This window comes from Rhododendron vialii, chromosome 12a (assembly GCF_030253575.1).
Source record: "Rhododendron vialii isolate Sample 1 chromosome 12a, ASM3025357v1".
Lineage (NCBI taxonomy): Eukaryota > Viridiplantae > Streptophyta > Magnoliopsida > Ericales > Ericaceae > Rhododendron > Rhododendron vialii.
Window position 1 is genome coordinate 21,811,677 of NC_080568.1, and position 117,732 is coordinate 21,929,408.

Here is a 117,732-nt window from a genome sequence, read left to right on the forward strand (position 1 = left end):
CCGAATTCAGAAAAAAATAAAGCTACCAGGGAGACCCGACGTTCAATCGAACAACAAGTAGCGCCAACATGATCCTAAAAGTTAACAAGAATGTCAAGAAATACATGAAAATATGGAAACCAGCAGAATCAAATTCGTTGAGTAGATGACTGGGCAGCCTCGAGTATCCTCGTGTGAAAGTTAGTTACCAAAGATAGACAAACTCTTTTTCCTTAATTAATTTCCTTCAGCTTTCCATTATCACCTCTTCCACCATCGTCGATCTCATCTACCACAACCAGTACCACCCAGATTGCCAGACAACGACAACTCATGATTTCATTGCAACGAGAAGGATCAAGAAAGCTGATAGATTAACATCCCAAATCCAATCCTGTGCGAAAGTAAATGGAAGCGTAAATAGAGGTTTTGGAACACTAGAAGGAAGAGGCAGGAATGCCAAGTAACAAATTTGACAATTGGCTCCAATTTAAGAAACGTACTTTCCTCTCAATCTTGTACGAGAAGTGCGAAGTAAATAGGAATAGAAACCAAATAAGCAAGAGGCCTCAATGGTGAAAATTATAAAACAGAAACCTGAGCCTTCACCTTAACAAACTTGGTATCTCCTCTGGATGATCCACACAGTACTAGTCCTGTACATGCTTGCTAGTAGGCTGCAACGACGAACAAAGTTATAAAGTTAACACCATATCAATAGATCATAATCACATATGGTATCAAGCTATCAAAGCATGGAAAAGTTAAGGTCGAGTAGAACAAAAACATTGGCTATATATATAGATCGCCTCAACTAAACAGTTCTGAGAACTTCATCTGTTGGAAAGCAGCAAGTTTGAACATCAATCAATCGATCAATCTTTCTATCTATGCCATATTATAAGCAAATGTGTTTGTGTATCTCAAGCCTCCAAACTTCCACTCCTAATTTTCTAGACTTCTATTTTTATTTATTTATTTATTTAGAGAGAGAGAGAGAGAGAGAGAGAGAGAGAGAGGGTGAGTTTTGCCAAAATTAAGAGAGGGAATCGATATATTTTGCCAAAAAAAAAAAAAAACGTAAATGGAGAGAAGTGAATGACAGGAAACAAAGAGGGAGAGAGTGAAATTGTAGTGGACTCTTATTTTGGTTATAGACTAGAAGTGACCAATGTGAAGCTCAACATTGTTAAGCTTAGCAACCTCTTAATTAAGTGAATAACCAAAAGCTGATGTGTCAACTTTTGGTTATCATTTTTTGATTATACCACTATGGATGGTCTTAGGTAGGTGGGATTTAGTATATTATTTTCGAAAGAAAAATTACATGCATTGCCTATATTACATTTACATAATGAAGTTTAGCTTTTACAGCATCTCCAACCATTGAAGTCAAATTTGACATAGCATGCCAAATGAAAAAATTGGCATGTGATGTGGCTCCAATCAACTAACTGGGGCTAGTTCAGTTGGCTGAGACTCTTGCATCTTACTAGGAGGTCAGGAGTTCGAGCCTCCTCACCTGCGTGTGGGTGTTCTTCTCTTAGAGGGCTTTTTTTTTTCTTTTTTTGTTTCTACCCTATAATGGGCTTATTTATTGAATTTGTTGAGTTGTTGGACTTGGTTGTCTTGTGGGCTCTTGCAATTGATGTAGTGTCCCGGGTTTATACTATGTACTGCATATCTGATGTAAAATGATCTCTTCCATGGATTGGAAAAAAAAATAAAATTGGCTCATCAAAATGCTCCAACCAAAATGTTAAAAATCTCCTCTCTGATGAATTTTTCTCTGGTTACTCTCTAAAACTTCATAAATTTAGTTAAACAAAGAATTAGGCATATTGGTTGGAAGAATATTGTATAGATATCAAACTCTACATGTCAGTCTTGAAAAAAGTTTGACATCTCCACATTTGAAGCCAAATGTTGGAGCTCATTTTCTACAACTGCGAGTAAATGAGAAGATTTTTCCCATCAGAGTCATTGAGGACTCGCAGATGTTGATACTGCAGATAATGAAGTTGGGATTAATAATCTGTTTTTTTTTTTTTTTTTGTGTGTGGGGGGGGGGTGGGGGGAGGAAGTTAAAAAAAAAACAAAAAAATCTAACTTCTTGCTGATTTTGGGGTTAAGGTTGATAACTTGAATCCTCGAAAAAAGAATGTCCCATCTTCTTCTTTATCTTTCGATGCTATATGGAATAGCTAGAACTCTCTTTTCAAGGAAGCTCACAATTAGACGTTGGATTTAGGTGGCAAGTTTTTTTTTCAACTAAGCAAAAAGAATTTATATATTAATCTTTATAAAGGATTATAAAGATTAAAAGGATCAAGGACACACTGGCAAAAAGCCATCCAAGACCTAAAAGATGGCAAGACGCCAACTGAACACCATAACAAAACCACATAAACTCAACCTAAAATATCCAAAAACCCAAAACGACCCTCATAACCTATGTAGAAACCCCCATCATCCATCACCCGAAAAGCCATGCAAGCCAAAAAGCCAATCAGACACAAAACAAGTCCACCGATACCTTCGCAAAGGACCACTACACCTCTATTTCTCCCTATTATCGATCAATTTCCACAACCAAAAGAAAACAATCTAAATCGAGACAACTACCGAGCAAAACCAAAAAAATCAAACATACCCCATACCCACCCAATTTTGAACTCAAAAAGCCTGGGAGAGAGAAAAATCATCCTCGAAATCAACATCGTCCTCCGAGATATTCTCTTTCTCAAAATCATCTAAAGCATAGATCCTTTCTTTTAATTCTTCCTCTTGCATTTGAACAAATTTCTTCAGATTATAATTCGTCCCTCCTTTAACTCCAATACCCAATGTAGGAGCTAAATCTATCTTACGAGCTTCCTTAAAGAACATTGAGGAATAATGGCCCTTCTTTTTTATATGATTCACTTTATCAAACTTAGCCTCAATCTCTGCAAGATGCTTTTTTTTCTTAATTTTCCTCTCCGATCTTCTAACTCTGCTTCTCATCTTATGGATGGCATCAAAAGACGCTCTAACACCGGGAGGGAGAAATTTAGGTACCAAGTTGGGCGTCAAACTTGGAGGAAAATGAAATTGCGGATAGAATCAATGCTCTCAATGATTTGGATGAAGGTGATTTTTTGGAGCTGGAGGCTAATGATTTCGAGGAAAGGGTTTCTCTTTCTTTGGAATTTTAACCTCAAGGTTTGTCTACTTTTTGATAGTGTTCTTTTGGGTTGGTCAGTTCTTTGGTGTTTGGGTTGGTTTTAGGTGTTGCTTAGGGTGTTTTTTGGCGTGTTTGGTTTTGGTTGTAGGTTTTAGGTTTTTTGGTTGGTTGGTTTCTTGTCTTCCTTGGGTTTGGTTCTCAGGTAGCGTTTTATCGGTGTGCTCGAGATCCGTTTAATCTTTATATTCTTTTTCAAAGATTAATAATTTTTTTTTCTTAACAAATAAAATAAAATAAAGTACTACCACGTGCTGCATTCAGTCATGAAAAATCATTCTGCGATACTGTATGGTATAAGTCACACATGATGATTAAAAAACTAATGCCACATCGCGGGGAATTTTCATTAGGCCATTTTCCAACTGACTTATATGCAGAGCTCATGGAAGAGATCTTTTTTTTTTTTTTTTTTTTTTTTAAGGCAAGGAACGTTATACTTCGGATTTGTTTCCTTTAAACAATGTGCAATAAATTTGTTTATTTAGTAATTATTCTTGTTGGTCCCTGTAGTCTTTCGAATTTGCAATTTGTAAAGGTGGACCTCATTTTTTTTTTTTGTTAAACGATAGAAGAGATTATTGAATCATATACGAAGAAAAGTACTAATCACGTACGGGACACTACATCAATTTTGTGAGAATTCTCGAGATAACCAAGTCTAACAATTCAATCAATAAGATAAATAAGCTCTCAAATGGACCGCAATAAGCCAACACAACTAGAAGCCCCATTAGGGAAAGAAATAATCCCAATAAAGGAAAGAACACCTATAAGTAGGTGAGAAGACTCGAACTCCTAATTTTTTAGTCAGATGTAAGAATTTTGATCAACTGAGCTAGCACGAATTACTTAAAAGAGGACCTCGTTAGTTGTTGGAATTTGTGAAGATGACATTCATTCATTCTTTCCTCTCCTTTATTTTTGTATATATTCCTTCCGTTCCAATTTAATTGTTCCTCGTTCTATTCTAACCGGCTAAAAAATTAGTTATATCTTTAAATCCGTAATGCATTTCATATCGAATATGGATCTTGTTTGATAGATCTCAATTAGTTCTATAATATAATATTTTTAAAATTATATAAAATATTATAAATTACAAGAAATAAGACAAGAAGAAGGAATTTCTTTCCCTAAACTAAATAGGCTTTCTTTGTTTATTGATGATAAGTAGGGTTTCCCTCACCCGATGAAACTACTGAACGATGCCTGCAAACCCATCTCTAGGGAAGGAGAAGCGACCTCCCTTATCGAGGTAGCACAGACTTGAAGGGATGTTGCTTGGGGACAATACAAAAATGGAGATTGAGCAGAAAGAGCTTCCAGATCTTGAAAAATGGCATGAACTCTTAAAAAAAATTATTAAATTGGGACAAAGGGAGTATTAGTTAGTGGCGGTGACAATATATCAACTTGGGGTGACGAAATTATAATAAATCAATCACTAATAATCTAATTATTATATTTAGTACCAAACAAAAATAAAAAATATTTTAAGGTTAATTATCCATAATAAATGCACAATAAACCAATATATTTTAGGGTTAATCATCCATTCATCCGGTAATGTTGCACAAAAATAGTTTAACATTCCATACAAATAAAATTTGTTATTCTTTTAGCGTGATTTTTTTATGTTGGGCCTTTGAGTTTCGGTCGTTTTGATTGAAACTCTGAGATTATTAAAATTTAAATTGTAAAATAAGAAAGACGAAAAATGATAAGTACATGTGCATGTCGACGACTACCGGGAGAAATTAGGGGTTGCCTAAAAAAATTGGGGTAGCCCATGCCATTCCCCTCCAAATAGCTCCGCCCATGGTATTAGTCAAACTTATCCATACAATTCGAATCAATACCTTGGCGACAAATACACCTATAAATGTTCAGACATGAAGTACAGAGTACAAATTCGAGACACTACATCAGTTGTGAGAGTCCACGAAATAACTAAGCTCAACAACTAAACTTATATAAGAAATAAGCCCATTATAGGGTAGAAACAAAGAAAGAAAGGAAAAACCCTCCAGAGGAAGAACACTACACCCAGGTGAGAAGAACTCTTGACCTCCTAATGAGATGCAAGAGTCATGACCAACTAAACTAGCCCCAGTTAATTAGTTAAACATTTTGATTTGAAACGTGTAAAACAGAAATAATAGTACTGTGAATGACTATCACGATGACTCTTTAATCTTAACTCAAGAAAGAAAAGAAACACTCAGAAATGATTTTCACGCTCTCCTTTTAACCATCGATCCACACTTTTTTTTTTTTTTACCCACATGAATTTACAATATTGTCTTTGAATGTGTGAAAAAATGTATTGAGTAAAAGACAAGATAGTAAATTCAAAGATGAACAAAGACAAAAAAGGGAGTTTAAAAATCAATTCCCAAACTAAATTCTTGCCATATCTTTTTTTCTTTTTGCTAAGTTGCCATATATCTTCTTGTGATCTCTTTGTTTGCCTTTTTCCTACTTTTACCATAAACTAACATATGTTTAACGCTTGGTCTAACTATGGATTTTTCTCGGCAAACTTCCTCATTACTGACAACCTTTGTGATGATTCTAGCTATCTTCTTTATGGGAAAATCAGCAGACGTATATACATGACTTGTTTTATAACACAAAAATAGTAAGTTTTATTAATCTCGACGATTTTACAAAGAGAAAAAAGGGGGAAATGGCATGGGTAGGTAACAGCGAAAGCTTCCGTGTTCAGATGCTGGGTTAAAAGTGAAATGCCCAACATTTATATATATGGGCATGCCTCATGAAGGTGCTCAAGGACTGTGTTTTGATTTTATTTTTTCAACTTTTATTTTTGAGAGTTATTTTTGAATTAGAAAGTTTGAAAAGAGTAGGTGGAGGGTCTCTTTTAAATGATTATTTGGGAACTGTGCATAAAGAGTACACAACAATAATTAATTCTTGGTTCAACTTTTATTTCTAATGTATATTATGTTGAACGGTTGAACCACTGATCTGAGAGAGTCAATGGAGACCCACTTATCTTTGAGTTAAGGTATCCAATCACTTGTTTTTACAATTCAACTAAAAAATTTCAATCCAAAACTGTGAACCAAACACAGTCAGAATACAGAACTCTATACATGCACATAATTAACTTACACATTGAACCAGATTTTTCTGTTTGAATTTTGTGAGTTTAAATCAGTTTTCAAAAGAATAATTACAGTTATTAATAAAATATCAAGAGACTGAATACGAATCTGGAAAAGGCCTTTCATCTGCCTACAATTATAGATGCCAGTTATTTTAATTTGGTTCTAAACGGTTGCCGTGAAGATGAAGAAAAGGAAAATATTCCTCTGGCCATGCCACAACAGTACAAATTGGAGTAAGAAATGACAAAAATGATAAAGCATGCAGCAGGTGTATGTGGTAGTAGTGTTGTATTCGTCCTCTATCAATTGAAGCTTTGTTGTTGCTTTGTCAATCATAAGAGAAATTTTCAGGTGCTGAGCGGTACCACGTCACGGTATCCATCAGCGATCCCAACTGGATGGCTCAGATTAATTTATTCACTCTCTCCTCTCATCCCACCTCTCCACTCTCTCTCCTTTTTTTTTTCTCTCCAAAATCCAGACCATCCAAAAAGCGTTTGAACGGTTGTGAACGCCGATAGAATAACACACGTGTGGTACCCGCTCAGCACCCAAAAACTTCTCCAATCATCGACACTGCTTTGCCTTTCTAGTTAGCCCCCCATTCTCTTGGTTTAATAGTGCCACGCTTCAGCTTCAATTGTACTAAGTACTAACAGGTGATCGCCAATACTGTTACGGAATCAGAAGCGGTTTGTGCCTGAGGAATGCTAGGTACAAAGAAAACTTACTCCGAAAGTATCCCGAAAAAAACAATCTATATATGGTTGAGAATCACTTTGATGATTGGGTCACACACATCAAAGTAAATTTCAACCATTAGTTTATCTTTTCGAAGTATTTTCGAAGCAAGTTTTCTTTGTTTCTAGCATTTTCATATAGAAGTGTTGCGAAATAATTGAGGAGTTTTTTTCCAAATTTTCTAAACAAAAGATTCTTGGCTGTGTTAATACGACATGATCATGGTCTTTTTTACCAAACAAAAAAAACGACATATGGCTCTTTCTGTGCTCTTCGAATGAGTTTCCTCTGATAATATGTTTTCAAATAAAATTTTATTTTCTAAAACTTGGCGAGCAGATTATTTTTGAAAAAAATCAAGTTGAACGGTTGTCGATAACTCTGTGATCGGTATATTTTTTTTGGGTAAATTTCACTGACCTCCCCTGAGGTTTCTGACACAGACATATACTTCCCTCCAGGTTCTTGAAATATCACTGACCTCCCTTGCTTTTGAAATAATTATCAAGATTCCCCATCTGTGAAGTCACCATTAGTTTTTCACCAGAAAATCATGACATCAGCACATTTACAATCCCTAATACCCCAATTACCCTTGCAACCATGACCAACAGCCACCGCTTTTTTCTCCATACCCTTACTTTTATTCACCACCTCTCAAATTAATACTACAATATATGATATTGGAAAAGAAAATAGAACCGGGTAATTTAATGCATGTTTTGCTCACTAATGTTTATAGATGTTATGTGATACATAGATATATTATTGTGTAATATCTCACGTATACCTGTATAATATAGTATTATTTATGTTATCTCATGTATTACCTGTATAGTATAGTATTATTGTTTTGTGTGCGTGTGTATATTATGCTCCCTCCATCCCAAAATTTTAGTCCACCATGAAAAGTTGTGTAAAAGGTATTAAATGTCCAATAAATTTTAGTATTTTTAATTATGGTATTTTTGTTCATTCCTTATGAATTTTTTTTAGATTTGCGTTTTGTTTATAAGATTAATCATCCGTCTCAAGAAAGGAGGAGTCTAAAAAAAAAAAAACTAGACCAAAAGCAAAAAAGATTCACTAAAAACAAAAAACTAAACAGATAATATTATGTGTCTAAAATGTTGCTGGTCAGTATGTTAGACTTAGTGGAAATCACATCCTTCTTAACTGTTTTATCTTTTGGATTCATGTTATATTTTTTGGATTGTTGAATCATCTCAACGAAATGAATCTTAAAAATAAAAAATTATGATAAAAAAAATCACAAGTTTTTGTAGTGGACTAAATTTTTGGAAGAAAGGGAGTTAATACAAAGAGCGGAAAGATGTTGTATTGGCATTGTGGTAAAATGCAATTGAGCAAATTGTTGGATTTGGAGAGGAAAAAATGAAGGTGAATGGGATCAAGTAATAATGTGAAGATAGGAAAGAACCAATTTTGGCCTAAGACCTAGGAGTTTGTTCATTTCTAAGATTTCAGATTTGAGCGATTCTCCTTATTAGCAACTCTTATGACCACCTCACCCCATGCATAAGCATGTAAAACGGCTATGGGTGGTGCTAGAGGGATTAGTCTGAGGTGTGCGCAAACTGACCCAGAACATCCTACATTACCGAAAGGGGAAAAAAATGGAATTTTGTCATAGTATACAGATATAGGGTCACACAAATACATAACTACTTGTCAAAGAATCTGTACAAGCATATCCTCGTTCATAAGAAAAAGAAGAAAAAATAAGAAGAGTGAAAACGGATATGGGTATCAAGTATCAACTGAAGAGTGTTGGGTGGAGGAGTATTGATCACACACTTATAATGTATGAAACTCACAAGAGAATTGCACAAACACACTCACATATATTGAACTCATTCAATCTGAAAATAACATACAAATAGGAGGAATTTCTCTCTCTGTAACTCTCTTATTCTCTTACTCCACTCACACTTTCTCTCTCAATACAACCTGTATTTTATAGAGGAACTCATACAATTGTTCATAGCCATGCGAGGCTTCCAAGTCTTCAAGCGTGGGCTGCCAATTCCACGAATTTGGCTGAGCCAAGTCTTCAAGCGTGGGCTGCCAATTCCACGAATTCGGCTGAGCCTCATCCATTCCACAAAGTCCACAAAGGCTGCCAATAATTAAGATTAAATCCACAAACCCAATCAAGCTTACTGTTTATTTCAACATCCCCCCTTAAGCTTGATTCTCAGAGATTCTTCATTCCAAGCATTGTCTTCATTTTGACGAAAGCTTCATGTTTGAGGGGCTTCGTAAAGATATCTGCTGTTTGATCATATGTCCTGCAAGAAACTAACTCCACTTCCTTTGCTTTTACATGCTCTCTGATGAAGTGGTAGCGGGTATCGATGTGCTTGCTTCTTTCATGATGAGTCGGGTTCTTTGCAAGCGCAACTGCAGAGCGGTTGTCGACATAGATCTCTGTGGGCAATTTTTGCAGAAAGCCCAAGTGCTTCAGCACATTCCTTAACCATATAGCATGACAGACAGCTGAGTTAGCGGCAACATACTCAGCTTCACAAGATGACAATGTCACAATCGCTTGCTTCTTGGATGTCCAAGTGAAGGCAGTATCTCCAATGAAGAAAACGAACCCTGTTGTGCTCTTCCTTTCATCCAAGTCTCTTCCCCAATCGCTATCTGAATAGCCGGAAAGATTCAGGTCACCGCCTGACTGATAGAATAGTCCGTCATTATGAGTTCCTTTGATGTAGCGGAGAATCCGCTTTGCTGCGAACAAGTGTAACTGATCTGGCGTCTCCATGTATCGACTGACTAGCCCAACACCATAGAGTATGTCTGGCCTAGTACAGGTTAGATATCGCAGACTTCCAACCAAGCTTTTGAAATAGGTTGGATCAACATTCCCAGTATCACTTTTCTTCAGTTCCAGTCCACTGTTGACTGGAGTCGTCACAGGATTGCATGTCTCCATCCCGTACTTCTTCAGTATCTCCATGGCATACCTGCTTTGGGAGATAAAAATTCCTTCGTCACTTTGCGTCACTTCAATGCCTAGGAAGTGAGCCATAAGTCCGATGTCCGTCATTTCGAACTCTTGAAACATTGTCTTCTTGAATGCTTCAAACATGGCTGGATTGTTGCCTGTAAAAATCAAGTCATCAACGTAGAGGCATACATACAGCTGGCTTCCATCAGTCTCCTTCTTCATATAGAGTGCATGTTCATAGGGGCACTTCTCGAATCCATTCTCCTGGAAGTACTTATCAATTCTGGTATTCCATGCACGAGGCGCTTGCTTCAGCCCGTATAGCGCCTTCGTCAATTTGTACACTTTGTCTTCATGACCTTTCTTCACATATCCAAGTGGCTGCTCAATATAGATTTCTTCTTTTAGAAATCCATTCAGGAATGCTGTCTTGACATCCAACTGGTAGATCTTCCATCTCTTCTGAGCAGCTAATGCGATCATTAGCCTGATTGTCTCCATCCTGGCAACAGGGGCGAATACTTCGCCATAGTCGATGCCTTCTCTTTGCTTGTATCCTTTTGCTACAAGCCTTGCCTTGTATCTCTGAACCTCTCCTTGAGCGTTCTTCTTAGCTTTGTAGATCCACTTTACTCCAATTGCCTTATGACCATTTGGGAGGTTAGTCAGCTCCCAAGTCTTGTTCTTCTCTATGGACTGAATCTCTTCATCCATAGCCTTCCTCCATTTTCCTTCTTGGGTAGCTTCCTCGAAACTAACTGGATCACAACTGATTTGCAGACAGAACATGGTAAAATCTGCATCCATCTGATCTGTATTCTGATACAGATCATTCAAGTTCCGAATTCCTCTGGGCCTCATGTCTGAAATTTCTCGTTCAACTGGTGAGGATGGTTCACCTTGTTGTGGTGAAGAGAAACCACGGGAAGATGCTGGTTGATCTTCTGGTCTACCAGGTACATCTTTGGTTTGTACCTGTTCTTCATCTTCAAGTGTTAGCTCCATATTCTTGGTAGCTTCTATTTGACCCCAGCTCCAGGATTCATTTTCCTCGAAAATGACATCTCTGCTGAAAATCACTTTCTGAGTGATGGGATTATACAACCTGTATCCCATCGTTCTGTCACCATATCCAACAAGGATACACTTAACTCCTTTGTCTTCGAGTTTGGTTCTGTTAGCCTCCGGAACTTTAGCATAGGCAATACAACCAAACACTCTGAGATGACCCACACCTGGCTTGTGAGTGGACCATGCTTCTTGTGGTGTCTTCGACTGCACATTCTTCGTAGGACACCTGTTCAGTAGATAAACTGCACACTGAACTGCTTCGGCCCAAAATCTCTTGGGCATGTCTTTATCTTTCAACATGCTTCTAGCCATGTTGAGAATGGTGCGATTCTTCCTTTCAGCTACACCGTTTAGTTGAGGAGTATAGGCAGGTGTGCACTGGTGTCTGATTCCTTGTTGCCTAAGGAATCCCTCAAATTGATCTCCAGTGTACTCTCCTCCTTGGTCTGACCGCAATGTCTTAATGTGGTAGCCGCTTCCTTTCTCAACAAGAGCTTTGAACTCTTTGAACTGTTCAAATACTTCTGACTTCAATTTCAGAAAGTATACCCACGTCTTTCTGCTATAGTCGTCGATAAACGTGAGGAAGTATCTGTTCTGACCATTTGAGATTGGCTTTAATGGACCACAAACATCTGTGTGTACTAGCTCGAGAGGCATAGATGCTTTCCAATCAACTTGCTTTCCAAAGTTATTGCGGTGTTGTTTGCCAAGAATGCAGCTTTCGCATACCTCATTTGGATGTTGAATATGAGGTAAGCCCTTAACCATCTTCCTATTCGCCAACAGCTTCAAGCTTTCAAAGTTGAGGTGCCCATATCTGAGATGCCATATCCAATCTTTGTCATTGATAATGGCATTGAGGCACTTTGGCGTGTCATGAAGAACAGTTAGCGGAAACATCCTGTTCTTCGCCATCATTACTCGAGTTATCAGCTTCCCTCGAGCATCCGCAACCGTCAGCTGCATATCCTTCAGGCTAATTTGATAGCCTTTCTCAAGGAATTGTCCAAGACTAAGAATATTAGTCTTCATGTCTGGAACATAGTAGACGTTAGAGATGAATGCATGATCTCCATTCTTCCTTTTGATTATAATATCACCTCTCCCTCGAACTGGTACTTTAGAGAGGTCACCAAAAGAAATATCTCCCTGAACCTTTTCATCAAGTTCAGTAAAAAACTGCCTTGAGCCAGTCATATGATTACTGGCTCCAGAATCAAGAAACCATGTACCTTGATCCTGCTCGATTGGGCTGTGTGCCATGAGACTCATTGAATCTCCTCCTGATGGCTCCTTGTCTGCATAGTTGGCTATTTCGCCAACTTGATCTGATGCTGATCTTCCCCGGCACTCATTGCTATAGTGGCCATACTTTTCGCAATTGTAACACTGAACGTTACTTTTGTCAACGTTCGAACGATTGTTGTAACTGCCTCTTCTGCCTTGTCCTCCTCCTCGTGGATTATGACCTTGTTGTCCTCGTCCACCTCCTCTTGGAGCATAATTTTGTTGTCCTCGACCACCTCCTCTTGGAGCATGATTTTGATTCCCTCCTCTGGAGAATCCTCTGCCACCTCTGCCTCTGGAATTTGAATTTCTAGAGCCTCTTCCATGGGAACCATAGCCTCGTCCCCTCTGAGATGTCCCCCCTTGCTCGTACCTTCCTTCATTGAGGGATAACTTCATTTGTAGAGCTTGTTCCGGGGCTCTATCATCGTCTCTGTGCAACTTCTGTTCGTGGGCTTGCAGCGAACTCACGAGCTCTTCAATAGACATGGTTGAAACGTCTTTAAGTTCTTCTAATGTAACAACGATGAAGTCGAATTTGCGATCCAAAGATCGCAAGATCTTTTCTATAACTCTCGTGTCGGTGAGAGTTTCGCCATTTCTCCTCATTTGATTTGAAACCACCATAATTCGAGCATAATACTCAGAAATAGATTCTGAGGATTTCATTCGCAAAGACTCGAATTCACCTCGTAGTGTTTGAAGGCGAATCCTCTTTACTTTGTCAGCACCTCTGTAGGTCTTCTGCAGCTTCTCCCAAATTTCTTTGGAAGTTTTGGCGGAAGCGATGATCTCGAATGTGGCTTCGTCAAGTCCTTGATAGATGATGGACTTGGCTTTGCAATCCTTCTTTCGCTCGGCACGAAGTGTGGTCTTCTGTTCCTCCTTTAAAGCTGTTTCAGCTTCTTTTGAGGCGGGTTCATCGTAACCTTCTTCTACCATCTCCATAACATCTTGAGCACCCAGCAGTGCTCTCATTTGGATGGACCAATTATCATAATTGTCCTTGGTGAGCTTTGGAATAACAGCTTGGGATGTTCCATTAGCCATCGAAACTAGAAATGATGGAATCTAGTTTACTGGGGTCAAAATGAAATCTTTGCAACTTTTGAACTTTGACTAGATAACTTCAAAAGTACAGGAGTTAGACTGCAATTGAACCTTCGGTGGACCAGCTTTTATGGAAAGTAGCTTGGTAGGAGGAATTGGATCAGACAACTTGTCTGGTGGTGAAATTAAATGTAATCTTTTGTTTTTTTAAAAAAAACAAAGACACCTGCTCCTTTCTTCTTTGATTTTGACGATGGAACCAAAGAAGAAAAAATTGCTTCTTCAATCTGGAACTACAGAGACACACTGTCCGTCTGGCTTCGGGTGTGACCACTCCGGTTTCGTCTCAATGATTCGGCTTGGTTCACCAGACTTGTGGAAGATGAATAGCTGCGCTTTCACCTCCAGTCGGACGGCTTCGATCTTGCCGGGACTGAACTCGTCGGCGTGAGACGATTCAGTTTATGGAATCGAAAAACTGAGTGTCGATCACTTCTGTTTTTCTGGTGGAAAAGACAGATGGTACTTTTTTTCGGCGCACTCAAAAATCTGGGCAGCACCAAAAAAAACTGATTTTGAGTCTGTTTGAAAAAAATAGCAGGGCGAAGGTATGTTTTGTGAGAGAGATTTTTTTTTTTTTTTTTTTTTTTTCGGGATTAGCCTAAGAGCTCTGATACCACTTTGTTGGGTGGAGGAGTATTGATCACACACTTATAATGTATGAAACTCACAAGAGAATTGCACAAACACACTCACATATATTGAACTCATTCAATCTGAAAATAACATACAAATAGGAGGAATTTCTCTCTCTGTAACTCTCTTATTCTCTTACTCCACTCACACTTTCTCTCTCAATACAACCTGTATTTTATAGAGGAACTCATACAATTGTTCATAGCCATGCGAGGCTTCCAAGTCTTCAAGCGTGGGCTGCCAATTCCACGAATTTGGCTGAGCCAAGTCTTCAAGCGTGGGCTGCCAATTCCACGAATTCGGCTGAGCCTCATCCATTCCACAAAGTCCACAAAGGCTGCCAATAATTAAGATTAAATCCACAAACCCAATCAAGCTTACTGTTTATTTCAACAAAGAGACCATTCGTGAGTACTAATTATTAGGTAGGCAATTTAAATAATTACTATATTGTAAGAAATGGATTTTTTTGTTTTTATTTTAGCTATGCGTTATTTTTTTTTCTTTGCGAGAGGAACCAATAACCCACAAAAAATTAAAGCAAAACTAACAAAAACGGAAATTTTTTTTTGAATGAAGACAAATATCATCCGAAAGGGTTATTAAGCCAAACCACCGCTAAGTGGAATAATTAAAAATTGGGGATGGAACTAGGGCAAAACTGGGATGTAACTATATATGTATGGTGTCAGCAAAAATTGGTCTCAACGGGTTTGAGGCAAAAGGTTTAATGGGGGGCGGCGATGGAGAACATGGTGGTCTTCAACAGGTTACAGTGCAAGTGGTATGGGAGGAACATGAATAAAGAGAATGGGAAACATTAAAATTGGAATATCAGGAGACGGTGCACACCATAGAGGGCATTTGAGACTTTTTCTCATCACTATTGACACCGTTTAGGCTCATTTATCGGGATGGGGGAATCTTGAGAATTATTTCAAAAGCAAGGGAGGATAGTGACATTTCAGAAACCTCAAAAGAGGTCTCTGTTTGTGTCAGAAACCTCAGGGGAGGTCAGTGAAATTTGCCCTTTTTTTTTTAGAGTTGCTTCTTTTTCTGCTACTTAAGAGGCATCTCCAATCCAATTTGAAGGAAAATGCAAACCTCATGTCCTACTGCGGAGGATAATATTATGTAATAAAGCCTTCGATATTCGTGAAAAAACGTATTGATAGCTGTAAAAATGTGTTAATATCCGTGGGATGATATGTAATGATATCCGAACTTGTTTGGCATTCAAAATTCTTCATTTAGAAGAATCAAAATATGATTCTATATTAATTAAAAAATGAATTCATAGAGAGTGTAACTATTCACTCAAACTCCCAACACATTTATCCATTTCTATCTTAATTTTTCAAATAAGGCACTCAAAACTCAGTCACCTCTTATTTTTCCGTCAAAAAGTTTGAATATAAACTTTTCAACATTAACCTAATTAATGTACTCAACGTTAGTCTTATTTTAAGACATTGTTAATGCCTTTAAATGGTTTTGCTTTTATCACTATCGGATCACAATTTTAAAAGCTATGCATCTTTTATTGTGTAACTATATACGAAGAACATTCTTCATAATTTGGAGGAGTCTCCATATTTGAAGAATCTAAAGGAATGATGGGAGAGGTAAAATTTTTGAAGATTTCAAGAATGATTCTGAAGATCTTAATTTGAAGTATGGGTTTTTTTTCTTGATCGGGAAAAAAAAAATTGATTACCACGATTTGAAGCATGAAATTTTTTTTTTTTATCGGTAAAGAAAATTTCTTTATCATTAAGAGATGATTTGAAGCATAGTTGGAGATGCTCTAAGTCTTTTTTTTTTTTTTTTTGCTGAGTGGAGATGCTCTAAGTCGTTATTGACTTAGTTACATCTCCAAAGGTATCAAGTCAGAATGATTGTCAAGGGATTCAGTGCCAACTTAGTTGGGATTTTATCTCCTTGTTGTGATGTCTTTATGCACGTGCTCCATTTAGTCTTTGTAATCTTCAATTCAAAGATTAATAAAATTCTCTTTGCCATTAAAAAAAGAGTTGGAATGATTATTCAGTCCAGACGAGTTCGTAAAATTTAGAATGTTAATGTATCCATCTATTTATGATCTTTAGATCCCGAATTCCACCGAGTTTGGCACTCATGACATTAGGCGCGTGTTAGTTTGTGCTATTAAATGATCGAAATAATACCCTTAAATATTAGGTACACTAGACAACAAACGTGAATTTTGGGTGTTTGTACTTTGAGAGTTGACATAGGTTCCGAGACTGAACTAAGTGCTGAGTAGTTGTTGTCTAGGTTTATTGACTTCATTCATTTATTGATGCTTTCTTCATGTCGAGTAAAATCTAACAACGAAGGTTCGACGATGAGCCACTAAAACCTATTTAGCATCGTAGCAGTGTCCAACATTCAGGGTAATGTTGGTTGAGGGCCATTAACGTATGAGCAATACTAGAGACACATCTAAGTTTATATTCACTCGTAATTACAGCTTATTTCACAAGTGATGGTAGGACCCACCGCACTATTAGTTGAGAGGGTCTCAAACTCTTACCATCACTTGTAAAAGGAGATGTAAGAATGGATGTAAATTTGGATATGTGCCTAGCATTTTTGTTAAGTCATGAATTAAATTGATCAAGGAAGCCCTTCAATATCCATTATAAAATCTCTACTACACTCAAAGAAATTCAGGAAAACAAAATTTCCTTGAAAAATTTTTCCTTTTTTTTTTTGTCGAGGAAAAACAACTTATATTGAGGAAAACGAAATATATAGCAGATATAACAAAGACCCTGAAATATCAAAACAAAAACAAGAAAGGAAAAAAAAAAAAAAAATTCCTTTTAACAACACCAGCAACATCAACTTTTCAAGGAAATTCGATGTTGCCGGTGTTGTTAAAAACGCAAATGAGCTAGCCCCACAATATGTACAAAAATAGTGGAGTGATTATTGAATCGGATTCAGAGTCGATTATACGAAATTGTCTCGCATCTACAGAACCACCCTCTGATGTTAGTGTTTTGGTTCATGATTGCATTTTGCTTAAACAAGCATTTTCGTTTTGTGAGTTTAATTCTGTTAAACATGAATGTAATCGGACTGCACATGATTGTACTAAAAAAGTTCTTTCTAGTGGTTTGTCCGACATGTGGACAACCATTCTACCCCCATCGGCCCATAGGGTTCCTTGCTCTCTGATGCATAGGCTTTTGTCTACAGATAAATAATACTTCTCCCTTTTTGCTAAAAAAAATGCTACAGTATTAATTTTTGTACTCGCATCAAACGCATTGTCTCTTTCCTTGTGTGTGTGGGAGGGTGGGCATGGGTATGGGTAGTGGAGTCGTGTCCTTGACTCATGATCGGTCATGACCCCAATTTGGACGGTAACAAATTTCGAGCTCATTCTATTTTGACAGTGCTACAACGGACCTATCGATTTAGGTAAATCTACTAATAAAATGGGGAAGCGATTTCCTAGTGCTTATTTCACTTTAGGGGATTGGTCCGAAAAGTACGGGGCTAAGATACCTAAATGGCTTAGGAGTCATCATCTAATAATATGATTTTTGCATACCATTGCATTCCATCTACAACTATCACATTTGTTTGTTGAAACACATTAACAATCTTGATAAAATCAGATTCGCATGCAATTTTCGAAAGACCAATGTAATAAATATAACCACATGGTTGCGATTAATTGTAGGATTATTCGTATTTTTTCAAGAATATATGGTCTGCATATTGAGATCTGCGAAATGAATAACAAAATTAGAATATCAAAGTGGGGTGTTGATTGGTCCAACAGGACCTCAAAATGAATAACAAATTAGACGGTGTTTGGGAGCCTCTCTCTCTCTTTCTTTTTTTCTTTTAGCTTTTTAGCTTTTTCTTTTAAAATTTTTGACTTTTTGAATTATGGCCAAAATATATTATGAATTTGCAGAGTGTTGAAGAGATATGTGCATAATACATTTTGCAATAAGAGTAGTGTTCGGGAGATATGTGTAGAATACATAATGTAGATCTTTTATGTTGACCAAAATGGGAAAAGTGAAATATGAGAAGTCAAAAAACTCCTCTCCTCCTATTTTTCAACATTAACCTAATTGCAAATGATACTCACACAACCGTTGTGTGTGTTGTGTAACTAATTCTGACCGTTCAGATGTGTTTGGACGCTCTAGATTTTAAAAAAACTCTTCAAAGGAAAAGTTTGACTCTTTCAAGGAAAAGTTTGAACGAATCTTGACCATTTATTACAACAATGGACGGATGAAGATTGGTTGTGTTTGATGTTTTGCACAACCGTTGTGCATGTAGCATCTTTGTATTACTCAACATTAGTCTTATTTGAAGATATTGTTAATGCCTTTCAATGATACTGCTTTTTTTTTTTTTTTTTTAACGGCAAAAAAAATTATTATTGAGAAACTTGATAATGGGTACATCGAGGGAGAAAGAAGAGAGAAAAGAAGAGAAAGCCAAAATGAAAGTCACATGACAAACCATGTAACCCTCACTTTGCTTCAAGAAACTTCCAACGAGAAGTTGAGAAGAAGAAGAAAAGAAAATGCAGATTACAAACCAAAAAGAAATTAGGCTGCCCAGAGATTGACATTCAGCATATGAGCCAGCACCAAAACATTTCATATCAAGTTGATTAAGAACATTCTAGGCAATGGAGTAGTCCACCATTGCACTCCATGATTGAGCAACTATATATTCACCATCCTACATGTGGTGGCCTCGGGTACCGTCTCTGTAATCTTGCCAAACGGTTTGAACCGATACTTGTTTAGGGTTTGACCCGGAACTTGGTGAAAGCTAAATGGTCCCGACAAGCTGTTCGGTTTATCGTTCGGTGACAAGACCTCTGTGTATGCTTCGGTAATTATCAACAGCATGGAGTGTATCTGTTCCGGTGTTCCCGAAGTCGCCTAAGAGAGATAGTCACGCCAGATGGGGTCCATGAGGATTATCCGGCAAGCGTAATCATTGGGATCAGATCTAGTCATGTGCTCCGTAACCGCTTTGCCCCACTCATGACATATGACGTCACCCGAGGCGGTTACCCGAGTGTACCCTCCATGCACTAGCTTGGAGGCCAAGTAAACCTAGGTCTATAAATACAAAGGGATACTCACCTGGAGAGGTATGTCATTCTACCATAACCCTAGATCTACATTCTTCTCCTAAGATCTAACTTGATCATCGACCGGATGGTCACTGGGCTACTCCAGCCCTAGTGACTTATTGTAGGTCCAGCAGCAGAAGCGCGGAGGAAGGAACCTAACCCGAACTGCTGTCAAGATCCCGTCAAATCAAATCCCTACACTACAAAAGTGTCAGCCAAGCAATATTCCCAGCCCAAATAGTAGCAGCAGCTTCACCATGTTCGGCATCTAATTAGAGTAGCCGCTAAAAGATATAATTCCAAAGTAGCAGCCAAGTGTATAACCTTATCATGTTACTTGTTGATTTCAGTTTGTAGCAGTAGAAACCTCCCTTTTAGTATCCAGCAGCATCCAAATTTGACAGCAACCAGAAGCAGCATATTTCAGCATAGATAGCTAGGCAGTTCTCCATATATAGCTCTCCTTGAGTTGAGTATTAATTTTAATTGTGATGATCTAGGCTACAGGATATGCTAGCTGCCCCAGCCTAGATATTTCCAGTACACATTGAGGTAGCATGGAAAAAGAGAGGATCCATACAGCTAATTAATTATCATCCAAGCAACTGACCAAGACACAAAAACAATACTCGATCACCAACCAGGACTCACCAAAAACAGATAAGCCCCTTCCTTCCAACCAGACCAAAACCAGAGACTCCCACCCGAAAAGACCACGGATTAGATATTGATTTTCTAATCCCATAAAAATTTTCAGCCTGCTACCCAAACCTCTGATGTTCCATAAGATAATCTTCATTTTGAACCAAGAATCACTATCGGATCACAATGTTAAAAGTTATGCATCTTTATTGTGTAACTATATATATGAAGAACATTCTTCATAATTTATGAAGAATCAAAAGGAATGATGGGAGAGGTGAAATTTTTGAAGATTAATTTCAAGAATGAGTCTGAAGATTTGAAGCAAAAAGAATTTTACCATTAAGATGATTTGAAGCATGTTTTTTTTTTTTTTAATCGGTAAAGAAAATTTCTTTATCATTCAGATGATTTGAAGCATATTTGGAGATGCTCTAAGTCTTTTTTTTTTTTTTTTTTTGTGGCTAAGTGGAGATGCTCTGATCGGTTATTCAGGACTTAGTTACATCTCCAAAGGTATCAAGTAAAAATGATAGGTTGTCAAGGGATTCGGCCGGTGCCGACTTTTAAGTTGGGATTTTATTTCCTTGTTATGATGCATTTGTGAACGTGTTCGCTTTAGTCTTTGTAATCTTTAATTCAAAGTTTAATTAAATTCTCTTTGCTGTTAAAAAAGAGAGAGAGGTAGAGAGGTCAAAATATATAATTATTCAGTCCAGATGAGTGGCCCCGTTCGACAACACATTCTTAAAAAAAAAGTACTTATTTCACATTTTTTAAAATAAAAATAATATAAATAAAAAATAATTTTTGGATTTTTTTTGTACCGTTCAAAAGATCTCAATGGGATCTATCAAATAAAATTTATATTGGTAGAAAAATTATTTGCTTAAATATATTATTTTTAAACTTAAAATTGTCTTCTTAAAAAATAAGTACTTAATTTAGATTCTGAAACGGGTTAAAATTGTAAAATTTAAAAATGTGAATGTATATATCTGTCTGTCGACGACATTAGATATGATGTATATATCTATCTGTTGGCAACATTAGATATATACATCCAAAATATCTGATACGGAGGATCTCTTTAATTTATGAAGTGCAGTGGCCAGAGCACTCATTCTGATTCATAATACTCCACTTGTCATGATTTTGCCTAAACTCGATACTTTCAAATAAGGTAGTCCTTATTTTAGTTAAAATAAGGACCTCTCCATTTCTCTCATTTTCCGTTTGAATTTTGATGATCCAAGCCGCTCAATGTGTTCAGAACGTGATTTTAAGAGTATCCGCGAGGAATCGGCAAAAAAAAGACCGGGAAGGTCTTCATCCGAGCAGTTTTAATTTGAACCGTTTGATAAAAAATAAAAAAAAACTGCTCGGATGAAGCCCTTCCCGATCTTTTTTTTTTGCTGATTTTTCGCGTGTACCTTTAAAATCACGCTCTGAACACATTGAGCGGCTCTGATCATCGAAATTCGATCGGGAAAAGGAGGTCCTTATTTTATTAAGTTAAGGTGGTCCTTAGGAGAAGAGAACTCATATATATATATATATATATATATATATATATATATACAAATTATCAAGTGAGGGATCCCTCACTTTTTTAAAATGCGGGACTTTCATTTCCCGATCAAATTTTGAAAATCCGAACCGTTCAATGTGTGCAGAACGTGATTTTAAGGGTCCCCGCGAGAAATCAGCAAAAAAAATGACCGGGAAGGGCTTCATCCGAGCAGTTTTTTTTGAACCGTTCAATGAAAACTGCTCGGATGAAGCCCTTCCCGGTCATTTTTTTTGCTGATTTCTCGCGGGGACCCTTAAAATCACGTTCTGATCACTTTGACCGGTTCGGATCATCGAAATTCAATCGGGAAGGAAAGTCCCGCATTTAAAAAAAATAAGGGATCCCTCACCGGAACCTGACTGTATATATATATATATATATATATATATATATATATATATATATATATATATATATATATATATATATATATATATATATATATATATATATATATATATATATATAATGGATAAGGTCTGTAATTACTCCCTCTGTCCGAAATTTAATTTTTTTTTAAGGTCGTACCATTTTTTAATTGATTAGATCTTATAATTTATAATATTTTACATGAATTTAAAAATATCGTATTATAGAACAAATTGAGATCTATCAAAGAAGATCCATAATGGATATAAAATTTATTATCAATTTAAAGATATAATTAATTTTTCTATCCAGTTAGAATAAAACTGGGACAAATAAATTAGGATGGATGGAGTACTACTTTCTGGAAACTAGGTTTCGGCTTTTCGCATGCTCTTGTGATTTTTTGTTCAAATTACTATTACTTTACAGTTTTTGAGCATTATATACGCTTTTGATTGGAAAAGATAACGTCCCACTTGCTTACCCCAAAAAAGAAAAGAAAATGGATAACGTCCACTCAATTGATAACAAGGGAAGTGGAAAAAAAAATTACTAAAAAAATAACTCAAAATAGACAAATTTTGAGGTTTTTTTTTAGTAATTGTTATTTCAAGTTTTATTCATAGTTTTCTCGTTGGGACGAATAAATGATTTGAAAAGAAATAAAAGAAGGGAAATAATAATGCCAAAACTGTTTTTGTTGGTGCTAAAACTTTAATGCACAAAAGGCTTGTACTATGTGCAGTGTACATGACTTTTATGCACGTGAGCTTTAGTACTAACAAAAACAGTTTTGGCATTATCACTACCCTAAAAGAAACACAAAACAAATAAAAGTTTATAAGAGATAAAAATAGCCAAGATAAATAAGGTAGGTCAGAATCTAGTAAGTCACATAATTCGTGTGCAAGAACGAAAGTGCAAGTGCGAGTGTGAAAGCATCTTCGAAAAACATCTCAACCTACAAAATTCGTGAGAGCGAAGGACATTTTAAGAGATTATAATATGAATAAGGCCAAAATTCTCCACAAACTCTTCACCTTTCATTTGAAAAAGCTGAAAATGAATATTGCAGCCTAAATATGCCTCGATGACACGTGCCCCACAGTTTCCAGAATTTTCATTTTTATCATGAAATAAATACTGCCATTTCCTGCAAATGAATGGAGTATAAATCTCCAAGGCCTTCTGCCACATAATAAGTACTAATAAACTAAAATGAGTGATTTTGGAAATTTAAACAGTCAATTATGGGATGTCAATTTTCAGACAAATTTGCTGGAGGGCTTGCATTGAGCCTGGAAAAACGACAGTTTGCTCAAAATTTGATTGGATCCCTCCCCCAACTTGGTTGCTCACTTTTTTTAAGCACTATATATAGCTAGTTCTTTTATTTCAAGATGTCCACGTCAACGAGTGATTATTCAATGCTCTTGGAGCACCGTTACAAGGTGCCCCAACACCTCAAAATACCACAGATTTCAGTGAAACTCATACGCTTAGTGATGAACTCTACAGAAATATTTGATATCAAAAGGTGTTAGAGCACCACATATTGGTGTCTCAATACCACCCAATAAGTTTTCTCAACAAGAACTGACTATTCGACTCTACAAGCATGGGAGTTTTGATTCAGTATTCATCACAAAACATATATTCAGTGTACCCATAAAAAAAAAAAACATATGTTCCACCACAAGGACAAAGACACCCACTTTTGCACTTCGTATTTTCTTGAGGAAAAATTTCAAAATAACCCATGACCTTTCACCAAAATCACACAGAGGCACCTGACTTCGCAAAATATTACTACATAGACAAATGCTCTATTTAATGAAGTATATAACTCATCAATTTTCCCCTTGCTGTCATCCTTCGTCTAAAAACTAACAGAATGGGTGACATGAACTACATGCAGCCGTTTGTTTTCCTAAATATTCTCTGAACCCCCACCCTCTATTTTCAAAAAATAAATAATTTAAATCAATTTCAAATACTTTCCCCCCGCATTTTCCTCTATAAGTCTACAATCCTCCCCCATGATTTTCTCTCTTTAACCCACCTTTCCTAGTCCCCACTTGAAAACCCCATTGCTACTTTTTCAATTCCCATCGTCCATAACCTATCCCCCTCCCCTCATCTCTCTCTCTCTCTCTCTCTCTCTCTCTCTCGCACGCGCATACACACACACAGGTTTCTCTTTAACCAATCTTTCCCCCCACCCTCTTCGCCGGCGATCCTGCTGGCAGCGATAGGTGGGCGTGGCGCGACATCGAAGGCGGTTGGGGATAGGGTTTGGGATATATGGAAAAGAAGAAGGGGTCACATTAAGGTTGATGAGGATGGAGCAATGAGTTTTTTGGCGGTTTGATTTTGGATGAGTTGAATTAACCGGCCGGTGAGTTGTTTCATCATATATGGGGAGTGACAGTGGGCAGAGACTTTTGTGGGAAATATATTGTACGCACACATATAGAATCCATCCTATATGCCATGTATTCATCACCCTGTAGTCCATGTCACCATTCTGTTAGTTTTTAAATGGTATGGGAAAACCATAAGTTATTTAATTGAATATATTGGTGCTTACATGACATTTCGTGAAGGTCAAGTGTCTCTATGTGATTTTGGTAAAAGTTTGGGCGTCATTTTGAAAATTTTCCTTTCCTTGATAATGAATCTTCTTTATGTGTAAATCATAGAAAGGAAAAAAGAGTAAAGATCGAAAACTAGAGGAAAAAAACAGTGATTTTGTGCTGAATCTCAGCCCTTCATTCTGATGATAAGGCTAACTAAGATATGGCGTGCCCAACAAATGGTTTTGATTGGTTGATGCAAGCACAAAACTCGGGAGTTCATGTATTAAAAAAACATGATAGAATACAGTAACGAAGGTACTGAATTTGGATTTCATTTGCCATGCATTTAGTCCTCATTTGCTGTCTATTTAAGGAGACCGAGTGTAACCTTGTTGGCTCAGGGACAAAGGCAAAGTATAGGGTGGTATCTTCAGTGCTACTACTAAATTTACTTTTCCCAACACTCCTCTCCACCACCACCACCACCACCACCAACACCACTCACTCCATAAAAGGAAAACACCACCGTTGATGGCCCCACCAGGTGTACCGGCCAGTGCTTTCTCGGCCACCGGGAAGGTTTCTGGACCGAACACGGCCGGCTACTCAAAGAGAGCCTACGTGACATTTCTAGCCGGAACTGGTGACTATTGGAAGGGGGTGGTGGGACTGGCTAAGGGTTTGCGCAAGGTGAAGAGCGCATACCCTTTGGTGGTAGCAATGTTGCCGGATGTGCCTGAGGACCACCGCGAGATCTTGAGGTCTCAGGGTTGCATCCTTCAAGAGATTGAACCCATTTACCCACCGGAGAACCAGATTCAGTTTGCTATGGCTTACTATGTGATCAACTATTCCAAGCTCCGCATATGGAATGTAAGTCGGTCAATACTCTTTTGATGATACTTTTCTTTTGAAGTGCTCATCTCATGGTACCACGGTGCTCCCTTTTTTATTTTTATTTTTTTTTATTTTTTATCGCAAAGAAAATTTAAGTGGTACTACACTGTTACGAATTTTTTAGAATATGATTTTTTTTACTCACTTTAGCATGTTTTTTCTTCCTTTGTCTGCTGGTTTTCCATGCTGTTTTGGGTTGTGTCGGTTGACTCTTTTCTTGCTTTTTCTCTTCTCCATCCAACGGTTAGTTAGACCTTTCCTAGATGTACCCTATATATTGAGTTCTCCTTAATAAATACAGTATATATTTGGCGATAAAAAGAAAAAGGCAGCTGACTCATAGCTAGGTTAGGTTTCCTGCTGTCTCCATATATCCTATAAGTCTATAACCATATATGATAGGAAGTTGATAACACACGTTGTTTGAAAATTATAAGATCGTCGGCCTTTAATTCGTAGGTTTAGCATATAATTAAGATCGATCGTCCTTCGTAGATTTAGCTAGGTTAGGTTTCCTGATAGCAAAATGAGATGTTATCAAAACGTGGTAAATAAACGTATCCGAATATATACTTATTATTACATGGACGAGAATTTCATCAAACTTAACACGGGTAAAAGGAATTTCCTACTTTATGCCGACGTTTTATAAGTTGAGATGAGCCATGCATGTGTTTCATAGTTTATGTGATCAACTTTGCTTCCATAAAAGTAGCAATCAGTTTATGATCACATGAGCGATATTGTCTTTTTTAACCAGTAAAAAGAGAGCAAGAATTTTACTAAAAAAAGGTTTTAATCAGGATAATATATACTCCCTCAGTCCCAAATTCTTTGTCTGGTCCGCAAAACGGAGTGTTAAAAATAATACAATTTTTGTGAGAAAAAATCAAGAGTTTTTCAACAACTTATTAGATATCAATGAGTATTTTTAATTTGTGAAAAAAGTTTGAATTTTTTCTTGAAAAAATTGCATTATTTTTAACACTCCATTTTGCGGACCGAACAAAGAATTTGGGACGGAGGGAGCATGTTTCGTATTTTATTTCGATACTGAATCATTTATATTACAGATGGAGGAGTACAGCAAGATGATGTACCTAGATGCAGACATCCAAGTTTTTGAGAACATCGATCACCTATTCGACATGGCAGACGGGTACTTCTATGCGGTGATGGACTGTTTCTGCGAGAAGACATGGAGCCACTCCCCGCAGTACTCAGTCGGATACTGTCAGCAGTGCCCGGACAAGGTGAAATGGCCCGGTGAATCCATGGGCTCACCCCCTCCCCTGTATTTCAATGCCGGGATGTTCGTTTTCGAGCCTAGCCGCTTGACTTACGACACCCTTCTCGACACCCTCCGGATCACTCCCCCAACACCCTTTGCTGAGCAGGTGAGTACCTTTTATTTGTACGATATATTAGAAATCTAAAGCCGTATTCGACTATTCGTTCCAAATTGGGTCAATTTCACATGGAAGAATGCGCATTTTTTTAGTTTGCTTCTGTATTTCCTTTTTGTCAAAATTTTCTGTGTCTACCTGAAACTGTTTTCCTGATTTCATGTGCTGTATGCTTTCAAGTTCCCCAAGCTAGAGTCATCATCACACATACGTAGAAAAACAGAAAACTTCTTTACGAGCTTTCCATAAAGAAGGATTTACGAAATTCAATCGCGCACGTCCAAAGCGTTTTTAGATGGTCCGGATTAAAAACCAATTGTGACCAGTAGCAATTAATTATGACTGGTCACAATTGAAGACGAATCTCAACCATTGATTGCGCGAATGGACGGCTGTGATTGCAACAGAGCCTCCGCGAATAAGTTTCTCTCGCAGAAAAAACATATATAAGAAGAGGGCAATAAAGAGATAAAGTGGAAAAGCTGGTATTGGAATTGGCCGTCTTTAGACTAAACAAAAGAGAAATGTATCTGTTTCTGATTTTCTGCTTTCTGTAACAGGATTTCCTCAACATGTTCTTTGAAAAGACGTACAAACCAATTCCTCTCGTCAACAACCTGGTTCTGGCGATGCTATGGCGCCACCCGGAGAATGTGGAGCTCGAAAAAGTCAAAGTGGTTCACTATTGTGCTGCTGTAAGCTTATTACTCGTCAAAATTACCTCCGTTAGACCGAGAGCTAGCGCTCTTGAGAAAAGTATTCAAAATGCTGTTCGTAGCATTGAATTCGTTCTAGTGGATCGAGTGGGGGCTCCATCTAGAACAAATGCAATGCTTCCGACCCAAGATTCTGAAAATAATAGTTTGTAACATTTATTCATATTCTCTAGTAATCTTATTCGCTCTTTTTACTTCTGGGAATAGGGATCAAAGCCATGGAGGTACACTGGGAAAGAAGTTAATATGGACAGAGAGGACATCAAGATTTTGGTTGCGAAATGGTGGGATATCTATAACGATGAGTCCCTTGATTTCAAAGTCGAAGAAGGCACTGATCTAGAGGGAGAGACCTTCTCAAGGCCCTCAATCATGGCTTCCATGCCTGAGCCTGCAGTTTCCTACATTCCGGCACCTTCTGCTGCCTAAAACCAACAATTACCGAGTGTTATAAGTTGGTGTAACCTACTCTACTAAACAATACTTTATGTTAGGCTTCTTCATTGGCTTTTTTTTGGGGTGTGAGACAACACTATATATATACACTAATATACTTTAGTTATGTGTACGCTATTTCCAGTGTGTATCTATGGGAAAAGGAATGTATTATAGTTTGCTTCTTGTATAAGAGTTCTTAATACTATATTTCTACATGTTCGCATAACGTACTGAACCAAAATGATGCAAACAGTGACATTTTTCGAATTAGAAAGAAAGTGACGGGTTGATATTTTCAATAACCTTGATCGCGTGCCCTCTGGTATATTCGACCCAATGTACTTCCCTCATTACTAATTAGTTATGAGGTTTGTTTGCACTTTTTTCTTGCCTTTCATTACAAAGTCACTGGAGCCACTGGTCTCATGCCCAGGTCATCACTGATTTGAGAGGTTGATATTTCAATCTTTGGTGAAGAAGACATTACTTGATCCTTATGTTTCATTTGGAAAGTTAAGTTTTTTAACCAACCAAAAGAGATACCCTAGGACCCCAAGCAACCAATAACAAAACAGACAGACCAAAAGGTCTATGAGCTAAGCCAAGAAACACCAGACAAACACCATCAATTATGGAGGTTTAAATACAAACTTAGGAGCCCTCTAAGATTACAGAATTCTAATATTACCCACAGAATGATCAACACTACGCCACCCACGTAAACAGGCTCTAAACACTATCCGCAATCTGGTTGAAAACCTCTTTCCACTCCACATCTTTCGGTTTGAAGATTCTACTATTACGTTCACCCCAGATATGATAGATGGAAGCAGCAAACATGAGCTTAAAAACGATCCAACTGATAGATGAACCCCTGCAGAAATTTATACCCTAAATATCCCTTGCAGAAATTTATACGCTAGATTATCTTATCTCTCAAAGGCATAGCCCATACGAGGACTCGAAGTGCAACACTTCCAACAGGGCATGCTGCCATACAGAGGCAGAGAAAGCAGGGGGAATGAAAATCTTTTGGGACTTTCAACCTCTTACTTTGATCACCTCCGAACCTGAAGAGAAAATTCTGAATAATCCGAACCCCCACTTGCCGGGGCGGACCTAGAACTTTATGCCACTGGGGTCAAGTCTTATATCAGAATTGCTATGGACACTAACGATGACAATACTGGCACGCGAGTCTCACTCCGGATTCCGTATAGATAATCCGAGCCGAATATGAATGAAAAATTAGAAAATTGAATTGAGCACCTATATATATCCAACTAAGCTGATCTTTCGAGGGCCTACTCAATTTTTTTTGTAATTATTGAACGGTCCGGATTATCTATGCGGGACCCGAAGTTAGACCCGTATGCCGTTGTGCATTGTCGGTGTCTTTAGATTTCGGTCTTATATGTAGGTGTCGGGGTTCGGATTTGGATCAGTCGGCTCGGGCTCTGCTCCTGGCTCCTTCCTTACAGCTCCGTGCGTCCTCCGCTCAACCTTCAACAAGTCACTAGAGTTGGTGGCCGTGACGGGAAGAGCGTCGACAGCCTCGGGAAGGAGATAGGCTTCGGGAAGAATATAGACCTCGGGAAGAACATGAGCAGTGCAATAAACAGTGTTATTTCATGCTTCAGACGATCAAGTCGGCGTTTTCCACCAATTGTTAGGATCCTGATCCTGATCGTGAGAGGATTCTGGTTCCTTCCTCCGTTTGCTCCACGCCTCCGTTGCTGGACCTGCAACAAGTCACTAGGGCTGTGGAAGCCCAGTGACCCTCCGACGATCAAGTTAGATGTAAGGAGAGAGGTTTAGGTCTAGGGTTAGGGTAGAACGACCTACCTCTTTAGGTTAGAGTCCCTTTGTATTTATAGATCTTGGTTTGCTTGGCCTCCAAGTTAGCGCGTGGAGGTCACGCTCGGGTAACCGCCTCGGGTGACATCATAGATGGCGCACCGAATAAGGTGGTTACGGAGCACATGGCCAGGTCAGCTCTTCGTGAGGATTCTTCTTGATGATGTGTCTCATCAGGCTCAGGAGGCTTGCTCGGGAGCCCTTGGTGCTGTGTTTCGGAGGTCGGTATGGAGCCCTTGATAATGTCTTCGGGGTCGGTATGGAGCCCTCGGTGGTATGTCTCCGGAGTCGGTACGGAGCCCTTGGTAATATGTCCTCGATGTCGGTACGGAGCGCTCGGTACTATGTCTCCAGGGTCGGTATGGAGCCCTCGGTGGTATCTCTCCGAGGTCGGTACGGAGCCTTAGGTGGTATGTCTCCAGGGTCGGTACGGAGTCCTCAGTAATATGTCCTCCGGGTCGGTATGGAGCCCTCGGTAATATGTCTCCGAGATCGGTGCAGAGCCCCATTTATCCGGGCCACTACAGTAGGAATTGGTTTCATGAGCTCTAATGGCATGACTATTAATTTTGCTTACTTATACTTTAAAATACTTGCAATATGGAGTAATTTCTATGTTTATTTTATCGTTCTAAATTATTTATTGTGAAATTTGTTTAGGGTGCCATTCGAAAAAATTCACTCCGGGCTCTTGAAAAGCTTGTGAAACTTGGAGAAAAACATATTGAATATCTATGATACAAAATCTACTTTGACTTCGGTTTTGTCCTTGATTAATTCAGGTTTAGAGCTTCCAAATTGGATCCCATGTATCATGTTTCTTCTTGTTTTTGCTTTGCGTTCCTAAAATATGAGAGAGAGAGAGAGAGAGAAGGGTGGGGGTGGGTATATGTACTTGAACGTGGCTTGGTCCAATCAAATCACAAGTTTTGAGAGAGAGAGAGAGACTGGGTCAGATGTAACTTGTAAGGATTTTTTGAGGGCAAGGATTATAATATTGTTGAGGTACTTGGGCAAAGTATAACATCTATTGGGGCAAATTTGTCAATATAGCCCAAACTGTATAGTTTTCCTAGGGTAATTTCCAACTTAGTGGGGTCTTGCCATTACTTGCGTTCCGCCCTTGCCCACTTGAGAAGTTGATCAATTTACAAGTCCAGACTTCAACAAAGTTCAAAAAATTTGTCAATTTTCTACAATATGGCTCAACATTGAAGATCACAGAGATTTTGTCAACTTTCTACAATATGGCTCAGTATTGAAGATCACAGAGACAAGATTGTGTAAAGAAATTGTTGAAAATAATCAATGAAAGCGACGGAAACGGTTATCTTACGGCCCTCTATCGGCTTGTCATTTTGAATCTTCAACCTCCCAGTAGTCCGTAATCCCTTTGAAAATACCCCACCTTAATTTCTCATCATAACTTGTAAAAGGCGACTAGGCAAGAGCCGCAATAGATAGAAACTTCAATGCAAAGAGCAAAGCAATGTGGGAGCAACTCAATTTGTCAATGCACACTTTGGAAATTTGACAAGGTGGTGACAAAGAGAACAATCAGTCCAAGGACCCTGGGAGTTTTATCCAAATAGCAAATCAATATTTCTCTATCTGTCCTCCCACCAATTACATTAGTTTTGCCCTGGAAGTCAAAAGTCTTATCTTGTCTTGCCTTGTGTGGTTTTTGTTCAGTTTTGTCTTGTTTCACAGTCAGAAGTCTTGCATAGTTGAGGACCTTGAGTTTCAAAGTTACTCTTTTATTCGTATTCTGCAATAAATCTAATCCTGTGCATTTGTGACATGAATCATGTACATCTCGGACAACCTATGAAGAGTCTTTTCCAAATAGATTGTGATGCAGCGCAGCCTCCTTTCACGAAATTAGTTGCAAGAAGAGATCACGAACTTGTTTATGTTAAAGATTTTCTCTTTGAAACATAAACACAAATATGTGTGAACTAAAGGTACTCCCTCTTCGAACGCATGACAATGAGAAAACTTTCAATTTTTCTTTAATTCAATAACAACTCTCGTAGCCCTAAGGCTTACAACTCAATTTATAATAAACTAGAAATACTAAAAAAGAAACCTAAATAAGGGAAAACTGAATCTACGTCTTAGAGAACAAGAAAACAATAAAGAGGAAATAGAATGAACCTAATTAAGAAAACCCAATATTCTAAGCAATTTATGCTAAAACGGAAAGATTCCTAATAAAATATTAATTGCAAAATAATAAAGTAAAATTTTTATATTTCTTAAATAATTAAAATATCGGCCTGCATCATTCTCCCGGGCTTGAAAAAACTCGTCATCGAGTTTATATAGTTGAATACGCCGAACCTTGTCTGCATCAACCTTGTACTTCAAATTGATTTTCTCCAACCCAAACTGTAAAGAAGAGTTATGAGAAATAAAAGTAAGAATTTTCTTCCCAATTTTCTCTAAGTACACAACCCAAATATTCTTCTTTATATCAACTCCAATATATTCCCCAAAAGGATCCATGAATTGACCACCCCATCCAATTTCACCACCTTCAAGCATGGTAACAAATTTTTTTTTTTGCAATGTTTTTTGATTTTTTCCTTTTTGTAATTTTCTCCACAGGTTCTTCGTCAAAAACTAGCGGTTTACTCCAATCCACAATTGGATCTGGAATAATACTTGATATGAATGACCACGCAATAATAGTTTCATCCAATTGTCCTCCCCCTCGACTAATGGTTACTAGCCAAAAGTTTGGTGATAGAAATATCATCCAATACCTCCTCCTCTTTCGGAAATCGAGATTGAACCGGACGATAGCGAAGTGGGATTGCAACTTCAAAAGCCTCCATGCGTTGGGTAAGCGACCCAATCGCCGCCAAGACTTGTTGCAACCTTTCCTCCATTCGAGCATCTCGAACAATCTCATTTCGCCCATAGACTTCATCAACACTAGCTGTATGACCTCCTCTTCCACCTCGACCTCCAGCACGTCCTCCGGCCATAGTCAGGATTGGAATGAGAGCTCTGATACCAACTGATACAGCGCAGCCTCCTTTCACGACATTAGTTGCAAGAAGAGATCACGAACTTGCTTATGTTAAAGATTCTCTCTTCGAAACATAAACACAAATATTTATAAACTAGAAGTACTCCCTCTTCGAACACACGACAATGAGAATACTCTTAATTTTTCTTTAATTCAATAACAACTCTCTTAGCCCTAAGGTTTACAACTCAATTTATAATAAACTAGAGATACTAAAAAGGAAACGTAAATAAGGGAAAACTGAATCTACGTCTTAAAGAACAAGAAAATAATAAAGAGGAAATAGAATCAACCTAATCAAGAAAACTCAATATTCTAAGCAATTTATGCTAAAATGGAAAGATTCCTAATAAAATACTAATTGCAAAATAATAAAGTAAAATTTCTATATTTCTTAAATAATTAAAATATCGGCCTGCATCAAATTGTCTTTTGGCTTTTTTCTGTCATCCGATATGAATTTTTTTTAAAAAAACTTTTATCTATGATTTTATACTTTTCCAATTCTATCGAGTAAAACAAACCAAAAAAAAAAATACCATGCCAAGAAAGCCCCAAAAAGTTAGAAGAAAGGGGGCCTCTAGAAGTTGAACACACAGATCAAACGAAAAAAAGGAGTTTGAACATCAATGAAATAGCTCCCATTATTCATAATGAGTTGCCGTAATGGCTAACGCGAGAAATACAGAATAGAACACTCTACATGCGCAGAAGGGTTGATGAGAATATCTGAACTAGGATATGAAACGGCATGGAGATTCGTTAATGTAGCAAATAAATGGTTACACCTCTGTTTCTACATACATGGTTACACCTTGTACTTGATTCACCACACCCTTCATTACAAAGATAGTACAACTGCAAAGACAGTGAAGTACAAATGAGAAACTCAAGAAAAAATTTACTAACTAATCACAAGTGGGTGATTTCACAAGCGGAGTCGACCTCCTCCTAGATTGCTTCCCGTTTTTCCTTCGCAAGGCCCATCTTTTTTTTATGTCAAGGATTTGATCCATTTGGAACTCATCAGATTCTACTTTTGTTGTCTCTCCTGTCGTACTTTTTGAATCAGAACCACCACGAATTCTAGCGGCTTCAGCAAGTAGATCATTGATCAACATCTCAGTGGTCTTCGATGTTATTCCCCTAAGATACCAGGAAATAGGAGGCGGCGGGACAAGAGCTGGCTGTATAATTTGTTCCAAGCTTACCCTGGACCCAACCCTTCCTTTTCCTCCAGTACATTCAACATAGTCCGCGAAAGTTTTAGGCATGAAGGGTTGACAAATTTTTTCATCCACAAACAAAGGTTCCACTCTCCAGCAGCCTTCAAATCTTTTCATAAACCCCGTTTTCACTTGCTTGAATCTCATCTGACGGAGACATGGGGAATTGATACAATAAACATTAAGCAGTTACTAAATAAAAAAGCACTAGCATCATAGGAAATCATTATATTCTGATGGAAGTTTATGAAGCACTGGCAAGCCAAAGTGATCGCTATGTGCGAGTTGGACAAGCTGCTCACACATATATGACATGCCACGTGGCGTGTTCATTTAATTTTATTACCCGCCGTCCCATTTTGTTTGCTCCCTACGGGATACGGTACCTCTTTGAACTCCAAATGTGAATTACTTTTCGAAATTATTTTATGGTTTTTCCACCATTCAAAAGATTTCAATGTGTACCTTTGAACAGTGCCAAAAAGTTAGAAAAATTGTTCTCGAAAAGCACCTTATTTTTTAAGGTCAAAATGACAGGATTTTTAGTAGCAAGCAAACAAAATGGAACGGAGGGAGTATTTTTAAGCTTGGAATATGCCCGAGACATACACAGGAAACACGTCTCTCGAGTTAGACATGGATGAGGACAAGGGAGGGATCAATTCAATAGCTCTATAAACAAAAGTAAAAGGTAAGAATTAAAAAAGATTTTCAACCTGTTAAAACCATCATTTATTCTAAAAATTAGCAAAAGGTATGAATATCTAAGTATTGGTTTTAATCAGTTCTAGACACAATATTAATATGATTAACAATGAAAAATGTTTATTCATTCTTTTTGCAGCATCTCGAGCAGTATTTGTGCCGTCATTTTTTAGAATTTCATGTCCCGTATTCGTATATGTACAAAATACAAAGGTGAATGCTTGTATAGTAACATCAAGAAGATGCCTTATATAGTGACCGTGGTGTTGAGCGACTGAGTGAAGAAAAGCACCGTTATTTGAAATAAAATCCAGTTGACATGTTGCACCCATAGTATTAACAGTCTCCTCCTTCAATTTCTAGCAATTTTACCCTAAATACCAGAGCTTTTTCACTTTATATTCCTAACTTCCTACTCCCCTCTGTTGGTTTGACAAGGAAATGAAATTCACCCCAGAAGAAGTTAGGCATGATGAACAACATTATAAGATTGACGATTAGATTCGAAGAAGAGAGTAATCCTTACCGTGCGATCTTCTCTGTTCTGATCTACTAAAACATGAACTGCGATGGTCCCTGACCACCAAAGGAACCTCCATAGAGCTGCTTGCTCCAGTTCAACCACCTGCCTTAAACCTTCATCAACCAAGACCCTTCTGGACACTACTTCCTGATAGACATGATGTATCAATCTCTTCATATCAACAAAAATAATGTCATAGTACTAGACTACTAGGTAGAGCAATGGCATATGGAGTTATCCATGTCCAATTTTTTTTTTGGACACCTCACCATGTTAGAGACAATGCGATATTCGACATTGACGACTCAACATATCTATAACGTTAGCCACATATTTATCCAAGGAATGAAGGTGGACAAAACTCAAATCAAGAATCACACAGCTGATTCTTTTACCTGAATATTCTTGAAGACTCTCTTATTATCAGGGTCTGTTACAATGTTGTACACCGCATCTGGCGGCAGTCCGACGTTAACTGCCACATCCAGGTTGCAAAGGGAACCTTTTGGCACAGTTACCTGCAACAATTACATAATTTTCTGAAGAATTGGACATGACCTACTCCAGGCCCTTCAAACAATTAATTTTATTTGACAGTTCTTGCAATAGAATACAATAAGCTAAACTTTCATAGTGACAAATGTATTTGACTTTGTCGTCCTCATCTGGAATTAGTTGACCTAGAGATGTGCAAATACTAAACTGATTCTGATTTATCAAGTGAATGTCTAACCAAATACCAAACATTGCTCCAACCTGAGTATGCTTCATGAGGAAGGAGAGAGTAAATTAGTGCTAGGTTTAATGCTGAAAATGTCCTTGGTGGGTATTAATTATCAAAACACGTCATGGGCCGTCATTTTCCCTAGGTTTAATTGCTGACAAATGAATCTGAAAAAGTGTAGCAAATGAGTTGAGAGGATTCAATTCGTTAACAAACTGGGGAGGATACAATATATTTGTGTTTCTTTTGGCTTCTATTTTTAAGCAGATACGTATTTGGTATCCCTGATGCTGCTGACAACTTTGAACCAATCTAATAACCACTGCTAAAGAATTAGAGAGTCCATGGAGTAACCATATTTCCTGCTAAACCGTTACTCTGGTGTACCTTTATAGATGGGGATTGATCAACCCAAGTAGGATTTTCTTTCCAAGCTTGCAATTGCTTCTCTAGACTGACATCCAAGTCAGCACCTTTATCCTTCCCTACAATGGAAGTTGCCGACTTCACTCCCCTTCTCATCGGTATCTCGAGATGCGACTGTGACAAAGAAATGCGTGACAAAGAAATGCTTCTTTACTCGGTATCAAAACAGATATGCATTAACTAGTAATTGGCTTCTGAAGAGATGACCGACCTCAAGGGACTTCTGAAATTTCTCACGGAGCTGTGCAACAAAACTAGGCAGTATCTGACCAATCCGATCAGAAGGTTTATCGGCACCTTTTTGTTGGTTAAGCATCCTCGTCTTGTTTACTTTTATCTCACCCATCAAAACCTGGATTAAAGTTCCGAAGGCAATGACTTATCGCATAACAAGAACAAGAAAAGATGCAAAAGCACACACTAACCGACTAAATGACCATCTTTACCCAATATAGGTATAGAATTTCCATAGGAAGTTGTTTCTTTGACTAGTCTATCCTCGATTTCCTCTTGATAGCAACCATCAAATCAAAATATCAAAATGCCACACAAACCCCAATATACTAACCAAACCCATCCTTGAAGAACTAGAAATAAGCAGTACCCAGTTCCAGATGAGCTCTATATCTCCCTTAAAACTCTTAATCATCACTAATAAGGCTTACCGTGAACTTAGCTCACAAGATAAGTGTTGGAAAAAAATGGAAGAATTGTTTGAATATTTTGGTGAGCCTAAATATGAACAAAATCCATTTTAAGGCTGAATAAGAAATGCCTCATTTGGGAATGCAAAAGCCATGCAAGTTTATTTAAGGGAGGACACGCACACGCTCGCCGTCACTAAACACCTGGACGAGGACGGGGGTGGGACTCAGGATTCGTGGGCCCGCGGCCTGCGGTCTGGGTCAGTTTGGACTTGATATGGGCTTCGGGCCCAAAATCCTTAATGGCAGACTTGGACTAAGTTTGTTTCGGCTTGTTTAGTTTAGTTGGGTTTTCTTGCCGCAGATTCAATTATGGGAGTGAGTTGTTTTATAAAACCACACATGGACATTGAATACCCATCCACTTGGATATTCCTCAACTGATGCCCAAATTCAATTTTTCCAACTTGATGCCACATGTAGTTGTTCGCCCTCTTTGCTGTAGATTGTTTTCCGTATCTATAAATAGCAACCTTGGCATCCTATTTTCAACACAGCAAAGGCATTCGTAATACTCTTCACTTCTATCTCTTTTCTCGAGTGTTATCTTAAAATTCCAGTGTGAGCTCCTGGTTTTCTTCTAAGTGAGAGTACAAACAACAGTTTATTTCGACGGGCAGTCCTAAGCAGTGCTTCTTAGGCTAAGTTCAACCGAGTATTCCTAGGAGACGAACGCCAACAAAACCTCTAGCACCTCCAATGAGGCGGCGAATTTGTCTTTAAGGCACCGTGTGAAACACAGGCCTCGGTTTGCATTTCTAATCTTTTTACAGTTTCTGTTAATGATTCTAAGTCAGTTGCTATAATTGCTTTTAACTAATTTTCCCCTAACAATAAGAAAATCCCCAAAGCTTGTGAACAACATTTTTGCTTTCCAAGGACCCAAAAGAATTTCCTTAGAGAAAACAAAAAAACACAGAAAAAATTTACCCAAAAAAGAAAAGAAAAGAAAAGAACAATGAATGGATTAAGAAATACTACCAAATACCATCTGCATAAATTGTTCAGAGAGAAACACTCACTGGGCGATTGTAGGAGAAGATTTGTTTCGACCCGATTGAGATCTGGATGCAAATAGCCCAAAGACGAATCAATTACCAAAGGAAAATTGGCTTCTATACACCCTAGCGTCCTTTGATTTCACATTGGAGTCTAGGATGTTGAATCTTCTTTCCTCTTTTCTTCTTAAGACTCAGGTTCGGTGGAAGAAACTGTAGCACGTGATCCACGCCTCGATGCACGTGCTCTTTGTTCCCAGCTCGCGGGGACCTTGCTTTACGAGGAGAAATCACCCTCTCCAATCCCCTTGAGATTTGATGCTGCTGTCTAGGGATGATACAGTAATTAACACTAGATTTGGAGGACCAAGTTCTAGTCTAGTTTTGTTTTGTGTGGTCCAGGCTTGGACGGTGGACACTTGTGAGCTCATTCCGGACTCACGATAATGATCAGAACGGTTCATATTTTAAATCTTGCAAAAATGTTGTCCTTGTAAAATATTAGCTTGATCAATTACCGGTAGATAAATGAAAGATGAAAATTTAAACGGTTTATTTCATCTTCAACAAATGTAAACTGTTGATATAATTATCGGTGTCCGTTCAAACTAACTTTTTACGTACATTTTTGCAAGATCTACAATATGGTGGCAGATTTAAAGTAGGACCAGTGGGGGCACAACCCCCACTGCACTATCCAATAATTTCATTTTTACCCCTAATTTATAATGGTCATGACATTTGTATCCTAAAAAATACTTCATCCGTCCTAATTTACTTGTCCCAGTTATATTCTAACTGAATAAAAAAATTAGTTATATTTTTAAATTGGTAATGAATTTTATATCTAATATAGATCTTGTTTGATAGATCTCGATTTGTTCTATAATACAATGTTTTCAAAATCACCTAAAACATTATAAATTACAAGATATAATCAATTGAAAAGTGACACGAACTCCCAAAATTGACAATTAAATTGGGACGAAGGTTGTAAGTATCTTTGTCAAATTTTCAAAAAAGTTTTTTTTAAACTTATTTGTTTTACATAAAGACTCGTGTTACCTATATATGCATTGTAGCAAATTTAACTTTTTAATTTATTTTCTTTTAGATAATTGTTGTTTATTGCGAGTAAAAGATATGAAATTGTAAACCTTGAGATCATCAGAGGGCTTGTCAGGCCATTAATTTCATGGTTCCGAAATCAGTCGACATGTGAACTAGTTGGTCCGAACATTCCGAACATTCGGCTATCAATAGAAAAATAAATAAAGAAAATTCTAAGACCATGTTTAATGGTACCCCGAGACCAAAACATACAATGAAGAAGAAAAATGAGAGAAACTTTGAGAAAAAATTTACTGTACCCAAAAATTGGAAGAAAAGTACTAGCATTAATTTTCCATTCTCCTCTCTTCTTTCCGGAACAAACAATTCCTTAACCCCGCTTGCTGTGCTTCCTCCGACTCCACTTCAATTGGGATGAATATTTGATGGACATGTATATCTGCTATATTTTGTAGGGTTTGGTGGTGAAATAAAAAAGAAAAATTAAATTTGAATGGGGAAAGATCTATATTATAAAACAGGAAGGTTTTCTATTAAAATGTCTATTCATACAAACAGAGCACCCTTTACAACCGTTCGATCTTACTTTCTATTAACTTTGTAGCCGTCGGATCGAATGAATATTTCGTAATGTATAAATCTACAATGTCTATTCATACAAACAAAGCACCCTCTACAACCATTCAATCATACTTCCTATTAACTTTATAGCCGTCGGATCGAATGAATATTTCCTAATGTATAAATCTACAATAATGTAAATGTTTTCCAAACTTCCAAATTATGTACACTGCTATAATCCGCCAAAATTGTATATTCCGGAAAGACATGATTGTATAATCCTAATGCTAATTGTATAATCAGCCAATTTTTCAAGAAAGGCATGATTGTTTAATCAGCCAATGTTGTATAATCCTAATCCTAATGCTATATTTCGAAAATTAATTCAATCATGCCTTTCTTTTATTGACTAATCCTAATCCTAATCTCAACTCTCTTTTTTATTGACTAATAATATTCCGGAAATTAGTGACTAATCCTAATGCTATAATCAGCTAAAATTTGAAATAAAAATAATGAAATCTATATAATATGACAAGAAAGTTTTCTACCAAATCTTGATATCCTGATTTGTTGTGAGGGTAAAAAAAAAAAAAAACTTAATTTATCCCTCGGTTAAATTAAAACTTGCCGTTGATTGACTTAAAGATCTGATTGCCGTTGATTGACTTAAAGATTCGATTGCCTATTGTAATGATTTTCGATTGTAATGACTTACTTTTTTTCTATCCAATTTACCTATTGCCGATTGTAATGATTTCTGAAATTTTCGAAATTGCCGATTGTAGTTGATTGTAATGATTTTCGAAATTGCCGAAATTGCCGATTGTAGTTTATTTGGGTGTAATTAAAGACTTGATTATAAAGACTTGCCGTTGATTGGGTGAGTATTTCCGAAATACAAATGGGTGATTTATGAATTTGCCGTTGATTGGGTGAGTGCTATAATGAAAATACAAATCGGGTAAGGCAAATCTTCCATTGATTGAACAATACAAATTGGGTGAAACAAATTTATCTCCCTCTCTCTCCCTAATCGTTTCTCTTTCTCTCTCTCCCTAAACGTTTCTCCCTGACTCTCGCCGTCTCTCCAATTCTCTCACCACAGGTATGGCTCTTTACTTCATTTTTTTTTCCAATTCTTCATTTTTTTTTCCCAGTTCAATTTGTTAAGTTCAACTCCAAAAAAATTCGATTACGCTCGGTTCAAATTGGAGTGACGGCTGTACTAAGTATAATGTTTGAATATTTTTTTTTTGAGAACATACAAGGAGGGAGAGGGTTTCAATTCGAGCATTGGTAATGAAGAAGTTCATTCTATAGGATTGAATGAAGAAGTTTTTTTTTTACCCTCATAATAAATTAAATTTCGTAAAAGTTTAATCATTATTGCCCTCACATAATGATTTTACTTTTTTTCTATCCATTTGGTTATGAAATTCTACGACTTTCAAGTTATTTTCCGTCATCAAAATCGTGCATAGCATGGGTCTTATGAGATTCCCAAATGGGATAATCAGTAACACAATTCAACAAAAATGTCTATTCATACATTACTCAAACTACTGGTACATCAGTGTTTTTTGATTTGATCAAGATTTATGCGTTCGAGTTTGTTCTATGCGTCTTGGTTGGTCTCTTTCAAGCAAGGTAATTTTGTGATTGATCTCATAATCTCCATATATATATATATATATATATATATATATATATATATATATATATATATATATCGGGACGGTTCAAGGGAGACCCCAAAAAACACCTAAAAAAACACCCCAAATCTCAATCTCATAGTTTCCGATCAAATTTTTATGATCCGAACCGTTCAATGTGTGCAAAATGTGATTTTAAGGGTGCTATTAAGAAATTAATAAAAAATATGACACGGAAAGGCTTGATTTGAGCAGTTTTTATTTAAACCGTTCAATAAAAAACTGTTTGAAACTGTTCGGATCAAGCCCTTCTCGGTCATTTTTTTTGCTGATTTCTCGCGAGTACCCTTAAAATCACGTTCTGATCACATTGAGCGGCTCGGATCATCAAAATTTGATCGAGAGCTATGGGGTGTTTTTTTAGGTGTCCCCGGAACCGCCCCGTTATATATATATATCCACTGATCAGAAACTTTTAAAAAAGAAGATTTACAGCTAATCATTTCATTCTTAATTTATGGAATTTCTAATAGAGAGATGGTTAGTTTGTTCTTAGAGGCATTCAACGGGGAGATCATGTGCAACAAAAGTGAGTGTGATTTAGATAACTTTTCTATGATTTTACTTTCTTAAGTATCCAAAAAAATTTCATGGATTTCTGTGGTTTTAGACGTCGTTTACAGATTTGCTAAGGTTCTTCTAAGCACACCAAACATCAACTAAGGTAATGGCATGAATTTAATCTATTGTAATGTTTGCTCACGCGATGTGTGATTTTTTCCTAATCTTAATTTGATTTTTGCCTAATCTTAATTTGGTACAAGCTTTTATTAACTGGGAATGGACTTTCTCTATTATCTATTGATAGATATCAATGTTTGGATTGCCCTAATCATAATCGCTTTCTGGGGACACATCGTAGGCAAGAAAAATGGTATACAACCATATATTTTTGTCATTTTATTATTATTGATTTTTTTACCTACCCAAAATCAATATAGATTTTTTGTTTGCATTGACGTTTGGATAGTGTTTGTTATTTTATCAAAGTTTTATGCATTTGAGTTTGTGCATACAGAAGTTAGAAATTGAAAAATTATTTGCTCTTCACTTGCTGATTCAAGTTAAACAAGTCAATAAATTTGTTTGGGTTATTATTTTCGACAAAGTTGAATTCATTAGGTAGGGGTTGATATATTTGGTTGAATGTCCGGTATTTGTTTGAATCGTTCAAGCCGTGTCTTCAGACACAGGTATCCACTAGTTTGTTACATATGACGTCTTGCCGATTTACATTTTTCGAAATGTTTCTTACATACTTGAACATAGATGTATGGATGATAAAGAAAACCCAAAAAGAAGTATAAATCTATCATACATACACTATCATGCTAGACTCTAATCATTATATTGTTATTACATATTCGTTTTAGGCTCCGTTCCGTTAAGGTTCTTATTTTTTAAGTACTTATTTTCAGTTTTACGAGACAAATCATCTATATTATAAAACAGAGCGGTTTTTATCTACCCATACAAACATGAGCACCTCTACAGCCATCCGATCGCCTCTAATTAAGATCTTAGTCATCCAATTATTTTTCCTTTGATAGTATACAAGAGAATCTTTCTCCTTTGATAATATGCACGATAATTTGGTTTCCAAACTGTGATTGCCTTTTAATTTTTCATTCACACTATAAACCTACAATAATGTTTCTCTTCCTATATTTCCTTTTCTTCCTTTTTTTTTTCCGCCAACCTTCTATATTATAAAATAGAGCGATTTTTGTTTACCCATACAAACAAAAGCACGTCTCTAGCTGTCGGATCGAAATTCCAATAGATTACAATCATTGAATTGAATCATTGATTCCAACTTGCTAACAAGTCTCACGTCTGTCTACCCGTTTCAACCTGTTTTCAATAAGTTACAGTCATTTATGTCTTCCTCTCTCTTCTCACCTCTCTCCCTCCATTGTTGCGGTCTTTATATCGATCTCTCCCTCCCATAACCCACTCTTCGGCCCACTACAAAACATTCAACGCCCACCAACTCATCCAACGTTTCGGATTGGAGCCCCCCTCAATTTGTCGCTGATTGATCGCCTCAATCTCTGTACACATCTTCTCCATATCCTCGAAAAAATTAATTTGGTTTTCTCTCTCTGGTAAGAATTCCCCCATCCTCAATTTCACACTATACTAGGGTTTTCCTAAATTGTTGTTTAATCTTCAAAACAAAGAAAAAATAGAACGAAAGAAATACCATTACCAGGCTTGGTGTTTTCAATTGTCGTTTAATCCATGAAAAAGTTTAATGTATTGAAGTTTCAGCTTTTGATTGGTTTATTGAAGTATGAGTTAGTGTATAGAAATTTTAGCCTTTGATTGGTGTATTGATCGATGTGTTAATTCTTGAAGTTCAATAAAACGATTATCAAGCTTGGTAGTACATGGGTTCTTCATGTCATGGCCTGTATCTAGCCAATTTATATAGCTTGGAGGTATATGGGTTCATAATGTCTGAATCCTGACAAAAAAATTCCAGTTCTTTATGTCATGGCCTCTTGGTTTATACATTAAAAGTTTTGATATAGATTTTACTCTTTTTTGTCTGGAAGGCTGAAGCAATGGCTAAGGAAAGACAAAAGGGAACGGTAGTAGTCTAGCAGATAAGGGAAAGAAAAAGATAACCATTGCAGGGAAGGGAAAACAAAATTAATATCCAATGGTATTTGATAAATAAAAAAAATCCAAAAAGAAACATGTTTCCATAAGGGGGGGGGGGGGGGGGGGGGCAATGATCAATTTACTTCAGTTGTTTCAAAAAAAGTATTGCGCCATGCCTTTAGTCTTTGTTTAGAATGTGTTGCGCCGTGCCTTTAGACTTTGTTTAGAATGTGTTGCGCCGTGCCTTCAGGCACGGGCATCCACTAGTTATCTCACAATACATCATCTTTAATTCAAAAAATAAATACTTATATAATAAATCTTACTATGTTGCAACTAATAAGTAGTTATAATTGCCCCGTTCCAGAACGGGTTTTAAGTTCTTATTTTTTAATAAGGCAATTTCAAACTCAAAAATTATAGGTTTATTGAAATCTAAAAATATGCAATATGGATCTTGTTTGAGAGATCTCAATAAGATCTTTTATATGATGCAAAAAAAATTGAAAAATTATTTTTCGTTTATATTATTTTTGAGTTTGAAAATGTGAAATAAGCTTCTTATTTTTTAAGAAGGTTTCTGGAACGGGAATCAAAGACTACAGTTCTAAATGCGATTCTTGTTTGACCAAATTTTTTGATTTTTTTTTTTTGATTTTTTGTTTGACCAAATTATGCATCAAAAATAAATGTAATTACTTTTCTTTATGTTAGTATATTAAAAGTTTGATGCTTTATGTCTTTCTTATACAACTAGATTACGATCTGGCAAAAAAATTCTTCCATTTAAGGAGATTTGGACGAGCGGAAGGAAAACCCGAATGTTAGAGCGGGGATTGGGTGCCGAAAAAGTACCCGACCAGAGGAAGTAAAATTCGGCCTTGATCAGCCTTGTTACCATCCCATGATAATACCCGGCCCTAAGTAAGGCCTCATTTTGTGTTCACGGTCTAGGGAAGGCAACAAGTTGGTTCAGTCCGGATTTAATTATTACCCAATTTTTACGACCATGAAAGAAAAATTGACTTAAAAGTAGATGTGAAGCATGAGCATTCCAATAGTTATAAATCTTTATCTGAGGCCTCATTTTGTCAGACTGTAGTTGAGTTTTAAATACACCAGTTACTACTTGGTTGGAAGTGCAGTGAGTTGCAAGTAAACTCCACAATGCTTTGGCTAACGAAAGATGTAAATAACTCAGGTAGCTGCTATTCTGATACCAAATAGGCAAATATTAACCTCAAAAAGGCTATACAATCACAAAGAAGGATGGATCAGATGAAAAACATCAACAAGCTAGCATTAGTCCCAAGCCTGAATCACAAAACAAGCTTCATACAAAAAGAGTTATTCCAATATCATGAACCAACAGGTCTTCACATACCACTTCCCAAAAACTTAGCCAACACCGCCACACGTAAAACTGGCGTCCATAGATAGGATTAGCACAAGATACAGACACAGATACCTGATTACACAAGCCAAATTATAGGGCGTAAATACATTTGTCTATGTATGTTGATCCTTTCTCATGTCTTACGGCAGACATCTCCCTCACAAGTCCAACCCTCCTTTGTTTTCCCCCCCTCTTTTGTATCTGTTTTAAGAGCGCACTTCGGGTGGAGATCAAAGTCGCACTGCTCGCAGTAAAAAGACCAAGCTTGACCAATCTCTTTGCACGCATCACACTCATACCCACCATTCCTTCGAGCTTTTATCAGCTCATGAGCTGCATGAAGTTCGTGTTTCACTTTCTCAGGCCACCCCTTCGCCATATCCTCCAGCATTTCATCCAATTTCTCCAAGTGCTCTTCAGTGAAGGGATAGGCATCTGCACCGTGGGCTTGTAATAGCTGCCTCGCTTGTGTACTCAGTGTCTTTCCACTAGGCCCAATGGCCACCACAGCTGGGATTCCTCTAACTTTGAATTTTCGCTGAAGGAGGGCTTTTCTCTTGTCGCCAAAAGGGAGGGCCAACCATGGCATGCTTGCAAAGAAGTCATCGAAGGAGAATTGATCACGGTCACTTGAGATGAAAATTACTTCAAACGCTGTGTCCTTGGCCTTGATCTCATCGTATATTGCAATGAACTTGGGTAGAAACTCGCGGCAGGGTGGACACCACTGCGCTGAGAAATAGAGGAGGATGGTCTTTCCAACAAGTTCAAACACAGGTACCTAATAATAAAGAACCAGATGCATGTGATCAATACAGTTTCTATACCCAGCAAGGTGAAAATTATTTAGCAAGTCAGGAAGACCACGTAACAATGTGCCCATCCGGTAATGTTTATGGATTCACCCATTTTTTCCCAATCTCCTCTTGTTTTTTGGACACTGTATAAACGTATTCCTCTTCCTATTGGACAAGCACACTGCCAACATGGTGTTCCAGGTCTACTGAAAATTCTCTCTTTCCAACAAACACAATTGATTAAAATTGGATAGTAAGTCACTGTCTATGATAATCATACCTTAGAACCACTGTTTTCAATCACAAAATCTCTGTCACCTGAAACTAAAATTGATTCCAAAGTTTGAGCTTCGTTTTTAGCCTTCTCAATCTCTGCAAGCTCAAGAAGCTTCTGTGGTGTAAAAGGGTAGGCCTCAGCACCATGCTCTTCAATAAGTTCTGCCACATTCAGATTAAGGGTCTTCCCATCTGGACTTACTATAACGAGAGTTGGAAGGGTTGCAACCTCGAAGTACCGGGCAAGCTTTTCGCAGCTCTTGTCCTTGAAAGGCAAAGCTAACCACGGCATAGTTTCAAAACCTTGTTTGAAAGGTTCTTCCTCATCGTCTAGAGATATTAGAACGATTTCAAAGTTATTGCCTAGGTCCTTGATCTTGTTATAAAACTGTATGAGTTTTGTGGTGAATTCAAGGCACCCTTTATGGACAGTCATTGAGAAATACAGGCCAACCATCTTCCCTTCAAGCTCTGAAACAGGAATCTGATAGCGCAAACACTAAAGGTGATTAGGGAAGTCTCCAATCCTACATCGTATTCCATTTGAAGAAAAACAAAGCTAAAAAAAAAAGGCTCTTTTCTTTATCACAGCTGTATGATCCAAGGGAGAACCAAATCCTTCATCAAATCAAGGATGAACTAAATCCTTCATGAAATTCTCAACGGCCCATTTTTGTTGAAATCTGGTTCGAATTTCAAAAAGATTAACAATTGAAGATGGTTTTCATTTGTAAAAAATGGTTAAAAGAGGTTTTTGGGCTAATATTTGGGAAAACATTAGTACGGATCGGATAGCTTGTATGAGTTCAAACTTCAAACCAATTTGACTTCACTATGATGCAAAAAAGGAAGCAATATGATTGGAAATTCCTTGAACTCATCAATCCTCTACAATAAAGATAAGGAAAAAAAATCAAAATTTTAGGAAAACTAAATTTAGAGCTAATCTACCAAAACAGTTACTAGCATTACCTTGATCCCAGTGTTTGAAATCACAAAATCACGAGACTTGAAAACCAAGATAGACCTCAAAGATTGTTCCTTCGCCGCGGCCTCTTCTTCCTCTCTCAAGATTTTGACTCTTTCGGGTGTGAATGGATAGCCCTCTGAACCGTAGTCCTTTATGATCTTAACCCCTTGATCACTTAAAACCTCACCAGACCCATCCAGGATCACAAGATGAGGAATCCCCCTAACTTTGAACAATGCCGTAAGGCACTTACGGGTCTCAGAATCAGAAAATGGAATTGCAAGCCATGGCATTTTCGCAAAGTAGGCAACAAATGCTTCGTCAACTCTATCTGATGAGACGAAGACAACTTCAAAGTCTCCCTTCGATGAGAGTTCTTCATAAACTTCAACAAAATCCGGGGTGAAACGGCGACATGGACCGCACCATGAGCCGGAAAAATACAACCCCACTTTCTTTCCAACCAAATCACTAATTTTAACCTGAAAAAAGATCAAATGGGCATCCATTTTATTAGTTTGAATAGGTAAATACTGCATCGTGATTTGAATCAGGGTATGCCTCTCAATCTAGCACAAAGTAAAAGGCATTTGCATTAACCAAATCGGGCCATGGATAATGCGATTATAAACTAAAAAAACCAGGAAGCATTCTAAACGCAGGTTCTCATTCCAACTGTTGCCATCAACACAGAGCTCCCCGACAAAATTAAGGCTCTCCACAAGCTCCCAGTTGACAAATGTAGGAAGTCAATTGATCTATATATTAAACACCCAGGGGTCATTCAAGAAATCCGTCAACCATACCCCACCAAGAACTGACGCCCTTCTCGGAGGACAGGGAGGGAATTGCGCATTGAATTCCAGACCACAGAGGACTTCTAGCAGCTGTTCTCACACAGGAGATTAAGGTCTTGTTTGTATTTGGCCTTGAGTTTATTGGATTGCTCTTTGCTTCCCTAGAACACTTTCTTTTTTTACCATGGAGGCCAAAACCCATAAATTTTCTCAGGCATCTCAATACAGCATAAAGTTAAAAGAATATTATGCATAAACATTCAATGAATTGCTTCCTTTAGGCCCTGTGCAAATAAATTTGGATTTCAAATACAGGGATTCGAATTAAATCACTCAGTAAAAAAAGGCTCAATTTTACGTCTGATAGTGTGCACGGGAACTTTGAGATTGGGATGGGAGCTTTATTGTGATAAATAGTAGGAGTAGCCAAATAGGAGTATATTCAATTGTTGGTGAAATTGACCATGATCCCTACATCTGGAATACCTATCCATCCAAACGTGGCCTCAAATAACGATCAAGGACAAAACCCGCAAACAAATTTCCTTCTAAAAGATCGTGAACTTAAAATAACAGACCGTTCACTTGACATGGAAAAAACAGAGGACGGAAAAAAATAAAAACCCAGAAACAAAAAAATAAAATTGAAGTTGATCTGGGGGCTGGGTATATACCTTGTCGCCATTGTTACGCACAAGGAAATCCCTTTCTCCTCCGGAGAGAAGAGATACGAGATCGCGAGTAGCATTTCCATCGCCGTTAGCCATAGCTTCCTTCCTTTTAACCCTTTCTTTCTCAAATCTGCGTTGCCTGGTGTTGAACGCAAAAATTCACAGGATTATATTTCTACCTGTATTGTATCGGCATGTATTAATACAGTATGGATTATGGATACGGATGCTTTATTTTATTTATATTTAGTTTTTTGGTCTTTCCGTTCATGTATGAATTTTTTCCTGGAAATACGCAATACGAACTTGGTGAAGGAATTGACTTGGAGGGGTCAACGTCGAGCACGCGAGAACCGGCCTTTAAATAGTCACGTTTTTATAATGAGAAATTCCTGGGTGCCGGACAGCTACCATGTGGCGGTACCCGTTAACGAATCGGATAGTTCGAACGCGTTTCAAACGGTTTAGGTAACGATTCATACCGTTCGAACATATTTTGAACGGTAAATCTGAATCGCCAATAGGATAACACGTGTGTGGTACCCTACTGGCACTCAAAAACTTCTCTGTTTTTAATATTGTACTTGTGGGGACTCAGGTTGGCGGCCTTATCCATTATCAATATCTCCACAAGTCCAATTTTGTTTCTCCTCATCTGAAAAAACAGGTAATTGGTTAGAAACTTCTAATAGTAGGTTCAATTATTCACTTTATTTTCATGAGCCCCGACTCAACCAATCACATTGTTAATTGTACAACAGAACTGAAGTAAAGTAAGGGTCACTGTGTTTGTCTTCCGCCATTGCCATGTCACTAGGAGATAGACTTATCCACGGAACTGCTGTAAATAGTCTGTTTACAGAGCCGTACAATTTCGGACATCCATTTCCACTTTGGATGGAAAAGTTTTATTAACATACGGATCGTCTATAACACTCTTTGATGGTTGTGATTCATCTCCGTAAAGTTCACGGAATCTTCCATTAGAAAGATTTTCTTGTCATTAAATTTGGCCAAGTTCCACTAAAGATTTTTTTTGGACTTTTTTCATTTTGTTCTTATTCAAATTTTTTTCACTTTTGTTCATTTTGCGACAAACTTTTTACCCCTATTGATTCGTCTCAACGAGAGGAGTCGAAAGAGTAAAAAAATTATGGCTTTTACTCAAATATTTTTAAAAATATCCAAAATAAAGGGGCTTTAGCTTTACTAGTATATTCTTGCTCTTCCACGCGCACACGCAAAAAAAAGAAAAGAAAATTTTCTTTAGCTAAAGTAATTGGCCAATCCAACGTACTCGCATTCGTGTTCAATGACCTCATATTAAACATCTCACCTCTCACCTCCTATTGGAAAAATTATTCAATGCTTCTGGGGCACCGTCACGTGATACCTCAGGCTCTTTCTCCATCACGCATTGTGGTGAGACTCAAGACAAAGTGTGTCGATCCTATCGCAATGTGTGATGGAGAAGGGACTTAAGGCACTACATAGCTGTGACCCAGGGGCACTGAATAATTGGCTTTTGCCATCCAAGTCCATCCATTCCTTTCCACTTTTTCTTTCAGCCGATTTGATTTGTTCACGGAATTATCCGTTTTGTTATATTTTTCTATACCTAATCCCTTAATCCGATTAAGAATTCCAGATTTGCCTTGCGTTTTTTTTCTTTGATTATGGGATTTGTTTGCGTGTTTTTTTTTTTTTTTGTCAAAACCCTTGTTTGTGTTATCACCTCTAATTGACGACTCTCAGTTTGTTGAAAATTTCCTTGCCGCCAAGCACTGTATAGTTATTCATGAGCTTAAAGTCTTTCAATTCATCGAATTTATCACCCCATAACCGTAGTATGTTTTCTAAACTACGAAAGAGCAAATAAGTGTAGAAATTGAGCTAAAAAGGAGTTAAAATATGTTCACCCTCTTAAATGGAAGATGAACAAAACTCAACTCTAGAAATATAAACCTTTGGCAGTAACATTCACTGTTCCAAATAGCCAATAAACGAGTTCTTGTTTTTCTATTCAAAAAAGCAAACGCAAACCCAAGAACGGAAGGAAAAAGTTTGGTGCACACTTCTATGGACTCTTCTCTGGTCTCAGGTATGAGACCAAAGAAGGCGATCAAAGGTCTTTTTAGGATTATACACAGTCACACACATAATGGAAGTGCAATAAAATTGATAAGCACCCACAAAGAGCACACAATGTTTATGTGGTTCGGTCTCAGTGCCTACTCTACAGGAAAAAGAATGACTTTTCACTAATATGGAACGAGTCTCTCTCACTCACACAATATTTGTCACACTTAACTCTCTCCAGCTACACTAAAGAAAAGGAAAGAAAAAGGTTGCAGTACAATCACACGCCGGCCTTTCTTCTTCCTTTTTTCTGTTGTTCTCTGCTTTTTGTCTCGGCTCTTCTTTTCTTCTTCTATTAATTCTTCCTTATTGTTTTTACCTGGTTTCTCTTCTTTTTATTCCAGAGACAAAAGCTCTCCTTCTTGCTTCTAAAGGAAGCTAAATAGGCTCCCACGTGCATATCCTGTATTCATGTGCCAAGAGTTGTGTAGAATCTTCCAAATAAAATTACCCCAAAAAAGAACCCTTTGGGCCAAACTCTTTCATGGGGAAAACCCAACAAAGTAGGGCTGTCGTCTTAAGGTAGCCAACAGTGTCGGAATATCATTGCTAGGGTGGCAGAGGAAAGGGAGGAAAAAGATTATGAATCTTCACTTCTTTTTCTCAATGTTCTAAAGAAAATGTTCAAAAAGTCGCTAAGCACTGGTCGGACGGTCAGCTACCTTCCAGCTTCGAGACCTAGAAATCGGCACATAGCAATTAGTCGGTTCTAGTAGAATAGATTCCGCCAGTGATTAATTTTTTGTAACACTGCTATTTCTTTCCCTGTCGATACACTGCGAGGACATAGCCGGCAGAATCCTTGACCTCATAACAAGAAATAAGGTTTCTGGACAACTTGCTAGCCCTCATTGGTATATCATGAAAAGTTGATTCCGGAAAACACAAATCCTATTTTTAAAATTAGCAAAACTATCAAAATTCTCACAGCTTTAAAATATATTGAAGACATTTATCACTGTGAAACCCGTTTCTATTTGAAGATTCAAACTTTTCTGCAATAAAAAAAAGAACAAAATCACACTCTTCACAACCAAATGCATTAACAAGAACAGTCGCTTTCTTGCACTGAAGCTGGCACACAATAACATTCAATACCTAAAAAAGAAACTTGCATATAGAGTAAAAAGCCACTTCCGGAGGTAAAAAATACATGCCTTTAAACCTTACACCAAACTTACCCAATTTTTATTCGAAGTAGGAACCACACTCATCAGAACAAACTGAAGATCATACAGCCACAGTTTTGAAACCAAGCTTTTTTGGTTTTTGTCTCCCCTTTCGTTGCCTTGTTTTCTTCCAAAGCGCACTTTGGATGCAGATCAAAATCACACTCTTCACAATAAAAAGACCATAGTATTCCTTCTTCCCCACACCCATTGCACATGTACCCTGGGCGTCGAATCAGCTCAAGTTCATGTTCATGGAGTTCATGCTTCACCTTCGTAGGCCACCCCTTTGCCATCTCCTCATTCTCTGCTTCAATCTCCTTCAATCGCGCCTCTGTGAAGGGATAAGCATTGGCTCCATGATACATAACAAGTTTGCGGGCTTCTGTCGAAACAGTCCGTCCAGTTGGCCCGATTGCAACTAGCATCGGAATACGTTGGACCTTGAAAATGCGGTCCAAATACTCCTTCCTCTCATCTCCAAAGGGAAATGCAAGCCATGGCATTTCGGAAAAGTATTCTTCAAATGAGGTTTGATCCCTGTCACTAGAGATGAATATCAGTTCAAATGCATCGTCTTTGGCCTTAATCTGGTGATACGTTTTGACAAGCTTTGGTAGAAAAGCACGGCATGGAGGACACCAGTGCGCTGAGAAGTAAAGGAGAATATTTTTTCCAACAAGATCCGAAATTGGAACCTAGAGAAAGAAAGAGAGGGAAAGTTTTGCATCAGTGATAAAATGAAGATCTCCATTCCACAAGTCGTGAAAAAGCCACATCAACAAATCTGTATCCTAAATTAACATAGCAATCAGGGGTGTTTCTAAAACTCAGGACAACGTACAAAGTTGTAAGGGGTGTTTGCAATAACATCATTAGTTTTGCTGTGCGTGCAGCCCAGGGACGGGGGGATTCTAGTCTCCGGTGTCTCGAAGATTGTGCCTCTGTGTTTTCCACCTTTTGCTTGGAGTCAAAATAACTTTCAAAGCCACTCAAAAACCAATGCTGAGAAACACCAATTTAAGAATTTTTGGATCCTGATTTTCAAAATCGCTTTTCTAAAACACAAAGTTTGGACAAAAACCTTGTAGACTGTAAGGTTTTGCGGCTTTTGCATTTCACGGATGTGATGTAAATGCATGCATAGAAGTAAGACTTTCCCAATAGGATCAAAGCAGGCTTGCAGTGGATGAAATTCTCACGGATAAAAATGCATAAAACAAAAATAAAGCTCTAAGTTTCAAAAGACTAATCAACCAAATAGTGGGGCATCAGTAACGCTTGATACCTTGCATCCACCTTTCCCAATCACAAAATTGAGATCTCCCGACACCAAGATAGACTCCAATGTTTGTGCATCCCGTTTTGCCTTATCTTTCTCCTCAAGCTCCGAAAACTTCTCCGGTGTAAAAGGGTACGTCTCAGTGCCATGTTCTTCAATGGCCTCAACAACATCAGACTGAAGAGTCTTCCCATCTGGTCCGATAATAACCAGTGCAGGAATAGTTGGAATGTCAAAGTACGCAGCCAGCTTGACACAGCTCTTGTCGTTGAAAGGAAGAGATAACCAAGGCATCTTTTCAAAGCCTTGCTTGAAGGATTCTTCATTATCATCGAAGGGTATCATCACAACCTCAAATTTCTCCCCCTTTGCCTTCAGCTTCTCATAAACTTCAACGAGTTTTGGAGTGAACTTAACACAATTCTTGTACGAAGACTGAGCAAAATACAGGCCTATGGTGTTGCCTTTGAGCTCAGAGATGGATACCTTGACAACAACAATACAGAAAGAATGCAATAAGATTATGACTTATGAGAGAAGTTTTGGCCATGTCGGAGGGAGGGATTAGGAGAGAAAAGAAAAGAAATGGTATGATAAGACAAGTCCATCACTTGTTAGGCTATTGAGTTATGAGTAACTGAACTCCCTTTTAAGGCTCATTCCTTTTCTCACAAAAAATGGGGATATTGAAATTTTACAATATCAAAATCTCCTCCAAATCAAATGAAAAGGACACATTTGAAGATTATTTTAGTAGATGAATACAAAGCACTTTCTTTCTTTTGTTCTCTATTCTTCTACTAAGTCTTACCAAATAAGATATTCCAAACAGATGATAAAATAGCAAATAAAGGACCCAAATTGAGCACTACAACTAGTCTGTTAATCTCTGCACGTAAAACTTACCTTCTTTCCATCAGCCAATATCACAAAGTCACGAGAACGGGAGGCTAATATGAATTTCAGGGGCTGTTCCAGCTTAGCCTTTTCTTCTTCATCCTTAATTTCTTTGATCCTTTCTAGGGTAAAAGGATACGCATCAACTCCATACTCCCGAATGAACTCAACACCATCCTCAGTCATAACCTTCCCATTTTCATCAAGGATCACAAGGTAAGGTATCCCCATCACCTTGAACAACTCATCCAACCGATCACGAGTGTTTGAATCAGAAAATGGGATGGCAAGCCAGGGCATCTTGGAGAAATAACCCTTAAATGCCTTATCATCTTCATCTGCTGAGACAAATACAATCTCAAAATCGCCCTTGGGGGACAGTTCATTGTAAACCTCCACAAGATTCGGGGTGAACTGTCGACATGGGCCACACCATGACGCTGAAAAATACAACCCGACCTTCTTACCTTTCAAATTGTCAATTTTCACCTGTAATGTTCACAACTATCATGTTAATTCCATTTATGTTAACACTGGAAAACCATAATATTACTTCCATTTGGAACATTCCCAAATTCAGCACATGCAAGTAATCTGATGTAAGCAATAGAACTTTCTGCTGCGAAATTCAAATTCAACTAATCAACTTATGAATTATATTACAAACCGAAAATCTATGAAAGGAAATGATTTAAATAAAAGTCCAGGCACATCAAGCATGCATATAACACTGTGGGACGGCTACGGCACATCGAAGAAGATTTCTCCACCGAGGCCTTTATTTCCACATAACTCCATACATCTCACGTCACTACTATTCACTATCCATCAAACTTTTGGATAAGGTATTTTCTCCTACATGTGTCCCTGGAAGTATCTTTCTTCAAAGGTAGTAAAGGCGCGCTTATCACAAGGTCTTCTTTTGGCACTTGAGTGAGGGGCATTCACCAGTGGCATCTCCGTGAGGGTTTAACACTTAGTAATCTTCACTTGCTCTCGTAATAAAATTGTGAACTCAGATAAATTATAATATATTGATAGAATTATTTTGATTAAGAGAGAGAGAGAGAGAGAGAGCATATATATGCAATATTAAGATTGAACTTGACGAGTTTTTACACTTTAAATTAGAAGATTATTTTGCATTCCTTTTTATGTTTACTCGTAAATTTACAATATTATAATTTTAATAATAGCATAAAGTTAAGTTAATAAATCAAAGGGCAATGTTATAACGTTACGTAAATAGTGATAAAGGTTAAAATCATGGATACAGATAACTAAAGTACAAATGTCACTTCTTAATAGTTTTGGAATTATTATCAGATACATCTCGTTTACTGTGCAAACAAAAGAACTGATTTTCCATTTTGGTTGTTTAGAGTGAGTGCAAAATAGGAGACAGATTAAACTTGTGTTCAAAACAACGGCTTTTCGGCATTTTTTAGTTGATGGGGTCTTCAGGTGTTCAAAGTAATGGCATTTTTTTTTTTTTTTTGATAATCAAAAGGGTGGGGGGAGGCGACCAGAGTAGCGACTCCCCTTGGGCGTGACCATAGGGGTTCCCTACCCACTGTAGAATGTCCGGTTCGAGTCATAGCTACTGTCCGGGAGGACAGGCCGTCACCAGATTATCATAGACATAGGCATAGACATAGACATATCCACTGTCCGGAATGTCCGGTTCGAGCCATAGTAATGACATTTCACCAGATTATTATGAGTACAAGCATGCACCAAAAAAGGGTATTCAAGTGAATACCTACTCATGCAGGTGGCGCTGCCTACGACATTCACTATTGTTGTCACAATGCTATGAAAGCAATTGTCATTGAATATCATAGACATAGGCTTTCACGGCCAGCAAATTTTACATTCTATCTAGATATACCTTCAGATTTTAACTTACATTTCTACATTCGAATCAGTGTTTGACACTGGGGGTGAATTTCTTCATTGTCCTACTCGGTCGAAGCAATTTCTTCACTGTTCAGTTTCGTTTAACATAAACACGGGCATGCGCCAGTTTTAAGCAAAGTTGTTGGGAAATCGGAGCCCCGCACTCGACTCACAACGAACAAAAACACTTCAGGATCTTGGGATACTATCGTCACAGAAAACAAACCAGAGAAAAGGAAGAGAAAGAGGAACAGAAAACAGAACACACAAATATACGAGGTTCGGTAACTTGCCTACGTCCCCGAGAGCCACACCAGTCCACTATGAACGAAAGAAAACAAAAGATTACAAGTTTTCTCTTTCCTCTCTGAGAAAAGTTTTCTATTGCACTCTCTCTCTCACTAGAAACCCTCTCTAGAAATTCTCTCTCTGTGCAGTTGCTCTCAAAAAATAATGAATACAGCAACTAATATTTATAGGCAAACCCTAAGTGATAGCTGGACCCTCCAACCAACTTGGGCGGTGGCCCACGGCCCATCTCGGCCGCGAGCCTGTCTGTCGCGCGCTACCTACCGCAAGCCTGACCGCGTGCCTACCTGTTGCGGAACTCTCCGCGCTGGTCACGGACCTTTGTTGTTGAACTCTGTAACTGAAAGTTGTCTGTATCCCCAACAATCTCCCACTTGAAGATAACTGAAGCAAATCAATATCAACAACCTCAATCAATAGCGGACGTAGTGAACTTCACCCCTCTTGGTGCGACTCCGGCCCTCCAACTCCTCACACGCAAAGGCCAACTGAAGTTGAGCACAACTTCAGTTTCTCGATGGTGACCGACTTTGTCAACATATCTGCCGGATTTTGGCTCCCCAAAATCTTCTCTAGTAATAGTTCCCCTTCTTCCAAAAGCGAGCGAATGAAATGGTACCTCAAATCGATGTGCTTCGTTCTAGCATGAAACACTGGATTCTTCACAAGGTGTATAGCATTCTGGTTGTCACTGAAAAGAACACTGTTCTCCTGCTTCAAACCCAACTCACCCAGAAAAGCCTTCAACCAAATCATCTCCTTAGAGGCCTCTGTGACCGCTACATACTCAGCTTTGTCGTGGACAAAGTTACCAACTTCTGCGGACGCGAGACCCAACTCATCGCCGTTGATCCCAAAGTGTAGACATAACCTGTGGTGCTTCGCCTTGTATCGTGATCACCTGCGAAATCTGCATCCACATATCCTCTCACCACCAAATCTGCTCTCCCAAAACACAATGGCACATTCGCGGTCCCGCGGAGATACCTCAGTATCCACTTGACAGCTCCCAATGCTGTTTCCCCGAATTGCTCGCAAACCTGCTCACAACTCCCACTGCATGAGCGATGTCCGGCCTCATGCAGATCGACCATCGCGTACATCAGACTACCGATGGCTGAGGCATACGGTACCTTGGACATGTGCTCCTTCTCGGCATCTGTCTTTGGAGACTGCATGTCAGAAAGTCTAAACTGACTTTCCAGAGGCGCGCCAACTACCTTGGTGTTCTGCATATTGAACCTTTCAAGAACCCGTTCAATAAACTCAACTTGACTCAACTTCAAGACCCCTTGAGTTCTATCCCTGCTGATCCTCATCCTAAGTATCTGCTTCGCTGCACCCAGATCTTTCATAGCAAACTCTGCTGCCAACTGTTGCTTCAACTTGTTTATCTCGCGTAAACAAGACCCCGCTACAAGCATATCATCTACGTAGAGTAGTAAAATTATGTAGCTCGCCTTACATCGTTTAAGGTAGCAACAGTGATCCGCATTGCGTCTCCTGTAGCCGCTGCGCTGCATGAAACTGCAAACTTCTTGTACCACTGTCTAAGAGCCTGTTTCAACCCATATAGGCTTTTCTTGAGTTTACACACCATCTCTTTCTTGCCTTTCTCAATGAAGCCAACAGGCTACTTCATATAGATTTCTTCATCCAAGTCACTATGAAAAAATGCAGTTTTAACATCCAACTGCTCAAGGTAGAGATTTTCTGCAGCCACCAAACTCAATACCACTCCGATAGTGGTCAGCTTCACAACTGAGGAAAAAATCTTTGTGAAATCAACCCCTTCTTTATGTTGGAAGCCCTTCACAACCAATTTGGCGTTAAACCTCTTGCTGCCATCACTCTCCTGCTTGACCTGGTATACCCACTTGTTCTGTAGCGCTTTCTTCCCCGCGGAAAGCTTCACCAACTCCCAAGTCACATTCAAGTGAAGAGAATCCATCTCCTCTTGCATAGCACGTTCCCACTTCATAGCGTCACCGATCTCTAAAGCCTCGTCATAGCAAAATGGTTCCCCGCTATCTGTCAAAAGCAAGTAATACAGCGACGAAAGGTATTTTGGATTAGGTTTGGGTACCTTAGTTGATCTCCTTACTACAGCAGCCGGTGAGCTAGACGCTGTCTCTAGAACTGCCTCAGACTCTGTCCGCAAGACTGCCTCTGTCTGCGAGACTGCCTCATCCATCCAGTCAGATCCCAACTCATCCCCACTGCTTTCTGGAAGATCCTCCAAACTAAAGTACTCGGGTGCCTCGCGATCCTCTCGCGTGACCACCCCCGCGAGACTCTCGCGGTCCTCAGTAGAACTCCCACTGCATTGTTTGCTATCCCTGTCCTTGTACAGCACCGACTCATTGAATATGACATCCCGACTTCTGATTATCTTCTGGTTTTTCTCATCCCAGAGACGATAACCAAACTCATCGCCGCCGTACCCAATGAACGTGCACTTCAGTGACTTAGCATCTAGCTTGTCTCTGACTTTGTCACTGAGGTGGACATAAGCAACACAATCGAAAACTTTCAAATGTGAGAGATTTACCTCTTTACCGCTCCAAACCTCTTCCGGTATCCCAAAGTTCAACGGAATTGATGGCCCATGGTTGATTAAGTATGCTGATGTACTGATCGCGTCTGCCCAAAACTGCTTGGGCAACCCCGCGTGTATCCGCATGCTCTGCGCACGCTCTATCAGAGTCCTGTTCATCCGCTCTGCAATGCCATTCTGTTGTGGAGTTCCTGGAAGAGTCTTCTCTAAACGGATCCCGAATAGAGCACGGGCTCTCTTGTACTCTCCCAGTTCATACTCTCCCCCGTTGTCTGACCTTAGACATTTCACCTTCAAGTTTGTCTCGTTCTCTACTCTGGCTTTCCACTTCATGAAAATTTCGAATACCTCTGACTTGTGTTTCATGAAGTAGACCCATACTTTTCTTCAGTGATCATCGATGAAAGTAACAAAGTACCTCGACCCACCGAGAGAATGCATTGGCGCGGGACCCCATACGTCTGTATGAACAAACTTCAGCTTGTTTGGCTTGGGAGGTCTGTCACTTTTCTGGAAACTAACTCGTCTCTGCTTGTCGAAGAAACAGTCTTTGCACATGTCGAAATCCACTGACTCAACTGGCAGCTTTCCCTGTGTCTGCAGAACCTTCATCCTCTTCTCGCTCATATGTCCCAACATGTTGTGCCACAAACTTGAACTCACTTGGCTCTCTGGCCGTGGACCTTCCGCGAGCCTACCCACGTGCGGTACCACCTCCGCGAGACCCTCGCTATCCTCGCGCGGGACCACTCCCGCGAGTCTCTCCGAGATTGCAAGTGAATGACTCCCATGTGAAGTTAAATAGAGAGTACCTACTTTCTTTCCGCGTGCTACCACCATGGTACCATTGGAGACGTTCCACGCGTCTCCTGTGAATGTTGAGGTATATCCCGCTGCTCCCAGTTGCCCAATTGAAACAAGATTCCTCTTCAGCTGCGTCTGACATCCTTCAAACACCATTTAAACCCCTGTGTTTCAATCTGCACATCACCCATTCCCACTATACTACATGGCTCATCATCGCTCAAGTATACTTGCCTGAAGTCGCCTGCTACATAGTTCTTCAGAACCCCCTTGCTAGCAGTCGCGTGGAATGAGGCACCTGAGTCAATCACCCATAACTCCGCGATACTGTCCATCGAAAGAATAGCGATACTGTCCATCGAAAAAATAAGTGCATCCTCCATGATGTGGGCCTCCTGCTCACCATTATTCTTCTTTGGAGCCTTACAGACTAAAGACATGTGACCCGCCTGGCCACAATTCCAACATTCACCTTTAATGCCGCGTACTTGTGTTTTGCCGCGGGACTTCTTGCCGCACGACTTCGACTGGCTCTTGTTCTGGTTTTGACCACCCCTGGTCTGGCTTCTGCCTCTCTGCTTAAAACTTAGAGCTAAACCTGAACTACTAGAGCCTGACGCTCCCTCGAGCGATTTCCTTCTAACTTCCTCAGTCAGAATCAAACTATATCATTCAGTTTGAGTTTCTCCTTCCTAGCCGAATTACTAATCTCAATAACCATACCCTGCCAACTCTCTGGCAACTGAGAGAGAATCAACAAGGCTTTAACCTCGTCGTCGAACTCAATACCAACAGAGATCAACTGGTCCACTATTGTATTGAACTCGCTAAGATGCTTCATAAACGAACCTCCTTCAGGCATCTCGAAGTTGAACAACTTTTTTATCAAGTGCACCTTATTTGCCGCGGACGACTGTTCATACATCTCTGCGAGCGCGTCCATCAGATCGGACCCGATTTTTTGTTTCAATATATTGTGTGCGACTGACTTCGAGAGTGATAATCGGATCAGACCCATCACCTTCGGATCAAGAACATCCCATTCCGCGTCAGTCTTACCTTCCTTTTTCTTTCCTTTTTCTTTACCTATCAATGGCTAGTAAAGATCTTTCTGATACAAATAGTCCTCTATCTGCATCTTCCAGAAAGCAAAGTCCGATCCATCAAACTTCTCGATCTTTGATTTCCTTTCTTTTGAACCCATAGCTCCCTCGGAAATCTGGACTGCCCGAAAGCTTCAATCAGAAAACTGTTGAACAACCTTACCGCAACCGCGGCTATGATACCAGTTGTTGGGAAATCAGAGCCTCGCGCTCGACTCACAACGAACAAAAACACTTCAGGATCTTGGGATACTATCGTCACAGAAAACAAACCAGAGAAAAGGAAGAGAAAGAGGAACAGAAAACAGAACACACAAATATACGAGGTTCGGCAATTTGCCTACGTCCCTGGGAGTCACACAGTCCATTATGAACGAAAGGAAATGAAAGATTACAAGTCTTCTCTTTCCTCTCTGAGAAAAGTTTTATCTTGCACTCTCTCTCTCACTAGAAACCCTCTCTAGAAATTTTCTCTCTCTGTGCAGTCGCTCTCAAAAAATAATGAATACAACAACTAATATTTATAGGCAAACCCTAAGTGATAGCTGGACCCTCCAACCAACTTGGGCCGCCCACGACCCATCTCGGCCGCGAGCCTGTTTGTCACGCGTTACCTGCCGCGAGCCTAACCGTGCGCCTACCTGTCGCGGAACTCTTTGCGCTGGTCATGGACCTTTGTTGCTGAACTCTGTTGCTGAAAGTTGTCTGCATCCCCAAAAATAAGTTACAACGATCAGGCTTGTGCAGTATTGCATCGTGATGGGCCCGTGTTATATTTGGTACCATCCTCGTTTGCCCATATCATCAAACACATAGTAGCAGTTTGAATGTTCATACTATTTTCCGGGGTTCTAACTTACCGATCCTATTTTGTCACCTTTTACCCATCTAGGTCCTCCGCTTGTCAAGCTCATTCCCCATAAACCCTGTTTTAAGTAAACTCACGAAAATACCCCCGCACATTCATTGTTCAACGCACAATTTAAATTTAGGATTAGAAAAAATTATCCTATGCAAATGGAACATTACGTTGTAGTATCCTAACTCATCTATCATTGGCTAATATTGGGAGACCCATTACCTTTTGTTAGTGCTTTGAGAAAGAAATTGACATTTGGCATTTGATGAGTGGTGGAGTATTGTTTGAAAATCACCAAATAATATCTTCTAATAACTTTTCTCTCTCTAGAATTGTCACATGTTTACACGTACATACATATACATACATAAATATATACAGGTCATATATGGTTAAAAGTTTAAACAATTATAACTTTTCTTTTACATAAAATTTTGAAAAAAAAATATTTTTGAAATCTACTCAATGAGATCTTTTAAACAAGATCCATTTTGAATATGAAATTATGTACGCATAAAAAAAGTTATTTTTGTATCCTTTTATTAAGAATTCACATCATTTTTGAACATTCTAATTATTCAAAATGAAAGAAATCACACCTCTCAAACGCAGAATTCACACCTCATCTACACAATTCACTTTCCAAAATACACAATTCACATTCCAAAATGAAAAAATACACACCCCTCAAATGCAGAATTTACATCCTCCAAAATGAAAGAAATCACACCTCTTATAAATAATTCACATCCTCCAAAATGAAAGATTTCACATCCTTCAAATGCAAAATTCACACATCCTTTACTAAACTCATTTCCCAAAATACATAATTTACATCCCAAAATGAAAGAATTTACACCCCTCAAATGCAGAATTCATACCTTTCAAAATTAAACAATTCACACCTTTTCTAAATAATTCAAACCCTTAAAAATAAAAAAATTTACACCATTCAAATGCAAAATGCACACATACTATACACAATACACTCCCCAAAATACATAATTCACACCCTAAAATGAAAAGAATTTACACCCCTTAAATGCACAATTTACACCCCTTTTGAACAATTCACATCATCCAAAATGAAAAAATTCACTTCTCTCGAAATGCAGAATTCACATATCACTACTTATTCCCCAAAATACACAATTCACACCCCAAAATGAAAGAAGTTGCACCCCTTTTGAATAATTCACACCCTCCAAAATGAAAGAATTCACATCCCTGAAAATGCAGAATTCATACATCACTACACACTTCCCAAAATACACAATTCATACCCAAAATTGAAAGAATTCATACCCCTCAAATGAAAGAATTCACATCCCTTCTAAACAATTCACACTCTCCAAAATACAAAATTCACACCCCTCAAAATGCAGAATTCACATATCACAACTTACTCCCCAAAATACACAATTCACGAACTAAAATGAAATAATTCACACCTCTTAAATACAGAATTCGCCCCTTCTAAAATGAAAGAATTCACACATTTTTTGAATAATTCACCCTGCAAAATAAACAATTCACATCCTTTAAATGCAAAATTCTCACAGACTCTACACAATTCACATTCAAAAATTTCACAATTCACACTCAGAAACAAAAAAAAAAACTGCACATAATATTCTATTTAATAGGGGTCATATTTGATAAATCTCTTTGAGTAAATTCTAAAAATATAAATTTTATAAAAAATTGATATATATATATATATATATATATATATATATATATATATATATATAAAAGATATTGGCTTTGTTTGGTTACCATTTTAGTGTAGTTTTAGTTTAATTTTTTAATCATTACCCTATTTCTTTTTCTAATCATAACCCTATTTCTCTAATTATTACTTTCTTATCTCTCTCCAATTATTACATTTCTCTTCAATCATTACCATATTTCTCTCTCCATTCACTACCAAAACTAAACTAAATTAAACTGTCAACCAAACAAAGCCATTGAGTTTTAAACTTTGTAATGCAATAGTAACAAATATGTCCACATCAACATGTGTCAACATCTAACACATGTTCGGGAAAAAAAACGCATCAACCACATGTTTATATGTTATCCGCGTAAGGAGGTGAAGACAATTAAATTAGTAAAAACACGTTTGAAAAGGTCCTGGGTGGGATAGCGGGACAAAAGAGGATTGGCACGGAACCCAATACAAAATATGGGACCGGCCAGGAATTTCCCGCTATTTTCCACACCATAAGAAAAAACAGATTAAACTACAAAAAAAAAAAAAAAAAGGAAATGATTTTGCCACACTATTTTTTGATAATGTCACACCCTGCAAGTGTATTTTTGCACCAAAAAATACATTTGCAGGGTGTGACATTATCAAAAAAAGGGTGTGGCAAAATCACTACCCAAAAAAAATCCCCCAATATCCCTTTTATCCAAAATTTCCAATTGAACAACAATAGTTTGTCAGGTTCGAAATCCCCAGTACAATAATAAAAAAAGGCCAAAACTTCCAGCTACAATCCAAAGTCAAAAGATAACAGACCAGATTTTCAGGTAACACTAAACTGATAGAAACATTATGGCTTCTTTCCGTGATCAATAACAGAGAGAAAAAAGTCTTGGTGATCTGCAACAGTGACTAAAAATACAAACACATAACTATTTTTTATTTTTGATAACTCAGGTGTTCAGACTAGTTTACGCGCATTTTGACTATTCATAGGCACCCAATCCCACCACCGGCGGGAGAGCCTACTTAAAGCCAGAACAAAACTTTGTATAGATTGACCCGAAAGAGTTCATAACACCTGAGAAATTCAAACATGAGACCTTAGGAAAAGCAAACTTAATTCACAAGTCTTGATCACCAGGGGAACGTTCTCAAACATGTTGGTATAACTATATACACAGCAAAGACAGCAATCACGAGTTTCTTAAAAATTGCTTGGACGGAGACTGAAAATAAGGGAAAATCGATTACCTGATCGTCGTTGTTGCGAATGAGGAAATCCCTGTCCGAACAAGAGAGAATAGACCGAAGGTCGTATTGTTGGCTCTGCTCAGCAACACCATCGTCTTGGCCCTCCATTCTCTCTCTCTCTCTCTCTCTCTCTCTCTCTCTCTCTCTCTCTCTCTCTCTCTGTGTGTGTGTGTTAATTGAAACTTCCACTGGTTCTACGAAGACGAAAGTGGGGTTTCCGATAGCGCTTCGAAGCCTGCATACACAGATAGATATATACAGCACGAGAATTGAAGATGATTTCCGCTCAGTTCTTTTCTTTCTGAGAGAGATTGGAATCTCTCCAATCTAGAAGTTTCTTTTCGTGCTGACTAAGTAAGATATGATACGAGTCTGCGTAGGGAGTCTAGGGACAACGTGGGGTGCGTCTAATCTGCTCTCCCTCATCGACAAAATTGACGGGAACACCGTTGCTATGGTCAACTGGTTCTAGGCGATCACGGCTTTGCTTATTACGCCAGCAGATGATGTCAACGTGAATGAGATGGACGGTCCCGATGGAAGATGTTTGACTTCTAGCTGCTTTTGCAACGAATATTCTCACCGTCGATGAGGAGTAAAATAGTACCATCACTAACATAAAATGATAAAATTATGCATTCGGACCCATCGAAGCACATGCATGCTCTAGACGCAATTGTATTAAAAGTTGTGTTTTTGTTGTTGATCTTGAGGTTCTATATCCTACTTCAGAATTCTCTCTTCACTTTCAAAGATGAGCATACCCACTAAAGACCATTGATTTTTTGGACTATCTGATTATGTAAAGCCAGGTCAAATCCTCTCCCCAAAACATATCATTTCCAGCTATTAGAAAATTTTGCTTGGGATCTGATTATGTAAGATTTATTTGCAGATGAACGACTGAATGATATTGTGGGAAGTGCATATTATGTAGCTCCTCAAGTTCTGCATAGATCATATGGACCTGAAGCAGACATGTGGAGTATTGGCATGATTGCATATATTCTTCTATGTGGAAGTTGACCCTTTTGGGCCCGCTTAGAATCTGGCATCTTTTGAGCTGTTCTTAAAGCAGAACCAAGTTTCGATGAAGCCCCTTGGCCTTCTTTGTCTTCTGAGGCAGTAGACTTTGTAAAGAGATTGGTGAACAAGGACTATCGGAAGAGGCTAACAGCTTCCTAGGCTCTTAGTAAGTTACTCTACGGCTCTCTTGTTATTCTTTACAACTGTGTGGAAATGATTAGGTAAATAGATGAAAAATGAATATCATGTGGTCCATAGCTGATTGTATTAGATAATGCTAATATAGTTTGCAATTTTTTTCCCTTTGCAACTTACATTTCAAAACCTTGTATGTTCCAAAATGACCTATCTAGCCGATTGCAGATTCTTTCCAATTTTGTTCCTCAGAAGGATTCTTTGGAGAGGAAATTTTAGATAATGAAAATCAAAAATTGAGGTAAAAGTCTTGGGAGTGCTAAATATAGAAAGAAATGGTTATATGTTTGAAGGTAGTAATAAGTAGAGATATTTTACTAGGTGCGTAACTTTTGAAAGAAAAATCTAAATTGATGTTTTGTACTTGATAATTGATGAAATAAAGTTTTTGACCTCAAATTATGTGTTCATAATATCAACAAGAGTATGCTTTCCACACCGAGTTATGTGGCACACCACGTTCTTCTTTCAGTTCCACGCACCAAAACTATTCACATTGCAGGATATAGGTTGTACTGTTCCCTCTTTCTGCATTGTTCGTTTACAAAGTCAAACTTTCTTACTTTTTACTGTTTGACTAACTGCCAATTTGGTTAGAGTATGTTCTGCAGTTCTTCTTATGGTTCGTGATCTATCTGCATGATTTCATGTTTAGGTCATCCATGGTTGGCAAATTATCATGATGTCAAGATTCCTTTGGATATGATAATTTACAAGCTTGTTAAAGCTTACATATGTTTATCTTCATTGAGGAAAGCAGCTTTGGGGGTATGTTATTCAACTTTTGATAAACTCCCTGTTAATGAGAACTTTGCTAAAGCGCTATCTACAACTGATTTTGTGGTCATAAAACCATAGTTTTGCTCTTTAAATTATTCAAACTGTAGTCAATATGATAGGTTCTTGAATTTGTTTTCGTTTTTTTTTTTTTCAAAATGTTAGTTTGTTGTCAGTCTTCTCGCTTTTCCCCAAGTCTGACATATTTTACCTTCACCACAAACGGCTCATCCTAGTATGCAATAGATCGATAGACGTACAAAGTACAAAAACATGGATGTCAAGGTATCCAAACGTGCAGTTACCTTTATGTGCCAATGACCAGTATGCAATCTTCGTATACAATTTGGATGCATTCATTCCTTGTCATGTCGCTAGAAATAATCAAGTAATATTGATGAAATTCCACCATCACAATCACAGGCCCTTGCTAAATCATTGACCGTGCCTCAGCTAGCTTATCTTCGAGAAGAGTTTACACTCTTAGGGCCAAACAAGAGCGGATACATCTCTCTTCAAAACTTCAAAACAGTTAGCTCTCCAAGCAGTCCTTCCCCCTCTCCTCTTTTTGTATATGATTTTACTTTTCCATGTTATTCTAAGCAATGTTAAATTTAGCAGGTGTGGCAAAGAACTCCACGGAAGCCATGAAGGATTCACGGGTTTTAGATTATGCAGACATGGTAATGGTCTCTCGAGCCAATTTCCTTAGTTCTTTAGGGTTCAAAGATGAGATTAATGGTATATTGTATATCTCGCAGATGAGCACTCTCCAATATAGAAAATTGGATTTCGAAGAGTTTTGTGCTGCAGGCATCAGCTGGAAGGAATGGAAAGCTGGGAGCAACATGCACGTAGTGCTTACGAGCTTTTTGAAAAGGATGGAAACAGACCTACTATGATAGAGGAATTAGCCTCGGTATGCTCTTTTTTCCCTCTCTTTCGTGGTTTTCAATAAACAAATGGATATGTTTACTCATTCCGCTCTCAAAGCACAAAATTTTTTCGTAAATTTTGTCCATTTGTTCGTATAAGGTCGTGCTTAAATAGATTTTCACAAGGGTGCAAGCACAAAATTGGTCATAGATACTGCAAGAAAATTGGTCACATTACTGCAAGAAAAGAGCCACTGTTGAATGCCGATGTCCAATTGGAGAAATCTTTTGTAGCATAATTATAAAATTTTGGTTCTTATCAAATTATCTGTGGCTGTTCAACTGAATAGAAACCAATTGGCTATAGATTGCAAGTTACAATTATGACCTTACATACATTAGCAGTATATTTAAGTCACTTTTGGCCTACGAAGAAAACAACAGAGAAGAAATTGTAGATTTTATCATACATTCCAGATTTTGGGACACAAATGTTTGAAGATTCAAAATTCTGGGTCTTTTACTCCATATGGATCTAAACTCAGATATGCTTATTCTTTTTCCATTTCCTACCAGGAACTTGGACTTAGCCCGTCAGTACCGGTTCATATAGTTCTTCAAGACTGGATAAGACAAGCAGATGACAAACTTAGTTTCCTGGGGTTTGTCAGACTTCTTCATGGAGTTTCTTCTCGTTCGTTTTAGAAGGCTTGAAAGAAAACCAGCTCTACGAATTTTATCTTCAGCTCATTTTTTGTGTCCCCAAACAACGGAACTAAAATCTTACGTTGGGGGACAAAATGCCTGCCCAACTCGAGATGCATCCCAAACAGGCAACGAATTACATCTTAACTGTGCAAAGGATCGCTGCACATTGAAATTATATTTGAGGCTGCATGAGGAGCAACCCTAAATCATTTTGCAGAATAGTCTCATGTCAGTATGTTATGTTCAAATCCCTTTTTTGACTTCCTCTCCTCATGTAATAATAGCTTTTTAAGTGCTTTGTGCCATTGAGATTTAGAGGAAGATGAGGGTAGATCACAAAAGTGTTTTGTAGGGTTACAAAACATCTTAAGAATGGAAGTGAGTTTCGCGGTCTTGTGTGTATCCCTCGTGTACCTAGATACACCTAATTTTTCCATAAGTTTATTATTGTGATCTCAGTTTCCATTTTTCTTGCATCAACTACTTAATTTCTCTGTACTCAATGGTTTTTTCCCTTGATAGTTCTTTTTTTCTTTGAGCATCGGAGATTCATTCAAAAAAGCCATACGATATCTACAAGGGGGATCCATGACATAAACAGAGGAAAGAGCCAAAACCTATAACAAGACGCGAAACATCACATATTGCAAAGCAGATTGAACATAGTTCCGGTATAATGGTAGCCAAACAATGAGGAGGTGAGCAAGATCCAACCGAAACCTGAAAATAGTTATCTGATATTCGGTACTTGTTTACTTTATTGTTTATCATAGTTGCTCAGAAAAGATTAAAGGGGGGGACCAGTGGCCATTTTCCCCACAAAACATGGTGCTCTATCAATCTACCACACATTAGTACTCAATCGTAATGTACATATAGAATTACATACCATGGTGTTGTATTGAACTTCTACCTAATGAATACATGTATAAAAACTAATCATTCTTCAATTCGCACCAAATGTCATCATATCCCTAGCACCCATCACCAGCACCGTGCTCCATCACCACCGCCGTCACTCGGTTCCACTTTTGGAGACAACCCTCTCACCTCCCTTTATCTCTGTCGTGGTCTCTCTCTCCCTCCTGTAGCCGCTTCCGCACTTCCCATAGCACTCATTCTCCGATAAGCCCTCCCTTCGACAACTCCCACTTTTAAAATGGTTTGGGAAGAAAAGAATTAGTTGTGGGTTAAAAAATGGCATGGGACAGCCTATAATAAGACTAAGGGCACCTTAATAATTTTCTTGGGTCACCATATAATTATGTTCGGATCGGGCTCGTATAAGCACACTAGCCATCGAAGGTTTTACAAGCCACAGGTTCGGATGAGTAATTCGTATGCCTGGTAATTTTATGATCACATTTTAAAGGTGAGTATGATATACCTTGGTCAAATAATATTCTTTCAAATTGTTTTGTGATTGTTTATTGTTTTTAATTTTTATAAAATGCTATGTTGAATTTAAAAAATAATAAAATTGTGAGAATTGAGTTCAAAAAAAATGCATGGGATTAATCTAAAAAGAAAAGTGGATAAAAGAAATTGGAGTAAAATCTGGGCGAAGAGCTCTGATGAGCTATGTGTAAATTGGCGCCTATGAAATTGTGGATAAGGAAACGGCCGCGTATCGCTTGGATTTGATATTATTTTTCTTATTTTGCTGGGGTTGCTCCCCAGGCTACTGGATTACTGCCCAAGATGATAATGATGATGATAGATGATGGATCTCTTTCGGTTTAACAATTTCGAGCCTGAAAACTATCGTTGGATTCTGGATTTTATGATTTGCAGATTTGAAACTTGCGTTGTTGAAAAGTATATAATTATTGAGTTTGGAAACTCATATTGATCGTTGAAAACTTCATGATTATACCATGTTTTATTTGATTATTCCCATGCGATTAAGTAACCTCTGCATATCGTATTTCTCACTGAAATAGTTTTGTGCACACCCAATTCAGATACAAGTTAAGCTGGTCCTTCAATGACGATTGTATTGACGTTTGGGGTTCGAGTTGCTCTATAGTGAAGAATTCAATAATTTGCAACTTGCACGATAGTTGATTCGATAGTGCCAGAAGCTTGGGGCCTACAATTGTTGTACTTTAAAGCCGTTAGGCGAAGTTGTATTTGGTATGCACGATAGACAGCTCTTATTATAATATTTTATTATTTGATTTTCAGACCTGAGAGTTTTTTGTAAAATTTTACAGTTGTGTGATATCAAAGGCCTAGGGTGATTCTAAAATCACTAACCATGTCGCGGATTCAATTCCCTCGGGTTTGGGTCGTGACACCTACCCTTATTTAATTTTTTTTATAACACCCTTACTTAGTGATACATATGCATAAATATTATTGCCTAATTAGGTGGCATGTAATTATGGTTTTATGGAATTATAGTTTCCTAATTAAGTGGAATTTAATTGATGATTTGAAAAGGAAGGGGAAAAATTCAAATCTTTGTTTTTTTTTTCAAAATTAACTAAAATCCTTTTCATTCGATATGCACACCGAAATCCCCATTGATTAAATAATCATCAATGGACAAAACATGACAAATTTATAACAATTGTTTCATTGAAGTTACTTAGATACATAATTTTCTATAACATACATGAAAACCAGTGGCCTACCCGTCCATTATTTTGAAATCAGGAGTATAAAACAATATTTTACATAAAACATGACATATTTAGAGCATGAATATCATGAATACATGAAATTGGCCTCATATTCATGACATCTATTTGCAATTGTGGAATCGATTTCATTATTAAAACATTACATTTAGATCATGATGCAATCCAAATCAATAAAACATGACCTATTCCATAAAAAAAATTTAGGAAAATATGACATAATTAGATAATGATGCAATTTGAATCAATAATGCTGTGTTTGGATGAATTTATGAAAAAATTTGTAGGTTTATGAGTGGAGACAGAAATGGGAGTAATGATTAGAAGTAATGGTAATGATTGAAGAGAGATAGAAAAAGAAATGTGAATAATAATTGGAGATAGAGATGAGTAATGATTAAAAATAGGGGCAATGAGTATTTTTTGAGTTGAGAAATTTTTTTTAAAGCACTATCCAAACAAGACATAAACCTAACATCTATTCCACAAAACATATCATATTTAGAACATGAAATCGGCCTCATATTCGTGACATATTTCTGAAAATTTGAATCGATTTCATGAACATGACCTATTTCATAAAAATAACTCATGATCAATCAGCTCCGTTGGAAACCCACAATCTGTAACGCTCCTAATTTTGGAAATGTTAAATGAACAATTTCATTGAAAATCTAAATAGAGTTTGGCTCATTATTACAGCATAAATCTCAAAAGAGTACTTTTATTTAACAAAAGGAAGGGGGAACTAGGGTTCCTATCTACTGTTCCGTTTGTTCCACCATCCTAACCAGCTCATCGACTCCAAAAGCTTCCAAGGTGTAAAGTTCATCATGTTCATCTATAAGGTCTGACACATTATACCAGTGTCGTCACCAATATAATATGTCAGGGTCACCAATATAATATGTCAGGGTCACCAAAGGTAACACCGTGAGCTACAAAGGCTCAATAGAATAACTCATACCCTCAACCTTTAACTTATAACGATAGATCATAAAATTCAACGATTTCCACATAGTACATGCATAATGACACATCCACATTCACTTATTCAACTATCCTTGGTGCCCATGATTTCTGAGCTTTTCCTACGCGACTCGTCGTAGACCGTGTCTCTATTTATCATTTACCAAATCATTATTTTCAAATTCGTCATTTTACACACCCAACCTCAATTCTGCCGTTCCGGTCTTCCGAGTATCCTCACAATGGTTCCCCGCACCGGGTTCCCATTGGCACACTTTGCATTGGCTCCTCTCCGCGGATAACCAACCACACACCCAACCTCAGTTCCGCCATTCCGGTCTCCCGAGTATCCTCACAATGGTTCCGCCGCACCGGGTTTCCATTGGCACACTTTGCATTGGCTCCTCTCCACAGATAACCAAGCCACACACACAACCTCGGTTCCACCATTCTGGTCTCCCGAGTATCCTCACAATGGTTCCGCCGCATCGATTCCCATTGGCACACAAAACACACATCACACAATGGGCTACCATGTCCGACCACATTGTGGTTTCCAAAATGTTTCTCATTTTCAAAACACACCTTTTCTTTTAACCACACCTTAGGTGTCATATTTCTACTCTCTCGATTTCTGTGTCTCGTTCTCATGCAACGACTTCGCGGTAGGACATTTCACATACGTACTCATAATTCATTTATTGTAATCTTGAAACTAAATTACCAAGATCATCCAACTCTATATTGCTAATCATGCTCAAATCACTAGTTAAAGCATAACACCACATACACGGACGCCTTTGGAGTGAAAATCACTTATGCTTTACCACAAGTAATACAAGTAATTCATGCATACATGCTCATATCCATCCTAAAGATCAAAATCCGAATACTACAAATCAAGTGTTAAATTCTATCTTTCGGAAACCATTCTTTCTTTCTTTGTGAGAAGTTCAAAATAACACATGTTTATTAAAGTAAAAGTCGTTTATTCAACATGTACATCCTTCCATTAGCAAGATAAATTTGTTGACAATCATGCATTCCAACTATTAGAAACGATAGATAACCTTATCTATTTAGAGAAAACGGTTAAGGATATTTATACTTTGAACTAAGGACATTCTACTTTCCAACATATGGTTTTATGCTATTCGTAGAGTTAGTAGACTAGGAATTCTACCTTTCTTCTTGGTGGTAGTGGCGACTATGGAGAGAATAAGTACGTCGGGCGGAGTAACTTTCTACGGTAAGCTTCTGGTAGCTTCGAAAGAGAAAGGTTTATCTCGAAACTAGTTCGTGACTAAAACTACTAAACTTTATGGATCAAAAAAGTGTTTTATGATGAGTTTCTTGAAGAACTTAGGAAAAACTCAAGAACACTCACGAACAAAAAGAACAAAGTAAGAATACAAAGATTTTCTAGAGAGAAGTTGGAGAATTGAAAGGTGTGGGTTGAATGCTTGGACAAGGGTCCTATTTATAGCAAAATTTGGCTCTCCCTCTCCTCCCTTTGGCCGGCCCTCTCTCTCTCTTCTTTCTCACATGGATTTGCTCCATGGTCATGTCGAATCATGCTTGAAAGCATGCCAAGCATTGTCAAATCCAATCTTTAGGCATAAGGCTATAAAAATCAAGTAGGATCTTAGGTTTTCTAGGGTAAATCTAGGTAATTATAAGCTAGGTTACAAGCCTTACAAGTCTAATGGCTAGTCTTCCATGTTTAGTCAATCCTAGATCTAGGTTGTAGTCAATTCCTAGGTTGATTAAAGGCTAAGATTGTGTGCTCGAATAGGTCTAAGAATGAGTTGTCAATGGTCACTAGGTTGAGTGCAAGGTTGGCCAAAGGTGTATGTGAGGTTGCTTGCTAGAGTACACAAAACACATGCACACACACTCACTCCTCTCTCGGCCTCCCTCTCTCTCTCCTCTCGGCCTTCTCTCTCTCTCTCTCTCTCTCTCTCTCTCTCTCTCTCTCTCTCTCTCTCTCTCTCTTGTATCATGTGCCTATGTGTGTGTGTGTGTGTGTAAATATATATATATATATATATATATATATATATATATATATATATATATATGAGTATATACATGTTTCTAGGAAAGTAACCCTAGAATAATTAGACTTAAGGCTATACTCTAGGTTTGCATGCATGACATGGCTAGTCTTGCTTCTTTTGGAAGCAAAATGATGGAGATGACTTGTCTTGTCCAAGTAATACATACAATGGCAAGTCAAAAGTCCAATATCTAAGGGATAAAAATTTTCCTAGCATTTATTAACTAATGGTTAAAGGGATAATGATGATGGGATGGCCTTAAATGACTAGTCATGGGTGAAATGATTACTTCTAAAGGTCTAAGGGTTCAATTAGGGTTGGGAGGGGTTCACAAGGCTCAAAGATGGTCAAAAAGGTCTATCTAGGGTTAGAAAATTGTAACTAAGTGAATTGGTAGTTTAGTTTTTCCAACTAATCGGTTAAAAACTAATTCTACTTGTCATGTAGGATTTCTAGTCAAGAAATATAATTTTAAATGACTAAAATCTAATTATGACGGATTATTAGAAATTAAAAAGGAATTTTAAAAGTAATACCAAGTAATTAAAAAAATTCAAATATTTAACGAAATTTTTATTTATCCAAAAATTAGGGTTGTTACACAATCAATCCGCTGGAATAAGGGAAATTTATAAAAATGGTCCTCTTAGTTTCACTCGAGTCTTGTTTTTGTCCTCCAAGTATCAATTGCAACTCTTTTGACCTTCAAGTTTGGTTTTCGTACCAAGTTGGTCCAATTGATAACGTCTGTCAGCTAAACTGAACGAAAAAAATTAGATTGAGGGCAAACTTTATCAATTAGACCAATTTGGTACAAACTGTAACGTCCAAATTGCCATTAATATAATTTTTTCCGTCAAATTTGGCTGACAAACGTTATCAATTGGACCAATTTGGTACGAAAACCAAACTTGAAAGTCAAAAGAGTTGTAATTGATATTTGAAGGATGAACATGAAACTCGAATGAAACTAGGAGGACCATTTTTATAAATTTCTCCTGGAATAATTAACATGACCTATCTTTTGACATTTTCAAAAGCATTCCCCCATTCGGATTGAACAGGAAATTAATGCATGCGCCATTCTTCTTCACCGAAATAAACCATGATTTTCATGAAAACATGGTCGAGACCATGCCAATCCCATCAGCAAACCCATCAAATTGTTAGCCAATCAAGATCAAGACCACCACCATCGGATCTCAGTCATCTGCTGCCGCCGCCCACCATGTTAATCGAGACTTCCATGGAAATAGTAGTCGCTGCCCTTGATCCAGACGTACACGGGCCCTACCTCCGGTCGCCGCCAAAGATTTGGGGGGAACTGCAAGGAGAGGCCTTGGGGGGGGAGGTTCCTACTACTTCCAAATCCATTTGTGGGGGTGAGGACGAAGATAGAAAAGTTGTTGAAGAAGCCGCCACCACGTTGTCATCCAAGAGGAGGCGTGGTGTCCTACTACTTCCAAATCCATTTGTCCTTTGATTGATCGATTTTAACAGCAGCTATACATACATACATATATATACAGACATACATACATACAAATATATATATATATATATATACATATATTCCAAGACAATGTGTGTCGATCCCATCGCAGTGTGTGGTGGAGAAGGAATTTAGGGCATCACGTGGTGAAAACCCAAGGACACTGAATAATTACTCCTCTTATTGGCTTTTGCCATCCAAGTCCATCCATTCCTTTCAATTTCTCTTTCAGCCGTTTTGATTTGTTCACGGAATTATCCGTTTAGTGAGATTTTTCTCGTACCTAATCCCTTAATCAGATTAAGAATTCCAGATTTGCCTTGCGTTTTTTTTCTTTGATTATGGGATTTGTTTGTGTGTTTTTTTTTTTGTCAAAACCCTTGTTTGCGTTATCACCTCTAATTGATGACTCTCAGTTTGTTGAAAATTTCCTGGCCACCAAGCACTGTATAGTTATTCATGAGTTTAAAGTCTTTCAATTCATCGAATTTATCACCCCATAATCGTCGTATGTTTTCTAAATTACGAAAGAGCAAATAAGTGTAGAAATTGAGCTAAAAAAGAGTAGAAATATGTTCACCCTCTTAAGTGGAGGATGAACAAAACTCAACTCTAGAAATATAGACCTTTGGCAGTAACCTTCACCGTTCCAAATAGCCAATAAACGAGTTCTTGTTTTTCTATTCAAAAAAGCAAAAGCAAACCCAAGAACGGAAGGAAAAAGTTTGGTGCACACTTCTATGGACTCTTCTCTGGTCTGAGACCAAAGAAGGTGATCGAAGGTCTTTTTAGGATTATACACAATCACACACATAATGGAAGTGCAATAAAATTAATAAGCACCCACAAAGAACACACAACGTTTACGTGATTCGGTCTCAGTGCCTACTCTATGGAAGAAAGAATGACTTTTCACTAATATGGAACGAGTCACTCCCACTCACACAATATTTGTCACACTTTAACTCTCTCCAGCTACACTAAAGAAAAGGAAAGAAAAAGGTTGCAGTACACTCACACAGAGGCCTTTCTTCTTCCTTTTCTCTCTTGTTCTCTGCTTTTTGTCTCGGCTCTTATTTTCTTCTTCTATTCTTCCTCATTGTTTTTACCTGGTTTCTCTTCTTTTTATTCCAGAGACAAAAGCTCTCCTTTTTGCTTCTAAAGGAAGCTAAACAGGCTCCCACGTGCATATCCTGTATTCATGAGCCAAGAGTTGTGTAGAATCTTCCACATAAAATTGCCCCAAAAAAGAACCCTTTGGGCCAAACTCTTTCATGGGGAAAACCCAACAAAAGTAGGGCTGTCGTCTTAACGTAGCCAACAGTGTCGGAAGATCATTGCTAGGGGTGGTGAGGAAAGGGAGGAAAAAGATTATGGAATCTTCATTTCTTTTTCTCAATGTTCTAAAGAAAATGTTCTAAAAGTCGCTAAGCACTGATCGGACAGTCAGCCACCTTCCAGCTTCGAGACCTAAAAATCAGCGCATAGCAATTAATAATTGACAATTAATTGGCCCATAGCAATTAGTCGATTCTAGTCGAATAGACTCCGCCATTAATTAATTTTTTGTAACACTGCTATTTCTTTCCTTTTTGATACACTGCGAGGACATAGCCGGCAGAATCCTTGACCTCATAACAAGAAATAAAGTTTTATAAACAACTTGCTAGCCCTCGTTGGTATATCATAAAAAGTTGATTCCGGAAAACACAAATCCTATTTTTAAAATTAGCAAAACTATCAAAATTCTCACAGCTTTAAAATACTATTTTGCAGACATTTATCACTGTGAAACCTGCTCTATTTGAAGATTCAAACTTTTCTGCAATAAAAAAAGGAAACGTAAACTTAACCAAACAAAAATGTCATTTCCCATCTACTGAATGCACCCCAACCAAATGCATTAACAAGAACAGTCGCTTTCTTGCACTAAAGCTAGCACACAATAACATTCAATACCTAAAAAAGAAACTTGCATATAGAGTAAAAAGCCACTTCCAGAGGTAAAAAAAATACATGCCTTTAAACCATAAACCAAACTTACCCCAACTTTTATTATTGAAAGGAGGAACCACACTCATCAAAACAAACTGAAGATCATACAGCCATAGTTTTGAAAACACAAAACTTCTTAAGCTTTGTGACAGACATCTCCATCACAAACCCACCCTTCTTTGGTTTTTGTCTCCTCCATATCATCTTCTTTTTCCCCTTTCGTTGCCTTGTTTTCTTCCAAAGCGCACTTTGGATGCAGATCAAATTCACACTCTTCACAATAAAAAGACCATACTATTCCTTCTTCCTCACACCCATCACACATGTACTCCTGGCGTCGAATCAGCTCAAGTTCATGTTCATGGAGTTCATGCTTCACCTTCTTAGGCCACCCCTTTGCCTTCTCCTCATTCTCTGCTTCAATCTCCTTCAATCGCGCCTCTGTGAAGGGATAAGCATTGGCTCCATGATACATAACAAGTTCACGGGCTTCTGTCGAAACAGTCCGTCCAGTTGGCCCGATTGCAACTAGCATCGGAATACCTTGGACCTTGAAAATACGGTCCAAATACTCCTTCCGCTCATCTCCAAAGGGAAATGCAAGCCATGGCATTTCGGAAAAGTATTCTTCAAATGAGGTTTGATCCCTATCACTAGAGATGAATATCAGTTCAAATGCATCGTCTTTGGCCTTAATCTGGTGATACGTTTCAACAAGCTTTGGTAGAAAAGCACGGCATGGAGGACACCAGTGCGCTGAGAAGTAAAGGAGAATATTTTTTCCAACAAGATCCGAAATTGGAACCTAGAGAAAGAGAGAGAGGGAAAGTTTTGCATCAGTGATAAAATGAAGATCTCCATTCCACAAGTCGTGAAAGAGCCACATCAACAAATCTGTATCCTAAATTAACATAGCAATCAGGGGAGTTTCTAAAACTCAGGACAACGTACACAGTTGTAAGGGGTGTTTGCAATAACATCATTTGTTTTGCTGTGCGTGCAGCCCAGGAATGGGGGGATTCTAGTATCCGGTGTCTCGAAGGTTGTACCTCTGTGTTTTCCATCTTTTGCTTGGAGTCAAAATAACTTCGAAGCCACTCAAAAACCAATGTTGAGAAACACCAATTTTAGAATTTTTGGATCCTGATTTTCAAAATCGCTTTTCTAAAACACAAAGTTTGGACAAAAACCTTGTAGACTGTTAGGTTTTGCGGCTTTTGCATTTCACTGATGTGATGTAAATGCATGCATAGAAGTGAGCCTTCCCCAATAGGATCAAAGCAGACTTGCAGTGGATGAAATTCTCACGGATAAAAATGCATAAAACAAAAATACTAATCAACCAAATCGTGGGGCATCAGTAACGCTTGACAAACTTACCTTGCATCCACCTTTCCCAATCACAAAATCGAGATCTCCCAACACCAAGATAGACTCCAATGTTTGTGCATCCCGTTTTGCCTTATCTTTCTCCTCAAGCTCCGAAAACTTCTCTGGTGTAAAAGGGTACGTCTCAGTGCCATGTTCTTCAATGGCCTCAACAACATCAGATTGAAGAGTCTTCCCATCTGGTCCGATAATAACCAGTGCAGGAATAGTTGGAATATCAAAGTACCCGGCCAGCTTGACACAGCTCTTGTCGTTGAAGGGAAGAGATAACCAAGGCATCTTTTCAAAGCCTTGCTTGAAGGATTCTACATTATCATCGAAGGGTATCATCACAACCTCAAATTTCTCCCCCTTTGCCTTCAGCTTCTCATAAACTTCAACGAGTTTTGGAGTGAACTTAACACAATTCTTGTACGAAGACTGTGCAAAATACAGGCCTATGATGTTGCCTTCGAGCTCAGAGATAGATACCTTGACAACAACAATACACAAAGAATGCAATAAGATTATGACTTATGAGAGAAGTTTTGGCCATGTCAGAGGGAGGGATTAGGAGAGAAAAGAAAAGAAATGGTATGGTATGGTAAGGCAAGTCCATCGCTTGTTGGGATATTCAAGGCAAAGAATGGAGATTGGAGAGAAACAATGAGTTATGAGTAACTGAACTCCCTTTTAAGGCTCATTCCTTTTCTCACAAAAAATGGGGATATTGAAATTCTACGATAACAAAATCTCCTCCAAATCAAATGAATACAAAGCACTTTCTTTCTTTTGTTCTCTATTCTTCTACTAAGTCTTACCAAATAAGATACGCCATACAGATGATAAAATAGCAAATAAAGGACCCAAATTGTGAGCACTACAACTAGTCTGTTAATCTCTGCACATAAAACTTACCTTATTTCCATCAGCCAATATCACAAAGTCACGAGAACGGGAGGCTAATATGAATTTCAGGGGCTGTTCCAGCTTAGCCTTTTCTTCTTCATCCTTAATTTCTTTGATCCTTTCTAGGGTAAAAGGATACGCATCAACTCCATACTCCCGAATGAACTCAACACCATCCTCAGTCATAACCTTCCCATTTTCATCAAGGATCACAAGGTAAGGTATCCCCATCACCTTGAACAACTCATCCAACCGATCACGTGTGTTTGAATCAGAAAATGGGATGGCAAGCCAGGGCATCTTGGAGAAATAACCCTTAAATGCCTCGTCATCTTCATCTGCCGAGACAAATACAATCTCAAAATCGCCCTTGGGGGACAGTTCATTGTAAACCTCCACAAGATTCGGGGTGAACTGTCGACATGGGCCACACCATGACGCTGAAAAATACAACCCGACCTTCTTACCCTTCAAATTGTCAATTTTCACCTGTAATGTTCACAACTATCATGTTAATTCCATTTATGTTAACACCGGAAAACCATAATATTACTTCCATTTGGAACATCCCCAAATTCAGCACAAGTAATCTGATGTAAGGAATAGAACTTTCTGCTGCGAAATTCAAATTCAACTAGTCAACTTATGAGTTATATCTCAAAACGAAAATCTATGAAAGGAAATGATTAAAAATAAAAGTTCAGGCACATCAAGCATGCATATAACACCGTGGGACGGCTACGTATGGCACATCTAAGAAGATTTCTCCACCGAGGCCTTTATAACTTTTGTTTTACATAACAAATTTTGGAAATCTACTCGATGAGATCTTTCAAACAAGATTCATTTTGAATATGAAATTATGTACACATAAAAAAAGTAATTTTTGTATCGTTTTCCTTTTATTAAGAATTCACATCCTTTTTGAACATTCATACCATTCAAAATGAAAGAATTCACACCCCTCATGTAGAATTCACACCTCATTTACACAATTCACTTTCCAAAATACACAATTCACATTCCAAAATGAAGGAATTCCACCCCTCAAATGCAGAATTTTCATCCTCTAAAATGAAAGAATTCACACCTCTTATAAATAATTCACATCCTCCAAAATGAAAGATTTCACATCCTTCAAATGCAAAATTCACACATCCTATACTCAACTTATTTCCCAAAATACATAATTTACATCCCAAAATGAAAGAATTCACACCCCTCAAATGCATAATTCACACCCTCCAAAATTAAACAATTCACATCTCTTTTAAATAATTCACACCCTTGAAAATAAAAAAATTTACACCATTCAAATGCAAAATGCACACATACTATACACAATACACTCCCCAAAATGCATAATTCACACCCTAAAATAAAAAGAATTTTCACCCCTTAAATGCACAATTCACACCCCTTTTGAACAATTCACATCATCCAAAATGAAAAAAATTCACCCATCTTAAAATGCAGAATTCACACATCACTACTCACTCTCCCAAAATACACAATTCACACCCCAAAATGAAAGAATTTGCACCCCTTTTGAATAATTCACACCCTCCAAAATGAAAGAATTCACATCCCTGAAAATGTAGAATTCACACATCACTACACACTCCCCAAAATACACAATTCACACCAAAAAATGAAAGAATTCATACCCCTCAAATGAAAGAATTCACACTCTCTAAAATGCAGAATTCACACCACTCAAAATGCAGAATTCACGCATCACAATTCACTCCCCAAAATACACAATTCACAAACTAAAGTGAAAGAATTCACACCTCTTAAATACAAAATTCACCCCCTCTAAAATGAAAGAATTCACACATTTTTTGAATAATTCACCCTCCAAAATGAAACAATTTACGCCCCTTAAATGCAGAATTTATAAACTCTACACAATTCACACTCTCAAAAACAAAAAAAAATATTTGCACATAATTTTTTTATTCAATATGGGTCTTGTTTGATAGATCTCTTTGAGTAGATTCTAAAAATATAAATTTTACAAAAAACTGATATAATGAAAGATATTATATATATATATATATATATATATATATATATATATATATATAAAATAAAAGATATTGAATTTTAAACTTTGTAATGCAAAAATAACAAATATGTCCACATCAGCATGTATCAATATCAAACACATGTTCATGGAAAAATATTCATCAACCGCATGTTTATATGTTATCCGCGTAAGGAGGTGAAGACAAACTAGTAAAAACATGTTTGAAAAGGGCCTGGGTGGGATAGCGTGACAAAAGAGGGTTGGCATGGAACTCAATACAAAATATGGGACCGGCCAGGAATTTTCCGCTATTTTCCACACCATAAGAAAACAGATTAAACTGCAATAAACATCGCCCAATATCCCTTTCTTCCAAAATTTCCAATTGAACAACAATAGTTTGTCAGGTTCAAAATCCCTAGTACAATAATAAAAAAAAGCCACAACTTCCAGCTACAATCCAAAGTTAAAAGATAACAGACCAGATGAAACATACTGATTGAAACTTCCAGTACCATACGGATTGAAACATTATGGCTTCTTTCCGTGATCAATAACAGAGAGAAAAAAGTCTCGGTGATTTGCAACAGTGACTAAAAACACAAACACGTAACTATTTTTTATTTTTGATAACTCAGGTGTTCGGGCTAGCTTACGCGCACATCCACTAATCACGGACACCCAATTCCACCGGCAGTGGGCGGAGGAGCCTAATTAAAGCCAGAACAAAACTTTATAGATTGATCACAAAGGAGTTCATAACACCTGAGAAATTTCAAACATGAAATCTTAGAAAAAGCAAACCTAATTCCCAAAGTCTTGATCACCAGCCGAACGTTCACAAACATGTTGGTAACTATATACACAGCAAAGACAGCAATCACGAGTTTCTTAAAAATTGCCTGGACGGAGACAGAAAATAAGGAAAAATCGATTACCTGATCGTCGTTGTTGCGAATGAGGAAATCCCTGTCCGAACAAGAGAGAATAGACCGAAGGTCGTGTTGTTGGCTCTGCTCAGCAACACCATCGTCTTGACCCTCCATTTTTCCTCTCTCTTCTCTCTCTCTCTCGCTCTCTCTCTCTCTCTCTCTCTGTTAATTGAAACTTCTACTGGTTATACGAAGACGAAAGTGGGGTTTCCGATAGCGCTTCGAAGCCTGTATACTCAGATGGATAGATATATACAGCACGAGAATTGAAGATGATTTCCGCTCAGTTCTTTTTCTTTCTGATGATATTGGAATCTCTCCGGTCTAGAAGTTTCTTTTCGTGCTGACTAAGATACGTATGATACGAGTCTGCGTAGGGACAACGTGGGGTGCATCTAATCTGCTCTCCCTCACCGACAAAATTGACGGGAACACCGTTGCTATGGTGAACTGGTTCTAGGCGATCACGACTTTGCTTATTACGCCAGCAGATGATGTTAACGCGAATGAGATGGACGGTCCCGATGGAAGACGTCTGACTTATAGCTGCTTTTGCAACGAATTTCGCTCCTCACCAGAAAGTCTAAGGGTCCCGACTGGGGATCCGACCAAATTCCCGACCGCCCACCGGGCCCACTTAGGTCACCGGACGGTTGATCCGAGCCGTCCAAAAATTCTAAAAAAAAAACCGAGTGGGCTTTTGCGGGAATTAACGGCATCTAATGTGTGTAGGTGGCAGATCCAAATATTGAGAAATTAACAGCATCCGATGTGTGTAGGTGGCCGATCCAAACACTTCATTTTTTGTGTATAGGCCGATGCGGGAATTAACGGCATCCAATGTGTAGGTGGCAGATCCAAACATTGAGAAATTAACGGCATCCGATGTGTGTAGGTGGCCGATCCAAACACTCTATTTTTTGTGTATAGGCCCACTCGATTTTTTTTTTTTAAATTTTTGAAAGGCTCGGATCAGCTGTCTGGTGGCTGGAGTGGGCCCGACAGACGGTTTGGAATTCGGTCGGGATCCCCCGTTGGGAACTGGAGCACATAAAATTATGCGTTCAGAGCCATCGAAGCACATGCATGCTCTAGATGCAATTGTGGTTTTAGAATTTTAATATTTTTTTTCGTTTCAAAATAATTGTCCGGTCCGCAAAACGAAAATTTAAAAATAATATAAATTTTTCAAGAAAAATTCAAACTTTTTTCAATAATTTGTTGATATTCATGAGTTCTTTTAATTCATAAAAATAAAGTTGAAATTTTTTCTTGTAGAAAACGTATTATGTTCTCGTTTTGCAAATTGGACAATTATTTTGGAAGGGAGAGAGTAAGATAATAGATTTTGTCATTTCACTTTGCGTGATACACTTCTACTGATCACTCCCCTAGCCAGTACTCCTCTCTCACATATGTATCTCACACATTTAATTGTGATATGAGCCCCACACATGTGAGAGAGGAGTAGTCGGTAAGAGTGTACGCAGACATTGTTTTTAATAATCACACCCTATTATTTATCATATATTGTTCAAAATACATGAGTCATAGACAAGAATACTGAAAAGAAAGATATTGGAGTGTAGTTATGACCTAATTATGCATACATGTGATATTAGTCCTATATTCAAAGACAACAATTTTGATATCTGATCACTAAGTTATATGTCTGATCGAGTTTATATTTACAAAGATATATTCTATAATTAATTCGAAATGAGCAGCTCAAAGTAGTTTTGATTAGATTCGAGAGGCATGTGAAACACTCATATTAAAATAGACGGAATTGAGTGTTATGTGCTCACTTCACAAACCACATAGGTATTTCAACACTAAGAGGTGTATCTGCACATGACCCAAACTACACAAAATCAAAATAGACTTTGCCCAAAAAAAAAAACTGAAAAATGGAAACATAAACGTCAACAAACATCACCTGAACAACCAAGGAGATATCCGATGCAAACTCATACCAAATTCATTGACAAGAACAGTGGCATTCTTGCACCAAAATAAGCACAATATCATTCTACACATAAAAGATACTTGGACATAGGGTTAAAAAAGCCACTTCCGGATAGAAAAGATAGAAGATTCATGCCTTCAAACCTTAAACTAAAACTTACCCAACTTTTATTACAAGTAGAAACCACACTCATGAAAACAAACATAAGACAGACAGCCATGGCATCGAAAACACTAACTTCATAAGCTGCTTTGCGACAGACATCTGCATTGCAAACGTACCCCAACTTTTATTACAAGTAGAAACCACACTCATGAAAACAAACTGAAGACAGCCTGCCATAGTGTTGAAAACACAAACTTCTTAAGCTTTGCGACAGACATCTCCATCACAAACGTACCCTTCTTTAGTTTTCGTCCCCTCCTCCATATCATCTTCCCTATCCCCTTTGGTTCCCTTGTTTTCTTCCAAAGCACACTTCGGATGCAGATCGAAGTCACACGCTTTACAATAAAAAGACCATACTGTTCCTCCTTCCTCACACCCATCACACACGTACTCTGGGCGATGAATCAGCTCAAGTTCGTGTTCATGGAGCTCATGCTTCACCTTCTTAGGCCACCCCTTTGCCATCTCCTCATTCTCTGCCTCAATCTCCTTCAATCGCGCCTCTGTGAAGGGATAAGCATTGGATCCATGAGACATAACAACCGTGCGGGCTTCTGTTGTGACAGTCCGGCCTGTTGGCCCGATTGCAACTAGCATTGGAATGCCTCGAACCTTGAAAATGCGGTCCAAATACTCCTTCCTATCATCTTCAAAGGGAAGAGCCAGCCATGGCATTTCGGAAAAGTACTCTTCAAATGAGGTTTGATCCCTGTCCCTAGAGATGAAAATAAGTTCAAACGCTTCGTCTTTTGCCTTAATCTGGTGATATATTTCGACAAGCTTTGGCGTAAAAGCCCGGCATGGAGGACACCAGTGTGCTGAAAAGTAAAGGAGTATATTTTTCCCAACAAGATCAGAAATAGGAACCTGCAGAGAGAGAGAGAGAGTTCTTGATCAGTGATACAAAAGAGGAAAAAGGTAAGGTGTGTGAAGAGCAACATCAATAAATCTTTTCCCCAAATTAAAAACACAATCAAGGGAATTTTTAAGACTCATATCAAAGCAAGTTACAAAATAAAGGGCATTTGGAATACCATAGATTTGTTTCATATTGTACTTTCGACTTTTTGCTTGGAGTCAAAATAACTTTTAAAACTGCCTAAAACCCGATTCTGAGAAAAATCAATTTCAATAATTTTGGCAAACACCTCCATGGATTGTTAGATTTGGTATTTCACCGACGTTTTGTAAACTCATGCATGGAAGTAAAGAATTCACCAATTGGGATCAAAGCAGGATTCCAGACGGACAAACTTTCACTTCTACAAATTCATGTAAAATGCAAATTAAATAAAAGTCTCGGAATACTAATTAACAAAACAGTGGCATCGATAATACCCAACAATTTTACCTTGTGTCCATCTTTCCCAATCACAAAATCAAGATCTCCCGAAACCATAATAGACTCCAACGTTTGGGCTTCCCGTTTTGCCTTATCTTTCTCCTCAAGCTCTGAAAACTTTTCTGGTGTAAAAGGGTATGTCTCGGTGCCATGTTCTTCAATGGCCTCAACAACATCAGGCTGAAGAGTCCTCCCATCTGGTCCGATAATAACCAATGCAGGTATGGTTTGAATTTCAAAGGACCGAGCCAGCTTGACACAGCTCTTGTCCTTGAAGGGAAGTGACAACCAGGGCATCTTATCAAAGCCTTGAATGAAAGATTCTTCTTTATTATCGAAGGGTATCATCACAACTTCAAATTTCTCCCCCTTTGCCTTCAAATTCTCATAAACTTCAATGAGTTTTAGAGTGAACTTAACGCATTTCTTGTGCGAAGACTGTACAAAATACAGGCCTATGGTTTTCCCTTCGAGCTCAGAGATAGAAACCTTGTAAATAACAAAATACAAAGACATCCGTTATGAGAGAAGTTTCATCCCCGTTAGAGGAATGATTTTGGTGATAAAAAAGAAAAGAGAAGAAATTGAATGGTGATAGAAACCCATCACTTATTTGGATAGTTAAGAGTGAAGAATGGAGAGAAACTGTGAAAAACTGAACTCCCTTAAAGGCTTATTCCTTTTCCCACCAAAAGTGGTAAGATTTGGTGAGAAACCAAAATATTTAGATATAAAAATTTTAAAATATCAAATTTCCCCTTCAAAATTAAATGAAAATATAGAAATTTGAAGGGTTTTTTTAATAGAGAATGCCTAAACACTTCATTTTATTTTCATTTATTAAGTGTTATCAAATAAGATAAAGTATGTGATAAGGTTTATAGAATCACAAGTCAAGGAACAAAACTGTTGGCACCGCAACATTTGATCACTGCATGTAAACTCACCTTATTCCCATTTGCCGAGATGACAAAGTCACGAGAACGGGAGGCTAAGAAAAATTTCAATGGCTCTTCCCTCTTAGCCTTTTCTTCTTCCTCCTTAATTTCTTCAATCCTTTCTTGGGTAAAAGGATATGCATCAACTCCATAATCCCGAATGAACTTAACACCATCCTGTGCCATAACCTTCCCATTTTCATCAAGGATTACAAGGTGTGGTATCCCCATCACCTTGAACAACTCATCCAATCGATCACGCGTGTTTGAATCAGAAAATGGGATGGCAAGCCAAGGCATCTTGGAGAAATAACCCTTGAATGCCTCATCAGCTCGATCTCCTGAGACAAATACAATCTCAAAGTCGCCCTTGGGGTACAGTTCATTGTAAACCTCCACGAGATTTGGGGTGAACTGTTGACATGGGCCACACCATGATGCTGAAAAATACAACCCGACCTTTTTACCCTTCAAATTGTCGATTTTCACCTGTAGCATTCAGAATTGACATATTACTTCGATTTACAACACCGGAAACCATCTAAAACATCACCAATTTCAGCATAAGTTCATTGATATAAGCGTTTTGAGCAATATAACTTTCTGCTGCTAATGCAAATTAAACAGCTACTGCACATCTAAAAAGATATCTCCACCGATCCATTTATTTCCCACTTAGACCAACAGAAATTCACACATCACAGGTCACTAGTATTTACTATACATCCAACTGTAGGACGGGGAATATGCTCCCTTATCATGAGGTCTTCTTTAGGCATTTGAATCAGTGCAATTCACTGGTATTTGTTTTTTGCTGTTCTTTTCTGTTGAAGCAACTTTGTTCATGCACTAATGTTTAGGTGTGTTTAACATAAACCCCAGGGGCATGCGTCAGTTTTCAGAAAAGTTCAAAACTATCACGCTAGGGGGAGTATAGCATAGAGATGAGGTCATGTTATAAATTGATTCAATTCTCATTTGTCTGTATCCTCAAGCACATGGCAGGCTATGCGGGACAGACACTTCATCGGAGGCCGCGTACTGGTGTCAACACCGGCAATCTCCGGAAATTCTTTAGTCTCCACACATGTGTCCAATACTCAAATTCGACGTGACCTATTTTTTCTCGAGGTTTTTACTTTGGACACTTCGGGGAAACTCTAAAAAATGTTTCAGATACTCTTGTGACACTAGCAATGCACATCTGGGGAGTTAAACAAGATAGTAGACTCTTGTTAAAGACTAGAAGAGTCTTTCTTTTTTACTGTGACATATGATAGGTTTATTAGTAGTAAAGATACATAGACAATGATACGCTTTTTGTTCGAATGGTTTTGTGAATGAGGTGATGAGAAATAAGATTTAAGGTGTATATGGTGTTACATGTTATAAAATTTGAGCCTTTTCTACTCATATAATTGAAAAACGAATATTTTCTCAGAACGTTTCCCCGCCGTTTGAAACCTACGTGTTGGAGTGTCTGTGTCGTGTGACTCGTGTCACGTGTCTGTGTGAGTGCTACATAGATGGCATGCTAAGGTCATGTTTGGTAGTCATTATATTTTCTGTTTTCTGCTTTCTGTTTTCATTTTCACAATTTTCAAAAGTTAACTTTGAAAGTTTGTTTGGTGCACTACTTTCACTTTCAAATTCTGAAAATCACTTTTACTATTTTCATAATTTGAGGAAGTAACAAAACTCAACTTTCACTATTTTCATAAACAAAAAACAGGTTGCTCGGCTGCAATTCCTTGGAGGTCTTTTTTCATTTCCTCTTCCTGTCTCTCAAACCCAAGCCATTGAAGACTCTCTCTCTCTCTCTTAATGCATGGTATTTGTTTTTTTCCTTATGCAGGGCCAATATAGGCCATATATCCGTACTTATCGAAGGAGAAAAACCTATCGAAGGAGAAAAACCTTATAGTCAATAAAGGATACTTATCGAAGGAGAAAAACCATCTGGTCAATAAAGGACCGACTTTGGAATTACTAGAAAATTTCATCTATATATATACTCTCTTAACTTAGAGATGAGAGGAGGCCGGAAGGGATACGTTGGGCTTATGAAGCCATAATTTTATGAAAGTTGATACTATAACTTCGACTGAAGAACCCAATCACCTGGATTTAGTGTTGGCTCAAAGATATTTGGGCCCGAAGCGAACGTCGTAATAGGGAGGCCATTTATCCCCTCATCTTTGAACAAAATTTTCCAAAATGTTGAGAAAAACTAAGGGGTGGAGATTTGAACCCAATTTTTAAAGCATTCAAAAAGCCTAACCTGCCGCATGACCAAAAAGATGTTACTCAAGGCAATTGAAACTTCTTATTATTTAAAACTAAAAAACTATATTTTTTGGAGCCCTCTTCGGGCTAAAAAATCGGGGGCCGGAAGCAACGGCTTCTTCGGCTTCCTCTCTAAGCCGGCTATGCCTGGTCTATCTACCAGGCCCTTCTTTCATAATATCTCTTTCATAATATCAAGTATGGATTTTGAATCTGACATGACTGCAAAAGTGCAAAGGCTAGGATGACTCTCTCTCTCTCTCTCTAATTTGGGAACTAGTGGAAAAATTGCAAGAAAGACCATTTTAGAAAAAGTAAAAACTAGTTTTAGAAATGGATTTTTTTTTAAAAAAACAGGTTGACACAAACATATTTTCTACTTTCACTTTTTTTTAGGAAAAGTAAAAACTGATTTCAGCAAATAGAAAATAGGAAACAGAAAAGTGATAGTGCTACCAAACATAGCCTAAATGTTCATGCTGTTTTTCACACCACAAGAAAAATAGATTATTGAATATATCCCTCCATGTAATAAAGTTGTTTGTCATTGGCCTAGGTGCCAACATAGTTGGGATGTAGGTCATTGATTGTGATGCCTATTTCCCTATTTTCTTAATCTTTGTAACTTCAATTCGTTAATTAATAAAATTCTTTTTGCTGATAAAAAAAAAAAGTTGCCAAATTACCCTTTCATAAAAGTTTTCCAATTAAACCACCATAGTAATTTTGTCAGGTAGAAACCAACAGTTTGTTCAATAAAGTCAATCCCTCCAGATACGATTAAGAGTCCAAAAGACCAAAATTTTCAGATAACACCAACACCAAGTTTTGTCAGCAAAATTCATCAGCTTGGAAGCTACTTGAAGGGCATACGAATACGTGAAACTAAGAAGTAGTTGCATTTAGGCCCGTTTTGGCCCAAGAATTAAGTTGGTTTTTTTTTTTTTTTGTGTTCTTATTCAATCTTTTCCACATTTATTAATTTTGCGTGAATTTTGTATCTCTTTTGACAAGAAGAATCTAAAAAATTTTAGAATTATGAACCAAACTAAGATTTTTTTAAATAAAGATTTGGATTATTTTTGTCGAACTGTTTTAAGATTTTCATCATAATTTTTTTTTAATTTCTCTTGTCGAGACAAACCAATAATTCACAAAAAAAAAAAATCAACAAAAAATTACTCCACAAATACTGAATTTTTTTGAATAAAAACAAAAAAGTAGTCCAAATGGATTATTTAGGCCAAAACAGTGAAACACCCCTCTCTCTCTCTCTCTCTCTCTCTCTCTCTCTCTCTCTCTCTCTCTCTCTCTCTGTGGCTTTTGCTTCTGCTTTTTTCTCCCCTGATCTTCCCCCAGCATCAGGTCTCCACAATTCCATGGGTACCAACGAGGAGTGCACCCTCGCATGTTGGACCACTTCAGGATCCACACCATTGATACAAATCATTCATTAACTTTAAAATAATTATCAAGTTGCCCAACCAAAAAAATCGGCTCAATCGAATAACTGTAAGTAATTGATCCAATGCTTCAATTTTTTTATTTAAAATTGAGCGTCCTGATACGTTTGTAGGGCAACTCGAAAAACTATTTTAAAATTTACGAACGGCTCCGATCGTTTGTGTGAGGTGCCGGAGTGGGCATCGTCGCTACCCGTGGTCGAATTGCTCTGCTCTGGAGGTTGCTGATCACTGAAGAGATCGTTTACAACTGTCAAGAACCCCAGGGAAAATGACTTACATTGACATAGAGCTGTCATTTTTTATATAGTCACTGGTGCAGTATTTGGCTTGATTTTGTTTTTGTTTTTATTCAAAAAAATTACGAGTTTCGATCCTCATTCTTTATTTTTTCGATTTCTCCCGTGGAAACAAATAAATAATCCATGAAAAATTACCGCAAAACTAACACATGAAAGCAAAAAAAAAAAAAAATTTGATTAGAGACGGCAAATAAAACCAAATGACTTATTTTGCCAAAAGTCGGTAATATTGCAACATGCATCGACTATATCTACAGTGACATATATAGCTCTATACACAGGAGCAATCAAGCGATGAGATTCATACGCAATTGATCAGACAATTATAGACGAGAAGAGAACCGATTACCTCGTCGCCGTTGTTGCGAATTAGGAAATCTCTATCCGGAGAAAAGAGAAGTGACTGAAGGTCGTGTTTGCTTTGCTCAGCGACGACATCGCCTTGACCCTCCATTTGCTCTCTCTCTCTCTCTCTCTCTCTCTCTCTCTCTCTCTCTCTCTCGTAATTGAAGCTTCTTTTTACTGGATAAACGAAAAGGAAAGTATGGTTTTCCGATAGAGCTCCAAAGCCATATATATATATACAGCGTGAGAATTGAATAATTTTTATTTTTTTTTGATAATTGTGTGAGAGAGAATGGTTCACTAGTTTTTCTTTCTGGTTCTCTTCGGTCTAGATGTTTCTTCCGTCGTGACTAAGTTTCTTTCATAATTGCATCGGGGCCGTCCATCTCATTACAAGTCACGTCATCACAAGCACGTCATCTGCTGGCATGGACATTCCTCAATAATTTAAAGACGCGATCGCCTATAACTAGTTTACCATAGCAGGGTGTTCCCCCTCAATTTGTGTTTTTTTTTTTTATCCTCGTGTTCCCCTCAATTTGTTGAACAGGGAATGGATTACACATTCAGAAAGTTTGTTTACACAGGCAAAATATGCACAAATTTTATTGTAAGGCTCAACCCGGGTCTCACTTAATCAATCCGAGCCGTTTATTAAATGTAAAATATTTTTTTGAGGGTCCCCAACAAAAATCAGCTCAATTCGATGCCTATAAGTGCTCGATCTGATTCATCAAACTTTTCATTATCCTAAAATCTGAATGAAAAGTTAGATAATTTGATCGAGCACTTATAGGTATCTAATTGAGCTGATATTTTGCAGAAACCCCCGAAAAAATGTTTTACATTTAATAAACAGTTTGGAAAGTTTGTGTGGGACTTGTGTTAGGCCTCACAATACAATCTGTGCATATTTTGTTTGTGTGGGTAGCAGTGCTCATTTTTAATGGATAGCCACTTTTGTTATTATGTTGATAGTAAAAATGTAAAGAGAAATGTTACTTGTATATTCACATAATCAAATTTTGTTATAGGAATTTATTTTTTTGGGTTAAACTGAGTGAAACAAAAATTTAATCATATTCTCTAATTATCGCGTTCAAATGAAACTCATTAAAATAAGATTCTCTCATAGGTTTTATATGTTGGATGCAGTTACTCTGTATATAAGCTTGATGGTAGGCTATAATACTGGTTCGCCCCTTGGTTAGCACTTCAGCAATTCTTATCTCAGATGTAGCGTTAGGCTATCAGTTAAGCGTCTTGCATCAAAGCATTCAATTGGTTAGATGCTAGGGCTTGTACTTTGAGGTATAGGTATATATACTAGTTAGTTGATTCTTTGTGCGCATGGATTCCTTTATGATTGACCGTATGATATTTGCATAGTTAGTTGCATGGCATGATTTCCTTTCGTTATCCAAATATCATCTGCTAGTTTTTAATTCTGTTGAATAAAGTGCTTTCGTTGTTGAGGCATAGTATTTCTTGTTCACTGTTGCTTGGTTGTAAAACACTTCTTTGTGGGATATGGTTACTAGTCTGAATTCGCAGGTTTTGTGTTCTGTATTCTCTCCTTGTTCGAGGACACAAACTTTTTTTTAACTTGCTCTTAGATTTGCTTAATGCGTGGCCTGTTTAGTTAGATGCTGAAATTGTGAATTGTAGAAATGAAATAAGAAGCCGGTTTGTTTGAACTTTTGCTAGTTTACAATGTTGAGCATGTTCTAAGTCACGATAGCGGAAGGATTGTATAGTTGCTAGTTTTCAAATTTTTCGTTACTTTGTCTGCTAGGGACTAGCAAATCTCAAGTTGGGAGGTGTGACAAGCACCCGATAATGCAATGAAAGATGTGCCAAATCTTTATTTAGTTTAAGTTAATTCTTTAATTAGGTGTTTTTAATTTCTTTTGCTCGTAAGGTAGTTTAGTTTCATTTTGTAGAGAAATTGTTCAAAACAGGAGCTTTGAGGCCCAAGACGGCAAGACATGTCAAGTCATTCAAGGACCCGAAGGCAACCTGACGGCCCAAACAAGGCAAGCCAAGAACTGAAGATGGACAGCAACTTAAAGCCCTCGCCATTGGTACCTAGTTTCCTAACCCATCGATACCAAGAGCATCATAGAGATCCCAGCTACAGCTTTAGTTCAACTCGGCATCGATGTAGATGATTTGTTTCAATCGGTACCGAAGTACCTAAAGGCTTTTGCACCAGCTCACTACCTAGCTCAGCATCGATGGGAATCTTTAGTATCAATCGGTACCGAGGTCCTTCATCAACAACTCAAGGCCTTTGCCATCGATACCGAGGGTTTTAGGAGGGGATTTCTGGAGCATTTTGAGAATATTCCGTGCGCGAATCTTGGAGATATAAATAGGAGTGATGTCATTGTACAAATAACTTTTTGTTTTGTATAATTTAAATCTAGCTTAGATTTACTTGCTTTTTAAATTGTTCTTCAATTTCCAGCACTTTAATTCTAATTTACTGCTTTAGTTAATTAGTTTTTATTATTTTTGTCTTCTTTAAAGTTGTAGCCACTACTTCGATCTATCGTTTAATCTAGTTTTCTTCAAGTGTTATTATTTCATTATGCTTAATAGATTTTTGCTTGCTCTTATCTTCATAGATATGTGTGAGTAGTTTCTTAGGGTTAGGTCATGGGGTGATTAATACCTCACGGCTCGAGTAAAATTGCATTTTTTACCATAAAGTTTAAATCTTTAGTTTAAAAATCGATGTGTAGTTTGGGTTTGTTTGTCAAATTGCCAAGTTGTTAACCTCCTTGATCATGTGTAAGTAAGAGTATCGCTTACTTACCACACATGATGCTTGAAGCTCTATCGCTCAAGGTGTTTGCTAAATAAATTCTAGAGCTAGCTTGGTAATTGAACCATTTTATCTTCCGGTTTAGGAACCTTAGTTGAGTATCTTAAACCGCATAATTGGGTGAAAATGTGATTTAACTCGAGTCGTGGGTGTTAGTAATTCTTAAACCTAACCTGTTTTTTTTCCTAGTTTTTTCGCTTTTAATTTAGCCTTTTTACTTTCCACTACAAACGTAAAACAAAGTTGGTTGCCTAAAAGCCGAAAACCTTGCTTACTTCTACAAATCCAGCAAAGCCGTATTAATTATTTCCGTGGGTACGATCCCGGTCTTCCGGATTATTATGCTTCAAATGACATATTAAGCCCTACACTTGGGGCGTTATTCCTTATATCGGAGCGAACGAAGCAAGAGGCCTTGGGGTGGGGAGAGAGCGAAGACATAAGTTGTTGAAAAAGCCGCCACCACGTTGTCGTCCAAGAGGAAGGTGTGGCGTCCCACTACTTCCAAATCCATATGTCCTTTGATTGATCGATTTTAACAACACACACACACACACACACACACATATATATATATTTGCCAAAACGATAACATATGATATTATAGATCTAAGAAACAGTACATCAAGAGGAAACTACATCCCTAAACAAGGGATCAAGAAACTAAACAAGAGAGGAACTCAGTTCAAAGACTTCACCCAACTTCAACTAAACCCACAACTCTAAACCGATGGAGCACTGCATAAAACAACCAAAAACACCCACACAGGGGTGATTGAAGCCCCATATATTGCAGGTGTGGATATAAGTACTGTATCGAGAATTTCGGGATGAATTGGGATGAATAATTTGGTCGAGAATGGGATGAAAATTATGGAAATGGGATGAAGATTATGGTCGGGAATTTCGGGATTAAATGGACGACGAATCCATGGGCTGAATTTACGGGAGGACTTAAAAAAAGTGGAAATGAAAATATAATTGTTCAAAATGACCGAAATAGATACTTACATAGGATGAAGTCTGAAGATGAGTCTTAAGTCTCTCTCCTCCAATCAAGGCTGCCAAGTGTTACCCCAAATTCACTTGATTATACGTGTGTGTTTATTGTATCTGCATATATTATTAAGAAAGTGATTTTAGCACTCCAATTTTAGCCACTGACACTGCATTTTGTTTCTTGATCATGTGAGGAAAAAAAAACTAAAAATAGAGTGCAATTGGCTAAAAGTGGAGTGCCAAAATCACATCCCACATTATAATGGTATGTATTAATATGGTATGGATACCAATGCTTTATTTTTTGAGTAAATTACTAAAATCATCCCTGAGGTTTTTTTAAAATTATAGATTGCCCCTCACTTTTGGGAGATTATGAAATATTCCCTGTTGCACAGCAAATTACTCCCTTGTCGTGGTGTAGCCGTTAGAAAATTTGACAAAATCTGTCTAACATCATCAAATCCTCGTCACAACAGACCAAATTGTCTTTTTGCAGCCTTTCATAAGCTACAAAAGGGAGAGCATGGTCCATTTCAATTAGAGTTCGATGATGTCAGGCAGATTCGTTAAATTGTTAAGCGGCTGCATCACGACAAAGGAGTAATTTATTTATCAATATATTATAGAAATGTAGTTGAAGCCAAAAGGCTTCCAACCCTCAATCCTAAATTCCTAGAATTTAGAGTTTTTTTAAAAAAAATTGAAAGAGAGAAAAACGAGAGAGCGAGCGAGCGAGAGAGAGAGAGAGAGAGAGAGAGAGAGAGAGAGAGAGAGAGAGAGTAACGTGCGAGTGGGAGAGGAAGAGAGACACTTAAGAAAAAATATTCTATGCCCCAGCAGGGATACCGTTACGTGATGCTCCAAATTTATTTTACACCACACATATGTCTTTTAGTGTTCAGAATGAGACTAATGCTAGCGTGCATCGAACATGAGACCAAAAAAATATTAGATTATATTTTTTTATCACTAGCGTTGTACCCATTTAATACATGGGGTCGAAAAAAGTCAATGTTAGTTTACAATAATTTTTTTGTTACAAATTAATTTGATTTAATTTTTTTTGAAGTAATTTACTTTGATTTAATATTTGTTGCAATCTGAATTATCTATTGCCAAGTATGGACGACCATGATTGGCCCAACACTCATATTGTTCTTGAGGGATAGCACGCACCCCGAGTTCCTTTTCTATCAACTAGCTTCGTTCCTGTTCGATGCACGGGACGAAATATTTGTTCGCTCCGCTACAAAATATCGAGCTCGCACAAAATTTGTTGTTTGTCCCGTGTATCGACTGGGAATGATGCTAGTTTTTTATATAACAATGGGTATTTTGTAATATTCCAAACGTGATGGGATAATCTATAATTTCTAGAAGCCTTGGGGTGATTTTGATAATTTTTCCTTTTTTTTTTTGTTATACTTAGATGGTTTCTTTTTTTATTAGAATTTTTTATCCAGGAAATGCGCAATACAAACAAACTTCTGTCTAACATCATCAAATCCTCATCACAACGGACCAAACTGTCTTTTTGCAGCCTTTCATAAGCTACAAAGGGAGAGCATGGTCCATTTCAATTAGAGTTAGATGATGTCAGACAGATTCGTTGAATTTTTAAGCGGCTGCATCACGACAAATGAGTAAATTATTTATTAATATATTATAGAAATATAGTTGAAGCCAAAAGGCTCCCAACCTTCAATTCTAAATTCCTAGAATTTAGAGTTTTTTTAAAAAAATGAGAGAGAGACAAACGAGAGAGAGAGAGAGAGTAACGTGGGAGTGGGAGAGGAAGAGAGACACTTAAAAAAAAAGCCCCAGCAAAGATACCGTCATATGATGCTCCAAATTCATTTTACACCACACATATGTCTTTTAGTGATCAGAATGAGACTAATGTTAGCGTGCATCGAATATGAGACAAAAAAATATTAGATTATATTTTTTTATCACTAGGGTTGTACCCGTTTAATACATGGGGTCGAAAAAAATCAATGTTAGTTTACAATAATTTTTTTTGTTACAAATTAATTTGATTTAATTTTTTTTGAAGTAATTTAATTTGATTTAATATTTGTTGCAATCTGAATCATCTATTGCCAAGTATGGACGACCATGATTGGCCCAACACTCATATTGTTCTTGAGGGATAGCACGCACCCCGAGTTCCTTTTCTATCAACTAGCTTCGTTCCTGTTCGATGCACGAGATGAAATATTTGTTCGCTATGCTACAAAATATCGAGCTCACACAAAATTTGTTGTTTGTCTTGTGTATCGAACGGGAATGACGCTAGTTTTTTATATAACAATGGGTATTTTGTAATATTTCAAATGTGAAGGGATAATCTATAATTTCTAGAAGCCTTGGGGTGATTTTGATAATTTTTCCTTTTTTTATTTGGTTATACTTAGATGGTTTATTTTTTATCCAGGAAATGCGCAATACAAACAAACTTGAAGAGTTGCCTTTCAAAAAAAGAACTTACGGAAGACTTTGGGGGGTCAAAATCGAGCACACGAGAGCTGCGTTCTTTTAAACTTAATTATTTTTTTCGTTTTGTGTTTCGTTCATTTTTTTAATTTTTTTTGTTAGATTTGCATTTGTTTTTTGGATTAATCATCCGTCTCGATGAAAAGAGGCTAAAAAGTATAAAATTATGACCGAAAGAAAAAAAAGTTCACTAAAGATAAAAAAAAATATCAAACAATTGTCTATTTGTCTAAAACGTCATATTATTTGAATATTTTCAACATTGGTCAATATTTGTATACTATTCTGATTCGTCTCGTCAAGATGAACAATTAATCCCACAAATTACAATAAAAAACTAACCAAAAAGTTACGAAAATTAAAACATACCAAAATAAATTTCAAACTTATAAATTTACAAAAACGCTGCAGAAGGCGAATAATAAGAAGTGGGGATTCTTTGGTCGGTGGCCTTATCCATTACCGATGGCTGGTTTCCTTATCCATTACCCATGGCTGGTTTCCTTATCCAGAAGGCCAATTCTGTTTTGTCATCTTTAAGTACTCCTAGATAATTGGTCAAGAGTAGGTTTTTTTTTTATTTTTTATCCGCTGGTCAAGAGTAGGTTCGGTAAGCCCCATTTCAACTATTGACTTCATACGGTTAATATGTTTTCTGCACAACTTGGTAGCTAGGGGTGATACCGGTCCGGTTTCGACCGGTTTGAATGTATTTTTCGGTCGAAACCGGATATTCGGTTTGAGATTTTTAAAAATCGGAATCGGTTGAGATAAAACCGGTCCGGTTTCGACCGGCTCAACCGGTTTCGGTCCGGTTTATCCGGTTTTCATTCATGGGCCATATTTTTTGCTCAACACATCAAAAAATTCATAATTCAACTCATAAAATATCAACCAAAAATCTATAATTCAACCATTTTTTTTGGGCCCAACCAAAAGGATCAATTTTGAGCCCAATACATAAAAAAAAAATCCATAAAAACATAATTAAGCCCATAAAAATAGTTTTTATCTAATAAATATATTTATTAGACCAATATACACCACAAAATATCAACCAAAAACCCATAATTCAACTCCTCCCCTATGTTTATATATATATATATATATGTATATATTATACATATATATAACCGGTTCCGGTTTCAACCGGTTTTTAAAACACATAAACCGGATCGAAATTATTTTTCCGGTTTATAAAATTTTATAAACCGGAACCGGATCGAAATTATTCAACCGGTTTAAAAAATCCGATCCGGTCCGATTTTTTCGGTTTCGATCGATTTTCCGGTTTTGAGTAACAGCCCTATTGGTAGCCCTAAGGCTCCGTTTTAGAAATCTTCTTAAAAACAAAACAGCTTATTTTATATTTTCAAACTCAAAAATAATGTAAATAAAAAATAATATTTCAATTTTTTTGGCATCGTATAAAAGATCTCATCGAGATCTTTCAAACAAGATCCATATTGCATATTTGTAGATTTTAATAAATCTATAATTTTTTAACTTGAAATTGCCTTTTTAAAAAATAAATTTTTTTTTTAAGTTCCGAAATGGGGCCTAATAGATATATTCAAAGTTTTTGTTCTCAACAAAAAAAGTCCTATTTTTAAGTTGGCAAGCTGCATTCCGCCGAGCCTTCTTGAAAAGTAAGTATTTTGAAAACATTGATCAGTGTCACGTGTCGACTAGTTTCTACTTCAAGATACTTGGACACTGGACAGGGTTAAAACGAAAAATCTATGAGTACCGACCATTGGGGGAGAGAAAACGTACCGACGGCCGCCGGCGGGCCGTCTCCGGCCACCGGACGGCCGATCCGAGCCGTTCAAAAATTCTAAAAAATAAAACCGAGGGGGTCAACGCGAGAATCAAGGGCATCCGAGGTGTTTAGGGTGCTTGATCAAAGCACCCTTTTTTCGTGTATATATGTACACACACATATATACACGAAAAAAGGGTGCTTTGATCAAGCACCATAAACACCTCGGATGCCCTTGATTCCCGCGTTGACCCCCTCGGTTTTATTTTTTAGAATTTTTGAACGGCTCGGATCGGCCGTCCGGTGGCCGGAGACGGCCCGCCGGCGGCCGTCGGTACGTTTTCCCTCCCCGTGGTCGGTACATATAGCAACACTCGGGTTAAAAAGCCGCTTCCGGAGAGAAAAAAATAGAAGATGCATGCCTTCAAACCTTAAACTAAAGAGAATGATTTCGGTGTCTCCGGTCATTTTGGAGACACCGTAACTTTTGGCATAACAAAACTATTATGAGTATAACCAAAACTCATTATGAACATAACCAAAACCATTATGAGCATAACAGAACCATAGCAAGGCATAACTTGTTAGTTATGCATTGGTTGGGTTTGGTTATGCCTTGGTTGGTTTTTTGGATATTTCTTGGTTATGCCTTATTTAGATTTTGTTATGCTTATAATAGGTTTTAGTTATACTTATAATTGTTAAATTATGTCAAAAATTACGGTATTCTCAAAATGACCGGGGAAACCATAGCGTCATCCCTAAACTAAAACTTTCCCCAACTTTTATTACAAGTAGAAACCACACTCATGAAAACAATTTGAAGACAGACAGCCATGGCGTCGAAAACACTAACTTCATAAGCTTTGCGACAGACATCTCCATCGCAAACGTACCTCAACTTTTATTACAAGTAGAACCACACTCCTGAAAACAAACTGAAGACAGGGTCACAGGCTGCCATAGCGACGAAAACACAAACTTTTTTTTTTGGGTAAATACGAAAACACAAACTTCTTAAGCTTTGCGACAGACCTCTCCATCACAAACGTACCCTTCTTTAGTTTTCGTCCCCTCCTCCATATCATCTTCCCTATCCCCTTTGGTTCCCTTGTTTTCTTCCAAAGCACACTTTGGATGCAGATCGAAGTCACACTCTTCACAATAAAATAACCATACTGTTCCTCCTTCCTTGCACCCATCACACCCATACTCTGGGCGATGAATCAGCTCAAGTTCGTGTTCATGGAGCTCATGCTTCACCTTCTTAGGCCACCCCTTTGCCATCTCCTCATTCTCTGCCTCAATCTCCTTCAATCGTGCCTCTGTGAAGGGATAAGCATCGGATCCATGAGACATAACAACCGCGCGGGCTTCTGTCGTGACAGTCCGGCCTGTTGGCCCGATTGCAACTAGCATTGGAATGCCTTGAACCTTGAAAATGCGGTCCAAATACTCCTTCCTATCATCTTCAAAGGGAATTGCCAGCCATGGCATTTGGGAAAAGTACTCTTCAAATGAAGTTTGATCCCTGTCACTAGAGATGAAAATAAGTTCAAACGCATCGTCTTTTGCCTTAATCTGGTGATATATTTCGACAAGCTTTGGGGTAAAAGCTCGGCATGGAGGACACCAGTGGGCTGAAAAGTAAAGGAGGATATTTTTCCCAACAAGATCAGAAATAGGCACCTGCAGAGAGAGAGAGAGAGAGAGAGAGAGAGAGTTCTGTATCAGTGATACAAAAGAGGAAAAAGGTAAGGTGTGTGGAATGGAATGGTTAGAAGACTAGATTGAAGCCTTTCAATCTGATTGATAGAATAAAGGTCTCCGGTTCACAATATTCATATCAACGCAACTTACGAAACTGTTATAAAGGGCGTTTGCAATACCATCGTTTTGTTTTGTATTGTACTTTCCACTTTTTTCTTGGAGTCAAAATAACTATTAAAACTGCCTCAAACCTTATTCTGAGAAAAAATCAATTTCAATAAATTTTGGCGAACACCCCCATAGACTATTAGATTTGGTATTTCACAGACGTGACGTAAACGCATGCATAGAAGTAAAAAGAATTCACCAACTGGGATCAAAGCAGGGTGCAAGACGGGCAAACTTTCACTTCTAAAAATGCATGTAAAATACACATTAAATAATCCAAGTCTCAAAAAACTAATCAACAAAATAGTGGGTCGGCAATACCCAAAAAACTTACCTTGTGTCCATCTTTCCCTATCACAAAATCGAGATCTCCCCGAACCAAAATAGACTCCAACGTTTGGGCATCCCATTTTGCCTTATCTTTCTCCTCAAGCTCCAAAAACTTTTCTGGTGTAAAAGGGTATGTCTCGGTGCCATGTTCTTCAATGGCCTCGACAACATCTGACTGTAGAGTTCTGCCATCTGGTCCGATAATAGCCAATGAGTGTTGCTATAGGTACCGAAAATGGGGGAGGGATTTCGTACCGACGGCGGCCACCGGACGGCCGATCCGAGCCGTATGATACACACGAAAAGGGGTGCTCCGATCAAGCACCCTACACACCTCGGATGCCGTTGATTCCCGCGTGGGGCCCCTCGGTTTTTTTTTTTAGAATTTTTGGACGGCTCGGATCGGCCGTCCAGTGGCCGGAGACGGCCCACCGGCGGCTGTCGGTACGAAATCCCTCCCCCATTTTCGGTACCTCTATCATTTCTGAATAGCCAATGCAGGTATGGTTGGAATTTCAAAGTACCGAGCAAGCTTGACACAGCTCTTGTCATCATAGGGAAGTGATAACCAAGGCATCTTTTCAAAGCTTTGATTGAAAGATTCTTCTTCATCATCAAAGGGTATCATCACAACTTCAAATTTCTCCCCCTTCGCCTTCAACTTCTCATAAACTTCAACGAGTTTTGGAGTGAACTTGACACATTTCCTGTACGAAGACTCTGCAAAATACAGGCCTATGGTGTTCCCTTCGAGCTCAGAGATAGAAACCTTGTAAATAACAATATACAAAGACTCCATTAAGATTATCCGTTAGAGAGATGGATTTGGTGAGAAAAGAAACGAAAAGAAATTGAATGGTAAGAGAAACCCATCACTTATTTGCATAGTTCAGAGTGAAGAATGGAGAGAAAATGTGAGAAACTGAAATCCCTTAAAAGGCTCCTTTTCTCACCAAAAGTGGTAAGATTTGGTGAGAAACCAACATATTTAAGATATTAAAATTTTAACGTATCAAATTTCTCCTTCAAAATTAAATGGATAAAAAATTCAAATTTGAAGGGGTTTTTTGGTAGAGAATGCCAAAACACTTCATTTTCTTTTATTAAGTCTGATAAAATAAGACATGTGATAAGGTAGATAAAATAGCAAATCAAGGAACTAAACTGTTAGCACCACAATATTTGATCACTGCATGTAAACTCACCTTATTCCCGTTTGCTGAGATCACAAAGTCACGAGAACGGGAGGCTAAGAAAAATTTCAAGGGCTGTTCCCTCTTAGCTTTTTCTTCTTCATCTTTAATTTCTTTGATCCTCTCTTGGGTAAAAGGATACGCATCTACTCCATAATCCCGAATGAACTCAACACCTTCCTCTGTCACAACCTTCCCATTTTCATCAAGGATAACAAGGTGCGGTATCCCCATCACCTTAAATGACTCATCCAACCGGTCACGAGTGCTTGAATCAGAAAATGGGATGGCAAGCCAGGGCATCTTGGAGAAATAACCCTTAAATGCCTCGTCATCCTTATCTGCTGAGACAAATACAATCTCAAAATCACCCTTTGGGGACAGTTCATTGTAAACCTCCACGAGATTTGGGGTGAACTGTTGACATGGGCCACACCATGATGCAGAAAAATACAACCCCACCTTTTTACCCTTCAAATTGTCAACTTTCACCTGTAACGTTCAGAATTGGCATATTACTTTCATTTACAACACCGGAAAGTGATCATATTACTCCCATTTAAAACATTGCCAATTTCAGCACAAGATATATCCACCGAGCATGCATACGACACTGTTTACAACACCGGAAAGTGATCATATTACTCCCATTTAAAACATTGCCAATTTCAGCATAAGATATATCCACCGAGCATGCATACGACACTGTGAAACAGCTACTGCATATCTAAAAAGATATATCCACCGATTCATTTATTTTCCACTTTAGACCAACAGAACTTCATACATCTCAAGTCACTACTATTCGCTATCCACCCAGCTTTAGGACAGGGAATATGCTCCCACGCAGGTCCCTGGGTGTTTCCTTGAGGCTTGCTTCAAAGATAGGTGAGGCTTATCATGAGGTCTTCTTTAGGCATTTGAATTAGGGCAATTCACTGGTGGTGTAAAATTGCCACGAGGGCAGCTGTCATCAAATCTCATAGACATTGGCTTCGACTGCCAGCACAGTTTACCTTCCATCTAGATATACCTTCAGATTTTTAGCGTACATTCTAGTTTTGAATCAATGTTTGACACGGTAGATAATTTCTCTGCTGTTCTTTTTTGTTGAAGCAAATTTGGTCATGCACTAATGTTTAAGTGTGTTTAACATAAACCCATGGGGCATGTGTCAGTTTTAGAAAAGTTCAAAATATCACGCTTAGAGGAGTATAGCATAGAGATGAGATCATGTTATAATTGATTCAATTCTCATGTGTCCATATCGTCAAACACATGGCAGGCTATGCTGGAAGGACACTTCATCGGAGGCCAAGTACTGGTGTGAGACACCGACAGTCTCCGGAAACTCTCCGTACATGTGTCCAACACTCAAGTTCGCAGTGACCTAACTTTTTTGAACGTTTTTAGTTCGACACTTGTGGGACACTCTAAAAATTGTTTTAGATACTCTCGTGACACTCGCAATGCACGTCGGGGGTGTTAAACAAGATAGTAGACTCTTGTTAAGGTTTAGAAAAGTCTCTATGTTTGTTACTAGTATTAAAGATACATAGACGATGATATACTTTTTGTTCGAATGGTTTCGTGAATGAGGTGATGAGAAATAAGATTTAAGGTATATATGGTGCTATATATATAAAATTAGAACCATTTTTCCTCCTATAATTGAATAGCGAATATTCTCTCAAAACGTGTCCGCAACATTTGAAACTTACGTGTTAGAGTGTTTTTGTCGTGTCACGTGAACGTGTCAGTGCTTAACATAGATGGCAGGCTGAATGTTCACACTGTTGTTCACACCATAAGAAAAATAGATTACTGAATAAACCCATCTCTGTCATAAAGTTGCCAAATTTTCCTTTCATAAAAGTTTTCCAATTAAACCACCGCAGTAATTTTGTCATGTAGAAACCAACCGTTTGTTCAATAAAGTTAGTCCCTCCAGATACAATTAAGAGTCCAAAAGACCAAAATTTTAAGATAACACCAAGTTTTGTCAGCAAAATTCATCAGCTTGGATACTAATTAAAGGGCATACATATCCTATATATATGTATGTATATATACGTGAAACTATGAAGTAGTTGTAGTTAGGCCCGTTTTGGCTTAAGAATTAAGTTGGATTTATTTTTTGTCCTTATTTAAAAAATTTTGCATTTATAAATTTTGCGGATCACTTTCAACAAGAGGAATCTAGAAAGTAAAGAATTATGAGCCAAACTAAGATTTTTTTTAAAATACAAATTTGAATTATTTGTCTTTAGTTAACTTTTTTAAGATTTTGATCATATTTTTTTGTTTTTTAGATTTTTCTTGTTGAGACGAACCAATAATTCACAAAATTATTCACGAAAAACTAACAAATGCAATTTTTTTTAAATAAAGACAAAAAATAATAATACAAATCGATTATTTAGGCCAAAACACCGCCTCAGCATTAGGTATCCACAATTAACTGACGAGGAGTGCACCATCACGTGTTGGACCACTCCGGGAATTCGAGCCGCTTATTAATTTAAAAAAATATTCAAGGTGCCCTTACAAAAAATAGGCTCAATAACTCTAATTAATTGATCTAATGCTTCAATATTTTTCCCAAAATTGAGCGTCATGATTCGTTTAGAGGGCAACTGGAAAAACAATTTTAAAATTAACGAACGGCTCAGATCATTTGTGTGAGGTGCAACTGTCGAGAACCCCAATAACTTACAGTGACTTACACTTACAGGGAAGTTTAGAAATAAAAGTCATTTTCCCTCATATGCACAAAACTCCACAAAAAAAGTCATTTTCCCCCGTATTTAACAAGTATAATAAGTGAGAGTATTTGGAGTTGCGCAAAGGGTGCAGGGACCGGACATACACAGCAAAACGAGAGCAATCAAATCAAGAGATGAGATTCATACATACACAATTGATCGGACAAAGATGAGACAAGAAGAGAGAACAGATTATACCTCATCGCCGTTGTTGCGAATGAGGAAATCCCTATCCGGACAAAAGAGAAGTGACTGAAGGTCGTGTTTGCTTTGCTCAGCGACCACATCGCCTTCACCCTTCATTCTCTTTCTCTGTGTGTGTGTGTGTGTGTGTGTGTGTGTGTGTGTGTGTGTGTCTGTTTTCGTTATTGAAGCTTGTTAAACGAAGAGGAAAGTGGGGTTTTTACACATATATACATACATACAGTATATAAGTTTCTTTCTGGTTTCTCTTTCTCCAGTCTGGAAGTTTCTTCCGTGATGACTGATCAGGGGGCGGAGCTACCTGGTGGTGGTGGTGGTTCCCACAATGGATTTCGTAATTGCATCGGGACCGCCCATCTCAAAGTCACGTCGTCGCGAGCACGTCATCTGCTGGCGTGGACAGTCCTTTATAAGCAAAGGCGTGATCGCCTAGAACTAGTTTTACCATAGATTACACATTTATCCAACGTTGTATGACGCACCTTTTTGTTGAGCTTGTCCTCCTTCAACAAATACAAGGGGAAGAATGCCTATATGCAGTTGACTAGTTGACTATATGCAGTTGAGGAGATTTGAATTTTTGACCTCTTAATGAGATGTAAGAGTTTTGTCAATTGATCACGAGTTAACCCCAGTTGATTGGATTGAAGTTGTTAATGAAGAGATAAATCATTCCTAGATGTTTGTTTTGCACATAATTACATCATGGGATGGGATTATATTATTTCATATGAAGTTTATAATTTTGCATAAAAATACACAATATTAACAAAGAAAAACTCAAAAAGTCAATTTTTGTGATTTCTTCTTGGATATATTCCTTTCCATTTTTTCCTTTCCATTTTTCCGTTGTGGATACACTGGGAGGACGTTGCCGGCAGAAAGGAAATTTTGTTTATAAGAAGACTCCAACCCTTGACCCCTAAACGAGAATTATGAATAGTTGTTAAAACTATATAGCTCATATGTTAAGTACGATGAAATACTAAGAAAAATTCTAGAAAGAAGAGTATGGTACGGTTCATACAGATATTTTTGGGATACAGTCCACATACCAGATTAAGGTTAGAATAGAATAGTTATAAATACTCTATGTTGTAAACCTTATTTCATATTGTGATAATAAAAGAACAGCAATCGCTCTCGTCCTAATGGACGTACCCGATTTTGGAGAACCACGTATATCTCTATGTTGATTCTTTACTGTTTTATACTCGTAAATCATGTGCGTGTGTGTGACGATCAGTGGTTTTCAGAACAAAAGATTAGACTATAACTAAAATTATCAAAAATCTTTTGAGAACATCATCACTGCCAAACCTGTTTCTATTTGAAGATTCGACATTTTCTGCAATAAAAACCGGAAAAAAAATGGGAACATTAACTTCACCAAACATCACCTTAAAAACCAAGTAGATATCCAATGCAAATTCAAATGTCATTTCCCTCCTAGTGAACACTCTGTAATCCCCTTGGGAACCAATGGCTGCCACTCAGTCACACCCAACCAAATGCATTGACAAGAACAGTGGCACACAATAACAGTACCAAATGCATTGACAAGAACAGTGGCACACAATAACACTATGCAAATAAGAGTTACTTGGACATAAGGTTAACAAACCACTTCCGGAGGTTTATAAGACAGGATACATGCCTTCAAACCTTGAACTAAAACTTACTCAACTTTTATTGTAAGTAGGGAAAACCACACACATGAAAACAAGCTGAAGATCAGATAGCCATGGTTTCGAAAACACTAGCTTCTTAAGCTTTCTGACAGACATCTCCATCACAAACGTACCCTTCTTTAGTTTTCGTCCCCTCGTCTGCATCATCATCTCCCATATCCCCTTCGGTAGGGTTGTTTGCCATCTCCTCATTCTCCGCCTCCTCAATCTCCTTCAATCGTGCCTCTGTGAAGGGATAAGCATCGGCTCCATGATACATAACAAGTTTGCGGCCTTCTGTCGTGACAGTCCGGCCGGTTGGCCCGATTGCAACTAGCGTTGGAATGCCTTGGACCTTGAAAATGCGGTCCAAATACTCCTTCCTCTCATCTTCAAAGGGAAGTGCTAGCCATGGCATTTCGGAATAGTACTCGTCAAATGAGGTCTGATCCCTATCACTCGATATGAAAATAAGTTCGAACGCATCTTCTTTTTCCTTAATCTGGTGATATGTTTCGACAAGCTTTGGGGTAAAAGCCCGGCATGGAGGACACCAGTGTGCTGAGAAGTAAAGGAGGATATTTTTACCAATGAGATCAGAAATAGGAACCTGCAAAAAAGGAAAAAGGGTAGGCGTGTGAAATGGTTAGTAGAGTCGATTGAATCCTTTAAATTTGATTGATGGAATAAAGGTCTCCAGTTCACAATCTGTAGTTGTGAAGAGCAACATCAATAAATCTATTCCAAAATTAAAAACACAATCAAGGGAATTTTTAAGACTCGTATCAACGCAAGTTACGTAACAGTTAAAAAGGGCGTTTGCAATTCAATCTTTTTGTTGGGAATTGATTTTTGCATTCCATAAAATACTTTTTTTCAGCGCAGATGGTAATACTTTTGCAGTGTGAAAAATCATTGTCCCTTCTTGTTGTAAACTCGTGCATAGAAGAGTTCACCAACTGGGACAAAGCAGCTTGCCAGAGGGGCATACTTACACTTGTAAAAATGCATGTAAAATACAAACAAAGCATCAAAGTCCCAAAAGACTAATCAACAATGAAATGGCATCGCTAATGCCAAACAAACTTACCTTGTGTCCATCTTTCCCAATCACAAAATCGAGGTCCCCCGAAACCAAAATAGACTCCAATGTTTGGGCATCCCGTTTTGCCTTATCTTTCTCCTCAAGCTCGGAAAACTTTTCTGGTGTAAAAGGGTACGTCTCTGTGCCATGATCTTCAATGGCCTCCACAACATCAGACTGCAGAGTTCTCCCATCTGGTCCGATAATAGCCAATGCAGGTATGGTTGGAATTTCAAAGTACCGAGCAAGCTTGACACAGCTCTTGTCATCATAGGGAAGTGATAACCAAGGCATCTTTTCAAAGCATTGATTGAAAGATTCTTCATCATCGTCAAAGGGTATCATCACAACTTCAAATTTCTCCCCCTTTGCCTTCAACGTCTCATAAACTTCAACGAGTTTTGGAGTGAACTTGATGCATTTCTTGTACGAAGACTCTGCAAAATACAGGCCTATGGTCTTCCCTTTGAGCTCAGAGATAGAAACCTTGCAAATAACAATATACAAAGACTCCATTAAGATAATCCCTTATGAAGAAGTTTCATCCCCATTAGAGGGATGACAGTTTTGGTGACAAAGAAAAGAAATGAAACGATAAGAGAAACCCATCACTTATTTGGATAGTTAAGAGTGAAGAATGGAGAGAAACGGTCAGAAACTGAACTCGGTTATAAGGCTCATTCCTTTCTCACCAAAAGTCGTAAGATTTGGTGAGAAACCAACATATTTGGATATTAAAATTGTAAGATGCCAAAATTTTCCTTCAAAGTTAAATTAAAAATACAAATTTGAAGGTTATTTGAGTATAGAATGCCAAAACGGTTCCTTTTCTTTTCTTTTCTTTTACTAAGTCTTATCAAATAAGATATGTGATAATGTTGATAAAATAACAAACGAAGGAACTAAACTGTTAGCACCACAATATTTGATCACTGCATGTATACTCACCTTATTCCCATTTGCCGAGATCACAAAGTCACGAGAATGGGAGGCTAAGATAAATTTCAAGGGCTGTTCCCTCTTAACTTTTTCTTCTTCCTCCTTAATTTCTTTGATCCTTTCTTGGGTAAAAGGATATGCATCAACTCCATAATCCCGAATGAACTCAACACCATCCTCTGTCATAACCTTCCCATTCTCATCAAGAATTACAAGGTACGGTATTCCCATCACCTTGAACAACTCATCCAACTGATCGCGCGTGTTCGAATCAGAAAATGGGATGGCAAGCCAGGGCATCTTGGAGAAATAACCCTTAAATGCCTCTTCTTCTTGATCTGCTGAGACAAACACAATCTCAAAATTGCCCTTGGCGGACAGTTCATTGTAAACCTCCACCAGATTTGGGGTGAACTGTTGACATGGACCACACCATGATGCTGAAAAATACAACCCGACCTTTTTACCCTTCAAATTGTCAACTTTCACCTGTTATGTTCAGAATTAACATATTACTTGCGCTTGTAACACCACCAGAAAATGAACATATCACTCCCATTTAAAACATTGCCAATTTGATCATAAGTACCCTGGTATACTTGTTTTAAGCAATACAACTTTCTGCTGCTACATGTATATTCAACTATTTCAGATATCTCAACATGAAAAGTTACGAAGGAAAATGAAATTTTAGGCACATCAAGCATGCTTGTTACACTGTTGAACAACTACTGCACATCTAAGAAGATTTCTCCACGGAGTCCTTTATTTCCAACTTCGAGATCAACAAAACTCCATGCATCTCATGTCACTAATAATTACTAATTAGGACAAGGTTTATGTACCCACACATGTCCCCGAGGTTCCTTTGAGGCTTGCTTCAACAGTAGTTTTGGAGTAGTCTAGGTTCCTTAGGCACTTGAATAGGGGAATTCAATGGTGCAGTCACAATGCCGCAAGAGTAAGAGTCATCGAATCCGATAGACACAGGCTTCGACTGCCAGCACATTTTTTACCTTGTACCTGGATATACCTTCAGATTTCACTTACATACATACCACTTTTGAATTAACATTTGACACGGTGGGTAACCTTCTTCGCTGTTCTTTTATGTTGAAGCAAATGTTGGTCAAGCAATAGTGTTTAGTTGTGTTAGACTCAAACACAGGTACATGCGTCAGTTTTAAGCAAAATGAACAATCACGCTTGGGCACTATTGCAGAGAATGAGGCCATGCTATATTTGGTTCCATTACCGTTTCCCCATATCATCAAATACATTGCAGGCTGAATGTTCATACCATTGTTCACACCACAACAAAAACAGATTATTGAATACACCAATCTCTGCAATAAAGTTACCCAATTTCCCTTTCACCCAAAATTCCAATTAAACACCCACAGTTAGCGGTTGTTTGATAACCAATTTCAGCACTTAAAACCGAACACAAGTTAAGTAAAAATGAAATAAGTTGGTTTGATAACAAAAACAAAGAGTTGCTGAATACGTTAAGAGCACGGAAGGATGAAGCACAAATTTTAAGTAGCTCCCTCCCTACTTATTGCTTAATGCTTGATGCGCTCAGTGGACGAAACGGTTTTTTTTTAATTTTTTTGGAGACACAGCTGCATGCTAGGTACAAAAAAAAATTCTATATTTCCAAATCGTTATTTATATTCATGTTTTGTTCATAATTCAGTGCCCTGTTTTTTTTTCCCTGCTTGGGTTGCATAACTTCAATGCCTAATTATTGAGGGTTACGGAACATGATTAAACGTGCTTTTGGAGTTTTGAAGGCTCGTTTTTCTAATACTAAAAAGGATGTTATCATATCCCTTCGTTGTACAAACAAATATAGTAATTGCTTGCCTAATTATGCACAATTATCTTCGGAGAACTTGCATTTCAACGATCCAACGATCCCTTCGTTCTGAAGGCTCGTTTTGACGAATTCAACCATCCAAATGCTTTTAATGGCAATGCTCAACAACATGTGTAGGTGGTTGTGATTTTGATAACTGTATGTTTTTTTAGTTGACTACGTTTTACTAGCATTTAAGCATGAACATAAAGAAGGGCAAAGTTTCAAGATTAGGAAATCTAAGATTTCAGCACCTTGTACAGATCAAACAGCTTATTTAATTCAGTGCTTAAAATTTAGCACATAACAAACAGCTTCTCAGCTACGAAATTCCGCTCAGTTTTGAGTACTTATATTTCAGTTCTATCAAACAGGAACCCTTTTACAACCACCGAAAAGGTGCCCGAAACGGATAGCAGTACCCAACTGATTGATCATATCGCGTCTTTTTCATGATAGAAAACATGGGAAATATAATCGATTACACTGCAAAACCATATATGCACAGCGGAAACAGAGTAATCCAATCACCTGATCGTCGTTGTTGCGAATGAGGAAATCCCTGTCCGAGCAAGAGAGAATAGACTGAAGCTCGTGTTGTTGGATCTGCTCAGCAACACCATCGTCTTGACCCTCCATTTTACCTCTCCTCTCTGTGTTAATTGAAACTTCCACTGGTTAAACGGAAAGGGAAGTGGGTTTTCTGGCAGTGCTTGATAAAAGCCTTTTACAGATGGATTATGGATTTATAGGCATGAGAATGGAAAGATGATTTGCCCTCAGTTTTTCTTTCTGACGTTCTAGAATTTTCTTTCTTCTTGACTAAGACACGGCTATATATATATATATATATATATATATATATATATATATATATATATATATATATATATATATATAAAGTACGAAATCTGCGTAGGAGCAACGTCGGACGAGTATATATTCCCTGATCGACAAATTGACAGGAACACCCTTGCTCTGGTCAAGACGATGACGATGGACGGTCTGCAATTATGTCTAATCCAAGAAAAATTATTCACTGCCGAGTGGTGCCACATCTCTTTCTCCACAACACGTTTGTGTAGTCATCAGCACAATTTATGTGAAGCCCACACGAATGTGTGATATAGAAGAATTTGGGACACCGTCACATGATCCCCGTGATGCTGTTTGGTTTGAGTTTTTAGTGAGGTATAGGTAGAGATGGCAATGGTAGCAAATGGATCGAGAGACACTATTCTGCATCCGATTCCAAATTATCGAACTCTTCCCCATCCCCGCCTCCTTACCCCGAAGGGATAGTGGACGATACACCACACTCGCCACCGATTGGGGAATTAGGTATCTCCGGTAAATGTGAACAAGAAAGAACAATATGATCTAAACATAACTAATCCACGTGTGCTACAAAAAAAAAAAAACTATGGGTACACCATTTGGTATACACCAAATGTACACTACGTTCTATAGGACTAATTTTGAATTCCATACAAATGGTCGGAGCCGTTCTATTTATTTAAAATATTTTTGTAAGCATACTTGTAAAAAATAAGCTCCGTTGAATATGATCAAAAGCTTTATCGATTCTGCATCCAATGCTATTGTGCAGAGAAATGGGTTTTTAATTATTTCTTCATTTTGATCCCATCACTTGGTCTATTGGTCTCCGCACGACCCAAAAAAAAAAAAAAGAGTTTATGTGAAAAGAATCTCTACTCAAAAGTCTTCACTAAAATTATAATTTCAGTGACGAAAGTGCTGTCACTAAGGGTGGTTTGGTTAAATAAGTCAATTGACTTGTTTTTTGTTTTTATTTAATTTTTTCGCATTTGTTAATTTTACGTCAAATTTTTATGGAATATTGGTTTGACTCAACGAGAGAAACTGGAAAAGTAAAAAGTTATAGTCCAAACCTAATTTTTTTGAATAAAAGGGAAAAAATTGGCTTATTGACTTTTTTTTTTCTTTATTCACAAAAATTTGGGTTTTGATCTTAATTTTTTACTTTTAGATTTCTCTCGTCATGACAGTATTATCCACACAAAATTAATGAAAAATCAATACATGTGAATTTTTTTGAATAAAGACAAAAATAAGCCAATTGGCTTATTTAGCCAAATTTAAAAACCTCTAAGGTGTTGTTCTCGTAAGATTTAAAGGGCTTTTTGGTGTTTTGTCGTTATTCAAAAAAAAATTTGCGTTTGATAGTTTTGCGCCAAATTTTTATGGATTATTATGCATCTCGATGAGAGGAATCGAGAAAGTAAAACTTTTACTTTTATTTTTACCCAAATATTTTGGAAATACCCGAGATAAAGCTCAAAAGCCGACTTTTGGGGCTTTATCTTGAATATTTCCAAAATTATTTGGGTAAAAGTCAAAAATTTTGAATTTTTTGATTGCTCTTGTTGAGATGGATCAATAATCAGATTTGGCACAAAACTAACATACGCGGAAAAAATTTGAATAAGGACAAAGCATCAAAAATCCAAAATGCCCCAAAAGCCCTCAGGAGAACAACACCTAAAAAGTTATATTTTGCGGCAATACATGAATATTGTCACTAAGAAATTATATTCAGTGACTATATAAATATTGTCGATAAAGATAATTATTCAGTGACAAAAAATAAATAGTATCACTAAAAAGATATACCAAAAAAAAAAAAAAAACGGTGTCACTAGTATCTTTTTTGGGATGGAAGGAATAAGACTTTATAATTGTCATGCTCATGGATGAATTTTTATATTTTGAGCCAATGTCAAATTGGCCCATTAGTCTACTACTATTATCCTTTTTAATTTGACGAGATATTCTGTCGTAATTAATCTTGAATCTAAAGAAAGGTTGTTCAAATTAGTTGAATTTATTTTAATATTATCCATAATTATCAAAGCTAAACAAACAAAAGACTGAATTAGTTGATACCATGAATATTAAAATTAGTAAATCTAGACGCAATTGATATAGAGATTTTTTTAATTTTATTTTGATTGGCAAAAATATATATATATAGATAGAAAAAGAACTCGACAAGAGTACATCGAGAAGAAAGGAAACACCAACATCCACCAAGGATCATGACATGCCATGAGGCCAAGGGGATATGGATGAGAGCCACTTAGCCAGACTCCAGAGACTTTCTTGTTCGGTTGTGGGTTTGGAAAATTTTTGGGTAATAAAAGAGGAGAGAAAATAGGATAATAATTGGGGATAGATGTGATGAGTAGAGAGAGATAGAGAGAGAAATGAGATTAATGATTGGATATAGGAATAATGAGTGAAGAGAGAAATGAAAATAAATATAGGTAATGAGTGGATTTGGGTTTGGAAAATTCCAAACCCACAACCGAACAAGGGCACAAGTATCTGACCAACCCAAAAGAAAGACTCCCAAGACCCAGAAGAGGGAAACACAGGAAACCCAAACCACACTCACCAAAAACTCATGGCACGGACAAGCCCAACCAGCCCCTACCCACCACACAAAGAAAAGACAGCCTACTCTCACCAAACCAGCCCCAAAATGAAAAAACCTACACCAAAAACCTGAAAGACTCCCACATATATAATAAGGACACACACTCACGCACCCAAAGATGTTTTACAGCCTCAATCTCCTAATGCCATCCATGCATCTTTTGAAGTCCTCAACGGAGTAGTTTGTGATATTGTTGCACTTTCCTTTAATCCAGAGGGCCATTCTTGTCTTAAACCATATTCAGCATCATTTCATCTTCCCATACTCCATTGTTGAACACTCTGTCATTCCTACCAATCCAAAATGGTCAAGGCCAGCTCTAGGCATAGGCCTACCAAGCGATCGCCTAGGGTCTCCTGTTTTGGGCCTAATAATTGGGCCCTGAAATAGCTTAATATATTAAATATTATGTATGTGAAATATTTTCCTAGTAGGCGAATGTGGCACAGTGGTAAGATGCGGGGGCAGTAAGCGTAGAGTCACGAGTGCGATTCTCAGCCTCTCCGTTTTTTAACGCTAGGAGTTTAAAAAATGGTTTCAAAATATCAGTTTTGAGATTTGAACTTGCGTCCTTAGGTTCTAGAGAGATGATACAGCAACCTAGCCACAATTCTATTTTACTTCCTTTATTGAACAACTAATTTATACATCAACATATAAAAGGCCCCATTTTCAACTACCGTTTGGGGCCTCGCAAAACTCAGGACCGGACCTCCAAATGGTCCAGAGAATAGCATAAAAGCAGGTCCACCAACATTTCAATTCTAGATTTTAAATCTGTAGCTTGTCCAAAACTGCCATAAAGTTTCCAAATCTGATGGAGATACCCAAGTAATTCTCCACAATCTCCTAATTGATATAGAGATTGAATGCAGAACACACTATTACCTATATATATTGTGACGCCCGAATTTCCGGAAACGCTTTAAACATTTTTTATAATCTGGTTTTATTATTGAAAAGGCAATTACTTAAATAAGTGCGGAAGCATAGTTTTTGATCAGAAATGATCCAAAATATTGAAAATCTAAGAATCTTGATTTCAAGAAACTTTTGTTCTCCTTAACATTAAACTAAGAGTACTTCTATGAGTACTGACCGCTCCGTAGGGAAATCGTATCGACGGCCGTGCCAGACCGTCTTCGGCCACCGGACGGCCGATCCGAACCGTCCAAAAATTCTATAAAAAAAAACCGAGGGGGCCCCAGCGGGAATCAACGACATCCGATGTGTGTAGGGTTCTTCATGGCCTGGCGCGGCCGTCGGTACGATTTCCCCAGGGGGAGGTCGGTACGTATATCATTTCTGTTAAACTATGACCGTCGGATGATCCAACTTCTCTGACCTATCTTCAGGGTTCGGATGACTACACTCAAGTGAATATGATGGAGATTATTTCAGAAAATGCATAATATACGTATAAAACTGCAGAGCCGCCCAAGCATAATTATGGAGCAGCTTTCCACCGCCTCAAGTTTGCCGATTCTGGGTGTGTTCAACTAACTAAAATAAGTACATACTAATGTTTTGAATTAAATGTGATCTATTATGAGAGAATAACTTGTCTTGTAAAATAGACAAATAATAGTAAGTACTAACAAAATAAGAACCTTAACGAAACGGGTCTCCGTCAATTCCTTCTTGGAAAATAATTGGTGTGATGTCATCAACATGACAACACCGAAGTGGTGTCATCAAGACACTGCTAAACTAGTCTTTCTCTGCTTCTCATTTTGTTGATTTTTGTAGGGTCGTGTGTACTTTGATGCTGATTTTGTTTTGTATCTTAACCACCGTTGACAAACCCAAACGAGGTCTTAGAAACCAATGCTAAAGTGCTAAAGTGCTCGTGCCTCGTAGTATCTTAATCTTAACTAGTAATCACTCTATTCATTTTTAATTGTCTAACTTTGTAACTCTAACTTATTAAAAAAACATTATCATTACACATTTCACATTAACTCTTTGACATTAAGTAACTCTTTGACATTATCATCATTGACTTTGTAGGAACATTACTTGCCACTCGAAAATTTGGAAAGGCTATTCGCGGTCTGCTTGAAGCTTTTGACAGAAAATGGGAAGTTAATAAAGGTAATTTAGTTGCTCTGTATTGCTGAAGTAATTGAAAACTATGGCATTGGTATTGCCTTTGTTTTATATGATGCAGTGGAAGTATTAAATGGAAGCATCCGTAGGTCGTCTAATTTCTGAAAAACTGTATATATTCTTGTGCACTGTTTTTGTGGTCCTTTCCCAAACGACAGAAATCAGAAGTTGCATTGAGGTCTTCAAAGTATGACAAAAATCTCAATGTGGTAAATACATGTATGATCTTGTGGGAAGAAGAAGCTTGATGTTTTTATTTTTGTAGTAGCTATTTGTTAAGGTTGATGTAATAAGTTATTTGAACGTCATTTGGGATTTATATTATTGGTTTTAAGTATAAGGTTGTGCAAAG

At 37.8% G+C, this 117,732-nt stretch overlaps 6 protein-coding genes, 1 long non-coding RNA gene and 1 pseudogene across 7 annotated transcripts; 3 read left to right on the plus strand and 5 right to left on the minus strand.

Moving 5' to 3' along the window:
* The first annotated feature begins 24,859 nt into the window (after positions 1 to 24,859).
* Positions 24,860 to 28,159, plus strand: LOC131311403 (galactinol synthase 1). The gene is made up of 4 exons (XM_058338850.1): positions 24,860 to 25,349; positions 26,447 to 26,770; positions 27,340 to 27,474; positions 27,703 to 28,159. Exons 1-4 carry the CDS (start codon positions 25,008 to 25,010, stop codon positions 27,922 to 27,924), a joined length of 1,023 nt encoding a protein of 340 aa, XP_058194833.1. The 5' UTR covers positions 24,860 to 25,007; the 3' UTR covers positions 27,925 to 28,159.
* A 5,384-nt stretch (positions 28,160 to 33,543) lies between these two features.
* Positions 33,544 to 38,486, minus strand: LOC131311314 (uncharacterized). The gene is made up of 6 exons (XM_058338718.1): positions 38,158 to 38,486; positions 36,643 to 36,783; positions 36,393 to 36,545; positions 35,677 to 35,799; positions 35,285 to 35,428; positions 33,544 to 34,200 (listed from the first exon to the last, which is right to left on the minus strand). The coding sequence occupies exons 2-6, from the start codon at positions 36,775 to 36,777 to the stop codon at positions 33,736 to 33,738; spliced, it is 1,020 nt and encodes a 339-aa protein (XP_058194701.1). The 5' UTR covers positions 36,778 to 36,783; positions 38,158 to 38,486; the 3' UTR covers positions 33,544 to 33,735.
* Positions 38,487 to 45,369: 6,883 nt separating this feature from the next.
* On the minus strand, positions 45,370 to 65,286 carry LOC131309564 (uncharacterized). The gene is made up of 8 exons (XM_058336181.1): positions 64,981 to 65,286; positions 54,494 to 54,973; positions 53,594 to 54,073; positions 52,373 to 53,003; positions 49,001 to 49,155; positions 47,532 to 48,011; positions 46,564 to 47,043; positions 45,370 to 46,267 (listed from the first exon to the last, which is right to left on the minus strand). The coding sequence occupies exons 1-8, from the start codon at positions 65,086 to 65,088 to the stop codon at positions 45,620 to 45,622; spliced, it is 3,462 nt and encodes a 1,153-aa protein (XP_058192164.1). The 5' UTR covers positions 65,089 to 65,286; the 3' UTR covers positions 45,370 to 45,619.
* Positions 65,287 to 65,341: 55 nt separating this feature from the next.
* Positions 65,342 to 69,084, plus strand: LOC131309565 (CDPK-related kinase 1-like; annotated as a pseudogene).
* A 454-nt stretch (positions 69,085 to 69,538) lies between these two features.
* Positions 69,539 to 70,747, plus strand: LOC131311476 (uncharacterized). The gene is made up of 2 exons (XR_009195493.1): positions 69,539 to 69,933; positions 70,526 to 70,747. It is a non-coding gene; the product is annotated as an uncharacterized LOC131311476 (long non-coding RNA).
* A 6,828-nt stretch (positions 70,748 to 77,575) lies between these two features.
* LOC131309566 (uncharacterized) lies at positions 77,576 to 92,096 on the minus strand. Its single transcript, XM_058336182.1, has 9 exons — positions 91,781 to 92,096; positions 87,390 to 87,869; positions 86,452 to 86,931; positions 85,307 to 85,967; positions 85,093 to 85,196; positions 82,970 to 83,125; positions 80,009 to 80,488; positions 79,103 to 79,582; positions 77,576 to 78,527 (listed from the first exon to the last, which is right to left on the minus strand). Exons 1-9 carry the CDS (start codon positions 91,883 to 91,885, stop codon positions 77,859 to 77,861), a joined length of 3,615 nt encoding a protein of 1,204 aa, XP_058192165.1. The 5' UTR covers positions 91,886 to 92,096; the 3' UTR covers positions 77,576 to 77,858.
* An 8,539-nt stretch (positions 92,097 to 100,635) lies between these two features.
* LOC131311475 (probable nucleoredoxin 1) lies at positions 100,636 to 106,490 on the minus strand. Its single transcript, XM_058338964.1, has 5 exons — positions 106,231 to 106,490; positions 103,280 to 103,759; positions 102,574 to 102,843; positions 102,079 to 102,294; positions 100,636 to 101,555 (listed from the first exon to the last, which is right to left on the minus strand). Exons 1-5 carry the CDS (start codon positions 106,333 to 106,335, stop codon positions 100,884 to 100,886), a joined length of 1,743 nt encoding a protein of 580 aa, XP_058194947.1. The 5' UTR covers positions 106,336 to 106,490; the 3' UTR covers positions 100,636 to 100,883.
* A 1,262-nt stretch (positions 106,491 to 107,752) lies between these two features.
* On the minus strand, positions 107,753 to 112,610 carry LOC131311474 (probable nucleoredoxin 1). The gene is made up of 4 exons (XM_058338963.1): positions 112,322 to 112,610; positions 109,939 to 110,418; positions 108,997 to 109,476; positions 107,753 to 108,516 (listed from the first exon to the last, which is right to left on the minus strand). Exons 1-4 carry the CDS (start codon positions 112,427 to 112,429, stop codon positions 108,004 to 108,006), a joined length of 1,581 nt encoding a protein of 526 aa, XP_058194946.1. The 5' UTR covers positions 112,430 to 112,610; the 3' UTR covers positions 107,753 to 108,003.
* Positions 112,611 to 117,732: the final 5,122 nt, after the last annotated feature.

Coding starts and splice junctions, on each gene's coding strand:
- LOC131311314 (XM_058338718.1), bottom strand. CDS start 36,777: ATGGGTGAGATAAAAGTAAACAAGACGAGGATGCTTAACCAACAAAAA. Junction 35,429..35,676: donor GAGTCTTCAAGAATATTCAG/GTAAAAGAATCA, acceptor CATGTCTATCAG/GAAGTAGTGTCCAGAAGGGT. Junction 34,201..35,284: donor AGAACAGAGAAGATCGCACG/GTAAGGATTACT, acceptor TGTCTCCGTCAG/ATGAGATTCAAGCAAGTGAA.
- LOC131309566 (XM_058336182.1), bottom strand. CDS start 91,885: ATGGAGGGTCAAGGCGATGTCGTCGCTGAGCAAAGCAAACACGACCTT. Junction 85,197..85,306: donor TTGTGATGGAGATGTCTGTC/GCAAAGCTTAAG, acceptor TTTGCAATGCAG/ATGTCTGTCGCAAAGCAGCT. Junction 79,583..80,008: donor TATTGGCTGATGGAAATAAG/GTAAGTTTTATG, acceptor GTTGTTGTCAAG/GTATCTATCTCTGAGCTCGA.
- LOC131311403 (XM_058338850.1), top strand. CDS start 25,008: ATGGCCCCACCAGGTGTACCGGCCAGTGCTTTCTCGGCCACCGGGAAG. Junction 25,350..26,446: donor CCAAGCTCCGCATATGGAAT/GTAAGTCGGTCA, acceptor TTTATATTACAG/ATGGAGGAGTACAGCAAGAT. Junction 26,771..27,339: donor CAACACCCTTTGCTGAGCAG/GTGAGTACCTTT, acceptor TTTCTGTAACAG/GATTTCCTCAACATGTTCTT.
- LOC131309564 (XM_058336181.1), bottom strand. CDS start 65,088: ATGGAGGGCCAAGACGATGGTGTTGCTGAGCAGAGCCAACAATACGAC. Junction 54,974..64,980: donor TTCGCAACAACGACGATCAG/GTAATCGATTTT, acceptor TGAACATTACAG/GTGAAAATTGACAATTTGAA. Junction 48,012..49,000: donor TGCGTAACAATGGCGACAAG/GTATATACCCAG, acceptor ATCTTTTTTCAG/GTTAAAATTAGTGATTTGGT.
- LOC131311475 (XM_058338964.1), bottom strand. CDS start 106,335: ATGAAGGGTGAAGGCGATGTGGTCGCTGAGCAAAGCAAACACGACCTT. Junction 102,844..103,279: donor TCTCAGCAAACGGGAATAAG/GTGAGTTTACAT, acceptor GTTATTTACAAG/GTTTCTATCTCTGAGCTCGA. Junction 101,556..102,078: donor TAGGGAAAGATGGACACAAG/GTAAGTTTTTTG, acceptor CTCTCTCTGCAG/GTGCCTATTTCTGATCTTGT.
- LOC131311474 (XM_058338963.1), bottom strand. CDS start 112,429: ATGGAGGGTCAAGACGATGGTGTTGCTGAGCAGATCCAACAACACGAG. Junction 109,477..109,938: donor TCTCGGCAAATGGGAATAAG/GTGAGTATACAT, acceptor GTTATTTGCAAG/GTTTCTATCTCTGAGCTCAA. Junction 108,517..108,996: donor TTGGGAAAGATGGACACAAG/GTAAGTTTGTTT, acceptor CCTTTTTTGCAG/GTTCCTATTTCTGATCTCAT.